This window comes from Schistocerca piceifrons, chromosome 6, assembly GCF_021461385.2.
Source record: "Schistocerca piceifrons isolate TAMUIC-IGC-003096 chromosome 6, iqSchPice1.1, whole genome shotgun sequence".
Classification (NCBI taxonomy): Eukaryota; Metazoa; Arthropoda; class Insecta; order Orthoptera; family Acrididae; genus Schistocerca; species Schistocerca piceifrons.
This window is the reverse complement of record NC_060143.1, coordinates 201,815,224-201,930,963: the sequence shown is the minus strand read 5'-3', so window position 1 is coordinate 201,930,963 and position 115,740 is coordinate 201,815,224. Positions and strand designations below refer to the sequence as shown.

The 115,740-nt window shown below is 42.7% G+C and overlaps 1 protein-coding gene across 2 annotated transcripts; it reads right to left on the bottom strand.

Moving 5' to 3' along the window:
- Positions 1-28,073: 28,073 nt before the first annotated feature.
- On the bottom strand, positions 28,074-101,902 carry LOC124802869. 2 transcript variants are annotated; one of them, XM_047263911.1, is made up of 4 exons: positions 101,683-101,902; positions 69,074-69,258; positions 36,174-36,345; positions 28,074-28,491 (listed from the first exon to the last, which is right to left on the bottom strand). In XM_047263911.1, exons 2-4 carry the CDS (start codon positions 69,105-69,107, stop codon positions 28,266-28,268), a joined length of 432 nt encoding a protein of 143 aa, XP_047119867.1. In that variant the 5' UTR covers positions 69,108-69,258; positions 101,683-101,902; the 3' UTR covers positions 28,074-28,265. The 2 variants fall into 2 exon arrangements, with proteins under 2 accessions (XP_047119867.1, XP_047119866.1); XM_047263910.1 differs by lacking the exon at positions 69,074-69,258.
- Between the last annotated feature and the right edge of the window lie 13,838 nt (positions 101,903-115,740).

The window sequence follows — 115,740 nt, the reverse complement described above, 5'->3', positions numbered from 1 at the left end:
CTCCGTTGCAGAGTGAAAATCTCATTCTGGAAGCTTTGCATAGTGTACAAACCATCTCTTCTGTTTTAGCAGTTGACAAATGTATGGTGGCCTTCAAAGGACGGTCAACACTCAAACAACATATGCCAATGAAACCAGTGAAGCGTGGATATAAAGTGTGGTGCATAGCTGATGCTAGTACTGGGTTCATCATGAATTTCGACATCTCTACTGGAAAAAGATACAAATGATGCGTCTGAATTTACTTTGGGTGAAGAAGGTGTGCTTACTCTAACAAAGGCAATGGCTGGCAGCAAAAGGCTGGTAGCAATTGACAATTATTTTACAACAGTACGAATAATGGAAGAGTTACAGTCTTGTGGACTTTATGGCATTGGAACTGTTGGTTCAAACAGGAAGGATTTGTCTGATATGCTGAAAAAAAATTCTACACATAGGAGGGGAGAATTCGAATTTGTTGCGAGGTCATGTGTTGCAGCAGTGAAGTGGCAGGACAGTAAACCTGTTTGTATACTATCAAATTACCACAATCCCAAACACATTACAACTATTTTGAGAAGAAACAAAGATGTAAGCAGAAGTGACGTATTCTGCCCATTGGCTGTGGCAGAGTATAATAAAATAATAGGAGTGGATAGATTTGACCACCTGCGTGAACGGTATGCTGTAGGCCATCGTTCATGGAAGTGGTGACACAGACTGTTTTTCTTTCTTGTAGATTTGGCAGTTGTCAATTCCTACATTATGTGGAAGCTACAGAAGACAGAAGCAGACCAGCTAACATTTAGACTGCAATTGGCAAGGCAGCTTATCTCTGGATTTTCAAGTCATAAGCGAAGAGGAAAGCCCGTTCATTTTCAAACACCAAAAAAGAGGCTTGTCTGGAGTACCAGATGAAGTTCGTCTCGAGAAAGTTAGAACTCATTTGCCAAAATAAGGTACAACAAACAGAAGATGCCACCAATGTAGCACCAAGAACAAAGAAAAGATAACAAAAATAATGTGCAGCAACTGTCATGTACCTTTGTGTGTAGAACCATGCTTCTCTAAGTTCCGTAGTACATAACCTCAGTGAACTCAAAGGACAATGTGAACTAATACAAATATAAATGTAATGTTCAGCATGCTTTTTCTACTAAAAATAAAAGATATACATTTTTTTTTTTTTTTTAATTAGCAAGTGAAGTTACTCCAGAGTATACCCATAGGCTAAATTCGCACTTTCGAGATTTGAACGAAGATTTTATGAATGGTTTCTTAGCCCAATAAAGTGCTCATAAAAGTCTACAACTTCTGGAAATAATGTGGTCACTAAAGGGTTAAGCAACTGTAAGTCGATTTCGTTGCTTTTATAAATTGGGAGAAGCTTAATAATACTGACAAAATTTGTCAAAGATGACTATCATCCTCATATTGAGCCAGGTTCAAAGGTGGAAAATGCAGGCATCCTGCTGACCAGAATCAACATTGTTGACAGATTCGCTCACAGAGGCTGAGGAGGTAGAGGCTGGGGTGAATCGCTGGCAAGACGCAGTTGACGCCGCAGCACTTGTTTCTGTAGATGTTGACGATGGAGACCTAGATCGAAAATCCATCCTCTCCAGTGGCACTGTGGGGTGTTTCTTTATAAGATGCATTTTTAAATTAGCCGTGGAGCCTCCAGCAATACTGTTGATGGCTTTACAATATTTGCATTCTCCTCTATCCACCTCTATTTTCTTGTAGTGATACCACAATACAGACGTTGAAAATCTCGGCATCTGTAATATTATTATAATTTCATTACTAATTCGCCTTAAAAAGTTACCTTGAAAACTTTTAAAGAGAATCTCTGTATGCATTGTACAAACCATTACAAATCAATAGTGATACATAAAATTACATATGATTAAAGTAGTTGGAAACTGAATAGCAGGGAATGGTGTTGTTAAAGTCAGTGATAAAAGATTCGAAGTATAATTATGGTTGCTCTTATGACAATTTAAAAAGTTATGTTTTCTTTTCTTGGGCTACAACCCCTCCCTCTCCTTACCCCACCTGGGCTCCATTCCATGTAGAAACAAGCTGTGACATTTGAGCTCAATGAGATAAGCCCCTTTGACTATAAAAAATTGAAAACCTTTAAAAAATATTAATTCCATCCAAGTATTACTTCTGCACAATAAATTCATTAATTGCCTGATGTAGACAGATTGTTTACTTAGACTTTCTTAGCTGAATGCGTTTTTCGCATCACAATATTCGTGTGACAGGCCAGTGACTACAAGCAGACAAAGATGTTACTCGGTGGCCACATGGTCAGGTAAAGACTAACAGATAGGCCGGCAGGCTCAGCACGAATGGAAGTACGGATTTACGGAACTAAAGCCTGTTTACGATGCAGCACGGCCACCCCATAACACAGTCGCCTTTCCTTTTCGAGGGAAGATCTAGCAAGTGCAATGTCTTAGTTATTTTACGTAAACGAACAGAAAACACACATTCACAAGGGAATTACTTGCATTAAATACCTGGCCAGTAATGAGTCGTCTATCAAACCTACATTAATATATTTCTTTTGCAATTTGCTGGTGTCTACATCACATTGTCTGCGCATCAAACTGCCATACTAACTGTGCGGGAACTGAAGATTTATTTATATAAATCATAACTTACGACACAGGAGCTGAGAAATGGCATACTAAAATCACAAGCTTTGTATCAGCAACAGCGGCAACTACATAAGGATGCTGGAATATTGTCTTAACTTTATAAGCGAAAAGAAAGAAGGTGGGGGGAAGGGTTCGTGAATGGAATCAGTGATCAGTTATTTGAGAAAGAACTTCTGAGCGAACAAGGGCAGTCAGGCAGCCATTAACAGATGAGAGTGAAACGAATATGAAATTTTACAATTACTTTTTACTGTACTTAATATAAACTTTACACAAATGTTTATGAAAATAAAATAAAAGTGAAATCTATAACTAGTTCAATGCTGACAGTTGTGTTTAACGTAATATGGAAAAGGTTTCAAAGTCACTTCTCTACTTTTTCTTTAATAAGTGGAAAATCATGGCCTCTAATGAAAACGGTTCCCGATATAATATTTAACTGCATCCCTTTTTTTAAAAAAAAAAAAAAAAAAAAAAAAAAAAAAAAAAAAAAAAAAAAAAAAAAGGGCCTGTTCATTTTTTCTAGCATAAATAGTTTGCATGTAGAGAGCTGGAGAAGAGAACATGAAAATCTCAAGCGACGCGCATGGACTATAGCTCATGTAGTCTTGTAAACCTGTTGGTGGCTGTTTCTCAACTTGATAGACCACAAGTGTCTTGTATAAAATTCTTCGTCTCGACTTCCTCTACACAGCTATGCTATGTTGTAAACAATAATCGTTTACACCCTATATATACTTCACATTGTTTCTGAGTTCCTAGGCGAAGTAAAGACTTAATGGAAGAGTAAATAGTTTTAAAATAAAACGTGGTTTTCCGATCATACTTGCCTCACATGGTTGATAAAAATTAGGTTTTTATGTTGCATTATTAAAGTTAATGCAGCAATAATGATAATTGAGTTCGCAGTAATAAAGTTTTTGGTTTGAAAGCTCCTTCTGAACAAATGTTCTTGAGATAATAAGTAAATACGATTTTATGGCAATCCATGTCTTTTCAAATGGAGAGGCACCCATTTTCCTACTGAGCCAAAATGACCCACAACCCACTTTTTTTCCGATGAAACCAAACTAGTAGGTGATGCAAATTGGAAACAACCAAACTTAAAAATAATTAGAGCCTTCCTAAATGTAATATTTTGTACATGAAAGATACACGAAAATTGTTTATATGAATTTTCTTACACTACAAATTAAGCAAATTATTGAAAGTTAGTTGCTAAATCAAGTCAATAAAACCAAAAAATATATGAATAACAAAAAAAACTTGCCCTGTTATAAGTATGTCTTCCGCTGTTCATCGATATAACAAAGTCAGCTGGTATGCCCTTTTGTTAGCTGAAAAGATGTACTTATTACATACAATGTAATTTTTATGTAATTTATGTAACTATAAAATGTTTTTTAATTACCAGTAGTGGACGCTGAATAGCCAGAATCAAGTGCAAGAACAGTTTGAAACACATGTAAAATGGGCGAGCACAGTGAACGAAACGAACAACTGAATACTGAACTAACTAGGAGCAGTCGGCAGTGGAACTGCGACCGGTGGTCATGCGAAGAACGACGGGTGCGGCCGAGGGAGACCGAGACTGACACGAGCATGCGACTGAGGCTGGAACGAGAACTGCCGAAATGACCGCAGCAACCGAAGTGAACTATTGTAACGTCTAGAGAAACAAAAACAATATATTATGTAGTAATTAGAGAATTAGATGTATCATATTGTGTCATTGTATAAAATTATGTATTTTTTTTATTATTTATTTCTGAAAACGTCTGCGTCGGCGAGTAATAAAACCGACACAGAAGATAAATGTTAAACAGAGATTAAAATAAGTCACTAGTATATAATACGTGACGAATAGCAATTTCTTTGCCTTCTTCATCTGGGAGTCGAACGAGTAAGATATCCTGTGTCGTAGTAGCGAACGCTAGTGTAGCATTCTTTTGTCGAGACTAAGCAATGTACGCCATTACGTGTGAATTCACAAAGGTCTGTAATCACTGAGATATTTAAAGGTTTTAATAGAGTTGTTTAAATGAAAACTTGTATTATTTATTGTTAAGCTTGCTTGCATATTATCCCATCCTGTTGAGACATTTTTCAGTTATATAAATATTATCTGTGGTGCTGAGCTGCGTGGAGAACTAAGAGCCGCTGCCGCGGCGTATTTAAAAGACTTACAATATAGTCGAGCATACCGCAAGGAAGCGGTAAAATAATAGTAAAATAATATTATTTCTTTTAGCTCCCAGACTGGCAGTGAAGATCAGCAGATTTTATGATGTGTTGCAGATTGACGCGGGCTGCTGATAGGATATAATTTACAGTGCAAATAATTTAATGTACCTTCAGAATCTGATAGGAATCTTGCTGTGCTCCGTTCTGATCTGGCAAACTTTATAGTGACAACGTATTTTTTAATGAGAGTCTCATGTTCTTGGGCTAGTCGTGGTATGAAATAGCATTTTAACGAGAAATAAAATCCACTGCGAACTTGTGTTTTTGAACGATCACATGGACTGTAACATCAGTGCTCATAACAAAGTAATTTCAACTTTTAATCACTATGAAGTAGGGAAGATATATTGATTCTTAGCATGAGTTGCAGTTACGAAAAATCGTTCCTTAAATTGTAGGCCAGATACAGAACAATAAGACTTCCATATATACATTTTATTCCGCTAAAAGGTAATGATGATAAAGAAAAGCAAAGCACAGCATTATTAACAGATATTTCGCAGCTCTTTTCGTATATGCGATAATAAAGAACGTGAAACTATGAAGGACAGTTCCTTGGAATTCGTTCCTCGGCCTTTCATTCATCTTGGTGAACTGGTCCTTTGGAACCATTCGTTCACGAATTACCCATCTCTAGTCACTACGTAACAAATGGTGATGGCTAAAGGACCCAATACGCATCCTAGCTATAATGATCTTGCGACGAGAGGCCAAGTGGAGGTTGGCCAAGCCATTGGGAGAGGTTTGAATTCCCAGAGCTTGTTCCCGTGAAGAGAAGGCCACTGGCGATGCCAAAGCGACATCATCTGCCAACAGTCAGCAACACAGAGATCATCTGCAGGAATGGAAGAGCTAGCAGGCAAAGGTAGGATTGCAGCCTTGGCAGCAATCTCATTTCCCCATCAGACCAAGATGCTCAGGAACCAACATGAACATCGCAGTGGCTGCCTCAACAGCGAGCAAGTAGAAGTTTTCTTGGTCCCGCTGCACTAACGGATAGATTGTGTACAGCACACAGAGGCTCTGAAGAGCACTGAGAGTCAGAGCAGATGAAGCAATTGAAAAGCCTGTGTCGCCAGATGTTTTGCACGATATGATACAGGGCAAAGAGGTCTGTTGTAAAATCAAACACTGTTCTGAAAGCTGATGCCAAAAATGGTCAGTGCCAAAAACGAAGGCACACCAGACACCATGGTCAATCTCAGAGCCATCGGCGTCAATGAAGGTGTTATCACAAAGTTGCGTGTGAAGGCTGGGAAACCAGACATGGATCAAATCCAGAGTAATGTCCTTGGGTAATGAATGAACATGGGCCACCACACAAAGTCAATGTGGTGAAGGGTCCGCATCCCTCAGCAACATGGCAAGTAGCATAAAGTTAAGCTGGCTGCGCAGTAGCCGAAAGCGAATTCCAGGAGGTAACAGAAGAAGGGTGCATCCCATACTGGTGGTCAAGGGAGTCATTGAACAAGGGGGGCAACAGATGGGTGGCCGGTCACGAAAGAAAACTGGCATGTATATCAGCTGAGGACATCACACTGGTATGACAGTAGTAGTTCGGCAGCTTCTGCGTAGACACTCAACCAGTTTAGCGTAAAGGGCATCAGCGACCAAACATTTTCCACAATGGTGGATTGTAATAAGACGGTATAAGGTGGATGGATGTGCAGGTGAACAAATGAAATAGCTACAGTCTAGTTTCGAATGGACCAGGGACCGCTATAAACGAAGGAGGATGGTCCGATCTGCGCCCCAGGAAGTACTGTTGAGGATACACAGGACACTGAGGGTCTGGGTACAGTGTGCGGCCAGATAAGACACATGCGAGGACCAAGAAAGTTTCCTATCAAGCATGAGCCCCAGGAATTTGGAAGTTTCAGTGAACGGAAGAGCAACAGGCCCAAGATGTAAAGGAATCCATTGCACTGCCAGAAATTCATACAAAAGGTTTTGTCAGTGGAAAAGCAACCCAGATACCTTGAAGATTTGGTCTTTTAAACATTCCTGAAGGAAATGGGGCAGGCAGCTTGGGAAGCTCCACATGTATAGAGAACAAAGGATACCAGTCCTGCAGCAGGTGTTGTGGGCTTTCTCCAAATCAAGATACACGGCTAATGTCTGGTATTTACAAAGAAAACCGTTAGTGACATGGGTTGACAAAGTGACGAAATGGTCAATTGCAGAACAGCACGCACAAAATCCACATTGGGAAGTATTTAGTACATTATGAGACTTGAGCGAGCATACCAGTCGGCCATGAATCATATGTTCCACCACCTTGCAAACACAGCTGATGAGAGAAATGGGGCAGTGGTCACAAGGACTGTGTTAGTCTTTACCGGGTTTAGGTATGGGTATATCAGTGGCTTCATACCAGTATCTGGGAAATGTGCCATCTGCCCAAACGCAATTGTACATACGAATGAGAAAGTGGATGCCCTCAAGAGAAAGGTGCTGCAACATCAGAATGTGAACATTGTCCGGCCCTGGGGCAGAAGATCCGGATAAGGTGAGAGCATGGTCAAGCTCTCTCGTACTAAAGGTGGCACTGTAGCACTCTGATTCCGAGAGGAGAAGGATATTATCCAAGCCTCCTCCACTCATTTCTGAAGGAAGAAGGCAGGGTGTAGTGGGTGGAGCTCAAACTCTCCACAAAATAGTGACCCAAGATGTTGGAGATAGCAATAGGATCCACAATGACATCATCGGCTACAGTCAGGCCAATAAACAAGGAATGAACCTCAGTTCCAGAGAGCCAGCGGAGACTGCCCCACTTGACAGAAGAGGGAGTGAAAATGTAAAAAAGAAATAGGAAACAAAATTCAGCTAACTCTTTTGCTATCCCAAAGAGTGTGACGACCCTGTGCCTGCAACTGTTTGTAACGAATTTGGTTCCCCATCGTAGGAGGACAGACAGCATGTCACTGTGCACAAATCACGTTGTCCACCAGGGGCTGGGATACTACGCTGTAAAGATGATGTGCGAGGTACGGAACATTCTTTGGCAGTAAGGATAATGTTCATAAGGTACTCTACTTGGTCATTACAACTGGGGAAATGTTTTTCGAAGGTCTCCTAGGAGGAATAAAGCCTCCACTTGGCCTTAGCGAGCTGCAAATTGGTTTTACACACAGGTAGTGTAGGATTCAGCAAACAGATAGTGCATGGAAAATGGTTGCTCGAGTGAGTCGGAATGGACCACTTGAGATGATGGGCAAGCTGGGCGTGCACGATACGTCCAAATGGGAATTGGTGTAAATAGTGTCTGAAGGGAACGTGGGTGCTCCAGTGTTAAAACAGATGAGGTTGAGTTGATTGATATGGTCAGCCAAGAGGGAACTTCTCTGACAGGTTCTCAAAGAGCCCCAAAGGGGATGGTGGGCTTTAAAGTCGCCAAGTGCCAAAATGAAGAGAGAGCTGACCAATAAGCTGAAATAAGACTGCCCTGGTGGCAGCGAATGACAGAGGGACGCAGATATTACAAAGTGAAAATGTGAAGCAAGAAAAGAAAATGCGGATTGCAACGACTTGCAGTCGAGTGTTCAGTGAGACAGTTTGGCTATGGACGTCATCCTGAACGAGCAGCAAGACTCCCCCATGAAATTGAATGCTGTCCACCTCGGCAGATGGGGGAGAGGCGGAGGTGGCGGGGGAAGGGGGGGGGGGGGGGCAACAAGGTGGACTGGAAAGAAACCTGAGAGGTTAAAGCACTCGTGAGGACACAATTTTGTTTCCTGGAGGCAGAAAACAAGCGGATGCTAGGACTCCAAGAGCAGCTGAAATTCCTCCTTGTTGGATCTAATGTCACGAATGTTCCATAGTATAAGCCATAATGGGGAATGAAGAGGTAACAAACGAAGAGCAATCATCTCAGCAGCTCCCGAGTGCCAGCCTTCAAAGACTCACTGTTATAGGGCACAGAGGCTGGAGGATCCTGTTCTATAAAACCTATGGAGGCTTCTGCAGTCTCCCTGGGTCGGTCTGTGTATTAAAGGGCACAAAAAAAAGTAGGCAGTGCGCACCAGCGAAATGGAAGTCGGCTAGGTGGGGGTATCACGCAGTGACACCATTGAAAAGGACCTCCAAGTCAGGGAAAGACAAGACCGTTTGCCTTTGTTTGATTTCTTAATGCCTTTAAAGTTGACAGATGAAGAGTCAGATGTTTGTTGGCTGGAGGGACGTAAAAAGTCTTTGCAGGAGTGCTCCTTTTGTTCTTTCTGGCATGCTGATTGTGTCGCAGGTGATTTCGCCATGGGTGCAGAGATCTGTTGGCTTGTTGTGCAGCTGGAGGAGGAGGAGACGGGGATGCTAAAGTGATACAGGGCAATTTCACAACTGAAGTATTGACTTTGAGATTACCAGTCTGTGTGGCAATGCCCTTCGCGGAGCGAGGCATAGCAAGAACGGCACTGTATGTGCTGGATGGTAAAATGCTAGGCTTTCCACTAACCAACAACCTGCGAATGACAGGGTAGGACACTACTTCCTTCACACAGATCTCATGGATAGTCCGCTCATCAAGATACATCGGACACTCAAGGGATAAGGTGACATGGTTACCATTACAATTGATGCAGCTGGGAGGAGGAGGTGGGAAATTGCCCTCCCACAAGTTAACACATTTGGCATCTTTTGACAGGGCATGCGAGTGTGGTTATAAGGTTGACTCTGGTAGCAACATATCGGGTTTGGAATGTACAGTCAGACCACTATTCGTAGCCTGCCTTAATCTCTGATGGAAGCCCTACACGATTAAATGTGAGAAAAACAATGTATGTAGTCACTAAATTTGCATCAACTACTTTCATTACCTGATGAACGGCAATGGCGTTCAATGGGCCTCGACATGAACAGGATGGACGTGGAGCAGCAAAGCTGCAAGCAGTTGCTGGGGCTTCCAAATAACCACTGGTCTCGAGAAGCAAAATCCCATCACATAAGGGAGACCATGATTTTACAGAGCCTGCAATTGCATCAGCACCATTCTGAATAATAAACAGAGTAACTGTAGCAAAAGACTGACCTCCTACGGTACATGACAATACGAAGAACCAATTTGCAGCTGCTAGGGTCATCGAATTTTTAGACTCACTTCATTTACATTTCGTAGGCGCAGACTGAGATTAAGAGGATTGGCTCGTAGGAAAAAAAATCTCCCAATTGCCTGCATATCTGATGGCCCTCAAAGGGGGCTCATCCACATTAGGCGACTGTTCACACCTTGGGTCACACCTCCCGAACTCTATCTAGAGGGACCAACTGGCAATTGGGAAGGTAACAGCTTAGGCAATCGCCCATCCGTAAGCTATACCAGTACCAGAGGGTATATGCGAAACCTACCTGTTGGCCTGGAGCTGGGAATTACTGTTAGTCAGTCACCTGCTGCACATCAAAAGCGTGGGCCGGCCTTCAGGAGCACACATGAAAAAATAAAAAAAATAAAAAATAAATAAAAAATAAATAAATAAATAAATAAAGAGAGAGACCTCAAACACTGAAACAGAGGAAGGCAGGAGGTGGAGAACAAAGAAAACTTCAGAATGCATTCCCAAAAATATCCAAAACACGTTTGCTAAGGGAGAGGAAAAATAAAAGCAGGAGGATAGACATGCATTACGGAAAGGGAAGAGGTGCAGCAAAGGCTGGAGACCCACGGTAGCCAAGCGTGAACTCAGTAAAGAGCGTTCAGCGCTCTGGGAGGAATTTATTTTTATGAGCCATTGCCACAATCTAATAGAAACTACTGCAAAATATGGTTGTTATGGCTGTCTTCTCAAAATTTGTATTCCACTATCCATCAAGAAAACCTAATAGCAAAATACTTTGTCATCAAAGCAGAATGCATTTCGTGAGAAAGGTTTTACGTAGGAAGAGGGACTTCATCACATTATGATATCTTCTTACACAATGTCATCAAGTCCATCAGAAGAATTAACGTGTGGGTTGGAACATCTATTCTGTGCTCACTGGAAAAAATTAATAAAAAAAATAAAATGCCACAGTATTGAAAAATTAGAAGACTGGAATAGTTATCAGTAGTGTGTGTCACGACTCAGACACACTGTTCTCTTTGGTAGAACATGGGATATATTTTTGATGAAAACAGTAATTTTCCGAACAGGAATAGCCTACTCTAATCCGAGATGAACAACTTAGAATAGCATTAGAGATGAAGAAAAAAGTTGAAGAAAGGAAATGTGCATGACAGAATTGTGAAGCCAATTGCATATAAAGTAGATTACTGGGTCTTAACTAAAATGCATACTTAATCCTCCAGAGTGAACGAAGAAATAAGGAAGTTCAGTTACTATTATCACAGAAATTTAAAATTTAGAAAATCATTCATCACAATTCTTTTGAAGTTGATGTGATGAAGTACGGAAAATATTACAGTTTCCAGGATGTTGAAAACTTAAAAATGAACCATCACCAAGAAATGTTACAAGAGCATGTGAATTAACACGAGTCTGGATTAACAGAATCATTGGTACCTATTGTAAGCTTAGGCTGACAGTAGGTAGCTGCTGCGAACATTTAAGAGACTAGTAGTTCGCGCAGTGAGGTTGCTGCATATGAGTGCTATGCTGTCACTTTCACACAGTGTATTTCATAAGATGTTGCTGCTGAAGACAATAGTGAATGTGGCAATTTATTTATTCATTTATTTATTTAGCAGTTTCCATACGGTCAGCCATGTGCCTTAGGTGATGTGTGCAGCTGACTGTATTGTTCACAATGGTGGCTTAATACTTTTTTTTTTTTGTTGAGTAAAATACAATGGCTCATTGCATCACCATAGAAGCCAACACCATCGCCTAAACCAGTCGCCACATATGTCAACGAACTAGAGGCATGCATGAAACAGCTGTTACAACTCTACTGACGCACCCGACCTTTCAAGATGCTATGCCAAACAACACTTTCCTTAGTCCCAAGCCGCTTCAATGCCACAGCCCACTACTTCATCAATATATAAGCAGCAAATTGAAAGCAGAGCAACTAATGTGCTCATGACACTTCTATTTTCTTTAGTCCCCAGAGTTGACAGTGTCACAGTCTTGTACTTCAAGAAAGCATGCAATTGTGTGTGGAATACAGATTAACATGCAAGCAGGGCATTAAAAGCAGTGTAACTACTGATGTGTTTAAAACTGCATGAAGTATTAAAAACTTTTTTTTTAATCTGATGGAATTGCATTTTCCTGGAGACACGCGAGTCTCAAACTTTACTTCAATACGGATGAAGCTGAAGTACTGAATCAACATTTGTGCCAAGGCTGGGATTTGAACCTGGGTTTCCTGCTTACTAGGCTGTAAGTGAATGGATCAATTCAAGGTACGTGAATAGGAATATTATTGTATAAATAGAATGTAGACTGTATACCAGGTTAGCCAAATGATAATTTTGGAACAGTAATTAAACCCTTCGCGATGTTACAATACTCTTCTGGGAAATAATACACAAGAGTGTGTGACAACATTAACAAAATTTCCAGTTGGTGTGATGAATGGCAGCTAGCCCTAAATGTGGAAAAATGTAAGTTAATTCGGATGAGTAGGGTGCAGTAATACTAGTGTCCTGCTTGACACTGTCAAAGTCATTTAAACATCTGCGCATAACATTGTAAAGCAATATTAGATGGAACGAATGTGTGAGAACTGTGGCAGGGAAGGCAACTGGTCGACTTTGGTTTATTGGGAGAATTTTAGGAAAGTGTGGTTCACCTGTAAAGGCTGACCTGACGAGCTTCTTTTGGTCTTGGAGAACTTTTTCCCAACCCACTGTAAAGATTGGTCCTTGGTTTCAACATCATAACTGTAGACCCATTTCTCATCACTAGTTACGAATCTCTTAAGGAACATCTCGTTCTCATTTGTGTGATATAAAAGCTCTTCACAGATTGGGAGGCAAAGGTCTTTCTGGTCCTCACTCGTGAGCCGTGGGACAAACTTGACAGCAACATTAAGCATTCCAAGATGCTGTGCCAGGATTTCATTACATGATCCAACCGAAATGTTCTATTCTTCTGCAATCTCGCTGACAGTCTTCAATCGGCACGCCCAACTTCATTGATGTTCTTAAAACGAGCGTCGTCTGTAGACGTCAAAGAGCATCCTGAAAGAGGGTCTTTTTTAACTATCATCCGGTCATTTTTAAACAGTGTGGACCATTAATAACACCGAGTACAGCTTAAGCTCTTATCACCGTAGGCTTCCTGCATCATTAGGTGTGTCTCTGTAAAGGTTTTCTCGAGTTTCATGCAAAATTTAATGCAGAGATGCGCTGCTCCTCTAACTCTGCCATCTCAAAATTCGTGAGCTGTGCAACACAACGTTCTACTCAATAACTAACAGACATACAACACTTTAACTTCAGGCAGTTACACATTAAACACAGGCATGAGCAGCAATGCCAACCACATTTCTCTCAACAGACTACTGGCACGAAATTACGAATGTTTTGAACAGAACTTGTGTATCAGTAAGTTACTGAGATGCTTAACATCTCTGAGATACATTTTCATTCACTTGAACCGATTAAAATGACCAAAAGACAAGATTATAAAGTGCATTTTATGTATGAAACTGACTTTTTTGTACTGAGTTTTGCTTTGCATTGATGCAGAAGTGACATTTCCTTTTCTATTGAAATGTATCGTCTTCAGATAAAAACCAAGATCACTGCAAGTCAGCAACAAAAACCAACAATGACAAAATCCAAACACAGCTGAAAATTTGTGCTCAGAAGTGCCTCATGCAGAAACTCGAGAAAACTTTGTGCAAAGAAAAGGAGATAGGAATGTGGAGTCATGGAGAGTGGTGTTGTGGTCCAGAGACTGGTTTGATGCAGCTCTCCATGCTACTCTATCTTGTGCAAGCTTCATGATCTCCATGTAACTACTGCAACCTACAACCTTCTGAATCTGCTTAGTGTAGGGTAAAGAGATATATTCATGATAAATTTGTTGTTTTGCAAATTACTTCTGGTGTTTATGAAATTAATCCTTTATGAATACTTTCCTGTTACGGATCAGACGTAATACAATGGCTTTAGACTATTTTTTATTTAAATAGTGCTACTGAATAAATATAGTGCATCTTCCAAACAATAAAATGTATGTAATTTCGTGACATAGGTAGGTAATTTTGTAATAATAGTAATCTAATTTTGTGATAAATCGTAATTATGGTACTTTCACAACAAATTTATTGGATTACTTTTTTTTTTTTTACAAACTAACAATACAAATGGTCATGCAGGTGAAAATAGTCTTCATTTTTGTTATAACATACTGCTAAGCATTGTTGCTTACGATGACTGAATCCTCGGACAGTTGTCGCACATATAAACTTCCTCCTCTGCGTCTGAATGCTGCCGGAGCACATGGTATGGTGTTAGGTAAAACGAGCATTGGATCCATTTAGCTCCATTCTTTTTGCGAACATCACTTGAGTAAGATTTATGGCATTTAGCACAAAGCCAATCATCTTCTGTCTTGTCTTTTTTGCGTGTGGTTTTTGTGATCTCTGATTTCGATGTAGTAAGAGTCTTTTAGTTGCAGTTCTTCATTGAGACGCTTCGCTCCTGTATCATTTTTTATTCTTTTCTGATTCACAGTAGGCCTATTGCATTTTTTTTGTGCTGTTGGCAATATCTACATCTCGTTTTATATGTCTTGTGCCATAGGCCTCTTTTGTGTTGGTTGAAGAGGCTTATTTGTTAGCTGTGATGGAGCAACAGCCTCTCTAGCAATAGCATTTCTGTTGTAGGGATATATTCCAGTTTTTCTGAATACTTTTGGATATTCTTCGCACAAAAACTCTTAATAAATGCTGGATTTAAAACTGTATGAAAGTTGCTTCTGTTCGGCTCATCAGCTGGATTCTCTTTCAAGTATTGGTCCAGTCTTTTGGCCCAGTGAGCCTTCAGTGATTTATACACACCTACATCAAGTGGCTGCAGCAGATAAGATGTGTGGGCAGGAAATGTCAACAAGAAAATCTGATCGCCATTAGCCACTGCTATGACATCAGAGTTAATATGTGATGTGTGAGAATCCATCAGGAGGACAGGAGGACAACAGGACGATCAGGAGGGATGGGAAAAAAAAAAGCTGAGCATTTAGTGCAAATTAAATCCAAATCAATTGCTAGGCCTTTTCTCCTACTGGCACTCTCACAAATTTTCACACACTGTGACTCACGACACTGTCTACATTGTACAAATTTAGAAATTACATCTGATAATATCCTCAAATTTATAATAATGTTACTGCACCCCTTATCACATACAGTAAATTCTCTCTTGATATGGTGAGAGCTTCTTTCATACTGCACTTGTTGAAGAATTACAATTAGAAACATTGTTGCCAGGCGATATAACCTCTTGTACAGAAAGCTTTCTAAACTTGTTTCCTCTATATTGTCATTTCTTGAAAATGCCTTTACGTTTCATCGCATTCAATAAACACAACAAAGCACACGTAAACAAGTACTGCAAATGTGAGTATAACAATTACTCGCAATCACACTTGAACATTAACCGTGTGTTTGAAAGCATGTTGTTTACAAACAGCAGAAACAAAAGAATACCGACTGTTGCATTCCAAGGATAGCCAACACACTCGGGAGTAAAAAACAATATCCCTAATGTGCAATGTAGGGGATATAAAAATCTCAAATATATGCAGAAAAGTGGGCGACACTAAAGTGGGCGTGGCACGTAAACATACGTGGTAGGAAAATGCTCTTTAAATGCGTGAAAAAAAATTTTTTTCAGCAAAATCCTCTTCAGAGTACTTAAATAAAACCTTAATCTACCGAAATATGATGAAAACCAAAAATAATTTTTTTTTTCAACCTGAACCATGGTGTGGTCCCCTTAAGCCTCACGAGTAATTGCGCTACATTTTTACATTCACTGTGTCACTGACTATAACATACCGTAAAATAAATCGCTTACCTTCAATAGTTTCCATGCAGCATCAGAAATACACAGACAATGCAGTAACCACCACAGTATTTCACAAAACGGCACGAAGAATGAGAAAAAGTTTTGTATTGTCGACTGGTGTGAAGACTGAACTACCACAAATACAGGCCAACCTCCTCTTTGCATAGGGATGTCCACTGCACACAAACAAAATATCTCCCTATATCCTAATCGTCTCTTGTTCTCCCTCAACGGGTTTTACCCTCCATGCTGCCTTCCAATACTAAATTGGTGATCCCTTGATGCCTCAGAACATGTCCTATCAACCGATCCCTTCTTCTAGTCAAGTTGTGCCACAAATTCCTCTTCTCCTCAATTCTGTTCAGTACCTCCTCATTACTTACGTGATCTACCCATCTAATCTTCAGGATTCTCCTGTAGCACCGTATTTCAAAAGCTTCTATTCTCTCCTTGTCCAAACTATTTATTGTCCATGTTTCACTTCCATACATGGCTACACTCCATTCAAGTGAGGAAAAGAAAAACACTAAGGAAGCTGGGAAAAGAATACACATCTACCACAGGAAACATGCAAGAGTCATCCAGCCATTTCAACATAACTCCTGATATAAATGCAAGATATTTGCAGAAGAAAAGTGAAGGCTTATCCATGAAGAGTATTGGAAAACTCGTTCTTGGCAACAACAAGTACCCTTCATGTTAAAATGTGTTTCAACTACCAAACTATGATGCGCAATACTAAATTGTAAGAAGTAAAAAACGCAAAGTACTGTGATTACTTTGGATTGTAAGCAAGTGTGTAAGGAGTTGTTTCTCAAGACACTAGCTATAAACAATCAGCGCTTTACCGTGACCAGACCAACAGTGGAACACCTATATCCTGTTGATAAAAGTGGTATACATGCTCCAGGAAATAAAATAGCAGAAGATCGCCTCAGTACTGCAAGGAACCACATAAAAAGCTTTCCTCATTATACAAGCCACTATTCTCATAAATATAATCCTCACCGGAGTTATCCGTCTCAAAAATGTGTAAGCTTTATGCTGAGAAATGTGAAAAAGAAAATCTTTCTCCAGTGAAGGCCTGCATTCACCGTAAGGTGTTCAATTCAGAATGTAATTATCATTTTATGGACTAAGTGACATTTTCAATACTTGTGACACATTAGAAAATTTAACCAAAGCAGAGGTAGACTCCACTAAAAGAAACAGACTAATACTGGAGAAAGAGCAAGATGATTCGATAAAGCGAGATCCGTTAAGAAATGACATGTTCAGAAGTCAAAAGGCACATCACATGTAATTACTTTTAATCTTGAAAAAACGATTGCTAACTCCAATGTAAAAACTTATGTTATTTACAAGAGACAGCTTTGGACATTTGATCTCGGAATACATGACTGTAGAACATATCACCCTTTCACGCATATGTGGTCTGGAAATACTGCCTCGCATGGTCCTTCAGAAACTGAGTAACGCATACTGAAGCATGTAAAATCATTGTCATCTGAAATTAAACATGTTATTGCCTACAGTGATAGTTGTGGTAGGCAAAACATAAATCAAATAATAGCTAAGTTTTTGCTCTATATTGTTGCTCATACATCTATCGAAACTGTTGATCCCACGTTCCTCATAACCGCTCATATTTATGATGCTGATTTTTTCTCACAATGAGGGGAAGAGAAATATAACCCAGTGCCACAGGACTGGATGAATCTTGTAGAAAATGCCAAGATGACATTTTACATGAATGAAATGATGCAAGATCATTTCCTTTCTACAGAAATAATTGCACAACTTCTGATCGACAGAAAAAGATACACTGGGAAGCAAAAGGTTAAATGGTTGACAGTGAGATGGATGCAGTACAGGAAAGCTGAACCAAGAGCTTTCTTCTTTAGGTAGATGTTGAATGAAGGCATATAATTTCAAAAAGTAAATCTTGCACATTAATGTACGTGTGGTACAATACCTGCACATCTTTCACTACTTTGACATGAACCAGTGTGTTTGAAGAAAAAAGACTGATGGCTTCATGTCATTCCTCCAGTGTGCAATAACTTCTATAAGAGTCTAACATTGATTCAGAACTCATCAGCAAACCACCCAGGCTGTCAGTCGCCCTCGTAGTCACGACAGAGGTCAGCAACATGTTTGACACATTCTGCAATACATTGCACAGTCAAATGATACAGCAGTCAAGTGATGAAGAATGCTACCCTAATAACTGTGCAAGTGACAAAAGAAAGTGAATAAGCAGAACAGGTGTATTCTTTAAAGGCACAGTGATACAAATGACAATTTATTACGACATTTTGAGTCCATAATGATACAACTTAACTGTATGAATTTTTTAAACAATTACACTGTACACCCAGGATCCTCAGGTACTTGCCTTTTATAAATACACCTTAAGTGTAAAACATTGTATAAAACTGTTGTTTCAGTTTGTATAACCTGTGACTTTAAAAAATATTGAAATGTTACTTACCTGTTGTGCTTTTCACACTTTCAACTTTTAATCCAAATTTTACTTCTTGGTTAAAGTTGCATGAAAAGTTTCAATTTTCATGGGGTGTGTAAGGGTACATACATGTAATGGATGGAATACAACTGTTGATGCCAACAATACTTCATATCAAGCTCAGCAAACGGAGGGTGCAGTCAATGTCAAACTTCAGTCTGAGTCACATTAGTATGTAAAGACTGTTTCGCATTTACCAAGCTAATTTGTGGTGCATAGTATTAGCACAATATTAGTATAATAAAGTGTTCACAAGACGGACAGTTTATTTCTGTCAATAAATAGTGATCAAGATTCAATAAAGTTGGCTTTTCAGAATTTAATAATGGGAAATCCTTATTCACAATAGGAGTAAGTAATTGTTTTGGAATCAATGGAGTTCATGACACAAGAAAAGGAGAAAATTCACTATAGTCATCGAAGGATACATGTTACAGCTTCAAAATGAAAGCTAAGGTCAGTTATCTTAGCAAACTCAGTGACAATGAACATTTCAGTAAACAGTCACAATCAAAAATAAGTTTCTTTTATTAGTGCAGAATTGACTTCCATTATAAAAAATTAAGGAATGCAAGTCGTACATTCATAATATAATATTTGTGTTGCTCACATTGAGATAATATAATAAGCTATGGAGCAATTCGCAAGTTGGACTTCAGTTGAAATTATTATTGTATGTTATTTATTTACTGAAATACGAGGGCAAATAAAAAATTACTGACTTTTCAAGAACCACTTTATTTACTTCAAAAGTACAGTTTGATTTACACTTTATTTTTCAATATAGTCTCCCTTCTTTGAAATGCACTTCCTCCAGCGATCCACAATATTGTGTATTCCTGCCAAAAAGAAGGTTTTCAGTCTGTTGCAAAGCCATTGCAGCACAGCTTCTTGCACCTCTGTCTCTGAAGAAAATCGTGGCCTTCAAAAGCATCTTCCAGTAGCCCAAACAAACTAAAGTCTGACGGAGCAAGATCTGGACTGTAATGTGGATGTTCCAGTAGCTCGAAACCCAATTTCTCAATGGTTTCAAGGGTGAGGTGAGCCATGTGAGGACAGGCAAAACTCCATGGCAAAAGCCATCATCATTCAGTGCAAATTGCTGATTGAAGTTTGTTAATCACAGGATGTATACGTGTACAAGTGACTTTATGATTTATTTATGTTTATTTTAAATTTTCTTTTATTAGTTATTTATGTTTGAAAAAAAATTCTCGGATTTTTCCCGGATTTCCCAGTTAAAAATACACTTTCTCCCGGATGAAAATACACTTTTTCTGTGTTATTAAGTGACGGTACATTTTCCCTCTGAACTATAAAACTTATCAATCCTTTGAATGGTTATGTTTTTATACACGGGCGTAGAATTTCCTGACACTTTAGAAAACAAAACTCAGCAAAAAAATCTCCTTTTGGAAAGATTTTTGATGTGCAGCAACATGTACCCTAAATATTTTCATATTAAGAAAGTGTAAATTCGAATTCCACCAAACACTGCATGTTACTTTCCGAACCATTGTAATCGAGATTGCGATGCGCTTTTGTGAGCCAGTCATAGCTCATGTCACGTGATCCCGTCAGCCAATGACAGCAGATATTCAGACCACAGGACACGTGATGCAGTCAGCTAATAGCAACACCACTGTTAAATAGCACAGATACACAAACAGTAAAAGTTAATGTTTTAAATTAATATATATAGTGTTGCTACATCATCATCATCATCATCATCATCATTTAAGACTGATTATGCCTTTCAGCGTTCAGTCTGGAGCATAGCCCCCCTTATACAGTTCCTCCATGATCCCCTATTCAGTGCTAACATTGGTGCCTCTTCTGACGTTAAACCGATTACTTCAAAATCATTCTTAACCGAATCCAGGTACCTTCTCCTCGGTCTGCCCCGAATCCTCCTACCCTCTACTGCTGAATCCATGAGTCTCTTGGGTAACCTTGCTTCTCCCATGCGTGTAACATGACCCCACCATCTAAGCCTGTTCGCCCTGACTGCTACATCTATAGAGTTCACTCCCCATTTTTCTTTGATTTCGTCATTGTGGACACCCTCCTGCCATTGTTCCCATCTACTAGTACCTGCAATCATCCTAGCTACTTTCATATCCGTAACCTCAACCTTGTTGATAAGGTACCCTGAATCCACCCAGCTTTCGCTCCCGTACAACAAAGTTGGTCGAAAGATTGAACGGTGCACAGATAACTTAGTCTTGGTACTGACTTCCTTCTTGCAGAAGAGAGTAGATCGTAGCTGAGCGCTCACTGCATTAGCTTTGCTACACCTCGCTTCCAGTTCTTTCACTATGTTGCCATCCTGTGAGAATATGCATCCTAAGTACTTGAAACCGTCCACCTGTTCTAACTTTGTTCCTCCTATTTGGCACTCAATCCGTTTATATTTCTTTCCCACTGACATTACTTTCGTTTTGGAGATGCTAATCTTCATACAATAGTCCTTACATTTCTGATCTAGCTCTGAAATATTACTTTGCAAACTTTCAATCGAATCTGCCATCACAACTAAGTCATCCGCATATGCAAGACTGCTTATTGTGTTCACATATCTTAATCTCACCCAGCCAGTCTATTGTTTTCAACATATGATCCATAAATAATATGAACAACAGTGGAGACAGGTTGCAGCCTTGTCTTACCCCTGAAACTACTCTGAACCATGAACTCAATTTACCGTCAACTCTAACTGCTGCCTGACTATCTATATAAAGACCTTTAATTGCTTGCAAAAGTTTGTCTCCTATTCCATAATCTCGTAGAACAGACAATAACTTCCTCCTAGGAACCTGGTCATACGCCTTTTCTAGATCTATAAAGCATAGATACAATTCCCTGTTCCACTCATAACACTTCTCCATTATTTGCCGTAAGCTAAAGATTTGGTCATGACAACCTCTAAGAGGCCTAAACTCACACTGATTTTCATCCAATTGGTCCTCAACTAATACTCGCACTTTCCTTTCAACAATACCTGAGAAGATTTTACCCACAACGCTGATTAAAGAGATACCTCTATAGTTGTTACAATCTTTTCTGTTTCCATGTATAAAGATTGGTGTGATTACTGCTTTTGTCCAGTCTGATGGAACCTGTCCCGACTCCCAGGCCATTTCAATTATCCTGTGTAGCCATTTAAGATCTGACATTCCACTGTATTTGATGAGTTCCGACTTAATTTCATGCACCCCAGCCGCTTTATTGCACTGCAATCTATTGACCATTTTTTCCACTTCCTCAAATGTGATCCTATTTCCATCATCATTCCTATCCCATTCTACCTCGAAATCTGAAACATTACTGATCGCATTTTCACCTACATTGAGCAACTCTTCAAAATATTCCCTCCATCTGCCCAAGGCATCCACAGGATTCACCAGCAGTTTTCCTGACCTGTCCAAAATACTTGTCATTTCCTTCTTACCTCCCTTTCCCTTCTTACCTCCCTTTCGAAGACTGCTAATTACACTCCAGAATGGTTTTCCAGCAGCTTGACCCATAGTCTCCAACCTGTTTCCAAAGTCTTCCCACGATTTCTTCTTGGATGCTGCAATTATCTGTTTGGCTTTGTTTCTTTCTTCAACATAATTTTCTCTGTCTACCTGGGTTCTGGTTTGTAGCCATTTTTGATACGCCTTCTTTTTCCTTTTACAGGCTGCCTTGACTATATCTTTCCACCAAGCTGTTTGCTTCATCCTACTTTTACACACTACTGTTCCAAGACATTCTTTAGCCACTTCTAGTACTGTGTCCCTGTACTTTGTCCATTCCTTTTCCAATGACTGTAATTGACTACATTCAACTAACTGGTACTTTTCTGAGATCGCTGTTATGTACTTGTGCCTGATTACCTTATCCTGAAGTTTCTCCACTCTTATCCTCCTACATATGGACCTGACCTCCTGCACTTTCGGCCTCACAATCCCAATTTCACTGCAGATTAAATAATGATCGGTGTCATCAAAGAATACCCTGAATACACGTGTGTCCCTCACAGCCTTCCTGAATTCCTGATCTGTTATTATATAGTCAATGACAGATCTGGTTCCCCTGCCTTCCCAAGTATACCGGTGAATGTTCTTATGTTTAAAAAAGGAGTTTGTGATTACTAAGCCCATACTGGCACAGAAATCCAAGAGTTGTTTCCCGTTCCTGTTGGCCTCCATATCCTCTCCAAATTTACCCATAACCTTTTCATACCCTTCTGTTCGATTTCCAATCCTGGCGTTAAAATCACCCATGAGCAGAACACTGTCCTTGTCCTTTACTCTAACAACTACAGCACTGAGTGCCTCATAAAAACTATCCATCTTATCTCGATCTGTCCCTTCACAATGCGAATATACTGACACAATCCTAATTTTCTTGCTAGACACTGTCAAATCTATCCACATCAGTCGTTCGTTTACATACCTTATTGCAACTACGCTGGGTTCCATTTCTTTCCTGAAGTAAAGCCCTACACCCCATTGTGCTATTCCTGCTTTGAGTCCTGACAGGTAGACCTTGTATTCTCCCACTTCCTCTTCTTTCTCACCCCTTACCCGAATGTCACTAACAGCTAAAACGTCCAGCCCCATCTTACTTGCAGCCTCTGCCAGCTCTACCTTCTTCCCAGAGTAGCCCCCATTGATATTAATAGCTCCCCATCTCATTACCATTTGTTTGCCAAGTCGTATCTTAGGAGTCCCTGGTTTATCAGTTAGAGGTGGGACTCCGTCACCTCCAACGGTCCGAGGCATTTTGCTCTGATTGTTGCCAGCATCATATTTAAAGTACCAGGGAAGCAGGTTGCTAGCCTTACTTGTCCCGAGTCCCATTGGGTTTTACCCCTAACGGCTGAGGGACTAACCGGTGGATTTGGTAGTCTTTGCCGTATGAGCACAAAGGTGACCACGACTCAGAGTATGTCCGAGATGCCCAGCCTTATTCCAAAGTAACTGGTATCCCGACTGTCAGGACCACTTACTTGGTCACTCATACGTTGCCCGTGGTTCATGAACTAGGACATGACTACAGGAACCCACACCATGAACCACAAGAAAAGCAAATCTTTCACATATAACATTGGTCTCTAAGGTCAATAAGCTGCAAGAGAATCTAAGCTTTCACATATAATGTTGATATTTTTTGCGCGTGTTACACTTTAAGATACATCACACAAATGTCCCAGTAAAATTTTTAGCAGAGTCCAGTGACTTGTCCTCAAAGTTTTCCACAAATAAATTAGCTACAGCAGAGGAGAGAGAGCTTCCCGTAGTACTACATCAATTTGCTCATAATAACGACATGAATGTCTGATCTTCTGGGCTCGAAATACTTCTAAATGGCTCGTCATCAAACGCTCTGTGATTTAAGAAATTCATCGTACATTCTCGCACATAATTCAACTTGCGTAAAAAGAAATTTACTTTGAAAGTAATGCTTTTCAAACCACCATTCGCAATACTTTCCTGCGACCTGTTAGAAATAGGCTTGTTTCAGTAGTCGTCAGAGAGTGTCAGATAACAGGCGCCACCGCGCTTTGGCAGCTGCTATGACGCAGGATGCCCCTATGTTCTTACATGTAAAACATCATAAGATCTTACATTATGTCATAAAAGAAAAGAGACACCAGAGGATACTCCAAGAGCATCGGAATTTCGTGAAGCATACTAAAATGGAACATTTAAAGTGCATACTTAAAGAGTACATTCGTATGTCCAGATTCCCAATGAAGAAGGCCTCGACCTGATTAAGCTTTTCAGTTGGGTTTCGGGATGTAAATTTTCTAGGAGTACCAATAATGTATTAACTCATTTTTGATTCTATATTATGGCATAATGCCGTACGTGCTAGAAGATGAAAACGTGCACTTGAAATACGGCAAGCAGTTGAAATTAGACAATAGTATGGAACTAAACACTTTGTTTTGAACACATTGACTGCCTCAGCGTAAAAGATTAATATAAACCAAATTGATTTAGCAAACCGACAAAAGTAACTTCATTGTTCTAGAAGGCGATTAATGCATGGCTGTCAGTAAAGTGGAAATAAAATAAAATCTGAAACTAACAACGTATATTAGCCTTCGTAATTATGTGAATGTATTTTAATTCACTTGATAGCTCCCGGCCACAGAAATCCATTGTTGTTTTCATTTGACATGAGAGCAGTAAACGAAGAGAAAACAGGAAAATCACTAAATGTAAACACGGGTCATGTGGAGACTACACACTTCCCCACTATAACTCAGACTGCTCTGCACATCAGCCTCAGATCTATGATATTTCCAAACCAGGGCAATACTAAGATAGTGGCAACCCCCCCCCCCCCCCCCACCCGTTCCCCTCCCTCGAACGTTTCAAATACGACATCAAAAATTGAAAAAAATCAAATTTTCAAAAATATGTTCTTGTAGCACACATCTTTCTGAATGGTATTATTTGTCTGCTTGTGTGTGTATGTGCAGATGGGTGTGTGTGTGTGTGTGTGTGTGTGTGTGTGTGTCTCCCACTAAGGTAAGTCTAACCCGGACTGACGGCTGTTTGTTTGAATCTGGGAGTGGGGCTGAAGGTGAGGCCTTTGGATAGGACAGAGGTTTCGGATTGGGAGAGAGGTTTGGAGGAAAGGTTAACTACTGAATTAGGGTGGTGGTGTTCCAGATTATGTTGATTGGAATTTTGAGGTTTTGGGGGGAGTGGAGCTGGAAGTTGGAGTCCGGGTTATCTGGATACTTCCCACTAACACCAACCTGTCAGAACTCCGGAGATGGGAACTTGCCCTTCAGTATATCCTCTCTTCTCGTTATCCGCGAGGCCTCAACCTCCGCTAATTTCAAATTGCTAATTTCAAGTTGCTGCCGCTCATACCTCACCTGTCTTTCAACAACATCTTTGACTCTGTACTTCCGCCTTGACTGACGTCTGCTCAAACTCTTTGCCTTTACAAATGTCTGCTTGTGTCTGTGTACGTGCGGATGGATGTGGTGTGTGGTGTGTGGTGTGTGTGTGTGTGCGCGCGCGCGCGCGCGAGCGAGTGTATACCTGCCTTTTTTCCCCCTAAGGTAAGTCTTTCTGCTCCCGGGATTGGAATGACTCCTTACCCTCTCCCTTAAAACCCACATCTTTTCGTCTTTCCCTCTCCTTCCCTCTTTCCTGATGAAGCAACCGTTGGTTGCGAAAGCTTGAATTTTGTGTTTGTTTGTGTGTCTATCAACCTGCCAGCGCTTTCGTTTGGTAAGTCACATCATCTTTGTTGACTTACCAAAGAAAGCGCTGGTAGGTCGATAGACACACAAACAAACAAACATACACACAAAATTTAAGCTTTCGCAACCAACGGTTGCTTCGTCAGGAAAGAGGGAAGGAGAGGGAAAGACGAAAGGATGTGGGTTTTGAGGGAGAGGGTAAGGAGTCATTCCAATCCCGGGAGCGGAAAGACTCACCTTAGGGGGAAAAAAGGACGTGTATACACTCGCGCGCACACACACACACACACATATATCCATCCACCCATATACAGACACAAGCAGACATATATAAATGCAAAGAGGTTGGGCAGAGATGTCAGTCGAGGCGGAAATACAGAGGCAAAGATGTTGTTGAGTGACAGATGATGTATGAGCGGCGGCAACTTGAAATTAGCGGAGGTTGAGGCCTGGTGGGTAACAGGAAGACAGAACATATTGAAGGGCAAGTTCCCATCTCCGGAGTTCTGATAGGTTGGTGTCAGTGGGAAGTATCCAGATAACCCGGACGGTGTAACACTGTGCCAAGATGTGCTGGCTGTGCACCAAGGCATGTTTAGGCACAGGGTGATCCTCATTACCAACAAACACTGTCTGCCTGTGTCCGTTCATGCGAAAGCTTGCTGGTCATTCCCACATAGAAGGCTTCACAGTGTAGGCATGTCAGTTGATAAATCACGTGGGTGCTTTCACACGTGGCTCTGCCTTTTATCATGTACACCTTCCGGGTTATGGGACTAGAGTAGGTGGTGGTGGGAGGGTGCATGGGACAGGCCTTGCACCGAGGGGGGGGGGGGGGCAGTTATAAGGGTAGGAGACAGAGGGTAGGTAAGGTGGTTTGGGGATTTCATAGGGATGAGCCAAGAGGTTACGAAGGTTAGGTGGACGGCGGAAAGACACTCTTGGTGGAGTGAGGAGGATTTCATGAAGGATGGATCTCATTTCAGGGCAGGATTTGAGGAAGTCATATCCCTGCTGAAGAGCCACATTCAGAGTCTGATCCAGTCCCGGAAAGTATCCTGTCACAAGTGGAGCACTTTTGGGGTTCTTCTGTGGGAGGTTCTGGGTTTTAGGGGATGAGGAAGTGGCTCTAGCTATTTGCTTCTGTACCAGGTCGGGAGGGAAGTTGCGGGATGCGAAAGCTGTTTTCAGGTTATTGGTGTAATGGTTCAGGGATTCAGGACTGGAGCAGATTCGTTTGCCACAAAGACCTAAGCTGTAGGGAAGGGACCGTTTGATATGGAATGGGTGGCAGCTGTCGTAATGAAGGTACTGTTGCTTGTTAGTGGGTTTGATGTGGATGGATGTGTGAAGCTGGCCAATGGACAGATGGAGGCCAACGTCGAGGAAAGTGGCATGGGATTTGGAGTAGGACCAGGTGAATCTGATGGAACCAAAGGAGTTGAGGTTGGAGAGGAAATTCTGGAGTAGTTGTTCACTGTGAGTCCAGACCATGAAGATGTCATTAATAAATCTGTACCAAACTGTTTTCTGCTTTTTCTTTACAGTTCTTTCTGCCACTCCTTTCAATTTTGCATCCTATGTCTCCTGTTATTCCTTTTCTTTTTCTTCCAAGTATATTCATTTTCTTTTTCTTCTAAGTAATTTCTGAACGAGGGAAAGGTACTTATCTGATTTTTATGTAGCTCTGCTCTTCTAAACACCCCCCCCCCCCCTTTCCGTGATTGAGGAAATGAAAGAATTGCGTGAACACCTAAAAATAGGACTTTCAATACCTGTAGTCCTATTCGAGAAGGACTACTACACTCATTGTAGGGTCTAAGGATTTATCTGTTACTACTCTTTAGACAGCAGCTTTATCAGGTCCTTCAGCAGATTTTGCTTGACATTCAGTTGGTGGTTAATCAGTCACACAAAAGGGGAAAAATATCACTTCCCGCATCATCTTGATTAAAAAGTTCACTTTTCGTTATCTGAGGTTTTTTCTGTTGTTAGATTCTCTTGGCCAACTGTGTATAATTTTAGAGAATTGGTGCTACATGAATCAGCATCATTCGCACAAACAGCTATGACCCACAGCATTTTGTTACGAACTGACTGTACTACAAAGTGACATGGGAAACAAAAATACACACACAGAGGTATTAAGTTCCAAAACTTACATACGAAGGACAAAAAACATTTTACCCTGTGAATTCTAAATAAAGCTGGGTAAACAATTGGCAATATGGATTCTTCAACTGCTGTTGTACACACACTAGACTATTACATTAGATACTATCAGCAGTGTTGGCAACCATATAAACTTACCCAGCATACTCTTGAGACAACAGCATACTCCTATAGCCTCTACCACCTTAATTACTTCTCAAACAAAATCCTGATGTATCATGTCCATGAGTTAAGGTTGTCCTAACACACAAGAATGGGAAACAGTTTAATGCTTATCTGCCAATGACAGAGCACAATCAAAGCATCTCATTAGAAATTTACAAATCTATTTCTCTGAGTATTTTTAAATCACAACTAATTTGAGGATATTAACTCCAGTTGTCTCACATAGCTAAGAAACATCAATAAAGCACACATTTCAGTAAATATAATTTAAAATAAAACAAATTATACAGGTAAAATCATCAGTCACATAAAACAAGGTACGTCTACAAACAATTCTTATAAATCGTCCACATCACAGGATGTATTTGTCCAAGGAGTATCTAACTTCAGCAAGTTCATCAGTTCAGGATCATTTCCAACAAGACACAATACCTCTTTTATTCTCACAATGTCCCAAAGCGATAACATAACTTGGTTGTTTAAATCTGATACTTTGTCATTGAGATTTTTAATCTCTTCATCCAGTTTTAGCGCTTCGATAAATCCCTTTCTAGAAGCATACCTGCAACAAAACAACCAAAGCTAGGTAATTTAACATTATCACTTATAACCATGACCACTTCAAAATTAAACAAAAAGTAATACATATGAGACATGTAGAGTGCAAGGACATTTGGAACCGCGGGACTGCTACGGTCGCAGGTTCGAATCCTGCCTCGGGCATGGATGTGTGTGATGTCCTTAGGTTAGTTAGGTTTAAGTAGCTCTAAGTTCTAGGGAACTGATGACCTCAGATGTTAAGTCTCATAGTGCTCAGAGCCATTTGAACCATTTTGCAAGGACATTGAACAAGTTACACAAGAGGATAAAAAATCTTTAAAGGCAATAGTTAAATTAAGAACCACTGACGTTCATGTTACTGACTAGCAATTAATACTGATCTCTCTAATCGAGAGACAGACATAGATACAGATATTTTGGACACATTCATTAATTTTTATGGTATAGATCAGATGAAGTAAAGGCCACAGTATTGGGCAATAGAACATTTTAAAAGGCTTCATCATGTATACAAATAAGTTTGTAGTCAAATGCCGTGATGATATTCACTTAAGGTGTTCTCAGGTACCTGGCCTATATAACATACTATGCCAAATTGGTTAATATACATTGGTAAGTAAGAGAACACTTTAATTACAACTTGTGAGTCAAATACATAACTATTCCACAAAATATAACTTAGTGCTACTATTTACAGGTAATTAGTGAGCACTGTATAATTAGTCAAACAGTGGTACCATATTTGTTCCATACCAGTAGTATGCTCGCTGATACATGATCACATCTATATTTACTTCTACATCTATACAGATATTCCACAAGCCACCATATGGTACGTGGCGGAGGATACCCTGTACCATTACTTGTCATTTCCTATGTATGTTGGCAGCAGTAGAATTGTCTAGCAATCAGCTTCAAATGCTGTTTCTCTAAATTTTCTCAATAGTGTTACTCAAAAAGAACATTGCATTCCCTTCAAGGATTCCCATATGATTTCCCGAAGCATCTCCGTAACACTTAGCTGTTGTTCGAACCTATCGGTAACAAATCTAGCAGCCAGCTTCGATGTCTTCCTTCAATCCGACCTGGTATGGATCCAAAACACTCAAGCAGTAGTCAAGAACAAGCCACACCAGCATCCTATATGTGGTCTTTCCAGGTGAACCATTCTTTCCTAAAATTCTCCCAATAAACCAGTCCCCCATTTGCCTTCTCTACCACAGTTCTCACATGCTCGTTCCACCTCATATCGCAATGAAACGTTACACCCAGCTATTTAAATGACTTGACTGTGTCAAGCAGGACTAGTAATACTGTATCTAAACATTATAGGTTTCATCTTCCAACTCATCCGCATTATCTTATATTTTTCCACATTAGGGTTAGTGGCCATTAATCACACTATTGGAATCAGCAAACAACTGCAGACTGCTGTCCACCCTGCCTGCCTAATCATTTATGTATATAAATAACAACAGCAGTCCTATATCAGTTCCGTGGGGCATTCCTGATGATACCCTCTCATCTAGTTTCTTCGACCCGCCTGCATATCTGTGAACTTATTCCATATACGCTCATACCTTCATTAACAGTCTGCAGTGGGGCAAAATGTCAAATGCCTTCTGTAAATCTAGAAATACGGAATCTGCCTTTCGCCCTTCATCCATAGTTCTCAGTGTAAGAAAAGGGCAAGCTGAGTTTCACATGAGCAATGCTTTCTATGTTCAAGGATTCTGCAGCAAACATAAGTTAGGGATATTGATCTGTAATTTTGCAGGTCCGTTCTTATTTACTGGAGTTACCTGGGCTTTTTTCCAGTTGCTTGGGACTTTCTGCTGTGTGAGAGATTCGCAGTTAGGTACAGGGCCAATGCTGTACAGTACTCCTTGTAAAATCTAACTGGAATTCCATCTGGACCTGGTGATTTATTTGTTTTCAAATCTTTCAGTTGTTTCTCTATGCTTATGCTTATTACTAGGCATGGGGGGGGGGGGGGGGGGGGGGTCCTGTCCAATAGTCACAATGGTGGTATGTTTGCACGAATGTGTGTGAATGATTTCTTGAATGTGAAATTTAAAACTTAGGCTTTCGTTTTGCTATCTTCAAACTGTCACGCCAGACTGGTCAACAAGGGACTGAATAGAAACCTTAGCCCCACTTAGCAATTTTACATAGGACCAGAATTTTCTCAGTTTCTCTGCCAGATCTTTTGCTAAGGTTGGACAGCAGTAATTGCTGTATGTTTTGCGCTTGGACCTTTTCACAGATGCACAAGTCTCCACAAACCTTCCCATGTTGTCATTTGTGCATTCCCATTTGAACATAAGAGTGGAACAGCATCTGCTTCCTCAGCATCCACTGAATTTCATTATTAAAGCATAGTGGGTCTTTTCCATCCTTTATCCACTTACTAGGCACGTATCTCTTCAGACCAAGATTTACAGTCTGCTTAAACTTTGCCCATAATTCCTCTACATCCAGCTAACTGGAACTAAGTGATGCCAATTCAGTGTCTAACTGAAATGCTAATAACTGCTTATCTGCTCTATCTAGCAGAAACACTCCCAGCTTTCTTGACTGATTTATTAATTTCCGTAATCAAAGTTGCTTTAGTGACATCACGATCATTAATCCCCCTTTCTAAACTGATACTGTAAATAAGGTCCAGCCTATCTGTAACTATAAGGTGTAAGATATTTCCATTATGTGTGGGCTGCTGAGCTAACTTCTTAAGACAATTTTCAGAAAACATATTCAAAAGTATTTCACATGACTGTCTGTCTGTAATCCTCCCCCCAAAATGAACCCATGGGCATCCCAGTCCATGCTTGGCTGGTTTAAGTCATCAACTAGTACTGTAGACTTCCTTTGAATGACTCTAGAACAGTCACAGCATAATCAGGTAGCCGGTAAATACATGTAACAATTAACATGGTTTTACCTGCGCCTGTTACACGTGACCAGACGACTTCACTATCACACTCAACTTCAACCTCAATAATGACAATATTTTTGACATTTGCAATGATTGCTCCCCTCCTATGGCCTCCAGTATGTCTTTCTGATATTTTTTTCCATGACTCGCTAAATTGTTGTTGCTGTTGTTGTTGTTACTGCATCTGGAAGGCGCTCAATATCACAGTCATCAGCACCCGTACACTGATGACTCGCTAAATATCTCTGAGCTTCCCATTCCAGGTTTCAGCCCGCTCTTGGTCCCAAAAAAAATTGAGTGCAAGAACTTTCCTGGAGAGCAGTAAATTCAGGAACTTTTATTATGAATACTTCGACAGTATACTGATAAAATTTTGAAGATCTAAGTGTTTTTATTCTGAACACCATTTGACACCCCTTGCTGCATACTGACTGACAAGTGTTCATCACAGCACCTCAAACTATTACCTAGCCTAAAAATTCCTTATGTGCACTCCACAAGTACTCTGCTATCCAAGTAGCTGCTTCCTTTGTGTAGTCCACCCCTGACCTATTAAGGTGAGTCCTACAAATCCCCACACAATAACACACATCTAGAAATCTGCAGCCAAGACCGTCACACTCTGCTTCAAATCCAAGGACCCTGATCAACTCTGGGAACGATGTTGCAAATTGCAAGTTCTACTTGCATCCTGTGTGCCAGGCCAGCAGTCACCACCACCTCTGCCAGTCACCTGTACAAACTGAGGATCACCTCAGAACCCATGTAACAGGCATCGTCGGTGCCAATGTGAGCCATGACTGCATCTCGCACACTCGATAGCCATAGGCAAGGCCACCTCCGTTTCCCAGATGAGGCCCCCCGGCAGACTGAGCTCCATAACATGCCTAACACTGGAGCTCCCAATAACAAGTAAACCCGATATTCTTCACAGGTTTGCAGCCAGATCATGTCGCCATCCAGACCTAATATTTTAGCGGACCAGCTGACCGCCATCTTCAGGTGAGTTAATGCTCGTGCACTGCCTCGCTGGAAACTGAATTCCAGCCACAACGATGGAAACCTTTATACACCACGGACAGAGCACTGCGCATGCGCGATATGATGGGCAACGCCTCCTAGGCAAGTAGACACGCAGCGCACCGGTGAGAGAAGACAGTAGAAACGATAAATCGCAACAGCACTAGTTGGAAGAATCCAGTGATCAAAAAGAAGATCGTTGTTGTTTAATGTCGGACAAAATCGGATTCCATATCTTACTTAGTGGAAAACCTTTATCCCTGTTAATAATATTACTTGATAATCTAATTTCAATGGATTCTTTAAGAACACATTCCCAATAGCGAGAAGCAGGAGTGATCAATCATGTCTTGTCATAGATCATCTTTTGTCCTTTGTTAAGGCAGTGTTCCGCACTGCCGACTTCTCAGGCTGGGAAAAAGGCAGTGTTCCGCACTGCCGACTTCTCAGGCTGGGACAACTGAGTGCGCCGATGATGTTTCACACACCGGTTCAAATAGTTTGACCAATATAGTTCTTTCCACAGTGACGCGAAATTTCATAAACCCCAGGCTTCCTCAAGCCCAAATCATCTTTAACTGAGCCAAGAAGGGCTCTAATCTTGGCCACCGGCGTAAAAACTCTTAATATCACATTTTCTTAAAATTCTTGAAATTTTGGATGATACACTTCCCGCAAAGGGTAAATAAGCAACAGCTTCAAAAGTATCCTCTATTGGCTCGCGTGATGGACCAGACTCAAGAGCACGGCATATTTGTTGTTATTCTCTCACATGAGAATTATGTTGCCAACATGGATCTTTTGTTAGAGGAATTGCCTATCGGAAAATCAAAAATGATCCCATGGATTGTATAAAACGGAAGATTCTCTCACTTTTAAAGAAGAGCTCCTTACCTAGTGATTTCATCAAGAAACTTCATCCTGGTGCGGCAGTTCCTCCGAGATATTATAGTTTACTTAAGATTCATAAGAGTGGTATTCCTCTGTGTCCCATTGTCAGCAACTTGGGTGCCCCTACATATAATTTGGGCAAATATTTAGCTTCAGTCCTCAGGCCATATGTGGGAAAATGTGAACATCACATATCAAATTCGTCCGTCCAAGTTATGTCGTTATGTGTTGACTTCAACGTATTTTCTTTTCAATGATGTATATTTTGAGCAAACTGATGGAGTGGCTATGGGGAGTCCACTGTCCCCCATAATCGCCAACCTTTTTATGGAAGACTTTGAGGACATGGCACTCAGAACTTTGTTTCTTAAACCAAAATGTTTTTTTTAGATATGTTGATGACATTTTTATGGTTTGGCCACATGGAATTGATTCTTTGAATTGCTTGTTACATCATTTTAACTGTCTACATCGAAGTATTCAATTTACTATGGAAATTGAAAGTGATGGTAAACTTCCATTTCTTGATGTTTTAGTTCAAAGAAAGGATGATGGGACTTTTGGACACTGTGTTTATCAGAAAACTACTCATACTGACCACTATCTTCATGTGACCAGCTGTCATCCACCACACCAATATAGTGGAGTTTTGCGGACTCTGGTGAAAAGAGCTTACGCCATTCCTGACGAGGAACATTTGAAAGGAGAACTTTATCATTTAAAGATTGTTTTTAAACAGAATGGATGTATGGAACAACAAATATGCCTTGCTCTTCAGTTTGGTCTGTCACGCGAGCCAATGGAGGATATTTTTGAAGGTGTTGCTCATTTACCCTTTGCGAGAAGTATATCATCCAAAATTTCAAGAATTTTAAGAAAATATGATATTAAATGTGTTTTTATGCCGGTGGCTGAGACTAGAGCCGTTCTTGGCTCAGTTAAAGATGATTTGGGCTTGAGGAAGCCCGAGGTTTATGAAATTCCGTGTCACTGTGGAAAGAAGTGTATTGGTCAAACTACTCAAACTATTCAGGACTGGTGTGTGGAACATCATTGGCACACTCGGTTGTTCCAGCCTGAGAAGTCGGCAGTGTGGAACACTGCCTTAACAAAGGACAAAGGATGACGTATGACAAGACACAATTGATAGCTCCTGCTTTCTGCTACTGGGAACGTGTTCTTAAAGAATCCACTGAAATTAGATTATCAAGTAATATTATTAACAGGGATAAAGGTTTTCTTCTAAGTAAGATGTGGAATCCGATTTTGTCCAACATTAAACAACAACGGTCTTCTTTTCAATCATTGGATTCTTCCAACTAGTGCTGTTGCGATTTATCATTTCTGCAGTCTTCTCTCAGTGGCGCGCTGCATGTCTACTTGCCTAGGAGGCAGCTGCCCATCATCTCACACACGCGCAGTGCTCTGTCCGTGGTGTATAAAGGTTTCCATCGTTGTGGCTGGAATTCAGTTTCCAGCGAGGTGGTGCACGAGCATTAACTCACCAGAAGATGGCGGCCAGCTGGTCCATCAAAATATTAGGTCTGGATGATGACATGATCTGGCTGCAAACCCGTGAAGAATATCAGCAGTTATTATGCCGGGAAAGTCTACAAAAGCACAACAAGTAAACCCCTTCTCCCGTATGTCTGCTCATACCTTGCTGAATGAGCGGCCACCTGTCCACTCACAGTTAGGCCAGGTGGCCAGTCTCCACACTGGCCCTCCGCCTCGAGCAATGGAAACACCTTACCACCTGCCACTCACCCTGCTGCGAGGGCAGATCCAATGTGTCAGGTGCACTGGGAGGTGCCTCTGAAGCAGAGCCCATGGACAGAACAAGCAACACCTAAGGTGTCCCATGCGACACACCAGATTCTCTGCCACCGCTACACCCAGAGGCAACAGCCTGGAGGTGACTGACCATAGCCAAAAGTACATTCAGCTGTTCACAAACTGCAGCCAGCTCCTCCAGCATCGGCACATAGAATGCGCACATCCTAGCAAGACTAACTGAAGAAGTGAACTAAAAAAGCAGACAATCCTAGATATGCAACTTGCTACTCTCCTGATGTGTTAATGAGCTACGTAGCTGGCTGTTCAGTGAGCAACTATAGTGCTACACATTGAATGAATTTACACTTATAAAAAGTCAAGATTAAACCTCTTAAACAGAGAAACACATGCAAAATTTAATAAATATACTATTAGCAACACACAGAAAAAGATCAACACTTAACTTGCAACTTTTCTGTGGTCTGAGGCTGGTTTTCAATTAATTCAAATACTTAGATGTTATGGATACTGTTCAAGCAAAATTTTATCACTGAAATTATAATCCTGTTATTGTAATAATTTTATTCATTCACATAACAGAAATCGAGTTTACATATTGCCTTTAACATTACTGTCTCAATTCTAGATAGAAAATTAATTTTGTCACTTATCTTGCACATTTATGAGAACATGAATATTTTTTCTATTTACAGTGGCAGCAGTGTCCCTACTCACAACTGCATTTTACTGAACCTCACTACAAATCATGGTCATTTCACAACAAACCACTATCCCCCCCTCCGACACGCTAACAGAACTTCTGTGTGCAATTCCTATAATTTCATCATTATATGAGTACTTTAGCACAAGTCATAATTTGTCATTATTTTACTTTACTGAAATACAGTGCAGTGGCTGTTTCTGGCTGTTAATGTATACATTGATTCCTTCCACATCCGAGAGTGCTTTCCATCACAATGGGATTTATAGAACACAGTATGAGAACGAATCAATCAATCAACGAATATGAATGCTCAGAATCTCCTCTGTGTTTGTTTTACCTGAGTAGTTTGTCTCCATTTAGTAAGTATTTTTTTGTGAACTGTGGTTTATCAGGGGGAGGAATTTTCCAATAAACTCCAAGTATAGTCTTACAATCACACAGTAAAACATTTATCTTGCAAAAGGGCTGGTCAGGCAGATCAAATTCAGGGCCAAGTGTTACTGTCACATCTGAAATAGAAAAAACACCACCTATTATTTTAATGCTTCAAATAAGGAAATTTTAGAAAGACACTAGTTGTGAAATAGCACTCTAACCTTTAATTTACCAATGAACCTAACTTTTTAAAAAAACAGTGAATCACCAAGTCTACAGATCACAGCAACCAACTTCCTTTCCTTTTTTTAACAAATGGGGATCACAGTCGACATTAACGCAAAATATAAACCACGATGTGAACATATATATATTACTCTACAAAATGAATAAGTAAAGGTGCTGATAAAATATCAAAATGCATTAAAGTAAATGGATTCATTCGCACAAACACCCTCTTCCCAACAAATAGCACACATTAAAATTAAGAAATTAACTTAATTCCTTTGGGCACTTTGGGGGCACGGGGCATCCAGGCGACATTGCTATCCACCTCAGTCTTTGGCTATTTCCCTCAGTTTCAACCAGCTCTTGCCAATTCTTCTGACTTTCGCTTCCCCTGCTCTCTTCCCTGTACCTCTAGGGCTGCCTCTCTTTCTTGTACCTTAGGTTTTCCATTCCAATGCCTTCTTCTCCACAGCTCTGCTGGCTTTCTCAGTGGTGCCCCAACCAACTCCACTTTTTTTCACATATCTGGATTTCTAGACATGTCTTGTTTATTTTCCAGTCTATTTTTTCTGGCCACAAAATTTTCTTGGTGTGCCAGAGACACCCGTTTGCAAAGCTCTGTAACTATGACGTTACATTCTTGTCTTGCCTACTTTCCAACTTTCATTGGCGTATAGAAGGATAGCCTTCACATTTGTATTAAAATATGAATTTTTGTTTTGTATGTGGTGTTTCTGTTTCGTCACATTGGCTACCGTTGTATAAAGGCAGCATTAGCCTACTTTATGTCCTCATATCTTTTCTATCTTTTCTAGCTCCACCATCATCTGTCACCACAATACCCAGGTAGAAAAACAAGTTGAAACACTCTACCAGCTGCTTCTCTACAGACAGAGGTTCTTCCATACTCCAAGCATTTATTCTCACTTCCTCTAGTTTACCTAAGAGGGCTGTTTTATTTTTTCCAACCTCCAATCGTCCATCTAAGCAAGTAAGAGGTAGGGAGGGGCCGGACCTACACGTCATGCGATGGCGCAGCTCCCCCACCACAACCTCTGCCGTTTTCAGCTGCAGTGTGGCAGTTGTAGCCGAGCTACGTCCGTGTAAACATGGCCCCTACGCTCGATGCTCCCGCCAAATGTGAGTTACGAAGTGTAATCCGTTTGCTGCAAGCAGCAGGATGTAGTGCTGCGGAAATCCATCACAGAATGAGCAACGTGTATGGTAACAACGTTATGAGTGATGGTAGTGTTAGGGAATGATGTCGAAAATTTAAAGAAGACTGAACAGACATCCATGGCAAAGGCGGACAAGGTCGCAAGTCTGTCGCCAATGTAGGCCTCGTTGAGCGTGTCGATCAGGCGGTGAGATGCAAACGAAGGTTTACAATTAGCGAACTGTCTGATGAATTTCCAGACATTTCAAGGTCTGTTTTGTACACAATTGTGACTCAAGACCTAGGCTATCTGAAATTGTGTGCACATTGGATCCCAAAAACGCTCAGTATCGACCACAAAACACAAAGGATGGCGTCAGGATTATCGTTTCTCACACGTTATGCCAATGAGGGAAACGTTTTTTTCAAGTTGATTGTTACTGACGATGAAATGTGGGTCCTCTATGACAATCCTGAAACAAAGGAACAATCAAAGCAGTGGATGCACACAGCTTCCCCAAGCAAGCCAAAAAAGTTTAAACATTCACTGATGAAAAGAAAACAATGGCCACTGTGTTTTGGGACCATAAAGCAGTGCTGCTGGTGGACCTTATGTAGCAAGCTACGATGATAACCAAGGAAGTTTATTGTGAAACTTTACGTCGTCTCAACGAGTGCAGAGGAACGCTTTCGTCTGGCGTTGTTTTGATCCATGACAACGCCCGACCACACAGTGCCAACATGACAAAAGACCTTGTCAAAAAGTTTAAATGGGAAGTTTTTGAACATCCACTGTACAGCCCGGACCTAGCACCAAGTGATTATCACCTGTTCCGAGAACTGAAGTCCTGGTTAGGTGGGCAGCACTGCGCTAATAACGAAGAACTTCAGGACACCGTCAAGACTTACCTGTCCTCTCTGGCGGCAACATTCTTCAAGGAAGGCATCGAAAAGCTTGTGTCACGGTATGACAAGTGCCTCAATTGTTTTGGCGATTATGTACAAAAATAAGTTAAGACTTTACTGTACTTTTGGTAATAAAATTATTATTTTCTGTACATTTTTATTTTATTTACAGGCAATCGGAGGTTGGGGGGAGGGGAACCTCATATATCTATCTTGACACCAGGAATCCTGCTATGACTTCCTCCCGAACATCGCTCACCTGTTCCTCTTTGTTGTCTTCATGGATTTAACAGCTCCTTGAAATGTTCCAACTTTGTAACTATTCCTGTTGGGCTGTAATTTTCACGTGAAAAGTTATTTTTGCGAGTTGTTATAAAGTCAACATTCATTAATGCTGGCAGTCTATGATCCTAAACCTATGTTAATTTTTCATTCAGTTTTATTAAAAAATTGACCATTTCAAGCTCTGAATAAATCTGTGTCCACTGAAATTTCCTACCTCACTTCCCTGATTCCATTTAAAAAATTAAAACATTCCTTTTTAATAATAAAACTTTTCCCTCTCACAAAGATAATTACTTTCAGATAAAATGGAAGGTACTTTTGTAATTAAAGCTTTGAATACCTTTACACTATATAGTTTCACAATAATCACTTACACAAGCCAGGTAACGACGTGGGACAAGATGAGCTGAGATAAATTGACAAAATGAGATTGAGACACTATTATCTTGAATTTATTGACTTACACAAAACAAAAGTTGATGTAACTATAACTTCTTATACCTAGAAATTCTTAGTACACTACTTATTATTGTCTTTAAATGATTCACAATTATACAAAAAAAAGTAACAAAATTATTTACAATCATGGCTTATGGCCTTATAAGAGTGGCTACAATAGAAGCTGTATGGATATTTTCCAGGTTTTCTTTTGCTTCAGCACTCAATTCTTGATGTTATTACCTCAAAGCTTCAGCTCTTCTCATGTGCAGCTCTTTTTCTTTAAGGGCCTTTTTTCTTCCCACCTTCAGTACTCATAGAACTTCTGAGTGTAATGAGCAGTTTATCACAAGTATTGCAAATCTCTGACTTTGGTAGTTGAAATCCAATATAATAAGGCTGACAGAATAGCTGTCTGTATTTGTCTTGACTGACAGACTGAATCCTCCTTTCTTAACAGTACCTCACAAGATAATCGCAATATAGTGCTGTTATATTTGAAACAGCTACTAAAATATATTTTATCTGGTTTTTGCATTTAGCTACAATGTGTGTGGTACGAAGGTATGTTTCAGGAATATGATTTGGACTATTTTCATGTTTTCTCCTTTGATCTTTTTGACCGAGCAATGCAACTTAAATCAAACAATGGAAAATGCAGGATGGAATGTAGCAATATTATGAAAAGGAAAGTTGCTACTCACCACTTAGTGAGATGCTGAGTTGCAGATAGGCACAACAAAAAGACGATCGCAGAATAAGCTTTTGGCCAAAATGTCAAAAATAGATCCCACACACACACACACACACACACACACACACACACACACACACACACACACACACACAACCTGCAGTCTCTGGCAGCTCTGGCTCTGTGTGTGTGTGTGTGTGTGTGTGTGTGAGATCTATTTTTGACCAAGGCCTTATAGGCCGAAAGCTTATTCTGCAACAGTCTTTTTATTGTGCCTATTTGTAACTCAGCATCTCCACTACATGGTGAGTAGCAACTTTCCTTTTCACAATATTGTTACATTGCAACTTGTTTAAATACATTGTTCAAACAGCCTCTGGTGTGTTGAAGATCATGGACCACCAAGGAAAGACTTTTTGCACACATGCTACAACTGCTCTTCTATACTGATGTTTAAATTGTAAGACTTCTGCTTATGACACAATTGTGGTGAGATCTGACCATACCTCCTTTTCACAGGACATTTATATCATCATCATCATCATCATCATCATCAAAGACTGATTATGCCTTTCAGCATTCAGTCTGGAGCATAGTCCCCCTTATAAAATTCCTCCATGATCCCCTATTCAGTGCTAACATTGGTCCCTCTTCTGATGATAAGCCTATTACTTCAATATCATTCTTAACCGAATCCAGGCACCTTCTCCTTGATCTACCCTGACTCTTCCTACCCTCTACCGCTAAACCAAGGAATCTCTTGTGTAACCTTGCTTCTCCCATGCGTGTAACATGACCCCACCATCTAAGCCTGTTCGTCCTGACTGCTACATCTATAGAGTTCATTCCCAGTTTTTCTTTGATTTCCTCATTGTGGGCACCCTCCTGCTATTGTTCCCATCTACTAGTACCTGCAATCATCCTAGCAATTTCATATCCATAACCTCAACCTTACTGATAAGGTAACCTGAATCCACCCAGCTTTCGCTCCCATACAACAAAGTTGGTCGAAAGATTGAACGGTGCACAGATAACTTAGTCTTAGTACTGACTTCCTTCTTGCAGAAGAGAGTAGATCGTAGCTGAGCGCTCACTGCATTAGCTTTGCTACACCTCGCTTCCAGTTCTTTCACTATGTTGCCATCCTGTGAGAATATGCATCCTAAGTACTTGAAACCGTCCACCTGTTCTAACTTTGTTCCTCCTATTTGGCACTCAATCCGTTTATATTTCCTTCCCACTGACATTACTTTCGTTTTGGAGATGCTAATCTTCGTACCATAGTCCTTACATTTCTGATCTAGCTCTGAAATATTACTTTGCAAACTTTCAATCGAATCTGCCATCACAACTAAGTCATCCGCATATGCGAGACTGCTTATTTTGTGTCCATATATCTTAATCTCACCCAGCCATTCTATTGTTTTCAACATATGATCCATAAATAATATGAACAGTGGAGACAGGTTGCAGCCTTGTCTTACCCCTGAAACTACTCTGAACCATGAACTCAATTTACCGTCAACTCTAACTGCTGCCTGACTATCTATGCAAAGACCTTTAATTGCTTGCAAAAGTTTGCGTCCTATTCCATAAACTCATAGAACAGACAATAGCTTCCTCCTAGGAACCCAGTCATATGCCTTTTCTAGATCTATAAAGCATAGATACAATTCCCTGTTCCACTCTTAACACTTCTCCATTATTTGCCGTAAGCTAAAGATCTGGTCCTGACAACCTCTACGAGGCCTAACCCACACTGATTTTCATCCAATTTGTCCTCAACTAATACTCGCACTTTCCTCTCAACAAAACCTGAGGAGGACATTTATAAGACAAAATAAATATCAATTTTGTATGTCCAAGTTCTCCAGATTCCAGAGACAATTAAAAATGTCATTCTTCACATTAAACAGTTTTTCCTTCAGATTTCAGTGGACAACTACACAGTTCGCCAACAGTGTCCAGGAACTCCTCTTAGCAACACGTCTTTCCTTTTTCTGGTGTGAAGTGGTCAATCTAGTGTAGGATGTGGTGACCTGCTACCTACTTCTCAAAAATAAAACAAACATTTGTAGAGGACTAAGATTGGATAAAAATGACACTAACCAACAGCATTTAATGTCAGGACAAAAACAATGCTAACCTTCAAACACATGTATAACAGGCTTTTCTGTTGTTAAAAGGTGAAATGGAAGAGAGACTAACAGTTTTGCAAGCATTCACTGATATATTTTACATTACATTTATGTACTCTTAACAATAGTGAAGTCACCTAAATTTTAATAAATGCTATGCCTAACCCATGTGAAGTAAGACAGGTAGCAATATAATGCTAAGCCACACTTGCAGTATTTTCAGTAACTGATGTATTCTCTGGTATGTAATAGGATCTGCATCACAGCTGTCATTACCAGATTCACCAAACAACCATTTCTTTATTCGATTACAAGATTTCATCATAACTGCCATGTTTACTCTGTAGCATAGCATTATTTCATCGAAAGATAGAACAAAACCAATAATACAAAAGAATGCATATAGCTGGCAGCACTTTAGTGATACAAATCGACCTACATGTTATCAGCAGGTAGTACAGTAGAAACAACAAGTTGTGTGATCAGACTAATTTTCACAAAATTGAGGGTTAGTACATTCATATCTATCAGCAGTTACCATTCACATTTCTGTTCCCTATGCCATGGACTCCACATTCAAGCCCTTCATTATCTGAACCAACTTCTGCATTCAACTTTCCCATTAAAATTTTTTGTCTGAGATTGGTTTGCATGATTAAGCCATTTATCCCTGTGCACAATGTGTCCTTTAACAGTGTGTAGCACTGAATTATAGTGACACTTAATACATTTGTTTTTTAAGTGTGCAGTCATTATCCTTCCTGAGGTTTCCATTCCAGTAGGCTTCTTTTGCAGATTATAGGTAAGAGTGTTACACCCCTATTCTATATTTTAACTTCCACCTTATTTCCATTTGATCCCAGTACATCCAACCTGTAGTTCTCTATCACTCTTTCAATTTTTCTTAATTGTCCCATCTCTCTTAATGTTCTTGCATTTCAAAATCCAATACAGGATTTCCTTTTCAGGCCAGCGTTCTAATTCTTAGGATCCATCCAGTTAGTTCTCCTTTTACGTTCCGTGAATTGAAAATTTTTATGTTCAGATTATCGGCCCACAGAAATTCTCCCCTCTTCCGTGGATCCCCTCCCCCCATCCCTTCCCTGCCCGAATGTCCTGGTGTGGCTAACACCTTATGGCTTGTACACCTGTCAAGGTTTTTAAGGTTTTATTTCAGGGCCTTACCCCATAGCTCATCTTCACCTCAACTACAGAATGCTACCCGTCCCTCTACAATAAGGCGTATGTGCATCAGCCATGCGATGTTTACCAAGGATCCTCTGCTGCCACACAATCAGAGAGAGGTAAACAGTAAAGGCTAACAAGACAGGATGTTTTGAGATGTTCTGAATCCTCTGTAGGGTCCTGCCTGGCTTTGTCCTGGATTATAGTGCGGTGGCACAACAGTGCAGAGTGGATCTGTGTATCGGGCAGCTGCTACAGTGCTGCTTCTGCTGCACATCCAGATATAGTGGGGGCTATGGAGTGGTGCAGCAGGCAGCAGGCTCACTTCACTGTGTGGATGGCTTACACGCAACCCGGCCGATCTACAATCTTTCTCAGATGATGGATGGAGGGATGGAGGGGGAAGGGTGATGCTCAGTAAAAAAAAAAAAAAAAAATTATTCTCACGCATCTCCTAACTTTGCTGGTCAGCTTTGTGATGATCTGCCTTTCATTTCATTAATGGTATTTATTGTGATATTTCAAAAATCTACAGGAAGAACTTCGAAAAGTTTACTTTGAAAAACAAAAGTCACTGTGATTTTGTGTTTGGTCGTAGTATGTTTCTACGTAAGAAATGATGTTAACATACTGAATTATTCAATAAACTTAGAAGGATATCGCTATCTATCACCAATCTCGAGAAAATTGATCGTATGTAAGTGCTTCATTCCGAACTCACGCATGAGTGAAGAAGACGGAATGAAATATACTTAACACTCCTTGTATCTCGTAAATGGTTTGAGACATCGAAACAAGATTCTGACAAATTATAGTACACAAAGAGGAGAATATTTTGCCATATGATTAATAAGCGAAATATCAATATCTAACCAATAATCATGCAACTATAGATTTTTACAACTAAATAATGTCATTTTTTAGGGTCATCAACAGCTGATGAAATGAGAATTGTTACAGGTTCCTGGAAACCAGAAGAAGTTTTCAAGACATGGCTCTGACAATAGGAGTCACAAACATTGTAATATTGTGGGGTCAACTAGCAAAATGTTGCGAGATTGTCTCCAGCCCCTTCACATGCATGGGCCTTTTTCTGAATACACTACACTCTCTCTAATCCGGCCCTCAGTAATCCGGTGCACATCCAAAAACAAGTGCACAATGAATTATCGAGTGCAACAATGCTTAGTTAAATAATGCTTTAAATACTGTATTCGAAATTTTAGTTTTCTTTACAGTTCAAAATAGTCTTCTAAAAGGAAACACGTTACACTAGACCTCAAGCAGAAACTCAAAATTTTAGATAAGTTAAATCGAGGTTCTTCACAGAAAGCCATTGCTGCGGAGTTCAATGTGGACGAACAACTATTTATGACATCAAAAAGAAAGACATTATTCAACAGTACTCAACACAAATGGATAGTGAATTAGGAAAATGGAAGGTTATGCGAAAGAGAGAATGATGAACTGGACGTAGCTGTTTATAGATTGTTCAAACAACAATGCAGTAAAGGAATTCCAGACAGTGGCCTAATTATAAAGGAAAAAGCAGCTGCATTTAACAAACAACTTTGAGGTAGAAACTTGTTTGCAGTGAGAGAAGGTTGTCCATCTAACTGGAAAAAACAACATGGCATTCGGCAGCTGACAGTCGCCAGGGAAAGTCACTCAGCTAACGATAAGGATGCTGACGGGTTTGTAGGCAAGATACGGAAAATAACAGAGGAAGAATATTTAACTGGTGATTCCTTGTATAATTCTGATGAAACAGGACTCTTTTACAAGATGCTTCCTTAAAAAACATTAGCTGCTAACAACAAGAAAGAAGCTCATGGTTACAAGCATCAGAAACAGCGCATAACATTAATGACGTGTTCTAATGCAAATGGGAGTCAAACTACCGCTTATGGTAGTTGGAAAATCCAAACAGCCACATTGTTTTCAACATACTAACATAAATACTCTACCAGTGCAGTATTGTGCTCAGAAGAAAGTTTGGATGGACAGACAAATATTCTCTTGTTGGTTCCATGAAATGTTTGTACCAGCAGTGAGGAAAGAACTAAAGAAGAAAAAGCTTCCACTGGAAGCTATCCTTGTAACTGACAATGTTCCCTGTCATCCTTCAGATGTTTCTCTAAAGTCTGCTGGTACACAAGCACTCTTTCTCCCACCCATTGTGACAGCTCTAATTCAGCCCATGGGCCAGGGAATTTTGGAATCAATCAAATGTCATTACCGACACTCACTTCTAGTCTCCTTGCTGAGCAAAAGTGAAAACGACTGTCGAAACTATGCTGAAGGCGTTGAAAGCAATTAACATATGTGATGTTTTCCAAGCAGCCGAAGCATGGAATAAAGAGAAGAGCGCTACCATAATAACGAGCTGGAGAAAATTGTGACCATCCATTGATGCTGAGTTGCATCCAGTAGTGAGTGACAGTGATGAGCCAGTCAATTCAGAATTATCAATTACTTTGTACACTGATATGTTCCACAACCTTCCAAGAGGAGAAGAAATTTATGATGATGATGTTATTAAGTGACTGAATGAGGAAAACTGTGATATGGACCAAACTTTAACGGACGAAGAAATAATCAAAAGCGTGCAAGAAAGGACTGATGGAAGTGACAAAGAAGAGGACACAGGAGGAGAGAGCATAAAGATTTCTCACACTGCTGGTGCTGAAGCTACCGAGGTCTTCCTGGAGTACATTATGCAACAACCGGATACTTGCAGTACTGATGTAATGCTTGTAAAGCAGTTGCATGGTAAAGCCTGCCACCGTCACCTATCATCACTGCGACAGTTAAAAATTAGGGGCATGTTTCATAGGAAGTGATATGACTGTATAATTATGTACAGTGTATTGTTCACTCAAGGACTAAGTTTTCTTTGAAAATTAATGTATTTTTGGATTTAATGAAGTATATCCTCTATGTTTTAAAATTGTATCCTACGGTTTAATAAAGTACAGTATACTACATCCCCTATGTTTTCAAAATAAATAAAAAACAAAATAAATGAATGAAAAAAATTTCACACTCTCAATAAGCCAGCACCCATTTGTGCCAGGAATGGCTGGATTAGCGATATAAATGATTTATTTAACATACTATAAATGATTTATTTAACATACAGAACTTTCCAAGTGCAATCGGTGATGTTGACAGAAGACAGTCATCTAAAATGCCCAGAAAATTCTGGTAAAATGTTTTATAGTTATAAAAATTTCCATTCAATTTTACCATAAGCAGTTGCAGATCCTCAGGTCAAATTCATTAGAATCAATGTTGGGGGAAATACGAAGGAAACGGAAGGTGTTAGATTTTATTCTCCTAATGTATTTTGCTTGCTGCAAGAAGGGTGGTATAATATACTACTAAATATAGCAGTTGGATTGCTTTTTGCTTTCGTTGGAGATTTAGGCTTATCTATAGTAGAAGTATTTTATCAAATATTACAGTCAGTGTGTTTTAGATCGATGGAATAAACATTTCAACAAACACTTTTCCTGATCACAGTGATTAATAATGTACTTTTGGAATAATGAGTGCTAAGTGGAGCATATTTTGGGAAGTAATTCACCCACATTTGCACATGTACATGTTCTCCACAACACTGTCATTGACTTACAAGGATCCCCGAGAATCGATGAGCATCACACAGTAAACAGTGTTCCATGCACAGCATTTATCAAACAAGACGAAACTTTCACAAACCTCCACATGAAGCTTTCGAAATGAGATTGTTTTAAAAACTTTTTTTCACATAATAAAATACAATTTTCACACACTTCTCAGCTAGGCTACTTCAACTTTATTATCAACATTCATTTTAAGGAAATGAAAGAAATACGAGGTTAATTAAATGTATTCTGTACTTATAGCCTGTAATTCTGCTGCCACCTCATCACATAAAACTTGTCCAAAATGAATCAGCTGTGATGATAGTGGTTTCGCTGGGCCATAAAGGGCGTAGAGGAAAAAATAAAGCTGCTATCAAAGCTTCCGTTGATACCATTCTCTAAAAGCACCATGAGCACCAGGAACAGTACTGACTCTGTTACTTGCTGCAACAGCCAATTGCTGCTGCTGTTGCCTGAATGCAACCTGAGACAAACGAATGCTCTGGTCGCCGCTCTGTGAAACAAACATGTTTTATTCATTCAGCACTGCTCTGTGCCACTTTTCTTTGTGCTGCTCTGCTTGCAGCGTCACTATGATCACACACACTAGGCGGCACTGCTTTTTTTTGCCAGCGCTGCACTGCTAACCACACTGCACTGCTAACCACACTGCACTGCTAACCACACTGCACTGCTAACCACACTGCACTGCTAACCACACTGCACTGCTAACCACACTGCACCGCTCCACTAGAACTGCAGCCTTAGGAGACTGTCAGTCGTTACACTAGCGCTCGTATAACCCTCCACTTCATTGGACCACACAAAAATGCACGCAAAACTGCATTAAAGTGAAAGCATTCACATGCACACACACATACACAGATCCTCTTCCCAATAAATACACACATCAAAACAAAACAATCATTAAAATTAACTGCACAATGCACACTTGTAAAAAAAAAAAGGTTTGTCACACGAGTTATGATTCTATAACAATTTTGAATCCATTATCGGACACACAACAAGTGGAATATTAAACAGGCCACTTGCAGCAATACACTGACACAGCATTGCACAACGGAATTCACTGGGCTCAATCATCTGGCTGCTTGCCGGTGCCCAGCTTGTTACTGAAACAGGGCACTTCAGCATGCAATATACATAACATTTCCACCAACAACCCCACAACACGCCTCCTCTGCTATACACTGGCCACCTGGCCCAGATAGCGATCAGATCTGATCAGCAAATCTCGGTGTCAACTTCCGCGATAAGTTCGCACTGATTCACTGTCAACTCGACATGACCACCAATGAGGGGTGCAGCCACCACTTGATGGGCTGAGGGTGAACTGAAGTAAGCCCAGACACCAAGCCACTGGAGTGCCAGCCACCACATCACAGCCAGCCAGCCACCTCGTATCAGCAGGCTGTTTCAGGCTGCTGCATCAGTCCTTATATAGCTCAGCTCCCGGCTGGAGATGTTTACTACCTGAGAACCCATCTCACCGGGGCTGCAGCTGCCAGCCATCTGCTGCAACAATTCACGACAAGGTCCATGGGTCAAGGGTTGAGGCCGACCTTCTAGTGCTACCAGATGAGGGCTTGAGATTATCAGACGTAGCACTGGAGAAATAAAGGGATTTTATTGCCTTCCGATGACTTCTGACATTTACCCAGTAACTAATAAGAAAAACTGGCAAATAAAGACAAATATGTGTTGCATCCTACTGGAAGATGAAATCCTCAGTTAGCTCACTAGGCCATACGGATAAGCTGTAGTGACCATATAGATCTCGCTTTTCTTCATTTGGGTGTCATCTTCATTTATCCCCCCCCCCCCTTCCCTGTCACTGACATACCCTTAAACGTACCACAGCTGGTTCTGGTAACACCGATACAGCTCAGCAGAACCTTGAATGAGGGTGGTTTGAAAAGTTCTCGGAATCATCACGACAGGTCAGCAGTAGTGCAACAAGTTGTTCTTGTGATATTCATTGGACTGTTGCCCATAAATAAGTGCCACATCAGTGCTCTTGGAAGAGAGCTGTGGCGGTGACATGGCTCTGTCTGTTGTTGTTCCCCCGTAGTGATTTGCAAAGATTTGGAAGGGGGGGGGGGGGGGGGGGAGAGAACCAAGATTCGAGCAGTGATTAAGTACTTCATAAAGAAAGGTATGAAAGCAAAGACCATTCATGTCGATTCCCAGAATACACTGGGGGACTCTGCGTCTTCATATTCAAGTGTTGCCAAGTGGATAAATGAATTTAAATTTGGCCAGGAGAGCTTAGACGATGACCAGCAAGGTGGTCGGCTAAGAATTGTCACTACTCCAGAAATCATTGCAAAAGTGCACAAAATGGTCACGGAGGAACACTGATTGAAAGAACGTGAAATTGCTCACACTTGCCAGATAGATGCCATCTGTAAGAGTGTATCATATTTTAACCGAAGAATCAGAAATGAAAAATTTATCTGCAAGATGGGTGCAGTGATTCTTAACACTGGATCAAAAACGTGCCATCGCCATGGCAAAATTACACGAACTAAGGCATGAATTGTTGCCACACCTGCCTTATTCACCTGATACGGCTCTGTCAGACTTCCCCCTCTTCCCAAAACTGAAAATTTTTCTTGAAGGACAAAGATTCACTTCAAACGAAGAACTGATAGCCGGAGTGGGCAACTATTTTGCAGGCCTGGAGGAAACTCATTTTCAAGATGGGATCAAGGAAGTGGAACATCACTGGACCAAGTGCATTAATGTATAAGGAGACTACATTGATAAATAAAGATGTTTCAGTGATGTAAGTACTTTTTTTTCTATTTCGTTCCTAGAACTTTTCAAATCACCCTTGTATGGTGTAATAAGAATGTCTTAAGCCTTTTGTTACGACACTGTGCTCCCAACATTACTTCTTGCCAAAAACTTTAATGGATCTGTATTCTGCGGCTGAAATTTTGTCTGACTTGGCAGAATGAATTGATTCCATGGCCATCGCAGGAATAGGATAACGTGACAACGATCAGGTATTAATTTTGCAGGTGATTTCTTGTCATGTGGTAAAGAGCAGTAGGAGGAAAGAAAACTCTAAGGCTTGCTTCCACATGCGGGAGGAACGATTTTGTCAGGGTTACTTTTGAATGTTCGAACGAATCCTTCAGTTTTGCTGTTACGATCGTGAAAAGGAGCAGTAGTCACATTGTGCATTCTGATGCCAGCACAATACTTTTGAATACTAGCTGTTGTGAATTGCGGCCCGCTGTCAAAGACAAGGAGATAAGGAAGACCTTCGAGCCAAAAAATAGAATATATTTGCACTAGTGGTGAATGTCAAGTGGAGAACAAAAGGAAATTTATTATAGAGTGCAACATGGCGGCGAGTGAGTGACGTGCGTTAGCTTGGCTCGCAAGTTTACGTGAAATCTGGAGGTGTTTTAAGCAGTTGGGCTAGTCTATATATACTAAAGCCGTATATCTACTGCCGAGCGTCATATTTTACATCACATACTGAGCACCAATTACACGGAATCGCACTTAAAATGGAAAATCGCCGAACAACGCGCAGTGCAGCCAACGGCCAGGCCGGAGGCAGTGCAGGCGTGGAGTCCACACAGGGAGTTGCGGCCGCTCCACCCGGCATCGCTGACATCGCCGCACTCGTGAAGGCTGAGGTGAGTGCTGCGCTGCAGGCTAAGGAGACGCTCGGGCTCGTTGTTGAAACCATCACTGATGCTGTCACTGCAGCAGTGACAGACAAAATACAGAAAACTCTGGAGGCGAATGCGAGCGAGATCCGTGCACTGGACACATCGTTAAAAGCAAGTGAGGAGAAAGCACGACTGCTCGAACAGAAATTGATCGAGAAGACAGACGAGCTCGAACAATATCAGAGACGCAATAATCTCAGACTGTTCGGCATTCCAGAGAGCAGCAGAGAGAACACAGATTAACTTGTGATAAACCTTGTCCAAGAAAAGCTAGGCGTGCAGGTGACTGAGTGACATTGACAGACGTCATAGAGTGGGCCATAAGTCACCAGGTTCTACAAAACCAAGACCTATAATAGTGAAATTTATGTCGTATAGGAAAAGGTCTGAAATCTTCAGAGCAAAGAAGAATCTCACGAAGTCGGGTCTGACAGTACGCGAGGATCTGACCTCTGAAAGACTAAAAATTTTGAAGAGTGCGATTTCGAAATTTGGGCTACAGAACGTATGGACAAATGACGGCAGGATAATGGTTAAGACCGAAAACGGAAAGAAAACAATTTGCAGTGTTAATGAACTCTAAAGCCTGTGCTTTAGAAGCTAAATCATGTCTAATCTTGCTGCCACTAACCTGTATGTTTATATTGTTTACACTGTCAACTATATCTTAACTAATGTATTATCAAATTGTTCGTTGCTCTACATAACTATTTTTTTTTATCTCTATTTTTTTCTTGTGTAATTTTTGTTATTATTTGTATTATCAACTTTTCGTTTCTCCACATAACTATTTTCATCTTTAATTGTTTTTCTCATGTAATTTTGTTAATTATTGCATAAGGTAGTCTCACTTCCATGCTTAATTAGCAACCCACCTTCATACTGTAGTTGTAATCCTCATAAGTGAAATTAATATCACACTCTGTCGTAACATGCAGATTACTCCCGTTGTGTTTAGCGAAATTCCTTCCCCTGCCAGCCCACGGCTACTTCCAGAACCATTGCAGACCTCGCTGACCATGGCTGCAGATCCCACTGCCTCCCCGGAGACCTACCCCCTCCCCCTCCCGGCCGCTTTCACTGCACAGAGCTGGGAGGACACTCCCTCACCCCCCTCCTTCACACGCCTTCCGCATTCCTCATGCCAGACCCTCTTGTCACCGCCAACCACGACCCGCAAACATCGGTCGGCAGCCTCCTCGGGTAATCAACACCCGAACGCACCAAGCTGCATATTGCACATGCAAATGTCCAGTCTCTGCCAGCTCACTTCGACGAATTCAAATATATATTTCAAACTTCTGATATACACGTAATACTTTTGTCAGAGACTTGGCTCAAACCAAGTATTCCTACAACTTCCGTAAACCTAGATGGCTATATCTTTCTCAGGCACGACAGATGCAACAGACAAGGGGGCGGAGTAGGGGCGTACATATGCTCTGATTTGTCACCTACAGTACTACACACATCCGACAACAATGTAGATAAACAAGTGGAATATATGTTCATAGAGATCAAATCACTTAACAGAAAGTGCTTAATATGTGTCCTTTACAAACCTCCTAAAGTAGGTGGGTTCGCCTGCTTCGAAACTGCCCTCTCTAGTCTCGAATCGTCATATGAACATGTAATTATAGCAGGTGACACTAACATTAATTTTCTGTGCAATAGTCCTTCCACTGGGAAATTTAAGAGGATGCTTTCTTCCTCAAATATGACGCTACTTCAGCTGGCACCTACTCACCACACGGCTACCAGTCACACTTTCATAAATATATTCGCAACTAAATCTCCGAACAGAATAATCCGCACCTCTCACATATATGCGCCTGGCATGTCTGCCCATGACATCATTTCCATGACGTATTCACTAGAATGTCCCAGAAAGAAACAAAAACTGTCTACATACCGAGACCTCAAACGCATAAATTTGCCTGAACTCTAAACTGAGGCACAAGAAATAGTTTGGGGGATGACCTCTACTCCCCTCATGGACATAAACGACAAACTCCAGGATTTCACTAACAAAATTACTCAACTATATGACAAATATGCTCCAATAAAGACCAGAAAAGTGAAAAGGCAACCTGCACCTTGGCTGACTGATGAACTAAAACAGCTCATGAATCTCAGACATGCTGCACATCGAGCATACGAGATACACCCTACACCTGAAAATCATGCTGTATACAAGCAGAAATGAAACAAAGTCAGTCAAGCGGTGAGAAACGCTAAGCTCAGACATGCCCGTACATTAGCTGACAATAGATGTAGACCAGCTATCCTGTGGAAAAATCTCCGTGGTCTCGGTTTAGGCAAAATAAAAGTTGCAGAAAGTCACATGGTCCCAGCTGAAGAACTTAACCGATTCTTCACATTACCTACAACCAAAATTGAACCGGGCGAAAAAAAAAAAAAAAAAAAAAAAAAAAAAAAAAAAAAAAAAACCACAGAATCATTGATTATTTCATGGGGATGAACGACTGTAGCAAAGAAACATTCTATCTACAGCATGTCACTTGCAGTACTGTCAAGAAAGTCATAATGCGGATTAGATCAGCATCTACTGGACATGATGGTATCACTATCCAGATGATAAAACTTATTATTGGCCAACTACTGCCCTCTATAACAGACATTTTCAACGATTCATTAATCACAAGTGTTTTCTCTGAGGCCTGGAAACTGGGACAAATTAAGCAACTGCCTAAAAAGGGCATCGCCTCAGCACCCTCTGACTACTGCCCCATCTGCCTTCTTCCTGCACTATCAAAGGCCATAGAATATATAGTTCATGACCAGCTCACCAACTACCTAACTACTAACAACCTACTAGACGAATACCAATTAGGTTTCCGTAAACATCGAAGCACAACATTCGCTCTGATAAAGGTGACAGATGACCTGAAACTTGCCATGGACAGACAAGAAGCGACTATTATTTGCTTCTTAGATTTCAGCAAAGCATTTGATACTGTCGACTTCGACATCTTACTGGCCAAACTTTGCAGTCTAAATTTCTCACCAAGTGCAGTGCAATGGTTTCGCTCATACATGACGTCTCGTCAGCAACGTGTCCTGTCTGGGAATATAAAATCACAATGGCGGCAGGTAGTGTCAGGCGTTCCCCAAGGCTCAGTATTAGGTCCTATACTCTTCCCTTTCGATCTGAGAAAGAAATTAGTACAAACGCTTATACTCTCATCAAAATATCCACGGGTGTGCTGCCGGTCTATAGTGTCCAACGGGCACAATATTTCGGCGATCATACATGTCGCCATCATCAGCTCCTGTAAACGTGCCGGCACGGAGATCCGTACGCTATGGCTGCTCAGAGGGAACTGGGTTCGGTCGCGCTCCCTCCGCCGTCCGCGCCCCGCGTCACGGTCGCGCGGTGGAACAGATTGCGACGGCGTCTGAGATGACGTCGGTGTCATGGCTCTGTCCGCCGTGGTCGTCACAACTATACGTTTGCTCGATTTACTTTTGATTAACCCAATAGCTGGTTCCCAAGCCTTGCTAAGGTTATAGCCACAGTCACGGTTTATGAGGTCATCATTGGTGCGAAATTCGATGGCCTCTCTAACAACGCTGTCCCAGTATCTCGACGTCTGTACCAGAATCCTCGTGCGGTCCCACTCCATGGCATGATTTTCCGACAAACAATGTTCAGCGACCGCCGACTTGCTCGGATACATCAGTCGAGTGTGCCTCTGGTGTTCACGGCATCGATCCTCGACGGTACGCATCGTCTGACCAATATACGACTTGCCACATTAACACGGAATCTGGTACACGCCGGCCTTCCTCAAACCGACGTCATCTTTGGTGCTCCCCACCAGTGCACGAGTTTTATTTGGAGGACAAAACACAGTTCCAACCCGGTGTTTCTTCAGAATGCAGGCGATTTCCCCCCACAAGAGTGCGCCTGTGTATGGAATAAATGCAGTGCCTACCTCCTCCCTCGTGACTTCATCCATCTCAACAGGTTGTGCTGCAGTGGTTGGGCGGAGAGCACGTTGAATCTGCCACTCTGAGTACCCATTTTTTCGAAATACAGTTCTCAGATGTTCCAATTCCTGGGGTAGACTCTCTGCGTCAGAAATAGTGTGCGCCCTATGTACTAGAGTTTTAAGCACCCCATTCCTCTGTGAAGGGTGGTGGCAGCTGTCTGCGTGCAAATACAGATCAGTGTGCATTGTCTTCCGATACACCCCATGACCTAGGGTGCCGTCAGCCCTTCTCTTGACCAAGACGTCAAGGAAAGGTAATTTACCCTCCGTTTCAGTCTCCATAGTGAATTTGATGTTGGGGTGTATGGAGTTTAGATGTGTAAGGAAGTCAAGGAGTTTATCCATACCATGTGGCTAGATGACGAACGTGTCGTCCACGTAACGGAAAAAGCAAGTAGGTTTCCATACGGATGACGACAGGGCTTCCTCCTCGAAGTTCTCCATGTACAAATTCGCTACCACCGGTGAGAGTGGGCTACCCATGGCGACTCCCTCCGTTTGTTCGTAGTATTCTCCATTAAAAAGAAAATACGTGTAAGTCAAGACATGCCTAAAAAGTTCAGTGGTCTTCTCGTCAAACTTCTGACTAATCAATTCTAGTGACTCTCGCAGGGGTACCCTCGTAAACAAGGAAACGACGTCAAAACTCACCATGATATCTGACTCATCCAACCTGAAGCTATCAAGGCGTTTAACAAAATCCACGGAATTACGGATGTGATGAGGGCATTTACCCACATAAGGACTTAATATTCCCACCAGGTATTTGGCCAACAAATGTGTAGGTGCCCTGATGTTGCTGACAATGGGGCGTAATGGTACCCCCTCTTTGTGAACCTTCGGGAGTCCATATAGTCTAGGCGGTACCGGACCTTGGGGTAACAATTTCTTAGCGTCACCCTCCGGTAAATCTGCGTCCTTGAGAAGCGCCCTCGTCTTGTTCTCCACCTTCTTTGTAGGGTCAACGCTGATCTTCCGGTAGGAATCGTCATTTAGCAGGCTCTGCATCTTATCATTGTAGTCCTTATGGGACACAACAACTATAGCATTGCCTTTGTCAGCCGGTAAGACAACAATTTCAGAACGCTCCCTCAGATCATGAATGGCCGCCATCTCTTTACTGCTGATATTTGACTTCATCGGCTTGGATTTCGTCAACGCACGACAAGTTTCACGACGTATTTCCTCGGCTGATTCTGGCGGAAATGGGTACTCAGAGTGGCAGATTCAACATGCTCTCTGCCCAACCACTGCAGCACAACCTGTTGAGATGGATGAAGTCACGAGTGAGGAGATAGGCACTGCATTTATTCCATACACAGGCGCACTCTCGGGGGAAAATTGCCCGCATTCTGAAGAAACACAGGGTCGGAATTGTGTTTTGTCCTCCAAATAAAACTCGTGCACTGGTGGGGAGCGCCAAAGATGACCTCGGTTTGAGGAAGGCCGGCGTGTACCAGATTCCGTGTCAATGTGGCAAGTCGTATATTGGTCAGACGATGCGTACCGTCGAGGATCGATGCCGTGAACACCAGAGGCACACTCGACTGATGTATCCGAGCAAGTCGGCGGTCGTTGAACATTGTTTGTCGGAAAATCACGCCAAGGAGTACGACCGCACGAGGATTCTGGTACAGACATCGAGATACTGGGACAACGTTGTTAGAGAGGCCATCGAAATTCGCACCAATGACGACCTCATAAACCGTGACTGTGGCTATAACCTTAGCAAGGCTTGGGAACCAGCGATTGGGTTAATCAAAAGTAAATCAAGCAAACGTATAGTTGTGACGACCACGGCAGACAGAGCCGTCACACCGACATCATCTCAGACGCCGTCGCAATCTGTTCCATAGCGTACGGATCTCCGTACCGGCACGTTCACAGGAGCTCAGTCCGTCAGTTCACCTGATGATGGCGACATGTATGATCGCCGAAATATTGTGGCCGTTGGACACTATAGACCGGCAGCACACCCGTGGATATTTTGATTATCAAATACGGCGGGAGAAACTCAAGAATCGCTTATACTCTCAATCATTGACTACAGCGATATTATCCTACAAGGCCTCTCTCAGGAAAATTCCCGACGTCTAGAACTGGTCATGAATGCCTGCGTCCGATATATCTGTGACGTTCGACTTTTTGATCACATTTCACCAGCATACGCAAAATTGTCCTGGCTGCGTGCAGACAAATGCAGAGATTTCCATACACACTGTCTCATCTACTGCCTTATAAATGTACACTGTCCCTCATATCTCTCCTCATCCCTAACGCTCATGTCGGAACAACATGACAGAAACACACGTTCCCATTATAATAAAATCCTCCCGTTCCACTGCATCGCTCAGTCACTTTCTCCAAGTCCTTTACAGTAGTGGGAACCCGACTCTTGGAATAACCTCCTTCGTTATGTTAGAGAACTTAAAAACATGTCCTGCTTCAGTTCATGACGTATCTACTTAAGCAACAGTAATGCCTTCCTCTGTACATGAATGCACTTCACCTCATTACTTCCCTCTTTCCCCCTCCTTAAATCTCCCTTCCCCAAAACTCGCTATACTAGTAAACATCTACTTTACACACCAAGATATTATGTACATCTGCACAAACCTTCATAACTATTGCCAATCCTTCTCATGTTTGTCATTATTATTTGATTTTTTTTACTGTTATTATTATTGCTTTTATCATAATCTGTATGTATAGCACCTGTTGTAAAAATACTTCCGCATTTACTTTATTAGGTCTTAGTCACTACTCTTTATTCATATTGTCACTAGAGTAAGCTAATTTTCTCATTTAAACTATGGTCATGATGTAACTCTGATGTGTGAAATGCTGCATAACACTGGTCCGATGTAAGAGAGGGCCTGATGGCCCTAATCTGATCAGGTTAAATAAATAAATAAAATAAATAAATAATATATGCATCTACCACCAACAACCACTGCATATTCCAGAATATACCTGCGAAATCAATACGGAAGCATTGCCACATCCCAGACGGATGTGGCCATGCAAGAAAGCATTGTGGCAGAGTTGACTGATGTTCCATATAAACACTGCAACGAGAGGTCGTTTGCTCAATCTGAGCCCCCCTGCCCTGACAAGTACAATGACATAAAGCGAGTTTCTTTGTGTGAATCATGCCTCAATGCAATGAACACAAAAATTCTCACTGATTGGAGCAAGGAATCACAGCATGCACATCATCATTTTCCATCTGCAACAGCAGAATACCTGACCGCACAGACAGCAATGTAAAAAATAGTGATGCTGGAAGGAGGTGGCGGTACGAATTACTTTCAATCTGCATGGCCACCTAGAGTGCACATATTGCAAAACAACCTGAAGAGCTGGGTCATAAGCAGTTTCTGCGACAATACGCCAGAAACTGAGAGGAACATTTTGAAGACTTTCAAAATCATGAGTATTGATTTCATAACGTGATTCCTCAGATGAAATGAATACTGTGTCGGTATTGACTGATAACCAAAACAAGTCAGCATTCAAATGTTGGGCAGTGGCCCTATGCAGCAACTCTCTTAGATAACTAGACAATAGACAATATCAAAGCCCAACATTACAATTTTTGTGCTGTCTTTAGTGGGACAGGCTTGGCAGAACTGAAAAAGGCTGTTAAAGGCCAATGATCTGTAATTAAATAGAACTTCTGACAGTTCAATTATTGACGGAACTTGGTAATACCATAGGTACTGGTTAGTGCCTCTTTTTCAAGCTGACTGTAATTACACTGCACTTTGTAAAGAGTTTTTGAGGCAAAAGCAATAGAACCAGTTCTATGAGAGAGCACAGCTCCAATCTCATAAGAAGATACATTCACAGCTAACACATCCTTTAATTGCTGAAACGTGTCCTTTCATTCTTGTGACCACACTAAGTGAACAATTTTCTGGCGCAGCATTTGCAACGATTTTAATATAATAAGTAACCTTCCCATGACAGCTTGGAGCTTCTTAATGTTGTGGCAGTTCTTTAACTGCAGACAACTGTGGATTAGCAGGATGAATATCCTGTGCATCTATAATAAGTGCTAAATGCAGTGTTGTCGATTGTATATAATGTCACACCGAGGTTGACCACCGCAAAGAAGCTGGACCTCCAAGCAGCATCAGCAGTGGTGCCAATCTGGATGAGGTGAGAGCTCCCAGGCAACATCACAACATGGACATGTGGTATTGTAACTGTATTCAAACGTTAAGACTTCAAGATTCTGATTTGTCATTTTGAACAGCTCTGCCCCTATTGCAATTTCTTGTCTATGAAGAGCTGTATCATTTGTGTTCCACGTATGCTTACTCCAGACATAGTAATGAAGAGTGATAGAGGTATGTTTCATATTCTACTAACTAAAGTGTTTTGTTATTTGACTGTTGCTGTTACTAAACTGACTTTTCTGTGTCTTCACTTTCATGTACAAGCACAGAATACAACATATGGCAATGGAATGGACAACTACAATTTTGCAAAATTTTCCACTAACCCGTTGCTTCTTTCAGAACTTTTTCGTGCGTTAGTTGACTAAGAGTGTTTATCATGTCTGTCCCTCCTCCAGTTCAGGACTTGTTGCTAACTCAATTTGTACAGTCACGCAGACAACGTACTGACCAGACCTTACAAACTCTGGATGGCACATTGCTTGCAGCAGCAGCAGCAGCAGCAGTGCCGCAACTGGTGCCCCAGCCTGTTCAAGTTCAACCAGCACAAGTGACTCAACAGTCTAAAGTTCGAGAACTTAATGGGCAAGGATGGATGGAATATGTGGCCTAGCTTACAGCACATTTCCACACCTACAACATAACAGGTAACCAGCGCATTTTTTTTCTTTTTATTGTCCACAGTAAATGTGGGAGTGTACCATCTCTGTGTCAAGTTATTGGCAGACAAGCATCCTGGCAAAATGTCATATGATGAGTTAGTTTCTAAACCGCCCAATCACTTTGAATTGCTGATGCATGTTCCAGCTGCTAGATATAAATTCACTAGATTCTTAACAGCTGGCTGGTCAATCCCAAACAGTGGGTAACAGAACTCAAGGGGGCTCACACGACAGCATCAATTTAAATGTTCCTGCGAGTTACTGTGATGTGATGCTTCGTGATACTATGACTCAGGAAGTTTCCAATGCTCACATTACATCCTCTATTATAAAACTGCTGAACCCAGACTTGAAAACTGTGTTAGTGATCATTGAGTCTCAAGCCATCATAGACATTACTGAACTTGACATGCAAGCCCAGCCATTTCTGTACTGAGAAGTGAGAAAATTCCAGAGCCATATCGCTCCCAAATACAGTCATAACATAGCCCGATGTCTCGTTCTGTACTAGGAAGTTTCACCGTTGGTGCACTTCACAGCCCACATCTATAAGGAAGTCTTGCACGCATTGTTTCACTGCATATGACAGGGCATAGTGTCCGTGCCACCAGGTAAAAATGTTTCACTTGCGGTAAGTAAGGCCACATACAAACAATTTGTCTTCAGCTATTGGGTGCTGGTCAGTTTTCAAAGTTTAAGTCAAACCCTGTCCCAGTCGATGAGTATGTTGTTTCTGTGGTGCCTGTGCAAAACAGAAAAGGTGGTAGCCTATCACGATTGCCAGGCCAAACGATCTGTGATTAACAGGCAATGTAACAAACTTTTTATACATTTGTGTGTGGCGAATTAGTAGGTGAAGTTCCAAATTAGACACTGGGGCTACTGTCACACTGCTAAATCATGTGATGTACTAATGCTTAGGCAGCCCCAGCTTCAGCAAGTGAGTTTATACACTATCTGCCTTTAACAGACAGAACATTTCTGTTTTAGGTGTGTGTAGTTTACCGGCTACTTTTCTTGCTGCAACAAATCAGTTCCTTTTCATGTCTTCCATTCAAGGAGACGAGTTGCAAGTCAACTTACAGGTGCCACTTGCTAGAGTCAACATGTTGTGAGATAAGTACAGTTCTTTGTTTGATGGAAGACTAGTTAACGGCATTGGGGGTCAAAGCCCACGTGACTTTCCAGGACTGTGCTGAGCCTAAATTTTTTCGAGGTTGGCCTGACTCTCGTGCTCTTCAGGACTGGGTCTCAGCTGATTTACAGTTTTGGAAGGATTGTGACGTAATAAAAACTGTGTCCGTGAGTCAGTAGGCATACCTCCCGATCGTTTTTTCAAAGCCATCAGGTAGGCTACAACTCTATGCAGAATTCAAAGCTACTGTCAACCCAAAGACTGCTGTTTACTCTTTCCCCTTCCCCTTGATGGACAAACCACATCAAGATTTTCCCCCCAAAAACTGACTTGCAGGAGGCATAGACTGAGGTGGGGATAGCGATTTGCACATATAGAGATGGTAGTTGTACAGTGTACACAAGGTATTAAAGGGTACTGCTTTGGCAGAGCTATCATTTGTACTCAGGTGATTCACGTAAAAAAGTTTCTGACGTGAATATGCCCGCACAATGGGAATTAACAGACTGAACGCGGAGTGGTAGTTGCAGCTAGAAGAATTGTACATTCCATCTCGGAAATCTTTAGGGAATCCAATATTCCGAGAGCTACAGTGTCAAGAGTGTGCCGAGAATACCAAATTTCAGGCATTACCTCTCAGCACTGGCATACAGTTGTCAGTGCTAACAGACAAGCAACACTGTGTGAAATAATGGTTGAAATCAATGTGGGACATACTATGAATGTATCCATTAGCACAGTTTGATGAAATTTGGCGTTAATAGGCTATGGCAGCAAACAACCAACGCAAGTTTCTTTGCTAACAGCATGACATTATCTGCAGTGTCTCTTCTGGGCTCATGACTATCAGTTGGACCATAGGTGACTGAAAAAACAGTGGTCTGGTCAGATGAGCCCCAAATTTCAGTTGGTAAGAGCTGATGCCAGGTCTCGAGTGTGGTGCAGACCCCACGAAGCCATGGATCCAAGCTTTCAATATGGCACTTTCAAATGTGGTGGCTCCACAAAGGTGTGGGCTGTGTTTACATGGACTGGACTGGGTCCTCTGGTCCAGATGAATCGATCATCAGAAATGATTATGTTCAGCTACTTGGAGACCATTTGCAACCATTCATGCACTTCATGCTATGGATGACACTGCACTATTTCAAGCAAATGATATGGCCCCCAAGATTATCCAGTGTGAATCCCACCCAAGATTTATGGGACATATCGAGAGGTCAGGCTGTGCACAAAATCCTGCACCAGCAACACTTTCGAAATTACAGACAGCAGGAGACGCAGCATGGCTCAATATTTCTGCAAGGGAACTTCCAATGAATTGTTGAGTCTAAGCCACTACATACACCACATAAAAGGAGGTCCGACATGATGTTAGAGGTATCCCATAACTTTTGTCACCTTAGTGTATCTACAGCTGCCTTTGGATAAGACGTCCACAAAGATTTTTGTGTTGAATACCCCTCAGGGTCTCCAATTTTAGCAGTTACTGAGTCCGCTCCCATAATTTTTCAGTGATACTTACAAGGGGAGGCCATGACATTTGAAATGCCGATTTACTGTAACCTTCATACATTAGCAGTTCTCCTCGAGGACAACAAAATGTGTAAGCAGTAGCGCGTACATCTCGAGCATTATTGAGAAAATCGCAAGATAATTTCGGTCATCAAATATATACCTGTGCATGGCCATTTTTACCATGAAGCAGCGACAACTGAGTGGTTAGCATTCAAGCCCCGTAATTGCTGGATCAAGCCCTTTCGTCAGTATATTTTTTTTTTATTTCTAACACACTCATTTTCTTTACTGTTTATATTACAATTGATATAATGGGAAAAATACGCGTAATTGGATGAACTTTTATTAAAATTAACAATGTTATTTGGCAGTCTGTATTATTTATGATGATAAAAATTTGTAATCTTCATAACTATCGACTAGTAGACGACCAAAGGCATAAAGTGATACTGAAAATGTATGCTTGTCCATGATTTAAGAAATCCCTTATACCTGGAAGGAGCCCGAAACTACTTGCTACCTGCAAGTTTTGACAGCCACAGATGGCTTTCGAAAGATGTACAATTAATTGTCGCTTTCGACATTATTACAAGTTGCAGGTATTTTTCGTAAAAACATGGAAAACAAAGTTAAACCGTACCAGCTGCACTGAATAAATGCTATGTTTCTGCATACGCAAGGTCTTTTGAGGTTTTCCATGGAAAAACAAACCTCGTTAACATTTTCAAAAACTTCTCTTTCAGACAATAATTTGGAAGCAAACCATGCATAACACAGCATTTCCATAAATATTGACGCAGATAATTGGTCATGCAGTATCGACTGTATTTTAATAGCGTCATCACGAGAGGCAATTTCTTGTTCTCTTTTGATTAAATACGAACAATTTTGAAGACACAGACAAGCGTACATTTACATGATCACTTTAGGCATTTGGTCATGTACTAGTCAATAGTTATGAATATTATATTATTTGTGATAGTAAAAATTTGTAGATTGCCAAATAACATTGTAAATTTAATAAAAGTTCATCCAATTATACGTATTTTTCCCATTATATCAACTGTAATATAAATAGTAAAGAAAATGACTGTGTTGAAAATAAAAAAAATAAAATAAAATAAAAAACTGACGAACGGGACTTGATCCAGCGATTACAGGGCTTGAGCGCTAACCACTCTGCTGCCACCGCTTTGCGGTAAAAATAGCCATGCACAGGTATATATTTGACGACCGAAATTATTTTACGATTTTCTCAATAACACTTAAGAAGTACACGCTAAGGCTTACACATTTTGTTATCCTCATGGAGAACTACGAGTGTACGAAGTTTACAGTAAATCTGTATTCCAAGCGTCGTGGCCTCCCCTTGTTAGAGCAGCTTACTTCACAGGTGCCCTCCTTTGCTAATAATTTAGACGACACTGTCATCTTGGCCATACACCAGCAGAACATCTACAGAATCTGGAGGCTTTGTTCATTGTGTAATCAGAGGTGGGCTTGAAGTGTAATAATACAAAGTGTTATTTTTCAAAAAATGGTTCAACTGGCTCTGAGCACTATGAACTTAATTTCTGAGGTAATCAGTCCCCTAGAACTTAGAACGACTTAAACCTAACTAACCTAAGGACATCACACACATCCATGCCCGAGGCAGGATTCGAACCTGCGACCACAGCGGTCGCGCGGTTGCAGACTGTAGCGCCTAGAACCGCTCGGCCACCCCGGCCAACTGTTATTTTTCCAACACAGAAACTGAGTATCTGGGTCAAGTGATTAATGCAAACAGATTTCATCCATCTCAAGTCCATTCGAGTGCCACTTATGACTTGCCTGGCTCCACGATTATGGCTGCATTACCTGCAGTAATGTGAAAACTCTCATGTTACGTTTGATTCATACCTAACACCACGAAATCGTGTCTTCATTGAACTGCTTACGCTACAACGGTGTCCTCTCTGTTTGGTCCAAAGATTGTCAGTCCACTTTTCAGCATGTAAAGGATGTGTTAAGTGACTGGTCTCTGGACAATCCTTTCACTCTTGCAGTGGACACCTGTGACGGTACCAATGTGGTGTTGTGACAGTGCATGGGTTTTGTCTAACAATTACAGCCAATTAGGGAAAGGAGCCCACAGTCACAGTAACAGGGTTACTCACATCCACCAGTATCTGTGTGGGTGCCACTTAGTTACTGACCACAGGCCACAAAAGGCTCTGTCCAGTTCCTCACAGCATGTTATTTCCTGGACAGTGCAGAAGCTCCAGCGATGCACTTTAGCATTGTCCAGTTACCAGTATGAACAGATGTATCGGCCCTCCACTAAGCATCCCAATGCTGACCTACTGTTGCAGTCACTTGTAGGTTCAGATCCCCAATATGATTAATCAGAGGACTCATGCTTTCACATTGACTCTCAGGAAAAGCATATGTCACAAAACTTTCTTGTTACTGTTCATTGGGTGGCGAGTGGGACAGCAGTAGACCCAGGCATTGAGTGCTACTCTCAACTTCAATCGCTCCGGGTGGTCATGTAGCCTCAAAGAGATCCACCAGACCACGGTATGCCACTACTTTTGGGCAGCAGTGTGCTACTTTGATGTAGATGGGCATACAGACAGACAGGGGGGAGGCCCATATCACAGTTCCTACGTCCCTCCAGTGGAAACTGTTTAGTCTGTTACACCAGGGGCATCTGGGTTTTCTGTGGAAGAAACATCCAGCTTGGCGCCATTGTATACAGTCGGGCACTGATTAGCAGATAGATGCCACAACTTCCCAGTGTCCATGTGTGTGGAGCATCAAGCCGCTCCCCCCTCAGCACTACTTTGATTGGCCACGCTCTGCTGAACCACGGCAGTGACTACTCTTTAATTTTGCTGGTTCCTATTGGAATACCTGCTGGTTATTGGTACTTGATGCATACAGCAAGCTTCCCTTTGTTGTCCTTACAACCTTCACTATGTCTATTACTGTGGCGACCACAAGTTCAGTTTTTTTTTTTTTTTTTTTTGGAGGATTACCTTATGTGACAGTGGCTGATAATGGACCTCCGTTCACTTCACACACATTTGAACAATTCTGCAGTGACAATGGTATCCATCACATCCTCATGGCACCTTTCCACCCTCAGTCCAATGGAGGTGCTGAATGGTTTGTCCAAATCTACAAGGCACCCACTCCTGGGACCAGGTCTTGAAAGTGTTTTTGTTGTCATACCGCTCCTTGTCCAGGGATGGCATGTTGCCAGCGGAACTACTTTCTGGTGTTAGATATCCAATGTTGCTACAACTTCTCCATCCATCTCAGACGTTCTAAATCCCATCGACTACATCTAAGGCTCAGACAATGCAATGAGTGTTATACAGAGTTTCCAGCAAAGGTCGCCGATGGGAATATGACGTCGTGTCTCAGGTGTTGTCAAGGTCCACCTACACCACTCAAAGTCCGATGGGGCTGTATTGGCTGTACTCAAACCAGCTTTGATCTTGTTTCTCACAATGTTCACAGACCCAGTTCACCACAAGGCTCTGCAGCAGCTGCCATCGCAAGCGCTATCGCCTGCCCCTGCAGGGCAGTCATGTCCCTACATCCATCCCCCATTGGGGACACCAATGGAAGTCGGCTGAGAGCCGCTTGCAGCCTCTCAGTCATGCATGCAGCAGCCTGAGGAGGAGTTGTGTCCATTCGCCTGGCTGGGTGCCCATGAGGAGCCCATCACCTCTTCGGCGCCCTATCAGCGTCCACATCAGTCAGCGTGCACCATTCAGCTAGTTTCCTGCTTGACATTTCCAACCCTGCTCAGGGCAAATCCCAGGATGTGGGTGGATGCTCGGTGTCAACTCCAGTCTCGGCATCTGCCCCTTCATTTGCATTTGTGTCCCAGCCTCCTATCCCCCAATGTCCCACATCCTTACCCAATACTGACAACGATGTTTGGGGGAGCGGGGAGGAACGCAGTGTTGCTGACAGTCAATAATCAATAATGTCGCACCAAGGATGACCATGGCAACAAAATACAGCCGCAACGACCATAAGAGACAGTTCTGACGAGTGTTGTTCATCCAACTGCAGAGTATGGAGTAGGTGTTCCACTGACAAACTTGTTTCTAGAGAGTGTGTTAACTTGCGTACCACAGGCAAGTAACATTGCAACTGTATTTGGACTTCAAGATTCAGACTTTTCATTTTAAACATCTCTGTGCCTACGACTGTTTCTTGCCTATCACGAGTTGTATTTGTATATACCATTCCAGTGCTTACTCCAGTCACAGCAGTGGAGAGCGATAAAGACAAGTTTCATTTTCTACTAAATAAAATGTTTCGTTATTTGATTGTTGGTGTTACAATCTTTACTTGTCTTTGTATTACCTTAATATACAAGCGCAGAATACGATATTATATATTCAAGTTCTGCATGAAAGAAGCAGCACTCTTCTTTACTGGACATGAAGCCAGCCACAGAATGAACCTTAAACAAGCAGTCCAAATCTGGCAAATGTTCAGCAGGTGTACAACAATAATGTCCAAATAGTTTGTACAAGAACGAACTTTCTGTTCATTGTTCTAGGAACCACTGAAAAACAGCTGGAACTGAAGTACTTCCAAATGGCAGGCTTTGAAACTCGAACAATCCAAAGTGAATGTTTATCACAAAATATTGCTTTGACTGCTTGTCCGACTAGGTATGGCTCACGCAAATTAACTTTGGAAAAGAATATGCCCTGTCCCTATCTGTTCATTATACGAGGGTAATTCCAAAAGTAAGGTCTCCTATTTTTTTATAAGTACATAGAACTGTTTATTTCTACAATGGTTTACATCGGTTTACAGCTTGAAAATTTATCTATTTTTCAACATAATCACCATTTCTGTCGATGCATTTTCGTAGACGCTGTGGCAGTTTTGTATGCCCATGTCATACCAGCTTGCCGTCAAGTTGTTCAGAAAGTTATGAACCTCTTCTTTCACCTCGCCATCGAAGCTGAATCACTGGGACCATAATTAACGCTGACAGGTACTGTGAGACTCTTGACAAAAATCAAACAGGCAATTCAGAACCAGAGAAAAGGAATGTTGAGCAAGGGCGTACACATTCTCCATGACAACGCTCGCCCACACATAGCTCAGCAAACCGTTGCTCTCCTGCAACATTTTCAGTGGAACATAATCACCCACCCACCCTATAGTCCTGACTTGGCGCCCAGTGACTGTCACCTGGTCCGTAGGTTAAAAGAACATTTGGCCGGAAAGCGATTCAGCTCTGACGCGAGGTGAAAGAAGATGTTCATAACTTTCTGAACAGCATGGTGGTGGCGGCAGCAGCAGCAGCAGCACTGACTGCAAGCTGAGGGGTACGGTGGGAAGGGGAGAAGCAGTAAGAATGAGTTGGGAAGCAGTACACGTGCTCAGCTGCACCCAGCCAGTGACGAAGCACGACATCTCAGTAAACAAACAATTTCATGCTACTGAGACAAAAAACGAGATTTTTCCAGTGTTTTTTTCCAAATTTCCCTGATATGTTTGAAATTCCCTGATATTTCCTGATTTCCAGAACTTGAACAAGGGGGATGCCCACTGACTTGCAGAAATTGGTTGTATAACATCATTGCAGTTCCTGAGCATGTCGCTCACTTATTGCATTGGCAACAGGCAGTGTGTGTGTGTGTGTGTGTGTGTGTGTGTGTGTGTGTGTGTGTGTGTGTGTGTGTGTGTGTGTGTGTGTGTGTGTGTGTGTGTGTGTGTGGTGGGGGGGGGGGGGGGGGGGGCACGCAGGCACATTATCTTCAACAATAACATACACACCAAAATTATTAGCCATTCGTAAACCTGGCATAAACAGTTCATTGTACTTATTAGACATGTCAGGTACTGAAACACATTTCTAGCACACTGTCTTGTATGCACAGTTTCAACCAATCAAAAATGTTTGCACTGTTCCTAGAACTGAGTACATGAAACAAAACACATTCTGTGATGGCGTGGGAAGTTGTTGGCAAACTCCAAGTGCAATGTATTGATATTTCCTGTCGGTTATATTCAGACAAGAACAGAAGTACACTTCTGTAGCTGTGGGCTACCAATCCTTTCACATGTTTTTATTGATTAGGGAAACAGTTGCACCTGTGGCCAATTGAAATTAAATTGTCTTCTGAGCCACTCTTAATTGGATTCTGCTGTCTGTGTACTACAGCAGATTTCCGTGACGTAGAAATGAGAGCCTTTGCCTGTGTCAGTTCTGTGGCAAAGCTTATACAACATGCACGTGTCGATTGGTACGCCAAAACTGTACACCTGTACAGTGCCAGCCATGGCCTATGCACTGGCTGCCTTGTAAACACACTGACTGTGACCTTGCGTAAAGAAATGGAAATAGGTTGTGTCATGATTAAGACAAGTTTTTCTGTCGCGATTTGAAAAGTACTGAGGACAAGACTTCCTCACTATTCTGTAGACCACCTCATGTATTGCAGGACTGAATGTTTTTAGCTTCCTGTTTACTGTTAGTCTGAGCCCTATTTGCATTCACTTTAATATTAGCATGAACTTTAGGCCGAGCGTCTTATGCACTTTTAACAAAAGAAATTCATGGAGCCTCATACTCGCCTTCAGTTGTGTCCACAATAGTTTGAGATTTCACAATATACAGAAATTATTTTCAGATCAGGATCCAGCATATTGAGACCACCGGCATGAATACTTGTGTGTTAGACATTTTGCTCGATTGCATCTTGTAAGCTTCTTGTAACCCTTCTAAGTTCGGCAATGCACTGTTTTAATGTAAGCTGAGGCTGCTTCTTGAGCCAGAAAAATTTAAACCTTGGTGCAGCGACACGCACCTGAGCATCATAGCTTTCACTGACCAGCCAGACAGGCCACAGTTTCTGGACAAGAGCCAGGGAACAGTTTTAAACACAGATGGTACACTTCGGTTCCAACGACCTAAACAAAAAAAAAAAGCATTGTGTGCGTTACCTGTAATGTTGCATTCGGCGAAATGAGCTCCCATCTGCACCCAATATTCTTACCAGTCACCTTTATTACTACTGAGAGGGTGAAACTTTGATGTGGGACCTGGTTGCCGGTGCTGATTGTTGCGATAGTAACCAAGCCATCTTTTGGATACTGAGCAGCAGCCATTCAATCTGCTGTGCCTGAAACTGAACATTTTTGTTTACAGATAATTCCTGTAGGGTTCGAACATTGTAAAACACTTTACATTTTACACATAAAATAGCAAAATACACAAGGCAAACCCATGACAGACTACGCACAGGCAGAAAACATGATTTGTTGCTGCTGCACATTTTAGCGATTTTGACAGAGCTAAACTTACGCTGTGGTGTTCTTCTTTACCAGGCCAGTGTAGAAGTGTGCACAGAATCATCTTTGTGAAAAATCAATGCAACACACAAGTTTATTTATATACAAAAGCCGACTTAAGAATTTTCTCTCACTTGAGGCCCCTGGTACAAGGTTGTATGTCTATTTAAAGTTCTAGATTCACATATTTTACTGTTCGTAATGTTTCTTCTGCGTAATCTTTCTTTGACTGTATCAATACCCGTTTGTGTCATGAAATTCCAAATATTCATGAGTGCAGCAATGAACTAGTACTGTTATAGTCAACTGTAGGCTAAAAACTAAACTGTGCTCTTTTAAAATTTTTGAGGAAAGTAGGCCTATCCCTGTTCAAAACAATCTCTCTCTAATTTCACTATACAATTTTGTGAAAAGCATTTTAGTTTCAGAACTTTCAGGTACATACAAAAGTTAGTGGTACGAGTGTTTTCGATACATAATTTAATTCGCAGCAAATCAATGTTTGTGGTTCACAGTTCAGCCGAAGTATAGGTCACTCCTGAATATCATTGTATAGCAACACAAGTAAACATGCGTTTTTGAGAATTTTCGGAATCTACCATTGTCTTTTGCAAAATCTATGAGCATTTTGTAACAAATCAGAATTTGTAATTTAGTTACTGTAGCAGGTTTTCTAACATACTGTGTTAATAGTTTTCCCTTAAAGAAGAGTAGCCTTATATATTATCCACATGTATCGTAAATTAACTCTTTTCGAGTCTGCTAGCAGCTATAATTAACATAAAAATGTTTTAGGAAACCAGTGATTTTTAACACAGGTTTTTGTGTGGCGTTAATACAAGTATTGTTTTGTTTTGTTATGCAGTAGGGTGCAAAAACAACTGGGGTCATACATGCCCAAAACAAAACCATAGAACACAAAGACAGACAGGAGTCAAAGACTGTACGTCAGTCCTGACTAACTTAACAGAAGACAGCTAAAATAAGGTATGTGGAAAAAGGGCTAAAACAGACACCATGCAGAAACGGAGGTCCAAAAATAAAAAGTAAAAGGCCGTCGCCATATTGCTTTGATGGATAAAAAGTAAAATGCGGTCAACTTAACAGCCCATGCGTCATTTCCCAAAACAGCTGATAACTCAGACGGCAAACCCAAATGGGAATGTAAAAGGTTATAAAAATGGACATTCCATCAGGAAGTGGCGGACAGTAAAAACTTGGGCACAATGTATACAAAGTGGTGGGGTAGCGCCACTTAGAAAACGACAATGTCTAAAAAGGCAGTGCACAACACACAGCCGAGTTAAAATAACCTCCTCCCGGCGGGAGAGCCGAGAGGAGGTCGTCCAAGCTGGTGGGAGAGGCTTAATAAGCCCAAGCTTATTCCAGTGAAGGGAGGACCATCGGTAATGCCAAAGGGACGCCACCTCCTGACAGGCAGCAATGCAGAAATCATCAGAGGGAACATAGGTACTCGAGGCTGAGGTACTAGGACTGCAGCTTTGGCAGCAGTGTCAGCTGCCCTGTTTCTTGGCAGACCAACATGACCAGGAACCCACAGAAACATCACACTAGCTCCACCAAGAGTGAGCAGTTGGCAGTTTTCTTGGACCTTCTGCACTAAGGGATGGGCGGTGTACAGTGCACATAGACTTTGAAGGGCACTGAGTGAGTGAGCAGAGGACACAATTGAAAAGGCTATGTCACCGGATGTACTCTGTGGCCTGATACAAGGCAAAGAGTTCGGCTGTAAATACTGAGGAGTAAGCCGGAAACTGCTATGTAAAGACAAGGGTGCCCAATGACAAAGGCACATCCGAACCCACGGTCAGTTCGAGAGCCATTGGCGTATACAAACGTACCATCGCAAAGTTGCACGCGATACCATCGCGAAGTTGCATGCGACGGTCGTGAAACTTAAGGCAATAGACCAAGGCTGGAGTAGTGTCCTTAGGAAGCAAACAAAAGCCAAGGTTAACATGGACTGCTTCACGAAGCCAAGGTGGTGAAGGGTTCGCACCGACTGGGACAGGTGCAGGTAGTGTGAAGTTAAGCCGTCTTAAGTAACGTTGTGCAAGACGCGACAGTTGGCTGCGACTGCGACGCTGCCCCCTCCCCTTTTCCCACCCTGGCAGAAGGCGACACGGCCGCAACACGACTGGAGTCGTCGCTGTTTCCCAAGCTCCGGTCGGCGGCGGCGGATTCAAATACATGAGAAAAATAAGAATTCCGACTTTCTTGCTGTAAAAAATACTCTATGTTAATGCAACAAAGTTACATCGGCTCCCAGAGTTAGTTTTTCGATACAGATTCTCCTTTTACTTTAAAAAATTGAAAAGTATCTCTTCCGGTTTTGCGTGTTTTTTTCGCTGTATATTACTTCTTTATCAATTGTGAGGAAAGTAAAAGGCACAAAAAATTGATGTTTGCGTATCTTACAGTTTCACATCACAGCTTGATAATGAGGTGTCTATTTTTCCGATATTCGTCACAGTTATTCCGATACTTAATTTACAAGTAACCTACTGCATAAAATTTGAATTGTGTACAGTGAAAAATGTGGTCGCTGGCTACTTTACGTATGGTTCACGTTAGGTCATACATCGTTGCCGATGAAAAGAAGCTAACATATCGAAATTATTTTTAAAGTTGAGATCAGAATGATATCGATCTCCGTTTCCGAGATTTGGGCTCATATATCTCCGGGAGCGTCGCGACTAGCCGCCAGTTCTGTCGACGCGCAACGAGAATCGTGTGGTCATCACACGATAGAGAATGCATTTGTTTTGTTTCGCTGACACATTTGGACCTAATGAAACCATTTTATGTCATATTTCTTCGGTATGAGTTACTAATATTTCTCCATATGCTCTTGACAATTTCATTTAAAATGCCACGAAATGTAGGTTTCTTAAAGCCAAGTGATCAAGCAGAACCCATTTTCTTGGTTTTGCTGAGGCATCTAAACCTGTTCCAAGTTTTCTTTCTCGTTTATTTCTCTGATACGAGTCCCGAATATTCCTCCATCTGTTTTTGCACATTTTACCTAAAATTCCAATGAAAGATAAGTTTATTAACAATAAGCACACGCTAGCGTCATTGCATTGTTTCAAGTTATTGACAACAAGATAGGGTTACACCTTAAACATTTCTAGAATTTTGATTCTGAACGTCTACAGTATACACTGGCAGAAATGTGGAAGAAATAATGTCCGTGCTTGTTCACAAAATTTCCTCAAATTATACCTGTCAGTTTCTCCCATGCAGAAACTTTTGGAACAAGCTAAGGCAACTTTCATAGCCGACTGAATCTTTATTCCCATCCAAATGAACTTCCATATTCTTATATTCTGACAGCATACATCGTTATGGATGACATGAACATTTAATCTTGCCAAGCTGCACTCAAAAGATGACTCCAGGATTTACAAAAGACGAATTTCAATTGTGAACTGTGTCAGACCAGAAGGGCCTTGTAAAACAGTAGTGCACTTTTGGCACAAGTTTTTTGAGCACTATCTTCTACCAATGAATTGAAGTGAATGTGACAAATTACTTATTGCAGCATACTGTTTGCGCAATCTGTTGAGAAACGCCTTCCTCAAAAACGAACATCTATTGATTACAGAAAGCTGTACAACAATCTGGTGGTGGTTTTTCACAACTAGAAGGTATCATCAAGACACCAATATACCGTTTACTTTCAAAGTGAAGGTATTGTAAAATGTAACTTTCTCGTTGTACTTTAGATTGTTCATTTTATAATGTACTTCCGTTTTCAATTTTTATCGTCACAAAAAAGAGTAATGCGAAAATTGACCTTCAAGTTCATTTTCATCATTCTAATTCTACATCTGCATGGATTATACTGATTTTCATAACAGGCCTGAAAAATTTGCATTAATGGGAAAATATTATATATTTCACTCACCTGCCAGTTTCAACTGTGCACCAATTTCTTCCCAAATTCTGTCTCTGAATATAGTGTCTCTATATTTATGGTTCTTCAAATCGTAAAGGCAAGGATGTTGCGAGACCAGCTCACAGAGCATCACATCCTGTGAGTGGCTCATTTCAGTTTTCCTTGACTGGCTCGATATCTTTCTGGCAGCCGTACGTCTTTGTGTCGTGCGACTTCCGTCGCAACACTGCTCATAGTAAGCGCCGAAAGAGGACTCCAGGACGTAACAGAGAAGATGGACGAGCCCCATACCGACAATCAAAGGAATCATCTAAGAAGGAGGTATAGGATGTATGGCCAAGCAAGGCACACAAACGGCATGCATACCTGCTGAGGAGGAAGTTATGGCTGTAGGACAGGGATAGTTCAGCAGCTTCAGCATACAGACTCTCAACCAGGCTGGTGCAAAAGGCACCCGTGGCCAAAGGAATGCCACGATGATGGATAGTGTTGAGACAGCGTAAGAGGGATGGGCGTGCAGACACTTAAACAAAGCACCCATAGTCGAGTTTCAAACGGAGGAGGGTTGTGCGATCGGCACCCCAGGAAGTACCATTGAGGATACATAGGACATTGAGGAACCACCTACAGTGGAGTGCCAGTAAGATACATGGGAGGACCAAAAGTATTTCCTATTGAGCATGAGCTCAAGGAATTTCATAGTTTTCAACGAACGGAAGAGCAACAGGCTCAAGATGTAAAGATGGTGGGAGAAACCACTTGCGTCACCAAAAATTCATATAGGCGGTTTTGTCAGTGGAAAAGTGAAAGCCATTGCCGATGCTCCAGGCGTAAAGACGATCAAGACATGCTGAAGATGACGCTCAGTGACACAGGTCTGTGGAGAATTGCAATAGATAGCAAAATCGTCAACAAAAAGGGAGCCAGAGATGCCCAGTGGGAGACAGGTCATGATAGGGTTAGTGGCGATAGCAAAGAGGACAACACTCAGGATGGAACCCTGAGGCTCACCGTTTTCCTGGATAAAGGTGTCCGACAAGGCAGAACCCACACGCACCCTGAAAACTCGATCTTTTAAAAATGCCTGAAGGAAACACGGCAGGCGGCTATGAAAGCCCCACATGTAAAGAGTACAGAGGACACCAGTTCTCCAGCAGGTGTCTTAGGATTTCTCCAATCGAAAAACATGGTCACAGTCAGGGATTTCCGCAGATTGGTTGGTTTAGTGGGGGGTGGGGAGGGGGGGGGGAGGACAAACAGCGAGGTCGACAGTCCCTCGTTCCCGGTAGAACGATTACCCAAGGGAAAGAAGAAACAAAGAAGACGTACGGAACAACAACAGGAGAAAGGAAGAACCAGAAGAACAACAGAAGGACAACAAACACTACAATGGACAAAACATGACAAGAAAACCAGAGAGAGATGCAAGAAACAGAGAGAACAGATTAAAAACATGAATGCAGATTACCACAGCTGGCTGATCATGAGAATAAAAAAGGAGAAGCCAGCCACTCTGCAACACATTAAAACCTCCACCCTAAAAGCCCTAGGGTGGAGGACACTGGGACAAAGGACATGCGCTAAGACTCAGATCAAATGATAAAACCCACCTTCATGAATAAAATTTAAAACTAAAGCTGCTGTTAAGGCACTGTCACCGCAACACCAAAGGAAGAGTGCTGGGAAAGTTAGAAATCCACCGCAGAGCGGCGGAAAGTGGGCAGTCCAGCAATAGATGGACGACAGTCATCTGGGAGCCACAGTGACTTTGACATGGGTCCTCAAGACGGAGGAGGTAACCACGTGTGAGCCACGTATGGCCAATGCAGATCCGACAAAGGACTACTGATTCCCTGCGAGAAGCCAGCAGGGAAGACTTCCACACATTCACAGTCTCCTTAATGACACACAGTTTGTTGTGCATACTGTTATTCCATTCAGTCTTCCAAAGCCGAAAAACCTAGCAGCATAATACAGAACGCAGGTCAGTTTCAGAGATGCCCATCTCCAGTAGCGGTTTCCACGTAGCCTGTTTCGCCAGCCTGTCAGCAAGTTCGTTGCACGCGATTCCAACGTGTCCTGGGGGCCACACAGCCACCACTGAACAACTGGACTGTTCCAGGGCAGAGATGGACACCTGGATCTTCACTACCAAAGGATGGTGAGGGTAGCACTGGTAGATAGCTTGTAAGCTGCTCAGAGAGTCAGAACAGAAGAAACAACTCATCAGAACAGAAACGCATGTACTGAAATGCACAAGATATGGCCATAAGCTCTGCAGTGAATACACTGAAGCCAGCGGGCAAGGAATGCTGTTCAATATGGCCTCCGTGGACATAGGCAAAGCCAACATTACCATCAGCCATCGAGCTGTCGGTGTAAACAACTTCAGAGCCCCGGAACACATCAAGAATAGAGAGGAAGTGACAGCGGAGAACGGCAGGGTTAACGGAGTCATTAGGGCCATGCAAAAGGTCCAGATGAAGCTTCGGCCGAGGTGTACACCATGGGGGTGTACGTGAATGGACCTCAAGTAGAGGTGGTAAAGGGAAGGACTCCAGTTCGGAAAGAAGGGATCAAACACGAACTGCAATTGGAAGCCCTGATCTGGGCAGCCAATGAACCGCCATGGGTGGGAAAAGGAGACCATAATTTGGATGCACAGGAGAACGATGAATGTAGGCAATGTAACTGGCGAGCAGTTGTGCACGTCAGATCTGCAATGGAGGGACTCCAGTCTCCACCAGGACACTAGTCACCTGACTGTCTAAAAGCTCCCGTCGCAACGCTGAGGGCACCGCCAAACTGTAAACCAGACTCCCATAGTCAAGACGGGAGTGAACAAGGGCTCTGTAAAGCTGCAGCAGTGTAGAGCGATCTGCCCCCAGTTGGTGTTGCTTAGGAAGCGTACAGCATTGCTGCCAGCACTCCCGCTTAAGCTGACGAAGGTGAAGTAGCCAGCTCAATCAGGAATTGAAAAGCAGTCCTAAGAATTGATATTGTTATATCCTAGCCAGTAATGCCACTCGAGCCCGCTGCCAAAAGGTTGGCAGCATCAAAGTCCGGACGCCGTCCGCATAAGCAGCGCCAGCGAGACAGGAAATCGCCGCAAGTCTGCGCGCGCCACCGCTGGCTTCTGGTTTCTTAAGCGCTGGAGTCGCGAGCGCTAGGACAGTTCTGTATTCACCGCTCAGTTGTATACTTGCCACCGAACTGTGTACTTGCTAGTCAGTTGTGTGTTCATCGCAGCAGAGTAGTTGTTTGTCATCAGCCGACGCTGACCTAGCCGCTCCGACTCTAACTAGACAGATCTTTGTAGACACGGAGTTCACTATTGTGTTTCTGTATCTTCATCAATAAAGATAAGTACCGACTTTTATTTAATCAGAGTGTTTGGGTTTTCATCTTTCTGTTCACTGTTCCAGCGGACCGGTCGGCCCGCTATTAAAAGTGTGGCGGTGACTTCGTAAGCCGTTTCTACAGCGAATTGTTTGTCGCTACGAACGCCGCCACAAAACTGGCGACGAGGACTTCCAAACTCGTGTGCAGGGCTGGTTCAACTTATTTCTGGTTATACTAATTATAGCGATAAAATTTTGGGGGCTGGTTTAAATTGTGTTCACTATGTCTGCCGAATTACAACAGTTGATCTTGTTACAGAGTCAGCAAATACAAAGTCTGGTGGAAGCAATCGCCAAACAAGCGGCTAATCCTCCAACACAAAAGGAACAAGCACAGGCAGCACCACCTTTCCGTGCTTTTGATGCATTAAGAGAAGAATGGCGAGAATATTTCGCGCAGTTGCAGGCGCACATGACAGTCTACAAAATCACAGGTACTGAGCGGCAGCTTTATTTAGTTTCCACTGCAGGCGTGGAAGTCTATCGACTACTTTGTAAGTTGATCCCGGAATCCCAGCCAGAAGCTTTAGACTATGACGTTGTTGATAACAAGCTTGCTGAGTATTTCGAGTCGCGAGTTCATGTGGCAGCAGCCAGATTCAAGTTCTTCAGATTAAAGAAACTGCCACATCAATCTAATAAACAGTGGTTAACAGATTTACGGGGCCTCACCCGTCAGTGCCGATTTAATTGTGTGTGTAGAGCTTCCTACAGTGATGTCATGTTACGAGACGCTATTACTCAAAACATTGCAGATTCTCGTATTCGTGCTGCTATCTTAAAGTTGTCTGACCCGTCATTAGAGACTGTGATGAACATCATTGAAGCCCAAGATACTTTTGATTATGCTGAGTGTGAGTTAGATCAGCCATGTATTTCTCAAATTGCCTGTGCTAAGCAAGTCATGTCACGCCCGCGGCCCCACCGGCAGAGTCAGACTGTAAACACTAGCCGGCCGCGTCATGTTAAACACATTCGTCAGCCGCGTGTGCAAAATGATAGAGTTAAGTCTTGCCCTAAGTGTGTTCTTGCTCATCCTCGTGAACGTTGCCCGTTAAGAAACGCGGTTTGTCACTTTTGTCAAAGGAAAGGACACATCCAGACTGTTTGTTTGCGTAAACGCAAGAACAATTCTAGTGCTGCCCAGCCCATGGATATTCACGTTCTTCAAAGCCAGCCCGCCCAGAAGGTCGCGTTTAAAGACTCTTCCACGGTTCGTGTGGGTAATAAACTTGTTCGCAATAAGCCACCCACACAGCCCTCTGCTATGCGACCCAAGCGTAATTCAAACGCTGTAAAAAGTAATGTACAGACTGCAAGTGAAGCGGAAGTTGTTGTTCCACCCGCCCAACCCACGAGTTGTCGTAAGCAGCGAACACGCGCTAAACGCGCTGATTTTGTGTCTTCCGCCTCCACTGCACCGATCCAGAGACAGTGTAATAAACTATTTGTGAAGCTACGCATCCAGGATAAGACCTTCAATTTTCAATTAGATACTGGTGCGTCTGTGACTCTCATAAATAGTGCTACGTATGCGGCTATCGGCCGCCCTAAACTTTGAGCGGCAAAACATTCTTTGGCTACTTACAGTGGAGAACAAATTCCTGTGTTAGGCGTATGTAGCGTGCCAGCCACATTCCGTGGCAATACAAAAACAGGTTCATTCACAGTGCTCTGCGCAACAGACAGTGTAAACATTTTCGGATTAGACTGTTTTGACTTGTTTGGCCTGTCTATCCAAGACAATGTGTTGCAAATTAATTCTGTTGTTGTTCCTCAAGACAGCATAACCGATTTGTGTAAACGATACAGTGACATATTTAAAGACAAACTAGGTTGTGCTGCGAACTTTGCCGCTCATATTACGTTAAAAGATAATGCTCAGCCTCGATTTTGTCGTGCTCGTCCAGTGCCTCACGCCCTCTGGGCACCTGTAGAAGATGAACTTCGTCGTTGGCAAAACAACGTTGTTATTCAACCCGTTTCAGCGAGCCAGTGGGCTTCTCCATTAGTTATTATAAAGAAACCGTCTGGCAAGTTACGTTTGTGTGCTGATTTTAAGTCGACAGTTAATCCTCAGACTGTCATTGATTCTTTTCCTTTGCCTAGACCGGACGAGCTGATGGATAAGTTAGGGGAAGCTCGTTTCTTTTCCAAAATTGATCTCCGTGAAGCATATTTGCTATTACCCCTCGACGAGCAATCACAACAGTATTTTGTCATAAACACGTCGTTGGGGTTGTTCCGTTTTCTGCGTTTGCCTTTTGGTTGTGCGTCGGCTCCAGCTGTTTTTCAGCGTTTTTTTGTCACAACTTCTGGCTAATGTGCCATCGTGTTGCAACTATTTAGACGATATTGTTGTGTCCGGTCGGACGCCTGCTGAACATTTCCGTAATTTGGAGTGTTTGTTTAAAGTGTTGTCTCAGGCAGGCCTACGTTGCAACATCGATAAATGTTCATTTTTCCTTACGGAGCTGGAGTATCTGGGACATGTTATTAATGCTCAAGGCATTCATCCCTCCCAGTCACATTTAGCAGCTATTCGTGATTTGCCCGCCCCTCGCAATCTGCATGAATTGCAAGCAGTTCTTGGCAAATTGACGTATTATATTAGGTTTATACCTAATGCATCACAGATTGCTGCCCCGTTGCATCGTCTCCGCCGTAAGAATGTTCCGTTTGTGTGGTCAGCTGATTGCCAATCAGCCTTTCAGCAGCTTAAAGAGGCTTTATTGAATGATCGTTGTCTGGTCCATTACGACCCTAACAAGCCTCTGGTGTTAGCTTGTGATGCCTCTTCTTTCGGCCTTGGTGCTGTGTTGTCTCACCGAGTCGGTAACACCGAACGTCCTATTGCGTTCGCATCTAAATTGCTAAACAAAGCTCAGTTTAATTATAGCCAATTGGACAAGGAAGCGTTGGCTATTGTGTTTGGTGTCACAAAATTCCATCACTACCTCTATGGTAGACCATTCTATTTAGTAACAGATCACAAGCCCCTGCCGTCACTGTTTCATCCGTCTAAACCAGTTCCTCAGCGGACAGCTCAGAGACTACAACGTTGGGCTCTTTTGTTATCACAATACCAGTATGAGATACTGTATCGCCCTACAGCTCAGCATGCAAACACTGACGCGCTTTCTAGATTGCCGATTGCTGCGGATGATGTCTTCGATTCCTCTGACGACTCTTGCCATCAGATTGACGCCGATGAGCATCAATCCCTCCGGGATTTTCCGATTGATTATCGTCAGGTGGCACGTGAGACAGCTACGGATCCTCATCCGAGTTTACTATTACGTTTTGTTCAACGTGGTTGGCCGTCCAAGGCAAAGAACATATCGGATCCTGTGGTTCGTCGCTATTATCCGCAACGTCATCTGTTGTCTGTTTCGCACGGAGTTTTGCTGTTACGCACCGAGAATGACCAGCTTCGTGTCGTGGTTCCCCAAGTGCTCCAATCCAAGGTCCTCGCCTTGTTGCATCAATGTCATTGGGGAGTGGTCCGCACCAAGCAGCTTGCCCGCCGTCATTGTACATGGATCGGCATTGATAAGCACATTACGCAGATGTCTACAGATTGTTCGACGTGTGCCGAACACCAAGCTGCTCCGCCTCAACGCTATTTTGAGTGGGCACGCCCTGCCGGTCCCTGGCAGCGAGTACATATTGATTTCGCTGGTCCATATTGGAATTCTCGTTGGCTCATCGTGATAGATGCATTTAGTAATTTTCCATTTGTTGTGCCCATGCAGTCTACAACGTCTGCACAAACTATACAGGCGTTGACTTCAATTTTTTGTATTGAGGGTCTTCCAGAAGTTTTAGTGTCTGACAATGGTCTACAATTTACCTCTGCTGAATTTGAAAGTTTTTGTTCTGCCAACGGCATTCGCCATGTTCTTACTCCGCAATTCCACCCTCAATCGAATGGTGCAGTGGAACGTTTTGTACGCACATTCAAGGATCATACGGACCGCCTTCGTGCTACGCACTCTCGTCAGCAGGCCCTCATCACGTTCCTGTCGTCGTACCGGACCACGCCACGCGACGGCCCTTCGCCTGCAGAGCTTCTCCACGGCCGTCGTCATCGCACCCTACTAAGGTTGTTGCACCCCCCGGATCAGACCCGCCGCTTCTGAGCATCGCACGCGTTTTCAGCGCAACGACGCAGTTTTTTTCAGGGTTTATCACGGTCGCCGTCGTTGGGAACGTGGTACCGTGATAAGTGTCCAGGGTCGCGGTTTTTATACTGTTCAAGGTGCTACTGGGGTGCACAGGAGGCATCAGAACCAGTTGCGCCGCGCTGGCCGCCCGGATTCTGCCGCTCGTTCTTTGTCCACAGATTTGGCCCGCAGCGGGTTCCAGCCGCGCCTTCTGACTTCGCTGCCGCCCCCAGGGCAGCAGCAGCAGCCGTCGCCGCTACCACGCCGACAACCCGTCCCGTTGATGCCTCCCGCGCAGCTTCATCCGGGAGCGCCCCAGGTGGTCGCTCTGGCGCCTGCGGTCCCTCTTCAGTCGCCACCGCCTTCGGAGCTGATGGACGTCGACCCCTCAGCCGGGCCGCCTTCCCAAGCGGTGGCAGTGCAGCCTGTCCTGCAGCCGCTTTCCTTGGGCACCCCCAAGGAGTCTGACACCGCAGTGCCTTGTCCGGCGCCCACTCAGCAGCCGTCGACGCAGCATCAGGAGACGCTGCCTCTCTTCGTGGGTCCCGACGCCCCGTCGCGTCCAGTACCAGAAGCTGCGCCCGTGGTCACAGGCGTGCACCCTGACCTCGGTTTTCAGTCAGTGTTTCCCGAGGCCCCGCGCAGCCAATGCTGGGGTGCGGACCGGGGACTGCCACCGACAACAGTCTCCGCCCCGGTCTCTTCTGCTACGCCTGCGGCCAGACCCCTCCCCCGCCGTCGACGCTCGCCACGTCATTATTCAACAACAGTGCGGCGATTTGGGGGGGGGGGGGGGGAGGAGTGTTAGATCCTAGCCAGTAATGCCACCCGAGCCCGCTGCCAAAAGGTTGGCAGCATCAAAGTCCGGACGCCGTCCGCATAAGCAGCGCCAGCGAGACAGGAAATCGCCGCAAGTCTGCGCGCGCCACCGCTGGCTTCTGGCTTCTTAAGCGCTGGAGTCGCGAGCGCTAGGACAGTTCTGTATTCGCCGCTCAGTTGTATACTCGCCACCGAACTGTGTACTTGCTAGTCAGTTGTGTGTTCATCGCAGCAGAGTAGTTGTTTGTCGTCAGCCGACGCTGACCTAGCCGCTCCGACTCGAACTAGACAGATTTCTGTAGACACGGAGTTCACTACTGTGTTTCTGTATCTTCGTTAATAAAGATAAGTACCGACTTTTATTTAATCAGAGTGTTTGGGTTTTCATCTTTCTGTTCACTGTTCCAGCGGACCGGTCGGCCCGCTATTAAAAGTGTGGCGGTGACTTCGTAAGCCGTTTCTACAGCGAATTGTTTGTCGCTACGAACGCCGCCACAAAAGATATGTCTCCACTACAGTGAATGGATCATCATTAAGATAAAGTTCAGGTTCCGGATGAATGGTATGATGCCAACAGAAGTGCATGACACACGACTTCACGACTAAAGAGTGGAGGCAGCCCATGACTGCGCCTTGTAAATGGCTCCCTGTAGATGCCGCTAAGCAACACCAGTACTGGAAGAGCAATACGAAATGCGGAAGTCATCTGCATACAGACAGGGTGAGACCGACAGTCCTACAGCTGCTGCTAGGCCGTTAATGGCCATTAAAAACAGAGATACACTCAATACGGAGGCCTGCGGAACGCCATTCACCTGAATACAGGGGAAACAATGGAAGGCACCAACTTGGATACAGAAAGTACGGAGCGACAGGAAGTTTTGGTTAAAAATCAGTAGCGGGCCCCAGAGACCCCACTCCTACAATGTGTTAAGGATATGGTGTCGCCACGTCGTGTCGTATGCTTTACGTAAATCAAAAAAGACGGCAACCAGGTGCTCGCGTCTGGAAAAGGCTGTTCGGATGGCAGACTCAAGGGACACAAGATTATCAGTGGTAGAGCGACCCTGGCAGAAGTCACCCTGACATGGGGCCAGTAGGCCATGTGACTCCACGACCCAACCCAACCGCCGACACACCATATGTTCCAGCAGCTTACAGAGAATGTTGGCGAGGATGATGGGCTGATAGCTATTCACATCAAGCGGATTTTTTCTGTGTTTTAGCACCAGAACGATGGTGCTCTCCCGTCATTGCAATGGAAAGACATCATCGCACCAGATCTGGTTGAAGATGACTAGGAGATATCGCTGGTAGTCAGACGAGAGAGTTTTAATCATCTGACTGCGGATCTGATCTGGCCCAGGAGCTGTGTCGGAGCAATGTGCAAGGGTGCTGAGGAGCTCCCACTCTGTAAATGGGGCGTTATAGGGTCCACTGTGGCATGTAGTGAATGAAAGGGACTTTCTTTACCATCTGCCGTTTGAGGGTGCGAAAGTCTGTGGGGTAGTTCTCTGGTGCAGATGCTCGAGCATAGTGCTCAGCAAACTGCTCCGCAATCGCGTCAGTAGAGAGCATGCCATTGATGTTAATGACGGGGACACCTGTTGGGGTCTAGTACCCAAAAAGACGTGTGATCTTCATCCAGACTTGGGAAGGTAACGTATGGCACCCAATGGTCGGCACTTACCTCTTCCAACACTCCTGTTTCCGTCGTCTTATAAGCAGGCAAACATGTGCATGAAGCCGCTTACAGGCCATTAGATGCTCTGGCGAAGGGTGCCACTTATGTTTCTGTAGAGCTCGCCGACACTCTTTAATCGTCTCAGCGCCTTCCGGTGACCACCAAGGGACTGCCTTTCGTCGGGGGCACCCTAGAGAATGAGGGATCGCTTTTTCTGCCGCAGAAATTATCGTTGTAGTGACCTGCTCAATCACAACATCGATAGCACCACGTGGGGGAAGATTCAATGGTGAAAGCAGAAGTGAAGGCTACCCAGTCTGCATTGTTTAAAGCCCATCTGGGTAAGTGTCCGTGGGCATGACGCCGGAGGAGTGACAGGAAGTTGGGGAAGTGGTCACTACCACACAAGCCATCGTGGGCTCTCCAGTGGATAGATGGGAGAAGTCCAGGGCTGCAAACTGATAAATCAATGGCCGAGTAACTACCATGAGCGAGCCACAGTGAAATGTGTGGCAGCCCCAGTATTTAAGAGACAGAGGTTAAGTTGGGACAATAAATTTTCGACATCTCTGTCATGGCCAGTAAGCAAGGTGCTACCCTACAAGGGTTTATGGGCGTTAAAAATCTCCCAAAAGTAGGAAAGGTTTAGGGAGTTGACCAATAAGTGCAGCCAGTACATGAAAGGGGACCGCACCATCTGCAGAGAGATACACGTTGCAGACAGTTATTTCCTGCGTCATCTGTATCCTGACAGCCACAGCTTCAAGATGAGTTGGAAGTGGCACAGGTTCACTACATACAGAGTTCAGGACATAAACGCAAACTCAACCTGACACTCTAATATATTCACTATGGTTCTTGTAATATCCCCTGTAGCCGCGAAGGGCAGGGCTCTGCATTGCCGGGAACCAGGTTTCCTGGAGGGCAATGCACAAAGCAGGTGTAAAGCTTAACAGTTGCTGTAGCTCAGCCAGGTGGCGGAAAAACCTGCCCCAATTCCACTGGAGGATGACATGATCGTGAGACTGGGAAGGCATGAAACACTCAATGAGGCAGCCTATGCCTCAGGGTCACCTGATGCCACCGACTCATATCCATTGTGTCTTGAGGGTCTGGCGAGATCTAGGTCCTCAGTGGACACCAGAATATCCACCTTATCCTCAGACACAGAGCTTGAAGGTAGTGGTGGTGTGGGTGCCACTGCAGAGCCTTGGTTCTTGGGGGTCTTTCTTTTTAGGTTTCTCTCACTGCTCCTTAGATTTGTCCGGCTGGGAGGGCTTCACTGATGCCGTCTCAGGGACTGAGGAGGACCGTGAAGCCCTACGACCAGCTACCTGTGGTTGCTTCAGTCACTGGCGGGTGTCATCTTTCCCACTAGCAGAAAACTGGGAAGGGAGTGACCCAAGCGACCCCTTCCTAGCAAAAGGAGCCGAAGAAGACCTACGCTTCTCTGGCTCAGAAGTGGGGACTGATATCCCCGATGGTTGGAATGGGGGTGTTGTTCCCGAAATAGGTGGTGTGTGATCAAAAGGGAGGCAAATGCCCCCCACCACAAAGAGGGCAGGTGTAGTCTTCTGGTTCTGAGAGGTGACAGGAATGCAAGGAAATGATGGAGCGACAACTGTTCTCGTAGTGGCGTCGTAAGAGGTGGTCATAGCTACAGGATGTAGGCACACAAATTTCATCTTAGCCTCAGTGTAGGTCAGTCGGTCCAGGGTCTTATTTATATTCCATGATTTTCTTCCCTTTCTGTAAAATCCTGCAGTCTGGCTAGCAAGGTGAATGATGCTCTCCACAATTGACACAGATGGGAGGCGGGGCACATGGAGTATTGGGATGGGATGGACGTCCACAGTCTCAACATGTAATGCTGGAAATACAGTGGGAAGACATACGGCCAAACTTCCAGCACTTAAAGCACCACACTGAGGGAGGGATATATGGCTTAACATCACAGCGGTAGACCATCACCTTGACCTTCTCAGGTAAGGTGTCACCCTTGAAGGCCAAGATGAAGGCACCGGTGGCAAACTGATTATCCCTCGGACTCCAATGGACGGGCTGGACAAAATAAATTCGTCGTCGCTCTACGTTGGCGCGCAGCTCGTTGTCAGACTGCAAAAGAAGGCCCCTGTGGAATATAATACCCTGGACCATATTCAAGCTCTTATGAGGCGTAATGGTAACGGAAACATCCCCCAGTTTGTCACAAGCGAGTTATGTCCGTGACCGGGCAGAGGATGCCGTTTGTATAAAGACTGACCCTGACCGCATTTTGGACGTAAGTCCTCCACCTCCCCAACCATGTCCTCTAAATGCTCTACAAAAAACTGAGGCTTCATTGAGACAAAGGAGTCCCGATCAGTTCTCGTACATAAAAAGTACCGGGGCGAATAAGGTTTGCTGCCATACTTAGCCTGGCGTTCCTCCCCTGGTGTGGCCAGGGAGGTGGACAATTTAGGATCATACTTCCCTGCATTGTACTGAGACTTGGAATGCTTAGAGACTGCTGGCGTTTGATCACCAGCAAGTGATGACATGGTATGCTTCATCACATGTCGTCCGCCCCAATGCCACCCAATCCAACCAGGGGGCCTCCCCACAGGTGCCACCCAACCGCAGCAAAGGCCACCTGGCAGGATGGCCATTGCTGGGAGTCCTGATGCCCCAGGGGGACGGGTATCTACTCCTTGGCATATGTGGGGAGTTAACAGAGCAGGCATCAGCAGAGCTATCCCTGTGTAATCAGGGGGCTACAACCATAGCAGCCTCACCAAAATGGACTGGCTACCTTGCCGGATATGAGGCACAAAAAATTCCATGGTTATTGTCTGCACAGAAAAAGGCACTGCATAGTGGGTGAAGGAAAACGCCCCCAGGAAGGTGACCTCACTAAAGAGATGGAACTTTGCAATAGGCAATTTCAATTGCAGAAGCACATCATGGGGATACCCAGATACCGACACAAACGGAACGAGTCTAGAAACATGGGCTGAGGCTCATGACATACATCTGATCCGTGATCTGAAGCTCCCACCCTTCTTTAACAGTGGCAGGTGGAAAAGAGGGTACAACCCAGACAACATCTTTGTTTCTTCAAAGGCAGCTGTACAATGTATGAAGACTGTAGCAGAGGCCATCCCTTGTACCCAACACAGACCTGTCATATGCACTCTGAATCCCATAGTAGAGCCTGAAGAGGTTTAACATCAAGAAGGCTGACTGGCAGAAGTTCAGTGAAGAGCTTGACTCAAAAGCGATAAACACTTCACCGCTTCCTGAAATGTACAAAAACTTCATCAAATGCATCCAAGTTTCGAGGAAAACTATTCCACGAGGATACAGAACTCCGTATTTTCCAGGCATGTCCAGTGCCAACAAACTGTTGTTAGAAAGACACCAAATTCTATGAAGAGGATCCATTTGCAGAAGAAACGAACCTAGCTGGTGAAATATTGCTGTAAGCCATCTCAGCAACCCGCAAAGCCAAGTGGAGTAACCTGGTGGAGAACCTCAACATGAAGCTGAACAGTAGACAAGCCTGGAAACTGCTTAAAAACCTGAGTGGCAACCCTGTACAATCGCAAGGCTGGCAACCCAGCTCCTGCAGAATGGCAAAACAGAAGGAAGGATGGCCGAAGAAGCTCTTCAGTGCTATCCAGAAACAGAGCATTGTTTTCTTTGGGATCCCTTCTCCATGGCTGAACTCGAAGATGCCATCTCCAGTTTGAAGAGGCATAATGCAGCAGGTGGCTATGAGCTTAGAGTTGAACAGAAGAACTTCGGCTATAAAACGATGGAGTGGCTTCTAAGCCTAATGAACACACGTGTCGCCAAGTTACACATCCACAAAATGTGGCAGAAGTCACTGCAATACTTAGGCCTGGAGAGGAACCAAATGATCCAAAAAAATTTCGATCGTCTCCCTTTTATGCCACACCTTCAAGATATTAGAACAGCTGGTACTTTACCAAATCAGTGCCACCCTCAAAGTGAAGTTTATCCCACAACAAGCAGTCTCTCATACTGGCAAATCATGCTGTAGTCAGATCCTGAATCTAGCCCAGCACATCAAGGACAGTTTTGAGCGTGGTGAGATGACTGGAGTCGCTTTTGTTTATCTAACTGCTGCATACGACACTATGAATTACAGGAAACTGCTAAAGTGTATGATCTTACTAAGGACTACCAACTATCATCCCTTATTACCACCTTCCTTCACAACAGAAGATTCCAAGTTACATTATAGGGTAAGAAGAGTAGATGGTGAACGCAGAAGAACGGTCTCCCCCAAGGCAGTATGCTCGCCCCAGCACTGTACAATATCTACACACATGATCAGCAAGCGCCAGGCTCTTCATCTACGCCGATAACACAGCAGTAGCTGTTCATGGGCCAACCTTTAAAGAAGTAGAGGGAAAACTGTATCTAGCAATGGATGAACTCTCTGAGTACTATGATGCCAACCACCTGAAAATCAATCCCAGTAAAACTCAAGTGAGCGCCTTCCACTTACGAAACAGGGAAGCACAGAAAACGCTGGACATCACATGGCGAGGAGAGCAACTGAAACATTGCCCAACACGAGCCTACCTAGGTGTCACACTGGACAGGGCTCTAACGTACAGGCAGAAATGTCTAAATGTGAAACAGAAAGTCATTGACTACAATGGGATACTTAAGAAGCTGATTGGCAGCAGCTGGGGAACCAACCCACATCTCCTAAGGACTTCTGCACTTGCACTTTGTGTATCAGCCACTGAGCATGCTGCTCCTGTGTGGAACCCTTCAGCTCATGCTAAGCAAGTCGGTATTGCGGTCAATGATACTGCACGGATCATCTCAGGATGCTTGAAGCCAACACCGGTGCAGAAATTGTATCCAATTGTTGGAATAGCCCCATACAACATCCGAGGGAGGGGGGGGGGGGGGGGCCACTGCTGCATACAATGAGAGAACAAAGCAGGAGAATGTCCGCCAACATCCTCTGTATGGTCATCTGGCAGCAAGATCCCACCTTAAATCACGCAAGAGTTTCCTTGCTAGGATTGCGCCACTGGAGGGAGCACCAGAGGCAATTTGTCTTGCAACATGGAAGAGCTCACTGCCCATAGACCTATCACCAAAAGAAGAACTAGCTCCTGGCTCAAACCTACAATATCCTGTATGGAGGTCCCTCAACCGCCTAAGAGTAGGTGTCCCCCAATGCAAGACCAACCTGAAGAAATGGGGAGTTCTTCCAGTGAGTGCAGACACCTCTTGCGACTGCGGGGCTGAAGAAGATCTAAGCCACCTACTTGTACGCCCTCTCCTGGACAACCCGTGCACAACACAAGATGTTTAAAAAGGAAATGACAAAGCTATTGCAGCTACTGTTTTTTGAAAAGGCTAACCGGGCACGGAAATGAATGAATGGTAAAAACACAAAACAGTATATCCCGAAACCGAGAAATTCTCAACAGAAAACTGAATAAGGACATACACTACCCATTCACTCATTAAGGCAGAGGGTACTACATTACTGTGTCATAAACCACAACTTTTCCGTCATTTTGTGCAACCAAATAGTACGTAAATTTATGTGCTTGGTCATTGAAGCTACACAAATTGAATCAAATTTCTTACGAGAATCTCCGTCTATGACTCGTGTGAATAGCTTAGTTCAATTTCACGTGGACTTGCTTTCTCCACACACACACACACACACACACACACACACACACACACACACACACACACACTAGTTACAAAGAAGACTCTTTGGACTATTTTTATATGTAGATCAATACACCTGAGCTTAAACATGTTTTAGAATTCTGAGTAAGAACAAATTCAGTGATACAGAATGGTAGTTCTCCAGAATGGAGACGGGGTCAATTCCCATCTCACATCATTTACGCCACCATCCACAAAACACTTGCCTGTTTCCTCAAACATGAAACTAATATTAGTCTCTAGTTTAGGCTAACTCTCAGTACATGTTCAGTATAATGTGAGCTTCACTAATTTTCAGAACTGCTTTAATAGTGAAACATATCCATTACGACAGTGTGACGTTTGGCATTAATGAGCTATGGCACCAGACAACAGACAAGGGTCTGCTAAAAGCACGACATCACCTGCTGCACTTATCATTGGCTCGTAACCACACTGGTTGGACCCCAGATGACTGGGAAACTGAGATCTGGTTAGACGAGTCTCAATTTCCGTCACTAAGAGCTGATGGTAGAATTTGAACGTGGCACAGACCCCATGAAGCCAAGGACGAAAGCTGTCAACAAGGCACTGTGCAAACTGGTGATGGCTGTATATTGGTGTGGGCTACGTTTACATGGAATGGACTGGGTCCTCTAGTTGTGTTCAGCTACATGCAGACCATTTGCAGCCATTCATGGATTCGTGTTCCCAACAAAGATGTTTTGTCACAATTGTTCATTATTGTTTTGAAGAACATCCTGGACATTTGGAGTGAATGATTTGGCCACCCAGATCACCCGACATGAATCCCAGCAAACATTTACAAGATATAATTGAGAGGGAAGTTCGCACACAAACCCTGTACCAGGAACAATTTCACAGTTATGGACAGTTGTAGATTATTATTATTTTAGGTGATGGATGATCAACATCACGGTCAACAGTTCCCCAACAAAAAGCCGGCATGCCAATCTCATGGGTGAACAAAAGCTGTCCCCACACGTGGAGCAGTTTATAATGCAATAAAGTCTGCCTCCATTCCCCACCAACCTAGGGATGCGGCCTGACAGTTCGCAAAATCTCAACACCTTCTTAACACTGGAAACGGTATAGGCCAGTATAGTGGGCAGATCTCTATCCAGACCAAGGGCTGCCCTTATATCAGTATATACAATACGTCTTGCCAAAATATGCTGAACCAAAAGTGGCACACGACAAACCTCACAGAGTGATGGATCCTCCCATTAGAGGAGGAAACCACGCATTAAAGGGCTATGTCCGATGCGCAGTCTGGTAAGCAGAACGTCCTTCCAGCAGTGAGGCTGACATGAAGTCTGCCATGCCTGTGTAGTCAATTTGAGTGACCACAGTTTGTTTCTTGTCACCTTCAACCATTGAGTCTCCCACTGATATATGATGTGCATGCCAAAAAATGAGGTGACAGCATGCAACAGGATGGGACATTGACGGACAACACCATCCTGACATGCTTCTTGGCCACGTTGTTTCCCTGCATCTTGATGTGGTCAGATATCCAGCAAAAGATCACCGTTTTCGAAATCACCAGATAATGGAAATGGAAATGTCGTGTGGTTAGGGCCTCCCATCGGGTAGACCGTTCGCCTGGTGCAGGTCTTTCGATTTGACGCCACTTAGGCGACCTGCGCGTCGATAATCACCATCATCACCAGATGATTCTAGGTCAATGATAAATATTAAGAACAACACTGGGCCCAAGATAGAACCTTAGGGCACACCATACTAAATTTCTTTTCTTTTAGATTAACAATGTAGGAAAAGATAGATTGCAACTTATTGTAAAGAAGACACATCAAGTTGCAGATGGGCACAATTAAAAGATGCTGACACACAGCTTTCGACCACAGCCTCCATCAATAGAGAGAGAGAGAGAGAGAGAGAGAGAGAGAGAGAGAGAGAGAGAGAGAGAGAGAGAGAGAGACGAACACGCACGCATACAGAAAACGGCCAACTCCAGTATCTCGGGTCAAAATGCAACATCATATGGGATGCAAGCAGCAACCTGGAGAGAGTGGAGAATGGGAAGCAATAGTAGTGTACAGATGGGGACAGAGACGAATGTTGTCTGATTGAGTGTGAAGGGACTAGACTGCCAACAGGTGCAGTGCCAGGAGGTTGTGGGGCAGGGAGGTGGGGAAAAAAGTGGGGAAAGACGGGCGGATGCATTGGTTGGTTGGTTGGTTGTTGGGATGTTTAAGGGGGACTAAACAGCGAAGGTCATCAGTCCCCCATTCCAAAAGCAGGCGAGCCGAAAATCTACGGAGCAGATAAAAACCAAAGGGGGAGGAGACGTCCCCCTAGGCGCTAAAAGAACACAAATGCAGCAACAAACACTACAGACAAGAACAGGACAGAGGAACACCAGACAGAAAGAAACAGAAGAAAGGAGGATGGCCGGAGACTGGTTGACTGACCATGAGAAAAAAAGGGAAAGAGGCAACCATCTGACGGCACACCAGAACAGCAACAGACACAAGGACAAAAGACACAGAAAGGGAAACGCGCAGGACCTCCCTAAATCGAACCATAAAAACGACTACTACGGATAAAATGTAAAACATTGTCAGCCATGGAGGCATCGTCGGATAAAACCAAAGCCAAAGTGCCCGGGAGATTAAAAGATTGCCGGAGTGTGCGCAGTCGAGGACACTCCAGCAAAATGTGGCCGACCGTCAGCCGGGACCCACACCGACACAAGGGGGGATCCTCCTGACGCAACAGATGGCCGTGCGTCAGGTATGTATGGCCGATGCGCAGCCGACACAGGACTACCGAGTCCCTGCGAGAAGCCCGCAGGGAGGAACGCCACACATCGGTCGTCCCCTTGACAGCCCGCAGTTTATTCGGGGCTGTCATGCCACGCCACTCAGCAGCCCACATCCCAATCAGCTTACGGCGCAACACCATCTGCTGGTCGCGAGCCGTAAGGCCGACCTCCAAAGCCGGGGCGTCGATCGCCCCTTTGGCCAGCCTGTCTACACGTTCGTTCCCTGGGATGCCAACATGACCGGGCGTCCAAACCAAGACCACCGAACGACCAGAACGGGCAATGGCGGAAACAGACTCCTGAATGGAGGACACCAGAGGAGAGGAGGGATAGCAGCGGTCGATGGCCTGAAGGCTGCGCAGGGAGTCACTGCTGATGACGATGGACCTACCTGAGCAGAAACGCATATGCTCAAGAGCGCGCAAGATGGCCACCAGCTCTGCAGTAAAAATACTGCAGCCAGCCGGCAAGGAGCGTTGCTCAACATGGGCAGAGTGAGCAAAGGCGTAGGCAGTGCGACCATCAACCAGGGAACCATCAGTGTAGACAGGCTCACAGCCCGGAAATGATTCGAGGAGCGCAAGAAAACGGCGACGGAGGGCCACAGGCGGAACCGAGTCCTTAGGGCCCTGTGCCAAATCCAGACGGACGGACAGCCGGGACAAACACCAGGGAGGCGTAGGTGCACGGACCCGGAAGGGATGCGGAAGAGGGAATGAACCCAATTCCGACAGCAGGGACTGAACGCGGACAGCGACAGAAAGCCCAGACCTAGGTCGCCGTTCGGGCAGATGGAGGACCATGGCAGGGAAAAGTAGGCGACGATTGGGATGGCCTGGCGAGCAATGCACGTGGACAGCATAGTCGGCGAGCAGTCGATGGCGGCGAATCCGCAGCGGGGGAACCCCGGCCTCCACCAGTAGACTATCCACGGGGCTGGTGCGAAAAGTGCCAGTTGCAAGCCGAACCCCACAGTGATGGATGGGGTCTAACAACTTCAACACTGAGGGTGACGCAGACCCATAGGCCAGGCTCCCATAATCAAGCCGGGACTGCACAAGGGCTCTGTACAATTGCAGTAGCGTGCAGCGATCTGCACCCCAAGACGTGTGGCTAAGGCAGCGGAGGGCGTTGAGGTGCCGCCAGCATTTTTGCTTCAGCTGAGTAACATGAGGAACCCATGTCAGCCGGGCATCAAACACAAGTCCCAAGAAGCGGCAAGTGCCCACCACTTCAAGCAGGTGGCCGTCGAGGTAAAGTGCAGGATGAGGGTGGACCGTCCGACGCCTGCAGAAGTGCATAACTCGAGTCTTGGCAGCAGAGAACTGAAAACCATGAGTCAGAGCCCATGATGCTGCCTTGCGAACGGCGACTTGCAGCCTGCGTTCGGCGACTCCCGTAGTCGTGGAGCTAAATGAGATGCAGAAGTCGTCGGCATACAAAGAAGGAGACACCGACGACCCCTCTGCTGCTGCCAGACCATTAATGGCCACTAGGAATAAGGAGACGCTCAACACCGAGCCCTGCGGGACCCCATTTTCCTGTATATAAGAGGAACTAGAGGTGGCACCGACTTGCACCCGGAAAGAGCGGCGCAATAAAAAGCTTTGAAGAAAAGCCGGGAGCCGACCACGAAGACCCCACTCATGCAACGTGGCGAGGATGTGATGCCTCCATGTGGTGTCATACGCCTTCCGCAGATCGAAAAATACAGCAACGAGATGCTGACGTCGGGCAAAGGCCGTACGGACAGCAGATTCCAGCCGCACCAAATTGTCCACTGCAGACCGGCCCCGACGGAAGCCACCCTGGGATGGAGCGAGGAGACCGCGCGACTCAAGGACCCAACACAAACGCCGCCCCACCATACGTTCGAGCAATTTGCACAAAACGTTGGTGAGGGTAATGGGACGATAGCTGTCCACCGCCAGGGGGTCCGCACCGGGCTTCAAGATGGGGACAATAACACCCTCTCGCCATTGCGACGGGAACACGCCTTCGCTCCAAATGCGATTAAATATCGCGAGAATGTGTCTCTGGCAGTCCCTGGAGAGATGCTTCAGCATCTGCGCGTGGATGCAGTCTGGGCCTGGTGCTATATCAGGGCAATCGGCGAGGGCAGCGAGGAATTCCCTCTCGCTGAAAGGAGCATTGTATTTTTCAGAATGACGCGTGTGGAATGAGAACGGCGTCCGCTCGGCTCGCTCCTTTAGAGAGCGAAAGGCAGGGGGATAGGATGCAGTCGCAGAGCTCTGAGCAAAGTGCGCGGCTAGCCGTTCAGCAATGGCGGCAGCGTCCGTGCAGACAGCGCCGTCCAAGGAGAGCCCAGGGACACCCATAGGGGTCTGGGATCCATAAATCCACCGGATCCGGGACCACACGAGCGAGGAGGAGACACGGGAGCTCAGGGAGGAGACGTACCTCTCCCAGCACACCTGCTTACGCCGTGCAATAAGACGACGGGCGAAGGCACGAAGCCTCTTAAAGGCGATGAGGGTCTCCAGAGACGGGTGCCGCCTATGACGCTGGAGAGCCCGCCGACGGTCGCGAATAGCCTCAGCAATCTCCGGCGACCACCAGGGTACAGCCTTCCTCCAAGGGAGGCCAGAAGATCGGGGGATGGCAGCCTCGGCCACTGAAATGATGGATGTGGTTAAAACACGGACCACCTCGTCAATGTCACCCTGTGGGGGAGACTCAATGGCAGCAGCAGAAGTAAAAGCCGGCCAGTCTGCCCTGTGGAGAGCCCAGCGGGGCAGGCGCCCAGAAGAACGACTCTGGGGTAGTGACAAATAGATGGGAAAATGGTCACTACCGCACAGGTCAGGGTGCACCCTCCAGTGGAGGGATGGGACAAGTCCGGGGCTGCAAAGAGAGAGATCGATGGCCGAGAACGAGCCATGGGCAACACTGAAATGCGTGGGAGCACCGGTGTTCAAGAGGCTAAGGTCGAGCTGAGCCAACAAATGCTCCACGGCCCGACCGCGGTCATCAGAGACAGTCCCACCCCATAGAGGGTTGTGGGCATTGAAATCGCCCAGAAGCAGCAATGGTGGCGGGAGTTGGGCCAGCAGCGCAGCCAAGACATGTCGGGGGAGCTCCCCATCCGGAGGAATGTAAACAGAGCAAACAGTAATAGCCGGCGAGAGCTCAACCCTGGCAGCAACTGCCTCTAAAGGCGTCTGAAGGAGTACTGGCGAACTACAGACAGAGTGGTGAACAAAGAGGTAAACCCCACCTGACGCTCGATGACAGGCAGCACGGTTCTTATAGTATCCCCGATAACCGCGAAGGGCGGGGGTCCGTAGTGCAGGAAACCAAGTTTCCTGCAGAGCAATGCAGAGAACAGGGGAATCACTCAGAAGCATCCGGAGCTCAGGCAGGTGGCGGAAATAACCGCCGCAGTTCCATTGGAGAATGGAAGCAGGAAGGGACTGGGAGGGCGTGAATGCGACTAAGAGGCAGACAGCGCTTCAGAGCCAACTGCCGCCACTGGGGGAGAGTCAGCTGAGTCCATAGGAGAGGCCCCCAAGGGTTCCGTGAGGGCGAGATCCGCGGCAGAGGAGAGGATCTCCACCTCATCCCCGGAGCCAAGACTATGTACAGCAGGCGGTGCTGAAACTGCCGGAACGTCCTTCTTCTTGGACACATTCCGTTCCTTCTTCTCGCATCTGCCCTTAGGGTGAGAGGGCTGGGAGAGCTTCTCTGAAGGAGCGTCTGAGGCTGACGACGACGCAGAAGCCCTACGACCAGCAGGTGGCGGAACCTTCAGCCACTGGCTGACATCTGGCTGGGAAGGAGAAGAAACGGAGGAAGGGAGAGCCCCGAGGGACCCCTTCCGCGAGAGAGGAACCGGCGGAGGCAACGCCGCCGGAGAAGGAGGGGGAGGAATCGAGCCTCCCGGTTGTGGAGCAGATGTCACTCCCGAAGTAAGCTTGGGGGGAGCAACAGAAGAGGGTTTGCCCCCAACTGCTAAGGAGGCAACAGAGGAAGGCTTGCCCCCAGGCACGAGGGGGGCAGACAGAGATACACGGCCCCGAGGGCCCACTGAAGACGGCACAGATGAGGCGACAACCGTCGCTCGCGTGGGCGACGATAACGTGGCTGCAGCATAAGATGGTCGAAGGGAAGCAGGATACAACCTTTCATATTTCAATTTTGCCTCTCGATAAGTAAGCCGGTCCAGGGTCTTAAATTCCATGATCTTCCGCTCCTTATGAAGAACGGGGCAATCCGGCGAGCATGGAGAGTGGTGCTCCCCACAGTTGACACATACAGGCGGGGGCGCACATGGAGAATCGGGATGAGAGGGGCGTCCGCAATCTCGACATGTAGCGCTGGATGGGCAACGAGAGGACATATGCCCAAACTTCCAGCACTGCAAGCACCGCATCGGGGGAGGGACGTATGGCTTCAGGTCGCAGCGGTAAACCATTACCTTGACCTTCTCGGGCAAGACATCACCCTCGAAGGCCAAGATAAAGGCACCGGTGGCCACCCTGTTAGCCTTGGGCCCTCTATGCACACGACGGACAAAATGGACGCCACGTCGTTCCAAATCGGCTCTCAGCTCATCATCGGATTGTAACAAGAGGTCACGATGATAAATAATCCCCTGGACCATATTTAAGCTACTGTGGGGAGTGACGGTAACAGGGACGTCACCCAGCTTATCGCACAAGAGCAACGCTCGTGACTGGGCTGGGGAGGACGTCTTGAGGAGGATGGACCCATTCCTCATTTTAGACAACCCCGCCACTTCCCCAAACTTATCCTCCAGGTGTTCCACAAAAAACAGAGGCTTCGTCATAAGAAAGGAGTCACCATCAGTCCTGCTGCAGACAAGGTATTGCGGTACGTAAGGCTCCCGCTTGGCACTAGATCGGCGTCCCTCCCATGGCGCAGCCAACGAGGGGAACGTCTGAGGGTCATATTGCGCAGCATCAAAGTCGACTACCTCGCTTAGAGACGCTGGTGGCCGTGCGACCACCAGCTTGGTGTGATTTATTGCGCTTCATTGCGCCACATCCGCCCAGATGCCACCTACTCCGAACGAGGGCTCTCCCCAAGGGCGCCACCCAGCCAAAGCAACGGGTACCTGGCCGATATCCCATTGCCCGGAGTCCCCGTGCCCCAGACAAGATGGGCACATACTCCTTGGCATGCATGGGGAGGAAACAGCTCTGGCATCTGTAGTGCGATCCCTGCCTGGTCAGGGGGCTACCACCAAGAGGGTACATGACGACCCCACCACAATGGACTGGCTACCGTGCTGGATTTTAGGTGTTTAAAGAGTCCACAGTTGTCGTAGGCGCTAAGAAGAAGAGTGCGCACAAGGCGAGAAGGAGACAACCCAGAAGATGTTGGGCGCAGTCCCCCCCACACGACAATAGGTAACATGCAAGATGGTGGAGCATGATGGACCAATAGAAAAACACCACGTAAGGTGTCCTTCCCCAAATGGCACGCACTGACGACAGAAATTTGGAAGAAAAAAGGACCATCACAGAAGGCCGAAACGTTTGAGAATCCTTTTAGTCGCCTCTTACGACAGGCAGGAATACCGCGGGCCTATTCTTACCCCCGAACCCGCAGGGGGAGCGGATGCATTGGCAGAGGGCTGCAAATAAACATGTTGGGAGAAGATGACAGCACACAGGGGATGGAAACTGTTGGGTGGAGGGTGTGGTGCAGTAGGTTGAGCCCGGGATAGTTACGGGAGTGGAGAATGTACTGTAATGATAACTCCCATCTGCACAGTTCAGGAAAGCTGGTGGTGGAGGGAAAGATCCAGATGGCTCCGGTAGTGAAGCAGCCATTGAAAAACAGTGTGTTATGTTCAGGTGCAGGCTATGCAGAGGGTGGTCTACTTTTCTCTTGCCACAGCTTGCTGGCGAGTACTCAGTGTGCAGAGGGTGTCACAAAGGTCTTCACAGACAGGAACTACCCCACACACCTAGTCCGCAAACAGATTTCCCGTGCTATTTCCCCCTCACAACCCCAATCCACCCACCACCTCCACAAAATTCAGCCACAGAGGAGTGTCCTCTTCATCACCCAGTACCATCCCGGACTGGAACAACTGAACCACATCCTTCGCCAGCGCTTTGATTACCTATCATTGTGCCCTGAATTGAGGGACATCCTGCCCAAGATACTTCCCACCCCTCCTAAAGTGGTGTTCTGTTATCCACCCAAGCTCCACAGTATCCTAGTCCAGCCGTATGCCACTCCCGATCCCAACCCCTTGCCACCAGGATCATACCCCAGTGGAAGACCTGGGTGCAAAACCTGCCCAAGCCACTCACCCAGCACTACCTATTCCAGTCCTGTCACAAATTTATCCTACCGCATCAAAGGCTGGGCCTCCTGTGAAAGCAGCCCTATCACATACCAGCTCAGCTGCAATCATTGCCCAGCTTTTGATACACGTATGACCACCAACCAACTGTCCACCAGGATGAACAGCCATCGGCAAACTGTGGCCAAGGGCAAAGTTGACGCCCACTGGCACAACATGCAGCAGAACTTAACAGTTCCCCACCCTCTCCAGATTGCTAACTGCATCCCATATGATGTTGCATTTCTAGGATTATGGATTCAGGACAGCATGAAGTGGGGCACACATTAAATAGATCTGCAAGAAGCTTAGCACAATATGTAATGGCATAAATATACTTGTTAGGTGTACAACAAAAGAAACACTAAAAAATGCGTGTTATGCCCAAGCAGAATTACTGTTGCGATATAGGATAATTTTTTGGGGAAATCTGCCAATAAGCCAAAGCTGTTTCATAGCACAGAAGAGGATCATTCGGGCAACTGACAATACCCCACCCAGAAATTCTTGCAAACCCCTTTTTAAAACACTCCAGATACTACCACAACCATGCATGTACATTCTTGAGATAATTACATACATTAAGAAAATTTCTGAAACTAAAAACCACTTAGCATGCACAAATCAAGCAGTCCATGCACATGACACCGGCAAAAATCAGACTGCCACAGCGAACATCAAAACAACTCTCAGACAAAATGGATTACTGGATACTGGCAAAAAATTTAACAAACTTCCTCGCCACATCAAGGAAATAAAAGAAACACAAAAATTCAAAGTGACTTTGAAAACATATTTATAAGACAGGTGCTATTATACTGTAAATGAATATCTGTTAACATAAATGTAAATCATTTCCTTCGGCAAATGAATGTCTATTGACATAATTTAAATTATTTTCTTTTTTGTATTATGTATCTGAAACTGCTTTTTCACTTATTGTACTATATATTAGGTGGTACTATTATATTAATATATTTTATTTCAATGATTTACTGTACTGATGTGCTTAAATTACTTATGTTATTGAATCAATGTTACTGTTACATAACATGTATTTAAAATTTTGTACTAATGTAAAAAGTAGGCTATATCCCATATCAAATATACGATTAATGGATGCTCAACATATAAAAGTAAAAACACAATAAAACTCTCCTAATTAAGCAGAAATGGTTGGAGAGGTATCATTTTGCAGCATTTTCCATGAGGTTTCCTATGCCATACAGCACACAGTAAAATTTTTCACACATTTATTTGCAATATGTTTAAAATGTCACTAGTGACTGATGAGTGGTTATTTTATCAGAAGTACTAAAACTAAGTTTTTTAATACAATTGTAATCTGTAACTGTAATTATTAAGATTTGATTACTATATGTAAAAAGAACAAACTGGGATAGAAATTCCCACTACCGATTCCAACAATCTTAAATAGCTAGGCTAACTGCTATTATTGTAGCTGCCTAGGTTTCGCTATGCCAGTTCAAGATCAAGCCATCTGTAACTGTGAATCTGGAGCTGTTATGATTCAGTTGCTTCAAACCTTTAAGTCTTCACACTGACTTAATAATAAAATCATTCACTGAAAAACAAAGAGACTAAGAAATGTGCGTGAATGGATATGTGATATGTTTCCTAATACCCCAAAGGTATCAAAAATGTGTGCTAATTGTACGAAGCAGACTGGCTCATTGAAAAATATTCAAGAAAATAATGATTGTAGAAAAATCTTCATATGATGAGTAAACAAGCTTTATTCCTCCACCTTCATCTATTCTGGAGACCCTAAATACAGGTTTCTTCAGCAATTAGAAGTGTCTGAATCTTTTAGTATTAGGAAGATAATGCATGAACTCAATGCTCCCAACCAGGGTACACCAAGCAGAAAGGCTTTTAAGGAAAGAATATTAGAAAGTCCTGACCAAAAACTGGGAAGGAATTTGTTACAAGAGGTTGTGCAAATAGTGTGCAATTATTTTTATGGAAGTGAGGAAATAAGTAGAATAATGCCACGGAAGAAAGACTGTAATACCTAAAGGACTGTTCTGTGCAATTTAAAAGAAGCATTCAACCGTTTCAAAGCTAAATTTTCCACAATGAAGTCTGGGTTTTGTAAAATTGCAGAACTGCACCCAAAACACTACATTTTAACTGGTCATAGTGGAACACACTCAGTATGTATGTGTTTGCACTGCACATCAAAATGTCAAACTAATGATAGAAAACACTAAACTCGGTATCTTAACCATTGGAGAATTGGCCTGTTACAAACACTGTTTGGCAAAAGTGCCGTGCAACTCAACATCATATCACTGCATTATAGGAAACTGCCATTTTTGCTCCTGAAGTTACCCAATAAAAAGAACCACTATAAAGTGCATTTAATGGTAATTTGGTTGAAAATACTTCTCAACCCTTGGGTTTCAGTAGACAGAAGCAACATAGAAATCATGCAGAAGACCTCATCAGAGCTCACTGAATTATTTTCTGAAAAACTAACCACACTAATACCTCATGACTTTCTAACGAAGCAGCAAAGCTCTTTTCTAAATGGAATCAAGGAAAACTTGGATGAGGATGAATGTGTTGTTATATGTGACTTCTCTGAGAATTACACACTTTTGTGTGTCCACGATGAGGCCCCAGGTGATCATGCCGCAGTGAGTTTAGTGTGTTTTGGTGATTTCTGAAAACTTTACATTTCCGTTTTTTTTCAAAACGGGTCAACGAATGTCAATAAAATAGGGTATTTTTCTTAATCTATTGTTTATTACCTTTACGCCAAGTTTTATCAAATTCTGAAATGGTGAGTAAAATCACTGTGTTGATTTGACATGGAATTACCCTAACATCCTGTGACCGCCCATATTTGCAAAACATAATTTTCAAGTTTGCTAAAAGTTACAAATTTCTGTAATCTACTTTTTCAAAGTAAAGATGAAAAAATGCGTTAATTATGTCTGGAAGTATTGTAAACAAGGTTTTCATTAAAAATAATTTCAGATCTCTATCGCTTGTGGTTCTTCTAATATAATGTTTCCTTAACTTTCCCTTCGTAACATTTTTACAAATACTCTCATTCTGAGAGCTCTGTATCGCTTTAACAAGACACAATAAAATCAAAATAGGCAGTTTTTGAGAAGTGTCTTGTGGTACTTTAACATAAGTTTTTCAGAAAACTTTGAACTGATGATATGACACATTCACTCTTGACATTTATGACTTAAGATGAAATCGCCCAAAACATTACAGTAGGCCTACTGTAGCACTAATTAAATAAATGAACATACGGGAGATTTATATACAGCCTCTACACATGTCATTACACTCTTCTGCTATATAGGAAAGTGACGTCATGAGCAAATATACAATACTACGACGGAAGAAAATCTACAATTCGACAAACAACGGAAGTTCACTTACGTGAGACGAGGATGAGTTCCTCATTTCCAGGAACAAGGTAACTACTGTCACTTACTATATATTTGCAAACTTTGCACTGATAAACTAGTAAAGCTCCAGTTTCCATGACTGACCTATAGCAAGGTTATTAAAACACCTACTTTCAATCACTACACCGCTTTCAAATAGTAAGTTTCACGTTTGGCGCCCTCAAAAAATTTAAACGCACCAATGAAGTTGAAATTGCACACAAAGATATACGCTATGTAGCGGTAACAATGCCAAAGTATCTTTCACAGAAAATTGACATTATCGATTTGTATCCCTGTTGCCAGTAAAATGTTTTAACCACACACCAGTTCCACTGTATTGATGATTTATAAAGTAGAGAAGTAACTTTACTTCAAGAAATTTATGAAGCAGAGATTCATTGTTAGACTGTGGTTTCAGCAAGTTAAAGCCTATACCATAGCACCGGTTGTACAATCTCCGGTAAGCAACCGCTTAAGCTCAGTTTCCGGAATAGCTCGAGTAACGCGTTGTACCAACAGGGAATAACGCCTAACAGAAGAGTAAACTCGGGATAACTTGAACCGGTGATTTTTGGTCGGTTAGCGAGCTTAACCGCGTAATAATTTTCAAGACGGCAGGAATAGAGATATGCAGTTGCAGACAGAAATGACGGGAATTTGAACTGTTCATGAGAATGTGGAAGGTGAAAAACGTGAGATGACACCGATTCCGAATTTACATCCAGATTTCATTTATCGAAGGAAGCCGTACTTCGTCTTTTCAATCTTGTAGAGAGAAACCGGAGGATATTACAGGGAGGTTAGACTATTTCTCTGTTTTCTGAAGTAATATTGTGTATTTGCAGTAGTACGCACTTGATTTCAGTACTTCGTGAATTCTGTCGTGTTATTTGTATAAATCGACCACATTAAAATGACATTCGTACCAAAATAATCTTATTTATCTGGCATATGTTACAATTCCCGCAGTAGTGGAAAGGACGGTTTCGTTTTATTTAACAGTGCCTTAACAGACAACCAAATTGAAGAACCACACCAGTTATGGGTAATATTTATATTAACAGCTGTTTCAGTTTTTGGACAAAAACATTAATTTTTCACGGAACAAACCGTTTTCATAACAGAGTTGTATTCAAATTTCTTTCAGCCACATTACTTCAATAGTAGAAAATTTTGTTCCACTCTGTTGTCTATTAGGATCTTACCTCCCCCTTTTTTTTATCACCACAGCAGTGTCAGAACAACTTTCGACCTTTAGTGAAAATATTAGGATTACAGGCCCATTAATGCCTCAGAGCAACAACATTGTCTCCCACCTACCATTATTCACTGAAGCCTGTCAACTGTCTGTGCTTACTCAAAATAAGTTTAATACAGTAAGATTAACACGAAAACTAGTTAAAAAAAGAGAAAAAAGGTGATGCCTCCTCAGCTGCAGAACATAACTGTTGTGTTTGTGTTTATCAATTATCATTATTATCCACATAAGTCAATCCATATTTATCATAAAACAATAGCTATATATGTACGTTGTAGGAGCAGAACAGGAATCTAATTAATGAATCTACATAGTTGTAGCATGGGGAATGCTATGTTTTTATCGCTCCTTGCATTTCAAGTTTTTTCAGTGTCCTTTATTTCTGATTGTAGCTAGCTGAAGGTAACCTAAACTGAAATATCTTACATTGCACTTTCGTGAAGCACTATTTTTCTGAAACTGATGGCTTATTATGAGTGTTTAATGTAGCAAAAAGTTTAATAGTGTACTGATGTCCAGAGTTCACTCAGCCACATCAATAACAGAAAATATTGTTCACTCTTATGTCCCGTGTGGGAGAACAACTTTTTATCTTTTAGTGAATACTTCAGAGCAAACAAATTATACCCCACCTAGAATTATTCCTATAAACATATAAATTATTTGTGCTTACTCAAACTAACTTTAACGAAGTTAAATTAACAGGAAACTCAGTCTTTTTAAGAAAGCTCTGGGATGTGACTTGTGTTTCTTAGTATTAGTGTTATCCACATAACCACTTTCAAATTCATCATAAAGTAATTGTTATTTGTTTGTCATAAGAACAGAGGTACTTGTCATTCAGCTAACTCGGAGTTTTTAGTTACTGAATCTACATAATCGTAACAGTAAAGCAAGAACTCATAGTTTTCTAATTTCTCTTGAATTTTCAAACAAATTGTCTCATGTCATTCTGTTTCTTTCTTTTACATATGACTGTTCCACCAATAAAGCAGCTACTACTGGCACTCATATATTTTTCCTTTACTAATTTTTTTCTGTCCATTGGAGACTTCATTGGTATTGGCAATGGGACAGCCAGTAGGATTATTAAAACGATATGTATGACACTGGACAATATGCAAAATAGACATTTTTGTTAATTAGTTGAGTTCTCTGATGTAATTAAGTGAAAATAAAATAAACAAATGAATATGGAAAAAATATACTTTTATTCTGAAGTAATTTGTTCAATTTGTATTTTCTGGTACTAATTTTGAATTTATGCTTTTTTTAAAAACCAATACAGTTCTTCCTTCCTTCTCTGGTTCTTGTAATGCTACTTTTGAAGCATTACCATCTGCAACTCTGCTTAATCTTTCACATTTGAAAACATGTATTTTTATTCTGGAAACAAAACTGACAGTTTTAAGCTGAGATGATTGTAGAAAAGGAAGAAAACAATGAAGATGTCATGATTCCAGTTACTTACCTCTCCCCCCCCCCCTCCCCCCCAGATTACATATAGCTGTTAAAGATGATTGCAAAAGCCAAAATTATGTATGAAATAGCTACGCTTTCTCAACAATTTCGGGTGACATACAATAACAGCCTCCAGTTTGAATATGTTTCGTAGGTACATTTCTACCCCAGGATTATAAAAAAGATTATTGCTGTTTATTGTAAATGTTGGCATCATATTCTTCGTATAAATACTCAATATAATTATTAATAATCACATCATATGCACAAGAACTGCAAAAGTGGTTGCACAATCTTCAATAATTCAGCAATGGTACTTTCTGTGGAAACCCCTTGCTGTTAAGACATAAATACAACAGCAAGCTAGCCAGTAATACCTCTCAGCATTGTCAGTCAAATCAATCTCAATGATGTCTGGGTTGTTACACTTCGAGACTCTGGAAAGACCAACTATTCCACAAAGTAGCCTGCATTTTGCAGTTGCTTTTATATTTCCTTGATAACTTTATTAAATTGTAAATTTCATTTCACACAACTTGAAACTTACATTTCACGAATGGTACACCACCAATTTGTGCTCTGTCAATATGTGTGTTTATGAATGGATACTGTTGCATTCTTTTCCCATACTTCACTGGAAAATCCAGGAAGATCTTTTACTGGTCAAATCTGATCCTTTACTAATTTTACGACAGAACGTTTTAATGTTATACATGCAAGTTCCCTACAAACTTAGCTAAATATTTTGCACTAATACTTTGACTCAATGAGAGTGCTGAAGTTTCTGTGTTTTCTACTACACTCTCCAATTCTTCTGCAGTATCCACCAGCTTCAAAACATCCTCAAACGAATAATTTCGCTTACTTTAGACACCCTATTTCTCTGAGATTGTACAACTGGCCCATAATAATAACTACTCACCAAATACTTTGTCAAAATTTTATGCAACCCAATAAAAATGTTCATAAAACCCAAACTGCCTACCATCCACCAAGAAAACTGGAACACCAACTAATCGGCGTTAGGGACCAGGTTAACTACCAAACTGTTCACTGTTGCACAAGCTTAGTACATTTTCTGAGCCAAGACATGAAAGAGATATCTCGAACACAATGACCTCCTCCATGCCAAATAGCATGGATTCCGAAAACATCGATCATGTGGAACATAATTCGCACTTTTCACACATGCCAACTGAAAGCTTTGGATCTACATCTACATCTACGTGATTACTCTGCTATTCACAATAAAGTGACTGGCAGAGGGTTCAATGAACCACCTTAAAGTTGTCTCTCTACCATTCCACTCTCATCCGCAAACAACCTAAGACGACTACTGAGATTGTCTCCTATGTCGTTAATATAGAACAGGAACAATAGAGGGCCTATAACACTTCCTTGGGGAACGTTGGATACTATTTCTGTTTTACTCGATGACTTTCTGTCTATTACTACGAACAGTGACCTTTCTGACAGGAAATCACGAATCCAGTCGCACAACTAAGGCGCTATTCCATAGGCATGCAGTTTGGTTAGAAGACGCTTGTGGGGAACGGTGTCTAAAGCCTTCTGGAAAACTAAAAACATGGAATCAATTTGACATCCCCTGGCGACATCACTCATTACTTCATGAGTATAAAGAACTAGTTGTGTTTCGCAAGAACGATATTTTCTGAATCCGTGCTGACTATGTGTCAATGAATCGTTTTGGTTCAAATGCTCTGAGCACCATGGGACTTAACAGCTGAGGTCATCAATCCCCTAGAACTCAGAACTAGTTAAACCTAACTAACCTAAGGACATCACACATATACATGCCCGAGGCAGCATTCGAACCTGCGGTTCCAGACTGAAGCGCCTAGAACCGCTCGGCCACTCCGGCCGGTGAATAAATCGTTTTCTTCGAGGTCCTTCATAATGTTCACAAACAGTATATGTTACAAACCCTACTGCAGATCGACGTTAGTGATATGGGCCTGTAATTCAGCGGATTACTCCTACTTCCCTTTTTGATATTGATGTGACTTGAGCAATTTTCCAGTCTTTAGGTAAGGATCTTTCTGTGAGCGAGTGGTTGTATATAACTGCTAAATATGGAGCTATTGTATCAGCATACTCTGAGAGGAACCTGACACGTATACAATCTGGACCAGAAGCCTTGCTTTTACTAAGTGATTTAAGCTGTTTTGCGACACAGAGGATATCTATTTCTATGTTTATCATATTGGCAACTGTTCTTGATTGGAACTCAGATATATTCACTTCGTCTTCTTTAGTGAAGGAGTTTCAGAAAATTGTGTTTAATAACACTGCTTTAGTAGCACTGTCATCAGTGACTTCACCGTTCTTATCGCGCAGTGAAGGTACTGATTGCATCTTGCCACTGGTGTGCTTTATGTATGACCAGAATCGCTTTGGGTTTTCTGCCAGATTTCGAGACAGAGTTTCGTTGTGGAAATTATTGAAAGCATCTCGCATTGAAGTGCGCACTATATTTCGAACTTCTGCAAAACTTTTCCAGTCTTGGGAATTTTGCGTTCTTTTAAATTTGGCATGTTTTTTCGCTGCTTCTGCAACAGCGATCTGACCTGTTTTGTGTACCATGGAGAATCAGTACCATCACTTATTAATTTATGTCGTATACATCTCTCAGTTGCTGTCAATACTATCTCTCTGAAATCATTCCACAACTTTCTACGCTTACATGATCAGATCGGAAGGAGTGCAGACTGTCTCTTAGAAAGACGTTAAGAGCATTTTTATCACCTTTTGTAAATAGATGTACTTTGCATTTCTTTTTGATGCTTGTAGGAGTTATGGTATTCAGCCTACCAGCTACTGCCTTGTGGTCACTAATCTCTGTATTCGTCACGATACTCACTGTTTGCCGAGGATTATTTGTTGCTAAGAGGTCAAGTATGCTTTCACAACCATTTACTCTTTGAGTGGGGTCATGAACTAATTGTTCAAAATAATTTTCTGAGAAAGCATTCAGTACAATTTCGAATGACGTTTTGTGCCTGCTGCGGCTTTAAACATATAATTTTTCTGGCATATCGAGGGTAGATTGAAGACACCACCGACTATAATTATATGAATGGGGTACTTATTTGAAATGAGACTCAGGCTTTTCTTTGAACTGTTCAGCAATTATATCTTCTGAGTAGGGGGGTTGGTAAAATGACTCAATTAATAGTTAAGTCCGATTGTCATGTATAAACTCTACCCATATTATTTCGCAGGAACTGTCTACTTAAATTTCACTACAAGGCAAACTACTTCTAACACCAATAAATAATCCACCACAAATTATATTTAATCTATCCTTTCCGAACACTGTTAGATCGTTAGAAAAAATTTCTTTTGAGATTATTTCCGGCTTTAGCCAGCTTTCTGTACCTATAACTATTTGAGCTTCAGTGCTTTCTGTCAGGGCTTGGAGCTCTGGTTCTTTCCTAACACAGCTACAACAATTTACAACTACAATACCGATCATCTCTGCAACTAACTTGCTGTGTTTTACCTGCCCCCCTTTAGACGGACGCCCTTTCTGTGGTTTGCTGAGGCCCTCTAACCTAGAAACCTGCCCAGACCCTTCCACACAGCCTCCACTACCCATGTAGCCGCTTCCTGTGTGTAGTGGACGCCTGACCTATTAAGTAGAACCTGGAATCCCACCACCTGATCGCGCAAGTCAAGGAATCTGCACCCTACACGGTAACAGAATTGCCTGAGCCTCTGATTCAGACCCACCACTCAGCACTGTACCAAAGGACCACTGTCGGTTCTATTGATGATGGTGCAGATGGTGTGCTCAGCATTAATCTCACAAGCAATACTGACAGTCTTTACCATTTCCGCAAGTCTCCAAAAACCAGAGAGAATCTCCTCTGATCCAAAGCGATATACATCATTGATACCGACATGAGCCACCACCTGCAGTTGGCTGCACCCTGTACTCTTCATTCCTTCCGGAAGCAGCCTTTTCACATCCAGAATGACTCCCCCCCATATGCACACGGAGTGCACATGCACACTGGCGTCCTTCCCCTCCTTGGCAGCCATGTTCCTAAGGGACCTCATTATGCACCTAATGTTGGAGCTCCCAACTACCAGCAAACTCACCCTCTGTGAATGCCCAGACCCTGTGGGCCGAGAAGCTTGCTCTGGAACAGGATGGACGAGGTAACGCCCGAAACCTGTTCAACAAACGAACCAAGGAGGCCCTACGATTGGCACCTCAGAAAGTTTTTCTCTGCCTGCCAGACTCTGGAATGATGTCTCACTCGTCCACGGGTGAGGGGTCAACCTCAGTGCAGGCAGTACCTGGGGCGGCCACAGCAGTGGACTGAATGGGAGACTCTTGGGACGTGCTCAGCGTCTCTCACATCCCCGCATCCGACCCCCCCACAGTGATGCCCCTTGGCAGCAGCCTCAAGCTGTATGATGGAAGCTGACAGAGCCTGGAGTTGTGAGTGAAGGGTCACCAACTCAGCTCGCATCTATACATAGTAATCACAGTTGCTATACGTTACTGCAGTTACTCCCATTTGAAGCTTGTAAAAATATACAACAAACGAACGGTGTACTCGCCTTCTTAGCAGCAAGAACGCGAGGTGCTCTGTCACTGACGGTCTATCTGACACTGAGCTATACTAACCAAAACCAACAAAAGCATGTACAATCCGAAGATCGATATCAACGGCGGTATGGTGCACTGCACTGTTATTAAAATAAAAGATTGTGCCTCTTAAGCACTCGAACACGCAAGAAATTACAAAAATAATCGAATAACTACACAGATATCTGTAAATAAATAAGTCGCTCCTGCTGGAAGCTCATAAAAATATACAACAAACGAACGCTGTGTTCGCCTTCTTAGCAGCAGGAACACGAGGTGCTCTGTCACTGATGGTCTACCCAACAAGACAGTTGGGTGGACGCACTATTTTTTTATTTCCAAAAAGCATTTGTCTCAGATCCCTTCTACACACTTATTATCATAAATACGATCCTATGGGGTATCGAGCAAAATTTGTGACGACATTGAGGAATTTTTCGTAGAGAGGGAGAAGCAAATTGTCTTGGATGGCGAATCATCAACAGATGTAACTGTGAGTGTACCCCAGGAAAGTGTGTTGGGACCCTTGCTGTCCATGTTGTACGTTAATGACCTTGTGAACAACATTATTAGTTACCTCAGACTTTTTGCAGATGAGTTACCCATTTTTATATGTCTCGTTGCTATATACTGTGCAAGGTGCTTTTATATATGTTCCATGTATTTTTAATAATGATGTATGTAGTTATTACTCTTTGCTCAGTCACTTGTCTGTTTTTTTCTGGTTCAAGCAGTTTGTAAGTGCATTCCTTTAAACACAATAAAAATAGTTGCCTATCCTTAAAATAAGAATTCATTGAGAGGTTGCAGGACCAGACACATGCATGTAGAAAATTGGATATCAGCTGTTATAAAGGAGCACACAAACAGATCAGTAATGTAGTACATTTAGAAAAGTCAGTAATGAGCTTTATGTTCAGAGAGAGTATATTTGTCTATTTGTATTCTATTAAGTCACAATTGGAACGTTTGTCATAGGATCATTACAGAAATGTTAATTCCATTTCTCAGTGATTTAAACTAGATTTAATATTAAAGTTGAAAGAGAGAACAAAATGAATAAAATGTAAAATCTTGGATTGAGAAAGATCACGAGGCCCAAATTTTTATAGTTTTCAGTATCAGTACCAATATAGCCAGGAAAATAGCAAAATGAAAGTCTGCTTGTCAAATGACAAAAATTAGAAATGCCATATGGCAAGAAATCTGATTTAATGACGGAAGGTTTTCAGAAAATTTCCTCAGTTACAAATACAATACTACTAAGTCAGCAATTCAAACTACATGCAGATTCAAGAATACACACAACATTCAGAGGCAAAAGTTGAAGCTATGAAATAGAGCTGGGTTGTGTAGCAAATTCTTGGGATATCATCACCACAATTTAATCTCTTCCATGACACATGGGGCAATGTCACAGCATCCTACAAAAATCTCGACACATTATTTGAACGTTTGCATCTGAAAGAGGATAGATTAAATGAAACAGAGCACTCAAACATGCCAAAAATGCTTTCATCTTAAAACAAAAGAAGTCTAAGCAAATCGGCAGGAAAAGGCTACAATGTTTCAATGTTTCAAATGCAGCAAAAATGGGCATGTAAAGAAACATTGCAGAAATAAACCATGTGCCAATTATCATATTGTACAAACACAACAGCAAAGAGAAGTGTCATTTTGCTTAAGTACCTAAATGTAACATCAGACAGAAATGACACAAGTAAAAAACTCGACAGCGAAAAATCAAAAGGTCTCAAACGAAAAGCGCTAGTCAGTGTTGAATTATCTGTTGCCAATGTAAATTAAATAAATTTGCTATCTGATCGAGAAAACACTTGCTACCAAGACGGTGGCACAAAGCAAAACATGATATTTAGGAAGTACTGGTTAATAAATAATGTAAAATTAGGTCAAAATACGAAAGTGTTGACTGGCAATGCTACGGAGTTCAAAGGAAATGGAGTGGGAGACACTGAACTTTAGGCTTTCGATGGAGAACATTGTCATGATGTAGTTCTGGAGAATGTTTTAAATGAACCAAAAATAAACTTTAATTGATTTTCTGATATGCAAAACTTAGATGAGGTATATGTTCAGATTTCAAATGTGGACATCTCAATTTTCAAAACTACTGACAATTTGGAAAATGTAGATTTAGGCTGAAGCAAGTGACAGGTGCACAAAATGTTGTTTCATATGAACATGTTAAACAAAAGCATGATAGCAATCACAATTAAAATGGCATAAACAGTTTGCAATATCAAAATGACACATATGTTAGACAAACGATAAAAAGAATTGGCATTAATTATATTGATGATTGGAATCAGCTTGGATCTGTTGGTTGTATCTACAGCAAACACCGCAAATCTCATCTGACAAATATGAAGATGCTGAACGTACACTGCATGTAATTCATGTTGACTTGTGTGATACAGATCTCACATTGAGGGGAGGAGAAAGATATTTTCTATTGGTTAAAGTTGTTTTTTCCCATTTCTGAATTGTTTATTTTCTGAAGACAAACGATGAAGCTGTTGCCAAATTAGACACTTTCATGAAAATGAAAGAAAATTAGTTTGGGAAGAAAATTTGATGACACCAAAATCAAGAATGCTCTCAGTAAAAAAAAACCCTCTAGATGTACTTGGAATGTTTTACATCAGGACCAACATACACACACCTCAACAAAACAGAAGAATTGAAAAACAAATGCATAAGGTTGTCGAGTCAGCATGATCAGCAATAAATGCAAGAAAACTGAATGAGAATTTCTGAGCTGAAACGATAAATTATGTGATCTTTACATTAAATAAAACTGGAAGAATTTCAGTAAAAGGAAAAAGTTCTGCTAAATCGTGGTTTGGAGGGAAAATGTGAGTTATTAAGTTGAGAAGTTTTGGGTGTGATTGCAATGTTTTGAATGAGAATCACAAATGAAGAAAGACTGAAAAGAAATCGAAGAAAGGAAGCTTTGTTAGATATGATTTGTAATCTACCTACCCAATGATAAGGATGTTGTTGCTTCTCATAATGTCATATTTGATGAAAGAATAGAAGGTAAAGAAGAAGCTGCCATAGTAAACACTTTCATAAGAGAAATGAAGAATGGACTGAGAATTGGCATCCAAAATAAAACCAAATATATGATGATTCACTGGGTGATGTCTTTGAAGAGTGCAGCATGTCAACACAAAATAGAGACTCGCCCCAAAAACTACGTGACCAATGATACTTTAGACAGTCTATCAGATCGATAGATTGTCACAGGATACTGCATAAAAAGCAAGATGGACATTATAAAGCTAAGCTAGTTGCAAGAGATTTTGAGCAAGAGGAAGGGCTGGACTACAGGTATTCAGAAACTTTAGCCCTGTAGCACGTTGCGAATCAGTTAGACTACTTCCTAGTCTTGCGGCTACAAATACAGTGAAAATAAGAACTTTTGATGTAGAGATAGTATTTCTGTATTGCGATCTACAAGAGTAAATCTACAAGAGCCAATCCAATGGATTCAACGATGGTACAAATGGAGTTTGATGGCTGAAGAATAGTTTATATATTGCACAAACAAGGTCCAAAGACCTAGAATGAGGAATACTCATACTGATGTTACTAGGGTTTATTAACACTGACCATGAGCCTTGTATCTGCTGTAGTTAAAACAGAATCACAGTATTAGTATTGGTTGTTGACGATGGGTTAGTTACTGGAAGGAGGACAGACAGTGTTTCTGAAGTTTTGAACAAGCTGAATCACAAGTCTGAAATAACATATGACTGAATATTTCGAAATCAACTGTCATATCTTGGGACGGAGATTAAAATAAGTTCACAAGAATTTTTGTAAATCTGTGTATGTATAAAAAGAAAATCTTAAGACAGTTAATTTTTATGATTTGAATCCAGTAGCTAAACTTATGGAGCATGGAATGTTGATATATGAAGAAAATCTTGTCAATGATGTGACTTAATAGAATACAAATAGACAAATATACTCTCTCTGAACATAAAGCTCATTACTGACTTTTCTAAATGTACTACATTACAATGATGCACCATTGGAAAGGACTGAAAGCTATAGAGACGCTATTGGGAGTCTACATTGCAACAGTATCTCGTTTAGATCTCAGTTTTGTTATTAACTGCTTTGGAAGATTTAGTAATAAACGAAAGTTAGTCACTGGAAGATGGTGAACGTGTTTTTCAGTAGTTAAAAGAAACTATGAAGTTTGGTATATGTTTTGACGAAGGCTTAACTCAGCTTGCCTTTGTTGATTCATAGTAAATCCCATCTGATAGTAAAAAAAAAAATAGTGGTTGCTAGGGATTTTAATGTGGATTTATTGAAAAGATCTGTCAGTGAACAATTATTGCAGCCAGTAACACTATCATTCAATTTAGTTCCTAGGACATGTAAATGTTATGAGACTGCTATTGATAATCTCTTTGTAGACAAACCAGGGGGAAAAAGGCATATCACAAAACCAATAGTAAATGGGCTATCTGATCATGACATGCAGCAGCTTTTGTTAAATGTTGAAACTTGTCAGGATAAAAAAAATCTATTAAATCTGTGTGCAGGAGGATAGTGAATAAGTAAAAATTGAGAAATCCAGGAAATTGCTCAAAGACATGAACTGGATAGATGTTTACAATATGTCTGACTCAGATGGAAAATACAAAGCATTCATTAATAAAGTTGCCTCCACTTTTGAAAATTGTTTTCCCCTAAAGGTAACTCATATCACACAGACGTAAAAAAAAATAAACTGTGGATTACACAAGGAATAAAGATATGTATGACAAAGAGGAGACTGTATGTACTATCTAGGAACAGCTCTGATGTTAGAATTGTTATGTATTACAAAGAACACTGCAAAATATTGAAGCAAGTAACCCAGAAATCGAAGCAGAAAAGATAATTACATCAGGTAACAAAGGCAGAGACAGACGGAGGAACAGATAGCTCTAAAAATAAATGAGACTTTCGTAACTAGTACATGTAGTATTGCAAACCTCTTAAAAAAGTACATCATTTCTATTACTGACAGCTTGGGATTACCAGGTTCAGTGAACAGCTCAATGGAGTATCTGAGACCAGCCTTTAAAAATAACTTCAGTAAAATGGAAATGACACTCATGTATCCCAAAAAGTAGCATCCATCATACAATCCTTAAAATCTAAGTATTCCACTAGGTATGCTAACATATCAACAAAGTTAATCAGAGAGTGCTCATGAGAGTTGTGTTCTATCTAAAACGTTATTTGTGTAATCAATTTCTTATCAGTGGAACATTTCCAAACTGCCTAAAATATACTGAAGTTAAGCCGCTTTACGAGAAGGGGGATAAAGAGATACAATCAAACTATCGACCAATTTCACCTCCGCCGGCTTTCTCAAAAATATTTGGAAAGGTTGTGTTTAAGCATCTCCTTAAGCATCTGACTGCAAATAATATGTTGTCCAAGTCACAGTTAGGATTTCTTAAGGGTTCTGATATAGAGAAAGCTATTTACAATTACAGTGAGAAAGTACTTAATTCATTAGATAATAAATTAGAGGTTACTGGCATTTTCTGTGACCTGTCAAAAACCTCAAAAACCTTTGACTGTGTGAACCACAGCATTCTCTTCAGTAAATTAGAATATTATGGTGTCACTGGCATTGCTGTGAAATGGTTTAGTTTTATCTATCTAACAGGAAACAAAGGATGCCGTTGCGAAATACCTATGCAGTAAGCAGTCAGTCTTCATCTGACTAGGAATTAATTACGTGTGGTGTTCCCCAAGGTTCCACCTTGGGTCCATTGCTTTTTCTTGTGTACATTAATGACCTCTCATCTGTTACATTGCCAGATGCTATGTTTGTTTTGTTTGCAGGTGATACAAACATTGCAATAAGTAGCAAGTCAAGTACAGATATAGAAATAGCTGCTAATCAAATTTTCACTGACATTAACAAGTGGTTTAAAGCTAATTTACTGTCATTAAAATTTGATAAGACCCACTATATGCAGTTTAGAACCTGTAAGAGATTTCCTTCCAGCTCGAGTAAAACATATGAAGACATGCACATCGAAGAGGTTGACAGTGTTAAATTTATGGGATTACAATTCAATAATAAAATCAGCTGGTAAGGGCATACCACAGAATTGCTTAAGGGCCTAAACAAGTCTGTATTTGCAGTGACAATGATGCCAGATGTAGGAGATATAAATATAAAAAAATTGCATGTTTTGAGGCAACTCATCAAACCGAGCAAAAGTTTTTAGGGTGCGTGTGATAAGAATCATATGTGGTGTAAATTCAAGAACATCTTGTAGAAACCTGTTCAAGGAACTTTGTATTCGAACCACTGCTTCTCAGTATATTTGTTCCTAAATGAAATTTGTTGCAAGTAACACATCTCTGTTTCCAAGCAATAGCTCAATACATAGTACCAATACTAGGAATAAGAACAATCTACATAAAGACCTAAAATCACTTCCCTTGGTCCAAAAAGGGGTCCAATATCTTGGAACACACATTTTCAATAAATTGTCAGCAAGCATTGAAAACTTGGTTTCAGATAAGGCACAATTTAAACAGAGTTTGAAAGACTTTTTGATAGGCAAGTCCTTCTACCCCATAGATGAATATCTTAACAGAGACTGTTAAGACAGATTAAACAAAAACATCTGTTAGATTTCAGTTTTGACAACACT

What these genes read in the sequence shown, in the direction of transcription:
- LOC124802869 (XM_047263910.1), bottom strand. Translation starts at nt 101,788, where the DNA reads ATGGAAACTGGAGCTTTACTAGTTTATCAGTGCAAAGTTTGCAAATAT. An exon ending in GGAACTCATCCTCGTCTCAC is followed by an intron (nt 36,346 to 101,682) that starts GTAAGTGAACTT and finishes TTTCTATTTCAG; the next exon opens with ATGTGACAGTAACACTTGGC. An exon ending in AATGGAGACAAACTACTCAG is followed by an intron (nt 28,492 to 36,173) that starts GTAAAACAAACA and finishes GTTTTGTTGCAG; the next exon opens with GTATGCTTCTAGAAAGGGAT.